The sequence below is a fragment of the Podarcis muralis genome, chromosome 9 (assembly GCF_964188315.1).
Source record: "Podarcis muralis chromosome 9, rPodMur119.hap1.1, whole genome shotgun sequence".
Taxonomy (NCBI): Eukaryota; Metazoa; Chordata; class Lepidosauria; order Squamata; family Lacertidae; genus Podarcis; species Podarcis muralis.
Genome location: NC_135663.1, coordinates 2697506 through 2833775, shown reverse-complemented (window position 1 = coordinate 2833775; position 136270 = coordinate 2697506). Strand labels below are relative to the sequence as shown.

General features: G+C 46.2%; 6 protein-coding genes across 7 annotated transcripts; 1 reads left to right on the top strand and 5 right to left on the bottom strand.

Annotated features, from left to right (window-relative positions):
- Positions 1–10023: 10023 nt before the first annotated feature.
- On the bottom strand, positions 10024–18284 carry LOC114603771 (CD209 antigen-like protein C). The gene is made up of 5 exons (XM_028742955.2): positions 18185–18284; positions 15847–15933; positions 12382–12542; positions 10965–11068; positions 10024–10327 (listed from the first exon to the last, which is right to left on the bottom strand). Exons 1-5 carry the CDS (start codon positions 18282–18284, stop codon positions 10162–10164), a joined length of 618 nt encoding a protein of 205 aa, XP_028598788.2. The 3' UTR covers positions 10024–10161.
- A 21265-nt stretch (positions 18285–39549) lies between these two features.
- LOC114604564 (uncharacterized) lies at positions 39550–55815 on the bottom strand. 2 transcript variants are annotated; one of them, XM_028744788.2, is made up of 7 exons: positions 55633–55815; positions 53840–53977; positions 51145–51252; positions 48754–48840; positions 44261–44424; positions 41260–41363; positions 39550–40538 (listed from the first exon to the last, which is right to left on the bottom strand). In XM_028744788.2, the coding sequence occupies exons 2-7, from the start codon at positions 53973–53975 to the stop codon at positions 40373–40375; spliced, it is 765 nt and encodes a 254-aa protein (XP_028600621.1). In that variant the 5' UTR covers positions 53976–53977; positions 55633–55815; the 3' UTR covers positions 39550–40372. The 2 variants fall into 2 exon arrangements, with proteins under 2 accessions (XP_028600621.1, XP_077790724.1); XM_077934598.1 differs by having other exon boundaries at positions 55543–55637.
- Positions 55816–62594: 6779 nt separating this feature from the next.
- LOC114603773 (C-type lectin domain family 4 member F-like) lies at positions 62595–66101 on the bottom strand. The gene is made up of 4 exons (XM_028742956.2): positions 65954–66101; positions 65205–65365; positions 63752–63855; positions 62595–62760 (listed from the first exon to the last, which is right to left on the bottom strand). Exons 1-4 carry the CDS (start codon positions 66048–66050, stop codon positions 62595–62597), a joined length of 528 nt encoding a protein of 175 aa, XP_028598789.2. The 5' UTR covers positions 66051–66101.
- Positions 66102–87154: 21053 nt separating this feature from the next.
- Positions 87155–105093, bottom strand: LOC114604621 (uncharacterized). Its single transcript, XM_077933708.1, has 8 exons — positions 103722–105093; positions 98437–98604; positions 96360–96467; positions 94639–94725; positions 92604–92770; positions 89770–89873; positions 88980–89292; positions 87155–88501 (listed from the first exon to the last, which is right to left on the bottom strand). Exons 2-7 carry the CDS (start codon positions 98600–98602, stop codon positions 89136–89138), a joined length of 789 nt encoding a protein of 262 aa, XP_077789834.1. The 5' UTR covers positions 98603–98604; positions 103722–105093; the 3' UTR covers positions 87155–88501; positions 88980–89135.
- Positions 102413–116939, top strand: LOC114603774 (C-type lectin domain family 4 member F-like). Its single transcript, XM_077933710.1, has 7 exons — positions 102413–102535; positions 106737–106844; positions 110491–110598; positions 111537–111635; positions 112894–113045; positions 114273–114385; positions 116231–116939. The coding sequence occupies exons 1-7, from the start codon at positions 102487–102489 to the stop codon at positions 116367–116369; spliced, it is 768 nt and encodes a 255-aa protein (XP_077789836.1). The 5' UTR covers positions 102413–102486; the 3' UTR covers positions 116370–116939.
- Positions 116940–118437: 1498 nt separating this feature from the next.
- AP5S1 (adaptor related protein complex 5 subunit sigma 1) lies at positions 118438–124362 on the bottom strand. The gene is made up of 3 exons (XM_028744973.2): positions 124213–124362; positions 122161–122349; positions 118438–120112 (listed from the first exon to the last, which is right to left on the bottom strand). The coding sequence occupies exons 2-3, from the start codon at positions 122331–122333 to the stop codon at positions 119686–119688; spliced, it is 600 nt and encodes a 199-aa protein (XP_028600806.2). The 5' UTR covers positions 122334–122349; positions 124213–124362; the 3' UTR covers positions 118438–119685.
- Positions 124363–136270: the final 11908 nt, after the last annotated feature.

The window sequence follows — 136270 nt, the reverse complement described above, 5'->3', positions numbered from 1 at the left end:
AGGATCATGTCCATAAGAGCCATTTCCCGTACACAATCATGGGGGTTGAGACAAAGGGACACTGATATAATGGCATAGACTAACCAGGATCCCTCCCTCTTGGTGATCCCTGCTGCAGAGAATCAGGACTGCTCCCATCAGCATAACCCTGGGATCTGCTTCTTGTCTTATGCCAGAGCGCAACAGAATGTAATGCAATTACCGTAATTTTCTGATCCTAAGGTGATATTATTTCCGTAGAAATAATTGGCTAAAACTGTGTGTCTTCTTATACATGGAAAGCTGATGGGTGATGGGCGATTTGGCATGTATTTGGTTGCTGCGGCAAGGCCTGCTGATGATTGGCTGTGTCTGCGGCAATTGGGCGTTTGATTTGTGGCGTGCGTGCCATCTGCTGTGGTTTCGTTGAGTGTGCAGGTGGGCATCCCACCCCCCAAAAAACTCAGCAACTCTGGGCAGTCTCCCCCTCCAAAATTTTATTTTTTCGTCCCCAAAAATAGGGGTCGTCTTATACATGGGGACGTGTTATACACGGAAAAATACAGGTGTGTGTGTGTGTGTGTGTGTGTGTGTGTGTGTGTGTGTGTGTGTGTGTTTGAGATCTCCCTGACTTGATCTGCTACAACTCTTTAGATTCGGCAATACTCAATGAAGCTCAGAAGTTACTGCAGGAAGTGGTCAAGATAGATTCTAAAATTTTTGAATTACAGCTATCAATTGGTAAGTTACTCTATGCGACTGTGATGCAAACAAATCAGAGCACAAGGAGAACCTCGCCCAGCTGAATCTGTACCTCCTGAAAGTCCCACAGCCTCTGAACATGGTGGTGGTCCCTCTTTGCATCTGGCCACTCTTGGACCTCAACCATGTCCCTTCCCATGTAGTCCAAAACACGTGGAGCAAAACTCCCATCAGCCTCAGCCAGCACAGGAGCTTACCAGGCTGGGGAAGGGTGCCCTATTAAATAAATAAATAAATCTTATTTATATCCCGCCCTCCCCAGCCAAAGCCGGGCTCAGAGCAGCTAACATCATACAAGTAAGACAATGCATAAAAACAAGCAATCAATAAATTGAGATACATCCCACAATTAATTCAAACAAACTGGACAAGTGGCAATCTTCAGTTTAAAATTGAAGGTGGTTACCAACTGTTTCCACTGATATTATAAGGACCTGTGAGCGGGCTGGGAACCTCCTTCGTGCTTGTTCTTATACAAGGAGAAAATGAGTCAGACTGAACCCTGGCCAAAGGTCTGGCAGAACAGCTCCGTCTTGCAGGCCCTGCGAAAAGATGTCAAATCTCACAGGGCCCTAGTCTCTTGTGACAGAGCGTTCCACCAGAAGGAACGCTCAGAGGATGTATAGGTGCTATCTCATCAATGGCCGCCAAGCTCAGTCAATGAGTCGCCAGGGGGAGCAGGGTCCCGCAAGGCCTGACGGAATCCATCAGGGTCCATCAGCCTCTGCGGGCGAGCCCAAATAGGCTTGCCACCTAAGCAGGGTGGGGGCGATAAGTCATTCCTGGCTTTCAGGGCGAAGTGATCAGACCATGGCACCTCCATCGAGGGGGACATGATCATATCTACGCCTGCACCAAAGATCAAATCCAGCGTGAGTCCTGCTTGATGTGTGGGGCCCAAAACAAACTGGGAGAGCCCTAGAACCTCAAGCTGGTTGTGAGATTCAAAGACAATAATGTTGCTCCTCTTCCTCACCAGCTCTAACAACTGGTGCAGGATAGGAGCCAACTTCCGGGGGCTAAGGTCCCTTTGCCCCCTCCCAACTGTGTCTGTGACAGCGTTTCCTAATTAGATGTAAACAATAAATCTATAATGTTTTGCCCAGGTTTGATTCCCTGTTTTGAGACATCACAAATGTTCTTGGGGATGTCCTGGAATGCTGCAGGGTTGGATTACGTCAAAACTCTGTCTTGTATCATATTGGCACTTAATGAAATACATGTACTTCTGAGGTGCATATTAAAATCTGCAGAGATCTAAAAGCTGGTTCCTAATGTCTGCCCTTCTTGTTCTCGGTGGGTTCCTTTTATGATCTGGCCACATTGGCTCAAAGACGCTTTCATTGAAAGGATATCCACTGGGTGGAAGCAACATGATGGCCACCTCTATTACCTCGACGCTTATGAAACGGCATTTATTTATGCCCGAAGGGCATGTAATAACAGAAATGCCACTTTGACTCCCATCACCACTGCTAGCGAGGAGGTAAGCCTAACAATGGGATGCTAGAAGGCAAATGCATTCACATCACAATGATTTTACAACCTGACCCTTGAGTGAAGTGGGGGCCCCAAAACACCCTTCCATGTCGCTGAGGAGGACCATAGAGAGGGGACCAACTGGATGGTACTATTTGACAGAAGCCAAGCAGAGTAGCTCCTCTGCTGGGTTATATTCGCACTTATGTTTTGTGCTTCTGAGTGCTTTTATGATGCCTTAGCATGGTGGTGCTTTACTTTGAAGCCACCTTGTTTTGTTTTGTTTTGTTTTAATCTTTCATATTTGATTTTACAGATATAAATTTATAACAAAACCAAATACATATCCATATAGAGATTTCTCTGAATCTCAAGACTTCCCCCACCCCCTCCATGGGTCCTATTGTCAACAGTTTCTACTGCATATTATTTCCTAGTTTATATTTTATATCTATCCATATTGTCCATAATATTTGTTACACTACAAGCAAGATTAAAATCCTGCTAATGTTTTCATCTGCTTGCATGGTCCCCTAAATAAATTCCTAAATAATTTTCCCCCATTCTTTCTTGAAGTTTTTCTCTTCTTAGTTCCTGAGCTTTCTGGTCAGTTTTGCCATTTCAGCGTAGTCTTGGTTTGCTATTCTTCTCTGAGAGAGACTCTTTCTTCTTTCCATCTCTGGGCTAGTAGCATCCATGCTGCTGTTGTCGCATACATGAAGAGCCTTTTCTGTTCCTTTGGGATGTTGGTACCTACAATTCCTAATAAGAAGGCTTCTGGGTTGTTGTTTTTTACAAAAGTTATTTTAAACTTTTTTTTCCAGTTCATTGTACATCATTTCCCAGAAAGCCTTTATTGCCTTACTTCAGGCATGTCCAACAGGTAGATCATGATGTACCGGTAGATCACTGGATGTCTGCGGTAGATCACTGGTAGATCATTGGCTCCCCCCCAAAGAAGCTGAACAACTGTGGCTCCCCTAAAAAAACCTCAACCTCCTCCTTGAAAAAACTCAACAACTTTGACCTGAACCCCAAAAAAGGGGGTAGATCACTGCCAGTTCTTAACTCTGTGAGTAGATTGCAGTCTCTTGGGAGCTGGCCAGCCCTGCCTTACTTGAAAGCCACCTTGCATGTGAAGATGCACCACTCAAGCCACACAGCCCCTTCCCTGCAACCTGAAGTGGTACAGTCTGGGAAATGCTCCCTGTCACAAGTCAACATGGATGGCTGGTTTCTCAGAAAGATGCTGAAGTAGAAAAACCAATTTGGCGCTTCTGCCCCAGCAAATCCATTCCACTTCCCTGTGGGGAGGAGTTGCAGTACACCACGCGGCTTGCCCACTCTCCTCCGGGGGCGGGGGATGAAGTCCCGCATTGCCCAGGGGATCCCAGTCATGTCATCAACCAGCCAGCTAATCCGGCGGCTGGTGGGGGCATTGCCAGGAACATTTTAAATCAGGCGCGAGCCAGAGGGCTTCCTCTTGGCTCGTTTCTTCAAACTCCCTCCCTCCCTTTTTTTACAGGTTTTTCTTCAATGGCCTTGCTATGGACCTAGGTTGGTCACCGTTGAATGGGTGTGTTTTGGTTGATGTGTTGTATCAGAAACTGCGAATCAGATTGATTTGCCTTTAAATGTGAACTCAGTTGAATTTCCCCCTTACCCCTTATTCCAGGTGAAGACACTCTATTTCTGTCTTGCAGACTTTTGTGGAATCACTGTCCAAGGCATCCAAACAAAGTGTATGGATTGGACTCTTAAAAGATGACAAAAGCTGGAAGTGGATTGATGGTAAGACGCCATTCAAAACCAGGTGGGTCCATGAGAAAGCTTCTCTGCAGCCTTTTATTGTATAGACTTTCTCAAAAATAATGTTAATAAGAGCTCTTCCAGGCTGTCACTATTTTCGGGTGGCATTCAATTGACAAATTCAGGTTGTGCAATTCAACCTGTTTCTCCTCGAAATGGACTTCTGTGATAAGGAAAGTGTTTGATAATGCTTGCTTGCGGTAACATAGAATCATAGAATTGTAGAGTTGGAAGGGACCCTGAGGGTCATCTAGTCCAACCCCCTAACATCCCTGACAGATGGCCATCCAGCCTCTGCTTAACACCTCCAAGGAAGTTGACAATCTCCCAAGGGAGACCGTTCCACTGTTGAACCGCTCTTCCAGAAAGTTCTTCTTGATGTTGAGCTGCAATCTCTTGTAACTTGAATCCATTGGTTCAAATTCAAATTCTCAAACCATCTACTTAGTGTGAGAAGTCTGCTTCTTCTTTAGTGCTAAGAGTCTGCACACTGCACAGAGCTTTTTTTTTTCCCCATAGCAAAAGTAGAGCCCCATTCTGGATTGATTTGTATTGCCTCTTCTTTTCAGCTTTTGGGAGCCGGGTCAGCCAGACTCGTGGAGTCCCTTAAGGGAAGATTGTGTTGAAATTCGAATGAATTGTGCAACCCCAGGAAACTGTTGGAACAATGTTAGCTGCGATGAGAGAAAAGCTGCAGTTTGTAGGGTGAGTCCAGATGAAAGGTGGATGACGTAAGTCGTAAGTGCTGCTCTCCCTGATCTACAGGCAAAAGGGGGGGGAAATGGACAGGGCGCCATTTCGCTGCAAGTCAGCTTACCACCTTATGAAAACGGTGCGCGAAAAAACTCCACTTCTAGTTAATCCTGCTTCCTCAAGGCTGGAAAAATAGAACTTATTTTGAACCCCACAAAGATGGACACCAAAAAATAATGCATGAATTACTTCAGTCATATCCCACTCTCCATGACAACAAATCAGAGTGAGTATTCATGAACATTCCCCTTCCCTGGATTTTGACTTTTCCTTCAGCTCTGGCATTAAAAGTTGTGAAAAATGCATTAAAAGTTGTGAAAAAGCAATGCTTTGTTGTTGGCATCGATTATGGCAGCCCTACCAGGGGCTGAACAAAATACAGTGGTACCTCGGGTACGCTTCAGGTTACATACACTTCAGGTTACAGACTCCGCTAACCCAGAAATAGTACCTTGGGTTAAGAAATTTGCTTCAGGATGAGAACAGAAATCGTGCGGCGGCAGCAGGAGGCCCCATTAGCTAAAGTGGTGCTTCAGGTTAAGAACAGTTTCAGGTTAAGAACGGACCTCGGGAACGAATTAAGTACTTAACCCGAGGTACCACTGTATCCCACAGTTGCTATTGGTCCTGATTGTGGGGCCAAGTACTGAAGTGAAGGGAACCACGTCAGCCAATGAGGTTTAAGAAGGAATGGGGGCAGAGCTAGGCTGCTGTCCTAAATATCCGAGATGGGGCATAGGTCTGAGACCATAGGTTGCCTAGACAGCTAGTTAGCAGGGAGTTATCTTGTGTATTTCTTGCACATTAGGATCTGATGTAACAGAGTGCTTCCCCAACAATGAATTAAAGAACCAGTCGCTTGTCCTTGTTCATTCGGGTGTGTTTGGGACAGGCAGTGTCAGGGCTTGAGCCTGGCTTGGTCAACAACAAAAAGCAATAAATCACCCGAGGCCGATGAAGTTAAATCTTTATTCAAAGAAACAAACCACAGCTCAGACCCAGTGGTTTCAGCAACTGAAGGTCCCCAACTTCCCACACCTCTAGGCCTCCTCCTCTCCTGGGTTTTCAAACTGCATCTGCGCACAACTAATCTCCGTTCCGCTCTTTTCATATTTCTCTGCACATTCTCATAGGCCAGGAGGGAGGGTAGCTGGTCGCAGCAGGAGGCGGAGACTCCCTGGATTCTTCAGCAGCCTCTTGGCTGCCCTCCTCTCCAGCCTCTGCTTCAGCCTCAGAGTCTGGACTGCAGTCTGCCACCGCCTCTTCCTGCTCACTAAACTCTGTTGCCCTTCCAGCTTCCACACCCCTCTCCCCAGTCTTCTACCTCTGACCACTCATCGTCAGCACAACACCAATCCCCTGTCTCTGAGCCTTCTTCCCCTGATGGGGTTTCTTAACTGATGCCTCCTACCACTTTTCTGCATCCTACCAGTCCATGACAGGCAGGAGAGGCCACGCTCCATACCTGCTGCCATGGCTGAAAATGAGAAGCTAGTTTTAGAGCATGGGTAGGCAAACTAAGGAGCCAGATCCAGCCCAATTGCCTTCTAAATCCGGCCCACAGATGGTCCGGGAACCAGTGTGTTTTTGCAGGAGTAGAATGTGTCCTTTTATTTAAAATGCATCTCTGGGTTATTTGTGGGGCCTGCCTGGTGTTTTTACATGAGTAGAATGTGTGCTTTTATTTCAAATGCATCTCTGGGTTATTTGTGGGGCATAGGAATTCATTTTTATTTTTATTTTCAAAATATAGTCCAGCCCCCCACAAGTTCTGAGGGACAGTGGACCGGCCCCCTGCTGAAAATTTTTGCTGACCCCTGTTTTATTGTGCGTGTCTGTGTATAGTTGTTATATATTCTGTGCTTCCATCCTGCACCCCACACAACTGCCCCATGCCCCAGTCCCATTCATTGGAGCTGTCAAGTGAGTGCATATGGACCCAAGTGATTCCAGCACCCATTCCTTCCATCTTTGTGTGGCATCTCCAGCCAGTGCCTGCAGACTCTGCTTCATGTCCAATCAGTGCATATCCTACAACTTTTCATACTACAAACATTCCAGTGTGTGTGTGTGTGTGTTGCCCTGTGTTTGCTGTTGAAATAGCAAACAACAACAACAACAACAACAACTGCCCTTCGCCACAGCAGGTCCCAGGGTGGGTTACGAAAAACTTAAAACTGAGAATTAAAAACAGTTAAAACAGATTGCAGTCACAAGAATAGGATGAGGCCTGAAAGCACACATCTCATGAGTCAAAAAGGTAAAGGTAAAGGGACCCCTGGCCATTAGGTCCAGTCGTGACCGACTCTGGGGTTGCGGCGCTCATCTCGCTTTATTGGCCGATGGAGCCGGCGTACAGCTTCCAGGTCATGTGGCCAGCATGACTAAGCCGCTTCTGGCGAACCAGAGCAGCGCACGGAAACGCCGTTTACCTTCCCGCCGGAGTGGTACCTACTTATCTACTTGCACTTGGGTGTGCTTTCGAACTGCTAGGTTGGCAGGAACAGGGACCGAGCAACAGGAGCTAACCCCATCACGGGGATCTGAACCGCCAACCTTCTGATCAGCAAGTCCTAGGCTCTGTGGTTTAACCCACAGTCAAAGACCAGGGTAAAAACGTGCATCTGTAGTCCCTCCAGACAGCAATAATATAATATTTTTGAGGAAGGATCCCTGCACTGCTAATGAGGCAGACTAAAACCACCACTATTTCACTTTCTTTGTGTCAATAACATGTTGCATAATGCACTTGCCTGAAAACGCTGACCTGGAGGGGCCCTTACACTCTGAAAAGCGGAATAACACCAAGGTTGCAGGTTCAATCCCCATATGGGATGGCTGCATATTACTACATTGCAGGGGCTGGACTAGATGACCCTTAGGGGTCAACTCTGCAACTCTGATTCTGATTACTGAAACCAATTTATTGCCCAGTGTTGGCTTGAGTAGAGAAACGGGCCAGGTTTAGATAGATGCATTTTCCAAGGACGTTTTCATTTGCTCTCGTGGCCAGCTGTTCAAACTGTTTTAAACTGGCCCCATCGCTTTATGGTCCCTCCCTCTGTTTTTAGATGTCACACGGATGCTTTAGAAAAGACATTCCATCCAAGACAAGATTTGGGAAAGGGGAGGCCTCTCTTAAGAAGGGGCTTTGCTACCTGAATATAAGCACTTACAAATCATATATTGGGTTGTAGTCCACTAAGTCCTACTCAGAGTAGATACATTGAAATGAATGAAACTGCCAGTCATGTCCATTAACTTCAACGCATCTACTCTGAATAGGACTGGCATTGTTTTAAATCCTCTGCTCAATTATCTCAGACAACCTTCTCGTCTAATCTGACGGTTGCGTTCAAAGTGGCTTGCAGCCCAAATATCCATGCCTGACCCTTTCTTACCACGTATGCCTGAGTTAGAGAAGCCACCATTGGAAGAGACTATCCACTTTTCACCATTCTGTACCTGAAGGGCAAGGGATGCGGGTGACGCTGTGGTCTAAACCACTGGCCCTAGGGCTTGCCGGTCAGAAGGTCGGTGGTTCGAATCCCCGCGACGGGGTGAGCTCCCGTTGCTCGGTCCCTGCTCCTGCCAACCTAGCAGTTTGAAAGCACATCAAAGTGCAAGTAGATAAATAAGTACTGCTCCGACGGGAAGGTAGACGGCGTTTCCGTGTGCTGCTCTGGTTCGCCAGAAGCAGCTTAGTCATGCTGGCCACATGACCCGGAAGCTGTATGCCGGCTTCCTCAGCCTGTAAAGCGAGATGAATGCCGCAACCCCAGAGTCATCTGTAACTGGACCTAATGGTCAGGGCCCCTTTACCTTTACTTTACCTGAAGGGCAAACACTTCTTTCCCTGGAACATCTCTGCATGAACAACAGCAGCTGTTAAAAAATGTTCCCACGGCAGTGCTTGTGAACTTCATGCTACAGTTGCTAGGATTCTGTAACTTGGTCCCTTTCCCCCCTGGGAAAATGACTGGCAGATGTGATGGAGCAAATTAAAATTCCCATTTTCTGACCACATAAAATCCTCTAAAACAGAGCTCCTACATGCTCTGTCCAGGATGTGGCTTTCCCTCCTTTAGGACAATTATGAGTGACCTGTGACCCTCCAGATGTTGGAGGGCTACTGCTCACATCAGCCCCAGCCAGCATGGGCAACGGTCAGAGACGGTGGCAGCTTCCGTGAAGGTTTTGCAGAGGTTGGAAGGCCATCAGTCACGGATTATTTACCTGTGATTCCTTTGTTGCAAGGATTTGGACTAAATGACTCTTAGGGTCCCTTGCAACTCTGCAATTCTATGATTCTGCGATTCTATGCAGTGCAGCAACATCTGGAAAGCCACAAGTTCCCACCCATGTATTAGAGCTCTGCCAAAGGCAGAGGGCTCCTCTGCACTTCCGCTTGTCCAGTGCGTGAAAGTTTTTGCTTCCAATTCCTTTCCTACAGTCTTGCAGGGATTGTTTGAAAAAGAAGGGGAAGGGTGAAGCACGTGATGTTGCAAAAGCAATCAAATCTGAAAGCTTGGGAGCAGATTTCTGCTTCTTGAAGCGGTGGGAGACCTTAGGCCCAGGTACCACATGTGGCCCTCAAGCCTTCTCTACCTGGCCCTTGGAATCCTTTATTCTCCTACTTTGTATCCCCAGTTTTTCATTGGCTGGAATGTGCATCAATTTCTGGCACATGTGCCCAGAAGGAAGGGGCACAGAGGGTCAACAGAACCCACTGAACCTTGCCTCCAATGCTGCCAGGTGCCCACGCACAAGGCTTGGAGGATTCCTGGAGCCCGCATACCAGCTTAGCCCTGGTCACCCATGCAGGGAGGAACCTGGCGGGCCAACGCAGCCCTTGGCAGGCAAATCTCATGCCCTCCGATGATGGCCAGGCAGACATTCAGCAAGAGGGCTGGGGATGCGGCGGGCAGAGCAGGACGGGGGATCCCTGCGTGGGGGCGCCTGGTCATAGCCCCTAAAATTATGCGCCCAGGGCTGTGGTCCCCCTGCCCCCATCACACTATGCCCCTGACCCAGGCTACATCTGGAGGGAGGAAACACAACACATCTGCTGACTGTTGCCCTGCTCCAGAGCTCTGCCTTGCCAACAGAGTAGACCCAGCCAGCCTTCCCAGGGAGGAAAATTGCAACCCTTCCTCGACACCCATCACTCAGGGCACAGACATCCACAATCAGCTGATAATAGCACACATACTCCCATCTCTCTTGGCGTCAGGCAACTGAAGGAATGGTCCTTGAATGAGATAGAATTTTCTTGTTCGCTCTTGTTCATTCTGTGGCTGAGCAGACTTCCCATGAAGTGAAATGAAACACGTTCCATCTTCACTCTAGTGTGGCTCCAGGCAACGGGTTTGTCAAATTTTACAATTCTCCCGTATCTAGGCTCTCCTTACAAACCCAACTGTGAAGTTCGTGGCAGTTACACTCGCTCCAATTTTTTTCTCTAGATGAAGGAATAATGGAAGCACAATCTTCCTCTGAGTCTCCATAGTTCTCCCAGCTGTTGGGATTGCCAGCAGACCAGTACCTGGGGGTGCAGGAGGGCTTGTATTATAAAATTGGAAAAAAGAGGCTGAGCCTAACAAAGCTAGGGTTGCTATATGTCCAGGTTTTCCTGGACACTTCCTCTTTTTCATGGTTAATTTTTTTGTCCAGGTGGATTTTTAAAATTTTGCAAATCCATGTTTTTGGTTTTCATCCCCCCAAAAAAAGTTCAGCCAAAGCATTGCAACTGGCAACCCAACTGAGCGCTAGGCGTGGCTTCCACGAACTGACCAATCACATTGTAGGTAGCTCAGATCTGGAACAGGACAGGTGGGTACCGCCCCCCAACATAAATCCTGTCTATGCCCATGCTTTGTGTTATGTCCACTCGCTGTGGAGGAGCCATGTAGACTTTGAAGGAGACAGTAAAATGGTGGTCCTAGGGAGGTAATGCTCAGATCTCCCATCCACAACCCTCCCCAGCAAAGAACACTCTCCTTTGTGCCAATGAGGTCCTACAAATTCTAAAGGTAACTTCTCTCTTGCTGGGGCCTGAGCACTTAGGACCGGCACCCCAAATGAAGGGGACCCTAAGTTCTGCTACAGAGTTTGCAAGAAATGGTGCAGTCGTCTCAGACATGCAGAACATCACCTCCTGGGGTATGGTTTTGTAGACTCACTGTGTTATTAATCTGGACCCATCTGTCCACTCCCAGTTGCCTTCCTCGCTTTCATCTGTAAGGCCAATCCAGGCAGGAGTGGTGAGTTGAGAAGTGATGTAGGTCTGCAGGAAGAGGGAAGTGGAATTCAGCATCATGGCAATAAAGAGATACAAGCATTCCTGGGCTTCCATATGTCCTTTGCTCCATGATGTCTTTTTCATAATCCTTGACAAGTAAACCCACATTATGTGCTAAGCAATTAAATGGGCTTCTTGACCTTCATGAACAATTCACACCACTTGCACATCCATCACCAAATCTCAGAATTGCCAAAAAAATTAGGGAGAATGTAGGGTAGGCAAACTAAGGCCCAGGGGACGGATCCGGCCCAATCACCTTCTGCCAATCCGGCCCACGGACGGTCCGGGAATCAGCCTGTTTTTACATGAGTGGAATGTGTCCTTTTATTTAAAATGCATCTCTGGGTTATTTGTGGGGCATAGGAATTTGTTCATTATTTTTTTCCAAAATAGAGTCCGGCCCCCCACAAGGTCTGAGGGACAGTGGGTCAGCCCCCTGCTGAAAAAGTTTGCTGACCCCTGCTCTAGGGTGCCCAAGCAATGAGGCCCACCATCACCTGCTGGGATTCACCATCACTTCATGTGCACAGTGGCGTAGCGTGGGGAGTGCAGGGGGGGCCGGCAGCACCGGGCGCAACATCTGGGGGGCGCGCTCGCACTCAAGTGCTAAAATCCACAGGTTAGGGGGCGCAAATTACTTGCCTTGCTCCGGGTGCTGACAACCCACGCTACGCCACTGCATGTGCAAATGGGATCGTGCTCAAAACCACATTCTTTTGTGGTGACACATTTCAGGACAGGATCTCTGGCAGACCAGGGTTTGTGGTGTGTGGATAGGAAGAAGGTACAGCAGTATGTGCAAGAGGTCCTGAAGTATTTGCATGTGACAGTTAAAAGACAGTCAGAAAAATACAGGCATTGGAGAAGATGCTAATAAACCCCAAATAGCAAGAGAGAAAGAAGAACAATATATATATTGTTCAGTATACATGAGGCATAACAGTATCCCTAAAGGAGCATCTCCACCCCCATCATTCAGTCTGGGCACTGAGGTCCTCTTCTGATAATCTTCTGGTGGTTCCCTCCCTGTGAGGAGTGAAGCTACAGGGAACCAGGCAGAGAGCCTTCTTGGTAGTGGTGCCTGCCCTGTGGAATGCCCTCCCATCAGATGTCAAGGAAATAAACAACTATCTGACTTATAGAAGACATCTGAAAGCAGCCCTGTTACGAAAAGTTTTTAATGTTTGGTATTTTATTGTTTTTAATATTCTGTTGGGAGCTGCCCAGAGTGGCAGGGGAATAAATTATTATTATTATTATTATTATTATTATTATTATTATTATTATTATTATACCTGTTCTTCATCAGTCAGGATGGAGGCCAAATGGGCATCTCTGGACATGCAGAAGTTCTCGGCGTCATACCAGGTCTTTTTCCCTTTTGAAACGTAGTAGAGATTCTTCCCAAAAAGCTTCCAGCCACCAGAAGACTTTGCACCTTTCTTGAAGAGGTTTTCTAGGAGGAATTAATGCAAAGACTTTAACATACCTGGCACTGTGTTGCATGTAGACTAAGGACAGTTCTGGGATTTGGGGAAGAGTCACCCTCTCAGCCTGGCTTACCTCAAAACATTTTGCTTGGGGAATGGACTCAGTCGGTTGACCCAACACATGCTTTGAGCTTTTAGGAGGAAGGAAATGACCCCCCAAGACAATAAACATTGTCTCAAAGTGTTCTCATTGGAAAGGTTCAGGTGGGAAGATTTTGATCAAACTTGAGAGGCACTTATAATCATTGTCTATGAGGCTGGTGATGGTCATGACCCAGGATATTGATTCAGAATCCTCAGCATTAGAAGACACTATCCCAGAAAGAGTTTAAACACATTCCCTAGAGCTCTTGTGTTGGGGAATTGCTGAAAAACCCTCTCCTGCGGCAGCAGTGATAAGAACACGGGCCCCATGGTTCCTTCATCACCTTGTAGTAATGAAATAAAGAGAACCATGCCATATAAGGTTTTAACCTACTGAGCATGCTTGGACTGTAGTCAAACTATGCTCAGTAATTGGAATGAAATACTATACAGTCATACCTCGGGTTACAGACGCTTCAGGTTGCGTTTTTTCGGGTTACAGACCTGCCGAAACCCGGAAGTACTGGAACAGGTTATTTCCGGGTTTCGGTTGTTGTGCATGCGCAGAAGCACTAAATTTTGCTTTGCACATGCGCAGAATCACCGAATCACAACCCATGCGTGTGCAAACGTGGCGCTGCAGGTTGCAAATGCTGCAAGTTGCAAATGTGCATCCCGCACGGATAACGTTCGCAACCCGAGCATCCACTGTACTGAGGTGAAATCTAATCCTGCAATAAAAGTCCATGGGGAAGCTCCTTTGTTTAAAATGGTAGTCAGCACGCATGCTCACACTGTTTGCAATTTGGACTGCTCATAGGGAGACAGCTGTGGGGAGGGAAACTATTGGATAGGAAATGTAAACTTAATGGAATGTGTGGAATTTGTGCCAAATGTATAAAACTGTTTGGAACGCTTTGTCCGGGGCCAGTTAATTTGGGGAAACATACCTGGTGGTCCTTTCTGCACAGAAATAAAATACAAATACGACTCCTTCACCACCCACTGACTCATGTGATTTTTGGTATATCAACAAGACAGGGCAAGCTTTGATTGCAACAACCTGACCCAGTTCAGATTACTGAACACCACGGCCTGCTCACTGGAAGCTTCTAGAATCCCATGTCTATCATCACACTGTTTTCAGAGAAGGCACACTCCCAATTTCAGCTGCTTGGCACTGACCAGGAGCCCGGCCTTTCAAGGAACAACCAGGAGCTCACTTTAAGTTTCTGGTGTTGTGTATGACATCAGCTGTGAGGCAGGTGGAAGTTGTTTGTGGAAAATGACCTCATTGGGACCCATATCAGCCCTTATCAATGAAGACCTTTTTTATTTCAGCAGGCATCTTACTGATTTTAAAGCTAATTTTAACTATGTGTACCTCTATCGTATCAATATTATAACCTTTTTGTAGCCTGCTTAGAAACTACAGTGGATGCTTTAGTTGAGATTCCTCAAGATCCCTTCCAACTCTACAGTTCTATGATTCTAAGCAATATATATATATTGTTGAAATAAACAGGCCTGTGGGTCAGAGGTTCCCCGTTACTGGTTTAGAGAATTTATGTCAAACCAAAACCTTGAATATTAAATAGACTCTAAAAGAGTTACCCTGGCTGCTTGAGCTATATGATCTTTGGTGGCTGCATGTGAGACTAGCTGTAACCTTTGAACCACCTTGAAGGACAGCCCATAGCTGTCAACTTACAGATTTGAAAATAAGGGACCAGCAGCCTTGAAAATAAGGGATCAGCAGCCAAAATAAGGGATTTTCCGGGCAAAGGTACGTTCAACTTCTGAGCCCCTCCGAGCCAAAGGCAGAAAGCCCAGCCAGCAGCCAAACGAAGCCTCAAGCGGTTGTTCACACAGCGCAGCAACCCAGCAAAGGGGATGCAGCAAGGAAAACCACCGTCACTTCTCCGCTGGGAAGCGCTGAGCAAAGGCGAGTCCCCAGGCAACACGGCCGACTTGATCGGCACAAGGCATGCAAGCTCCACCCCCCCAGTCATTCTTAGACTCCTTATTGGGTGAGCAACGCAGCCAAGCAACACAGTTGGAGCCTCCCTCCTACCTGGCCAGCAGGGAGGGAGGGAGAGGAGCTGCTTCCTTTGAAACCCAGGAAATTTAAGGGACATCATCAATCCAGGACAGCAGCGGGACACAGCTCTGAGATAAGGGAGTTTCCCGCCAAATAAGGGACGGTTGACAGCTATGGGACAGCCCCACATTGAACACGTTGAAAAAGTCTGCCCTGGAGGTTATTAGAGGGTGAACCATCCCCATCCTGGAACAACCAGACTCCACATAACTGAAGACATCTGAGCTTCTGGTAACAAGCTGGATTCTAATAGTATCCCAAGACTACAGACCTAATCCTTCCGAGGGGTGGAGGGGCATACATTCAGAACAGGCTGCCTACTCAATTCCCAGATTGAGGAACTATCATTCCACAGCACCTTCATCTTGCCAAAATTCAGCCTCCATTTACTGGTCGCTATCCATCTAGCCCATCACTGTCTTCAAACACTAATCAAGCACATGCGCTTCTCCACCTGACTCAGATGACAAGGATAAATAGAGCTGGGTATCATCAGCACACCGGTAACACCATGACCCTAATCCCCTAAAGACCTCGCCCAACAACCTCAAGATGTTAAGCACTGTTGTTTTCTGCTAGCTAACACATGAGTGTTTAACCTTAGATCAGGTGACAAAGGTATTTGGCTGAAAATCTCCATTTTGAAAGGGAGTTGCCTTTAGTCTTCATTTCTAGATCTCTGAGGAAGTAAGGGTGTTTAAATGTCTCTGCAGGAAATCAACTCCAGGCAAAATGGAGGCCATAAGGAGAGAGACCTTTTAAAAAATAGTTATGTTTGGAGTTATATTTTATTTCTATGATGCTTGGTCTGTGCTGCACAGCACAAGATATTAATGGAATTATGTGGGCGTATCTTTGATGCTTTTTATCTGTTTTGAAGACAGTTCTGCAAGTAAAGTTTTTGAATAATATCTAATAGGTCTGGGCAAAAAGAGTCAGTTTTTATGCATCCGGTCACTTCAAACTGCACAATGTTAATATCTGCAATATAACCCACAGTATCACATTTAAGCTCATCTAAGTTTGCTCGCCTTTATATTCCCAAAATGTGCCATGGCACCATATTGAGGGTTGAAGGCACTTACGGTACTTTACTTTCCGCTCATTGTAGAGGTTTTCGGCATCTGCTATGTGCTGTGGCAGGTTCGTGACTTCTTCAGCTACCTTCATGGCTGAAAGCATCCCCAAACTTAGATGAAGGTTTCTTTTCTCCCACCCAACACTTCCATTTATTTAAATAACTGTCTCCCACCTTCCTATCTCACCCAAGGAAACAAACAAATCAAGTGTAAAAAAAAACCAAAGCTAAAACAGTTGATAGCTTAAAGAACATTAGCAAAAACCCAAAATAGCCTCCAAAATCAAAATAAGGACCCCCAGAGTGGATGGGTCAACCTAGCCAGATGGGTGAGGTACAAATAATAAAATTGGCAGTGGTGGTGGTTTTTAAGGTGAACAAATAAGTTCTTCAGCAGTTCTGAAGTCATAGACCAATCAGAATCATGTGTCAGAGGATGACACTTTAGATATTCACCTTATTCCTTATTAAGATCATTAGACAAAGACTAGAAAATATGAGAGTGTGATTCCTACCCCCAAATATGAACAGAGTTTGCACTGATTTCACCTTGCTGTCTAAATATTACAGATACAATTTCTCTACCTGGACTAAATCTGCATCTGCCCTGTTTCCATCCGCAACATGCAGAAAGCTGAAGGAAAAGATGGATATCCTAAAGAAGATAGTTCACTGCATCCACCAATAATCAGCACTAAGGACTAGAATCCTGAAGCAGAGCCAAAGCACAAGAAGGAAGGAGCCGGTATACAGATGTAGAGCTCATCCACACATCCATGTGAGTCGCGCCTAGAAAACACTGCTCTGAATGTTTTTTCCGCTTGGGTCCAAGCAATTTTGCCTTTGGCCCACCACTTTCCCCCAGGAAACCCACTCTAGTGCTAAATCGGTGCAAACATCAATCTGGAGAAAACCAGATTGACGTTTGCTCTGATTCAGTGGCAAACAGCCAGTTTCCCTTGGGGGAAAATGGCGAAGCAAGTGGAAGTGTGGGTGAGCCCTCATTCAAAAGATCAGTATGAAGTAAGCAGCACATAAGCAGCACACAAAACACTACCGAGCCATTCTACGTTCTAAATCTTATATTAATAATCCAAAATTTGAGAGAACAAGGTACAAGATCTACTACAGAAGCCACAAACAGAAAACTCATTCAACTTGTGTCCAAAACGAAGATTCAGATTCAGAGTCTTGGGCTTCTTCAGTAAATTCTCTCTCTCAGTTTTGATATACAGTGGTACCTTGGGTTAAGTACTTAATTCGTTCCGGAGGTCCGTACTTAACCTGAAACTGTTCTTAACCTGAAGCACCACTTTAGCTAATGGGGCCTCCTGCTGCTGCCGCAACGCCGGAGCACGATTTTTGTTCTCATCCTGAAGCAAAGTTCTCAACCCAAGGTACTATTTCTGGGTTAGCAGAGTCTGCAACCTGAAGCGTATATAACCTGAAGCGTATGTAACCCGAGGTACCACTGTATTTATAAACATTCAAGTCCATATGTTACATTCCTTCTTGGCTTAAGCTACAAATTTTAGTTTCTTTCTTCAGGAAATTCTCCCTTTTGGTGTATTTACATACATTGGCTTAGCAAATGAATAAATGTTTAAGTCAAGAAAGAACTTAGCATATGAAGTTGAATGTATGTAAATACACCAAAATCTCGAGGGAGAATTTCCTGAAGAAACTAAATTTTGTAGCTTAAGCCAAGAAGGAATGGAAGCCAAGAACATATGGTCTTGAATGTCTATAAACATATCAAAACCGAATTTACTGAAGAAGCCCAAGACTCTTCAAGGGCGAAACAGGTGACCAACGCCAGCACCCTGTCTAACTCTCATGCGTAACATCACCAACACTTCGTTTGATCAAACTTACCTTTGTTGATATCTACAGGAGCCTGGCTTAAGGAACTTTAAAGACTGAATCTTCCTTTTGGACACAATTTGAATGAGTTTTCTGTTTGTGGCTTCTGTAGTAGGTCTTGTACATAGCTCTCTCAATTTTTGGATTATTGATATAAGATTTAGAACGTAGAATGGCTCGGTAGTGTTTTGTGTGCCGCTTATGTGCTGCTTACTTCACACTGGTCTACTACAAGAATTGGCAGCATACGTTCATTTCTTCAGTACTCATTCCAAAGGTGGCTTCCATATTTCCTATTGATGGAAAGTGAGATCCTAAGTTTCTTTTAAGTTTGAACTGGATGTCTTGTGGCATAGTTCCCACACAGCCAGGTCAAGTTCTTTCTAGGTTCTCTCTTGTTCTCTACCTTCTGTTGAGGCTTTGGGGGGGCAGGGGGTGTTCTAAAACAACCAGAAACAGATGGCTATTGTCTTTCCACTTACGATTTTCAGTCATGAGTTCGTTATTTCTTAGCCCAGTTGCCATTGCGGTCCTCAGTTTGTCCATTGGCTGATCAAGTGGGCTCTCCTTTTCTTTATTCATCTTATAAACTAAAGGCATTGAAACAAATGCAGGTAATTTTAATGTGAAGCTGTTAAAAGCTTACACCTAAATAACCTTTCCCCATCTCCCTGCATGCACACGTCCCCCAAAAAAAGTGAAGATACCTTCTTCAGAGTTTGCTTCACTATGCCCAGGACTGCCTAAGTGAGGTTACAGGGAACCAGGCAGAGGGCCTTCTCGGTGGTGGCACCTGCCCTGTGCAAAGCCCTCCCATCAGATGTCAAGGAAATAAACAACTGACTTTTAGAAGGCATCTGAAGGCAGCCCTGTTTAGGGAAGTTTTTTATGTTTGATGTTTTATTGTGTTTTTAATATTCTGCTGGGAGCTGCCCAGAGTGGCTGGGGAAACCCAGCCAGATGGGCGGGAAATAAATAATACATTATTATTATTATTATTATTATTATTATTATTATTATTATTATTATTATTAGAGAAAGGTCTCAAACAGGGATCTTTACCCAATATCCTTTTAAACAGACCTTTTCAATTAAATAAATAAATAGACAGAATTTATATACGACGTGATTGTAACAAAACACTTTAGTGGTTTGCAAGAAATGTCAAGAATATCAATGAAAACAGTTCAAAACAAGTAAATTAAGACATTTAAATAATAATAATTAAAATCAGCAGTAAGCCAAAAAGAAATCAAGAAACATCAGCATCTACGTTTGCCTAAACAAAAATGTTGTAAGTGGGCAGCAAAAAGAATACAGCGAAGGAGCTTGCCTGATATCAATGGGCAGGGAATTCCAAAGTGAAGGTGCTGCCACACTAAAATAATGATTTCTTAAGAGTATTGTTTAGCATAAGGTTACCAGATTTTTTTCAATGAATCCGGGGACACTTTAAATAAATAAATAAATAAATAAATAAATAAATAAATAAATAAATAAATGCATGCATGCATACTAACGTTCAGGATGTTGATGCTGCAGCGATGGCGGTGGCAGAGGGAAGGGAGGCTTCATACTGCCTGTCGGAGCAGCCCCATCCCAACTCCTACTCGGGTGCAAGCAGGAGGGGGCAGCTTTCAGGCAGTGCAATGCCTCCCTTCCCATCGGAGCATCCCCAATCCCATTATTACTTGCGTGCAAGCAGGAGGGGGCGGGGATCCCTCAGCTGGGAAGGGAGGCTTCCCTTTGCCTAACTGAGAGATCCCTGCCCCCTCCTGCTTGCACGCAAGTAGGAGTTGGGACGCTGCTCCGATAGGCAGCATGAAGCCTCCCTTCGCAGCTTAGCTGCTGGGGTCAGGGAAGGTGGAGGCAGCCCAGAAGCTGCACCTTTGAGCCCCTGCACCACCATCATATGGGGACTTCCGAACAGCTCCTTAAGCCAGCCAGAGCCAACTGCTCCGGGATGCTGAGACTGCCGCTGCTGCGTTTCCCGGGGACATTAGATGAAATCCGGGGACATTCCGGGGATGGAATTTGTCTGGAGACTTATTCGCAAATCCGGGGACTGTCCCCGGGAAAGGGGGATGTCTGGTAACCCTAGTTTAGCACCTGTAAAGTGTATGTTCTTCCATTCAAAGCAGCAGAATTGGCATATATTGCGTAAGATAATAATAATAATAATAATAATAATAATAATAATAATAATAATAATAAATTTTATTTATACCCCACCCTCCCCGGCCAGAGCCGGGCTCAGGGCGGCTAACACCAGTGAAATCACAATAAAAACATAATAGGGGAGGGGGAAAGAAACAATTTAAAATACAGGTTAAAATACAATTAAAATGCAGCCTCATTTTAATAGTAGCTAGCCCATAGTTCAAAACCATAAGGGGAGGGAAACATAAGGGTCAGACCGAGTCCAAACCAAAGGCCAGGCGGAACAACTCCGTCTTGCAGGCCCTGTGGAAAGATGTCAATTCCTGCAGGGCCCTGGTCTCTTGGGACAGAGCGCTCCACCACGTCAGGGCCAGTGCTGAAAAGGCCCTGGCCCTAGTTGAAACCAATCTAACCACCTTGCGACTTGGGACCTCCAAAGTGTTGTCTTTTGTGGACCTTAAGGTCCTCCGCGGGGCATACCAGGAGAGGCGGTCCCATAGGTACGTGGGTCCTAGGCCGCATATCCCACCAGCAAACCCGTCCCAAGCTGTTAAGGGCTTTTCATACCATAAGTAAAACTTTGCACTTGGCGGGCAAAACTAGGCTTCTTTCACCTGGATCAAAGACCCAGTTTAGTACACAGAGAGAGTGAGAGTCTGGGAGCCTCAATGGCACCCATCTGAAGGCTTCACCCAGGGCAAAAAAAACCTGGCTAGCTCCTCGCCCCCAAAGCTACATCTCTGCACCTGGCATGGTAACAACACAGCAAACAGTGCAAATCTCTGAACAGAGGTGTTACATGCGAACAGGACTCACTCCTATTGGCAAGTGTAGCTACAGTGTTCCGAACTCACTGCAGTTTCCGGATCAGGCCCAAGGGAAGCCCCAGGTGGATTGCATTGTAGCAATCCAGCCTTGGTCACCAATGCCTGAACTGTTGTGCTCAGACTCTGGTGGTCACGCAGAGCTCCTCCGCACAAGGAGGGATCAATATGTGCTTGATCAGCCGCACGGTTTACGGAGGGCATCGCTGACGTGCGCAACGTCAGCCAGGAAGAAAGTGCGGCGCCCGCTTGCTAGCACACTGTTACGGCCTGGGAATCAGATTCAGAGGCTGAACCTGAGGAATCCCAGCCTGCACAGGAGTCCCCGCCTCCAGGACCAGCTGAGCCAGGGCAGGGGCTTGAACCTGAAGGGCCCTCACCTGTGCCGGATCCTCAGGAGCAGACACCAGCTGAATCTGCTCTGGCTCCTGAGGTGATGGAGGACCCATTGCCTGCAGATGCTCCACTCTCAGCCCTGTCAGGGGAAGGTGAGGCTGCCTCTGGGTCCGGTCACCCTCCAGCCTCTCCTGAGCTGCAGAGGCTCAGGACAGAGAGGCGGAGGGAACTAAGTTGTCTCAGGAGGAGTGCTCGCCTTAAGGCCAGGAGAGGTGAGTCACCTGTGGGCCGGGACCACCCTAGGCCTCAGAGGAGATATAAGCCAGTCAGCCCAGTCCCAGGTTGCGGGAGCAACATCGCTGGTAACCTGTTCCTGCTGGCACCCTGACCTGCTGTCCTGAGCTCCTGACCACGCCCAACTCCTCGCTTTGGACCTTGCTTCGCCCCTGACGGACAGCCTCCTTACCCTCGACCTAGGACCGGACTCAGACCACGCCACACGGTAACACCCCCCCCCCCCGGGACAAGCACACACACCAATATACAGCACAAGGTAAAGTCAACAAGAACGCAGGCAGTGCAGATTGGTCAAGAGGTGATTTGAGTGAACTTACAGAGGAAAGCCGTGGTGACCAAGACACAAAAGCAGATGAAGGCGAAAATCCCGAGAAATATCCATCCAACCTTGAGAGGAATTCGCCAGCGTGGTTTCGGTTTGGTCGGAGGAGCAGCACCCGGTTTACCTTTTGCTGCCGCTGCAGCCGCTGCTCCTGCTGGTGGCGCTGCTCCTGCTGCTGCTGGTGGTGTTGGTGCCGCCGCCGCCGCCGGCTTGGGGGCCATGGCTCAAATGACAAGAAGAAACACCCATGAAGACAAGGGCTCAGAGGACAAGTTCACCATCAGGCCTCTAACATTGAACTGAATTTATTATTTCGGTCACAGACCAGTTCCAGGCCACATACAATATCAAGGAAGTCATAAAACACAATAGGGATACATTTGAATTTGCAATTGGTTATAACAGGGACACTACAGATATAGCAACAGTTTAAAAATATATAAATTAAAACTTAGTCACTAACATATCACTTAAAATTATCATTTGAGGCCTTAATCATTATGATAGCACAGCTTGTCCCCTACGTTTTATGGCAAACACACAGAATTTGGCTACCCTTAACGTGATCTTAACGTGATGATGCGGGTGGCACTGTGGGTTAAGCCACAGAGCCTAGGACTTGCCGATCAGAAGGTCGGCAGTTTGAATCCCCTTGACGGGGTGAGCTCCCGTTGCTCGGTCCCTGCTCCTGCCAACCTAGCAGTTCGAAAGCACGTCAAACTGCAAGTAGATAAATAGGTACTGCTCCGGCGGGAAGGTAAACGGCGTTTCCGTGCGCTGCTCTGGCTCGCCAGTAGCGGCTTCGTCATGCTGGCCACATGACCCGGAAGCTGTACGCCGGCTTCCTCGGCCTGTAAAGCAAGAAGAGCACCACAACCCCAAAGTCGGCCACGACTGGACCTAATGGTCAGGGGTCCCTTTACCTTTTATTGTGATCTCAGGATCCTTGTCCTCTACCCGGGATTTTAGACATTGAAGTTCGGATTCATCTGGAGATTTTTGCATAGCAGGGGTAATAAATACCGAGCGTATATCCCCGTAGAAACGGCAGCGTAACAAGGCGTGAGAGACAGTTTCTACCTCCAATAAGCCGCAGGGGCAGACTCGTTCCAAGGCCTCTAACATCTCCCCATTTGCCAATTTTGTCATGGTACCAAAGACCCAACAGGTAGCAGGAAGCACTAGCACACTGTGATTGCTAAGCATCCGCCCATTGCACTGTTATTCGTGGCTGAGGCAGCGTCTAATTCTGGGGATTCGGCCAGCAAAGAGGGAGATTCAGAGGGGTGTGGGAATCTTAGGAGGAAACTCAGAAGTTTGTAAAAATTACACATGGCATGTAGATAGTAGGCAGAGAAAAGTTCTTCCTCTCCCCTAGTACTAGAACCCATGGGCATCCAATGAAGCTGAAGATTCGGGAGAAACGAAAGGAAGTCCTCCTTCATGCAGGACTGTGGAACTCCCTGCCACAGGAGGCAGATATGGGCACCAACTTGGATGGCTTTAAAAGAAGGGAGGAGAGGGCTACCGACAGCTACTGGCCACAATGGCTACGCTCCACCTCCACACTTTGAGGCAGCAGTGTTTCTGAATACCAGCTGCTGGAATCCACAGGAGGGGAGAGGGCTTTTGCGCTCATGTCATGCTCCTTGGTTTGCCAGGGCACCTGGCTGGCCCCTGTGAGAACAGGACGCTGGGCTGGATGGACCCTTGGCCTGATCCAGCAGGCTCTTCTTATGGTCTGATCAGCAGACACCCTCAGAAGGTGGTGGACTCTCCTTCCTTGGAGGTTTTTAAGCAGAGGTTGGGTGTCCGTCACAGATGCTTTATATGAGATTCCTGCAGTGCAGGGGGTTGGACTAGATGACCCTCGGGGTCCCTTCCAGCTCTACAATTCTATGGTTCTATTACATTCAGGTGATCAGAAATAATAGTCTTTAAGAAGGAAGTAATTTAAGCTCCATCAACAGGAGGCTAATAATAATAATAATAATAATAATAATAATAATAATAATAATAATAATTTATTTATATCCCGCCCATCTGGCTGGGTTTCTCCAGCCACACTGGGTGGCTTCCAACAGAATCTTAAAATACAAAAACCTATTAAACATTAAATCTTTCCTAAACAGGGCAGAGACATCACCTTGCCAACAAAGGTCCTTATACTTAAAGCTATGGTTTTCCCAGTAGTGGTGTATGGAAGTGAGAGGTGGACCATAAAGAAGGCTGATCACCAAAGAATTTATGCTTTTGAATTCTGGTGCTGGAGGAGACTCTTGAGAGTCCCATGGACTGCAAGAAGATCAAACCGATCCATTCTGAAGGAATTCAGCCCTGAGTGCTCACTGGAAGGACAGATCCTGAAGCTGAGGCTCCAAGACTTTGGCCACCTCATGAGAAGAGTAGACTCCCTGGGAAAGACCCTGATGTTGGGAAAGATGGAGGGCACAAGGAGAAGGCGACGACAGAGGACGAGATGGTTGGATAGTGTTCTTGAAGCATGAGTTTGACCAAACTGTGGGAGGCAGTGGAAGACAGGAGTGCCTGGTGTGCTCTGGTCCAGGGGGTCACGAAGAGTCAGATACGACTAAACGACTAAACAACAACAAAACAGGGCTGCCTTCAGACTGGTAGTTGTTGTTCTCTTTGACATCTGGTGGGAGGGCATTCCACAGGGTGGGTGCCACCACCAAGAAGGCCCTCTGCCTGGTTCCCTGTAACTTGGCTTCTTGTAGTGAGGGAACCGCCAGAAGGACCTCAGCGCTGGACCTCAGTGTCCGGGCAGAATGATGGGGGTGGAGATGCTCCTTCAGGTATCCTGGACCAAGGCGGTTTAGGGCTTTAAAGGTCAGCACCAACACTTTGAATTGGTGGCTAAGGTTACCGAGGGCCTTCTGGCGGTTCCCTCATTGCGAGAAGTGAGGTTACAGGGAACCAGACAGAGGGCCTTCTTGGTAGTGGCGCCCACCCTGTGGAATGCCCTCCCTTCAGATGTGAAGGAAATAAGCAGCTATCTTCTCTTTAAAAGACATCTACAGGCAGCCCTGTTTAGGGAAGTTTTTAATATTTAATGCTGTATTGTTTTTAACACTTGAGTGGAAGCCGCCCAGAGTGGCTGGGGAGACTTAGCCAGATGGGTGGGGTATAAATAATAAATTATTATTATTGTTATTATTATTATTATTATTAACTATTCAGGAATTGCCCGTGTGTATCTACCCAACACTGAAAACCCTCCTGCAGCACAAGGACCTAAGAAGAGGCTGCTGGATCAGACCAATGACCCATCTAGCACAGCATCCTGTTCTCACAGGGGCCAACCAGATGCCCTGGGAAACCTGCAAGCAGGATTCGAACTCAAGAGCAGCACTCCCCTCCTGCGGCTTCCAGCCACTGTCATTCAGAAGCATTGCTGTCTCTGACTAGCATAGTCATCCTGGCTAGCAGCCATCAATAGCCCTCCTCCTCCGTGAATTTTGCTAATTCTCTTTTGAGACCATCAAGGTTGCTGGCTATCACTGGCCCCTTTAGGAATGAGTTCCGTACCTTAACTACACACTGTGTGAAGAGCTTTGCCTCTTCAGGGATTCTGGTCCTGCGTTCAGGCCCAATAAGCAGCGGGAAACACCAGCATTTGGCGGCCACCAAGCAACAGGCAGTTGCACCTGCGATTCGTGGCTGGTGCTGCATCAATTTAAGGCAAGTCTGCCGTGATGCAAAGGAGGCAAAGGTTAGGAGGAAACTCAGAAATATCTGGAGGAGGTGGGAAAGAAGGAGCAGTCGCCTAACAGATTTAAACTATCTTTTAAATTCTCAAATAAAAGCATTCACTGTGAAAAGGGAACAGTTTAAGCTCCATGAAGGGGAGGTTGAGGTTAAAAATTCAAGGATTACCTAAGTAGATCTTCCCAACATTGGATAATCTGCTGTAGTGTCGAGGCAACTACTGTACCTCCTGATTCTGGTTCACTTTAGGATTCCCTTCCAGATTATCTGTCAAGGATTTGCTTGCTCTTCTTCCGAGTCTGATTCTCTTGAACCCTACGCTATTTCTGCTCTATATTTCCCATGGATTCTTATGCCTCCCTCCCACGGCCTTTTACTCGCTTCCTTTGTCCTCCCAGGATGGTGCAAGCAGCAGCCCTGTGACACAAGCCGCTTGCTGATTGGCTGCCTGCCCTGCCCTGCCACCATTCACCATCACAAGCACACCTGTGGCTGAAAGGTAAGGCAGATTGTGATGGCGCTGGGGCTGTGAGGCAGCAGTCTTTGACATCCCAGGTCAATTCAAGTGGGGCAAGACCCTTGCGGCTAAAGAAAGGTCCTTCACTGGCTCTGTGAGCCTAGCTGTCTCCCACCTTCAGAATCTCCTAGAGGGAGTGTGCGACTCAGATGAAATTTGACCCAGCACTTTTCCTAGAATGCCACTATTACTATCAGCCACTGTGTGCTTTTATTTTAATACATTAAACTATGTACATGTGTGTGTTGAAAGAGGAATACTTTCAAAACTTTTAGGAATAATGGGAAGGCTTCTTGGTGACTACAAGGGCACTATCCAATCTGTCCTGTCTGCCGCTGGCTTTTGCTGGACAGCTCTGAGCCAAGTTATTATTTATACCCCGCCCATCCGGCTGGGTTTCTCCAGCCACTCTGTGCGGCTTCCAACAAAATATTAAAAATACAATAAAGCATCAAACATTAAAAACTTCTTTAAACAGGGCTGCCTTCAGGCATCTTCTAAAAGTCAGATAGTTGTTTATTTCCTTGACATATGATGGGAGAGTTTTCCACAGGGCGGGTGCCACTACCAAGAAGGCCACTACTGAGATTAATATTGACATGGCATGTTTCTCTTACCACTGAAGAACCACCTCCTACACTTTGGGTGAGGACTAAGACAAACCAGGGCAGCAAGGATTAAGGCTTTCTGGGAGACGATATATAATGAATTGAAAAAGGTATTTAAATATACCTTCTTGAAGAAACCAGAGGCCTTTCTCCTGGGCATAGTTGACCAATTGGTGTTAAAGAAGGATAGAACTTTCTTTATGTACGCTACAACAGCAGCAAGAATACTTATTGCAAAGTATTGGAAGACACAAGATTTACCCACTCTGGAAGAATGGCAGATGAAGGTGATGGACTACATGAAATTGGCGGAAATGACTGGTAGGATCCAAGACCAGGGAGAAGAGTCAGTGGAAGAAGACTGGAAGAAATTTAAAGACTATCTACAGAGACATTGTAAAATTAATGAATGTTAGAATGATGTTGGATTGAAATTAAGTGGTTTCTAGCTGTAATGGTGTAAAAAAGAATATGAAAAAGCTCAGAAAGGAGGATGAGCCGGCACTTGTCCCAAGCGGTGGAGGCAAGGCAACATCCCATTGCCTCTCCATGACCTCTCCAAGGCTGCCGCAGCCAGCCTCCTCTTTGGGCAGCTCGTAGCGGCGGCTGAAGAGCAGGCGGGGAAGGAGAGGGGCTGCCACCAATGAGGCCCAGCACTGCATGACATGCTGGTTCTGAAGGGCAGGCAGAGGGCAGGGCCGCCCTGTTGGGATGCTGCCAGGGAGACGGGGGCATCAGGCAGGCCCCCAGCTGGCTCCAGCCACCGGCTGGCAGCCGGGCGATCTCCAGGTCATGGAACAGCATCAATCAATCAGCAACTCAAGCCTCAGTAGCCTTCTAAAGCTACCGAGCACGTTAATTAGCAGAGTGAATAAATCTCCACAACGGAAGTGGCGGACGGAGTCATGTGTAAGCATATTTACAGCATTTATTCAGCATAGTTCAGGAACAAAGGAAAAACATGTCTGCTTCCCTTCGTGTCCAGCAAAACAGCAATGCAAAAGCAATATACAAAATGGAAGATCCCAGCAGAACTGTGCTGGAAGTAAACAGGCATGTGACACACAACAGTCATGCCTGTTCCTTTTAAGGTGGAACAGAGAAAGGAGGAGTGGAGAGACTTCCGGTCGGCGCCAGCGTTTAATGGCGGTCCTTGCCTCGAGCTCCGAGGCAGGACTGCTCCGCGAGTTCGGGTCTGACCCGCTACGGCGAGCGGGGGACCCCTAAAATCACAGGCGCTGAAGCCTGTGAACAAGGAGACTCGGCGGGCACCTTTTGCGCCCCCTGGTACTGCGAAAGAGCCTTTTTAAAGGCTCCAGAGCGGCATCGGGTGTGAGCGCGGTGCTGAGAGTCGCAACCCGGCTCGCAGAGTGAAGCCGCGTTGCCATTGAACGGAGAGCGCCGATTCCTTCCTGAAACTGGAATTTGACCTCAAAACCCGTGAGTAAGACTGACGGATAAAATGGGACATTTAAATTAAATTTTGAAAATTTGGCTGAAAACGGGAAAGGCATAAAGCAAGGAAGTCTGCCTCCCCGGACTGCATGGCAATCAAAGCAACGAGAGAGCAAAGCTGCATTTAAATGAAGGCTAACTTTTAGTCTGTCAAAACCTGACATCTGACTTAAACTTCCCCCCAGTAAGCAGGAGAAGGGGGGAAGGAAAATTGGACATTGTAAACCTGCTTGAAGTAAAGTGAAGAAAAAGATCTTTCACTGTCAAAACCCTGGGACGGGCTGCCGAAGTAAGGCACCGGGAAAGCGAACTGTCAATTTAAATTGGATACAAAGTTGGGGTTTTGACTGAAACAAAGTTATAAGACTTTAATGGAGTTATTTTGTTGAACGTTTGAGTATACTGAAAGTGTAAAAAGAACTTTAACTGTGGACTTTTGGACTCTTTGTTTCTGATCTCTTTGTTCTCTGCCTCATGCTTTTCTGATTTTTATCAATTGGATACAATTAATGCTCCCTCTAGAGGTTTTAAAAAGAATTTGCTACAGTGAAAGGAAAAGAGTGGAATTCTCCACTTACAAGTCTTTCCTGTGAGAACTGACCTTGAGGATATGAGTGGCCAACCAGAAGAGATAACAACTAGATCAAAAGCAAAACAAACCCAGCAAGCTCAGAAGAAAAGGGGCTCGATGCAAGGCATAATACCAGCTGGACAGGAAAAAGTGGCAACCGCATCTATGGAGTCAATGACACATGCATTGCTTAAAATAAATCAGTCTCTGGAAGCATTGACAAAGCAGTCAGCGGAGAACTCAAAAAAACTGAATGATTTGACAACAAGACTGGACTTGAACACGGCAAGTGTAGCTTCTAATACAGAATCTATAAATAAATTGATCCAAGAAAATTCTGAAACAAGAAAGATTGCTCAAAGTGCAAAAGACATTGCAGATGAGACAAAAAAGGAGCTTGCACCAATCACAAAAAAGGTGAATGAACATGATGCAACCTTATCTTTATGGGAACTCCAGAGAAAGGAGAAAAATTTGAAATTAAGATTGGTTCCAGAGAGCGAGAAAGACAATCTTGCGGAATTCCTCACAGATAACATTTTGGAGTTTTGGCAGGACGAGCTACAGGAGGAAGAACTTGAAATAACAACAGCCTTCCGGCTGGGCAGAAAGCAAGGCAAGAAGCCTAGGGATTGCTTGATTACATTGAGATCCAAAGAAGAAAGAGACAAAATACTAAATCTACATTACCATAAGGCTCTTGAAATTCAGAATAGTCAAGTCCAGATCTTCAAAGACATCCCTAAATACATTTTGGAGGTGAGAGCCTTTTACAAAGATTTGGTTTACCTGCTGAAGAAAAACAACATACTCTTCAGGTGGGAGTTCCCACAAGGATTATCTTTTAACTACACAGGAAGGAAGATCAAAATAAAAACAGTCCAAGATAAAGAACAGTTTTTGGAAAGATACCAGGAGGACTTGCAGAAAGGAGTAGTAGAAACAACAGCAGATAAAGAATCGACAGATATTGCAAATCTTTCATTTGGACTTTTACCACCATCGGAGGAGGAACAAAAACTTGGAGCAGTTGGAGGAATAGGCACATAGTAGTAAAATGTCTCTGCAACTTCTTAGCTGGAATTGTAATGGTCTGAACCTTCCCAGAAAAAGACGCCAAGTTTTCCATATTTTGAAAAGAGAGCAATTAGATATAATATGTCTACAAGAAACTCATGTGACCAGGATACACAGGAAACTACCTGTAAACAAGAGACTTGGACAAGAATTTATCTCATCAGACAAGGTTAAAAAAAGAGGCATCGTGATCTATGCAAAAGAAAAATTGACTCCTAAAATGATATTTAAAGATGAACAAGGAAGATATCTGGCAATAGAAGTTCAAGTCCAAGGAGAAAAAATTATGATATTGGGAATATATGCACCAAATGAAGGGAAGGCGGAATTTTTCAAGAAGTTGTATGAGACTTTAATGGATTACCTGGATTATAAAATTATAATGATGGGAGACTTGAATGGCGTTGTCTCTACAAATATGGATAAGGCACAGAGACAAATAATTTCTAAGGATGGAAGACTACCAAAGACTTTTTTCGAAATGACTGAAACACTGGACTTGATTGATATCTGGAGAGTAAGGAACCCTCTGGAGAGAGAGGGAACCTTTTTCTCTGAAGCAAAAATGACATGGACAAGGATCGACCAAATTTGGGTAACTAGTAATATGGCGACAAAGATAAAAAAAGTAGAAATCTGCCCAAAGACTTGCTCTGACCATAACGCTGTGAAGATGGAGATGAAACTAACAATAACTGGAACCTTCAGATGGAGGATGAATGACGCTCTATTTAGAGATGAAGAGATCTATAAGAAGGCCCAAAAAACTTTGAAAGACTATTTTGAGATAAATTTAAGAACTGATGTGGAGAAAAGAATAATTTGGGACGCAAGCAAGGCCGTGATGCGAGGTTTCCTAATACAACAAAATTCCATAAAGAGGAAAAAGCAGAATGAGAGGAAAGAAAAAACTTTTGGAAAAGATAAAAGAAGGTGAAAAGAAATTGAGGTCTAAACCAAAGTCTCATGAGATTTTGAGAGAAATAAAATACTATCAGACGCAATATATGGAATTGATGAATCAAGAGATAGAATGGAAAATAAAGCAAATGAGACAAAGAACATTTGAATCGGCAGACAAATGTGGGAAACTTCTGTCATGGCAACTGAAAAAGAGACAAAAATTGAATACTGTGACAAGTTTGGAAATGGAGGGAAAAATTATCCACAAACCAAATGAGATAAGTAATTGTTTTCAAAGTTTCTTCAGGAAACTATATGCACAAGGGCCAGTTAATGAGCAGGAAATAGAAGAATTTATTAAGAAGTATGGATTACCAAAGATCTCAGATCAAAGTAAAATGATCCTGAATGAGAAAATAACAGGACAAGAAATAGAGGGCGCCATCCAGAATATGCAATTGGGAAAATCCCCAGGACCAGATGGCTTGACGGCTAGATACTACAAGGCATTGAAGGAATGGTTAATACAACCATTGAAGGAGGTCTGTAATGAAATTTTGGAAGGGAAAAAGGCACCCGAATCGTGGAAAGAAGCTTTTATTTCACTTATACCGAAAACAGAGACTGAAAAGAACCAGGTGAAAAACTACCGCCCTATATCATTACTTAATGTGGATTATAAAATTTTTGCAGACATTTTAGCAAAAAGATTGAAGAGAGTGTTGATAGGGGAGATTCACAAGGACCAAACAGGCTTTCTTCCAGGGAGACATATGTCGGACAATGTGAGGAACATTATAGACATTTTGGAACTCTTGGAAGTGAACATTAACAGAAAGGTGGTGTTAATTTTTGTGGATGCGGAGAAAGCCTTTGATAATATTTGTTGGACCTTTATGAAGAAGAATCTCCAAGGGATGGGGGTAGGCCAAGGTTTTGAAAATGGTATAGGTGCTATATATTCTAAGCAAAAAGCAAAGTTGATTGTGAACAATGTGGTTACGGAAGAAATGCCTATAGAAAAAGGTACACGACAGGGATGCCCAATATCCCCTTTACTTTTTATAACAGCCCTGGAGGTTTTGTTAAACATGATTAGAGGGGACCAATTGGTCAAAGGAGTTCAGGTCGGAGCCAGAAATTACAAACTAAGGGCATTTGCAGATGACCTGGTATTGACTTTGCAACAGCCAGATACTAGTACCAAAAGAGTATTAGAATTAATTGAGATATTTGGTCAAGTAGCAGGATTTAAACTGAACAAACAAAAAACTAAAGTGTTGGAGAAAAATCTAACAATGGCAGAAAAAGAGAAGTTTCAGAGTGAAACAGGTTTAGTAATAACAAAAAAGGTGAAGTACCTGGGTGTGAACTTGACTTCTAAAAATGTGAATTTATTTAAAGACAATTATGATAAATGCTGGACAGAAGTGAAGAAAGATCTAGAAACATGGTCAAGGTTGAAACTTTCCTTGTTAGGTCGAATTGCTGTCATTAAGATGAATGTATTGCCTAGAATGTTGTTTTTATTCCAGACACTCCAGATCTTGGACAAGATGGACTGTTTCAAGAGGTGGCAAAAAGATATATCCAAGTTTGTCTGGCAGGGCAAAAAACCCAGAATAAACTTTAAGATCTTAACTGATGCAAAAGATAGAGGGGGGTTTGCCCTGCCGGACCTGAGACTTTATTATGAATCGGCAGCGTTCTGCTGGTTGAAACAATGGCTGCTTCTTGAGAACACAGACATTTTGGATCTGGAAGGGTATGACAATAGATTTGGTTGGCATGCATATATATGGTATGACAAGGTAAAAATACATAAAGGTTTCAAAAACCATATTGTCAGGAAAGCACTATACAATGTTTGGATAGGATACAAAGATCTACTGGAAAGTAAAACTCCCAGGTGGCTATCACCAATGGAAGCTAAAGAGACAAAAAAACTTAATATGGAGTCCAAATGGCCAAAATATTGTGAAATCTTAGAGCAAGATGGTGAAAGGGTTAAATTACAGAGTTATGACAAATTAAAGTCTAAAGTACGAGATTGGTTGCACTACCTTCAGATAAACGAGGTATTCAAACCGGACAGGAAAATAGGTTTTCAGATGGAGAGGTCGAAATTAGAAACAGAATTGTTAGAACCCAATACTAAGAACTTGTCAAGAATGTATAATTTGCTGCTGAAATGGAATACACAAGATGAAACAGTAAAATCAGCTATGATCAAATGGGCACAAGACATAGGTCATGACATTATGTTTGATGACTGGGAAAGGTTATGGAATACTGGTGTTAGGTCTACGGCTTGTAATGCTTTGAGAGAAAACATAATGAAAATGATCTATAGGTGGTACATGACCCCAGTCAAACTTGCAAAAATTTACCATTTGCCCAATAATAAATGTTGGAAATGTAATGAGACTGAAGGTACTTTCTATCACCTTTGGTGGACCTGCCCGAAGATTAAAGCCTACTGGGAAATGATCTATAATGAAATTAAAAAGGTCCTTAAATGGACATTTTCTAAAAAACCAGAGGCTTTTCTCCTGGGCATGGTGGGCCAATTGGTGCCAAGGAAGGACAGAACTTTTTTCATGTATGCTACCACAGCAGCAAGAATTCTTCTGGCAAAGTATTGGAAGACGCAGCAGCTACCCACTCTGGAAGAATGGCAAGCGAAGGTGATTGACTACATGGGAATGGCAGAGATGACCGGCAGAATCCGTGACCAGGGGAGTGAGACAGTGGAAGAAAATTGGAAGAAATTTAAAATATACCTTAAAAATTGTTGTAACATTGAGGAGTGCTGAGATGCTATGGTGTTAAGAAACAGAGAATTGCAGCTGTAAATCATAAATTTAAGGAAATTATAATGAAGATGAGTTAATTAATTAAATGGAGGGTTGCTGTCAAAAGGGAAAAATAAGGATGCAGAAAAAGGGAGGTATGGGGAAGTCCGGGAAATAAGGTGAAGGAAAATAAGTTTATGAAATTATACATGTTTATTTGTTTGTATGTTTTGTTTTGTTTTATTGTTTGTTTTTATTACATGTTTGGAAAATTAATAAAAATTATTTAATAAAAAAAAGAGAGAGAGAAAGGAGGAGTGGAACACTGTTACCCTACAAAGGAGGGTCTTGGTTTCACCGGTTCTTCAAGCCAAAAGAAGACAGACAGAATGTGGAAATAATTAAACTTTATTCAGTAGTCCAGAGGATTTCTCCAAGAGCTGGGCTTAGAATACAACATTCAAGGCACCTTCATAATATTCTCTATAAATGATGACCTTGTGCACAGGCCTTCCTAATAATATGATTGGTTATCTGAATTCATGAACAGCTTATGGGCCCTTCGAGTTAACTTTCAATTGGATGTTCCAACTACAGAACTGTTTTTTTACCTTGGGAATCACCTATCTTACCCAGGTGTCATCACCCTCGAGCTGATTCCAGCCAGTCTTTTAATTGGCAAAATAAATAAGCGTTATCTAAGTTGGCTGTTATGAGGGTCTGCATGACATCTCTGCTTCTTGCTAAGGGTGTTGTTAGGAAAGGCTAGGCAGAAAATATGCAGAGATAAGCGCACACCTTGCGTCTGCAACTCATGAATAGCGTATTTCTGAAGAGCAGAAGGGAGAAAGGATTTCTAAGCAGAAAAGGAGACTAAGAGCCTATATTATTCGGGGGGGCAGGGGAAAAGGACAGAGTGCAAGGAGTCTTGATTTTAAAAAAATAAATAAATAAAATTCAGTGTCCAGTCTTGCCCCTTTCTAAAATGTATTTATTGGTGTATGTTTTTCTTTTTGTAAATCTACCAAAGAATAAAATAAAATCTGAATTAAGGGTTTTCTCAGAACAGTGGAGGGCTGTGTCCCATTGGTCTGGTGGTGGTAGAACTCACCCTTCTTCAGATAGGAAATGCTCTGAGGGAGAGGGACCAAAAATGAGGGAGGGGAGAGAGGAGGATCAGTTAGAAGGTGGACTGAGAACTCGGGGAGAGGGGCAGAAGCACAGATGCCAAAGGGACAGCTGCAGGGCAGAGGAGAGACGGGGGGACGGGACACAGAGACTCAGATGCCCATTTGCTCATCACATGGTCCCATCTTGGGAGGGGACGAGTGGATGGGTGGGAGGAAGGGGTCTCACTCCCAGAAGTATATGCTCATTTGCGCCGCCCCCGTGTTTCCTGCTCATTTGCTCTCCCCATTGTAATTCAAGCCTTCCATTTCCAATTGCAGTGTTCTGAGTCTATATTTGGAGCTTATATTTGGTGCTTTTGTTTTTGCTATTTATTTTGCATTTTTTTGTTTTGAAGCTTTTTCAGTTAATTTGTATTTGTGACTGTGTGGATTCCAGTTCAGCTAATTGATTGATTGATTGATTGATTGATTGATTGATTGTGTGACTGCGTAAATGGATAAAAGCCCCCCATCCAAACAATGACTATCCTCAGTACAGGTAAGAATTTTTTTTTATCCTCTACAATACTGTTTTATTTATTTTATAGTACAGTACATTGGTTATTGCTTTCATTTTATGGATCAATGGCCTCGTTAGATAGTAAAATTCATGTTAAAATGCTGTTTTAGGGGTTGTTTCTAAAAGTCTGGAATGGATTAATCTGTTTTGCATTACGTTCTATGGGAAAACGCACCTTGGTTTTGGAACACTTTGATTTTGGAACAGACTTCCGGAACGAATTAAGTTTGGTACCACTGTATACTTATGCCAGATACTTTCACGCTAGCCTGTTAAAACAAGGAAGACCTGAGTTTCCCCATGGAACATTGTATTCTTGCCTCTTTGCATTGTGGGAAATCCTCCATGATTCCCCTAGCCTGAGATCATGTAGGCAGGTAGCCATCAGGGGAAGTTCCTGAATCTGCCATTGTTTGCTCAGGTGGGCATCCCGATTGTCTTCATCAAATGCCAGTGCTTTGTGTAAAACTGTCTGGAGCCGCGTGAAACTTGCTAAGTCCGCTCACCCCCCTTGGTGCGGTGGCATTGCTGGATGGAAGAGGTTTCACTGGGTCCCCGATGCTGGAATTCAAACGGCAGTGCCCTTCCTGATACGCAGAGGGGTATATGCCCCCGCCGCCTATCAGGAGCTGGATCTCAGCCTGCACCCTGCATTAGTGAAGGGGGATGCAGGCTGGGATGTGGGCGGAGCCAGGGGCGGAGCCAATGGAGCCAACGGTGGGCTTCCCTCGGATCCACCCCTGCCCATTTAAGCAGCCCACACCTGGGGCATGTCCTGTTTGTTCCTGCGCTGGGTTTTCTCCCCATCCTACCCACCCACGGTTTACACTGATAGGCAATGACTTTGCTGTGGCTACGGTGGTCGCCGTTCTTACTGGGCCGGGTAGGAATTTGCCCACCAGGCTAACTGGTGGGTTTTGCCTACCTCATAGCAGTTTGTCACAACTGGTTGAGTATCGGGGCAATCCCTTGTTTTGGACGGAGGGGAGGTTGTAGCCCCCGCCTGCCCCTCCAAATGCTGGGGTATCCTATTAAAGGGATTCAGAAGGAGTGGCCATGTCCGCGTGCCCAGAGGTGCCAGGGCCAAAGGCACTCCCCCAGACCGCAGTCCCTGCGGGGGTCACCCTATTTGATGTAAGTTTTAGGAACCCCCACTTAAATTGACCACACGTCACTTCCGGCAGGCAGGCCGGAAGTATTTCGATTGCCCCATGCCCAAGCCAAACCTCTTTCATCTGTATTCAATAAGGTTATGTCCTGTTTTTACCCAAAACCCAGTCTGATCGGTCTCTTTTTTATATGGGTTGGGGTATGGGAAGTCCGATGCCTGGTTCTGCAAATCCTCAGGAATATCACACCTTGACCTGCCTGAGCCACTATAACCCCACCTTATGTGTGACACATTTCTGACGTTTACAAAAGGGGATGTCCTTCTCCAGGAGGAAAGGCAAACCTTTTAAAGAGTGTGTTTTTCTTGGCTCTGGGTACTTCTTCACAGCAGCGGGGGGGGGGGGACTCTGTTGCAACAGATAATAAAAATCAGCCTTGCTTTCACAGGATTTCTGCCTCAGCTCATTAATCTCTGACTGATAGCGAACTTGGGGAGTTGGGCCATCAAAAAGCAGGCCCTTATTTTCTGGTAACAGTTTCTGTATATCTTTTTAAGTCATGTGTGCCACACCTTGTGTTCTCTTCAATTGTTATGGCGGTTGTTATGTACTGAGTTGAATAGGATCCAAAATGCAGCAGTCTGATTGGTCCTAGAACAATGCAGCAGTATGGTTGGTCTGCAGGAGCCACCCAATCCAGCTCCAGGTGGAAGTGAATCCGCAACCTGATTGGCCTACAGGAGAATCCCGGAATTAGCCAATCACGTGCGTCCCATTGTGTAAATAATGTATATAAAGCAGATATTTTGGGGAAACTTCCATTCCTCGCTACTATGAGCTGAATAAAGAGCATGAAATCCACACTCAACTCCGAGTATATTTCAGCGGTACTCTCCACTTACCTGTCTTGTATCTCATGGCAAATATCCAGACAATGAGCGTTAGCATTTCTTCTTGTGAAACTAACATCTCGTCAGCCTTCGTTTTGGTTTAGTTTTTATGTCTTAGTTATGTGAAGCTCTGTTTTGTTATTTGGGTTATATGGAATAGATAGATAGATAGATAGATAGATAGATAGATAGATATAGATATAGATATAGATATAGATATAGATATAGATATAGATATAGATATAGATATAGATATAGATAGATAGATAATCAGAGGTTTTGTAGATTAATTTGATTTTCCCATATTTACATATTGGGGTGGAGTGGAGCTATTCCTGAAGCAAGAATACTATTTCTACCAGAGCATTCCTTTGACCGAGACGATTATATGAACAAAGATAGAAAGCTTCCTCATTACCAAATGTTAGGTGTATGTCGGCGTGGTTGCTCGAGGGCGAACAGGCAAGACCCCCACTGCTCTTTTGAAGGCTTTATTATCGGTGCAAAAACATTCACAGTGCAGAACGACTCAATTCCATGTCTGCTCAGTCACTAGCGGAATCTGGGAGTGGGCGGTCCTTAAACTTTCCCCAGCAGAGCAGTCTCTTGACCCCCATCCTACGCCTCCCCTCTCGGCGCGTAAACCAACAGCACAGAGAGGGCGTGGGCAAAGGGGGACCTGCCCCCCCCCGCTTTGCGGCTCTCTCTAGCATCTTCCAAGCCCTGCACCCCTTCCCCACTGGAGGCGGGGCTTCCTTCCTCCGCAGAAGAAGAGCTGCTTCTCACGATCTTCGGAGGCTCCCTGTAACCGAACTGCCGTTCCACCTCTCGCCTCTGAGCTGATGGCAGTTCCCTGACACCAACAATGGAAGAATGGTTGCTAAAATTAACTGACTTAGCTTGAAGGAATGGGTTTCCCAAATCTAAAAAACCTGACTGTGTAGTCAGTCTGGAACGGGCCCCAAAATCTGCATTTTTCCTTCTCCAAGGGAGCATTTCTAAAATGCTTTAACTTGAGCTCTTGAGCCAAAACCCAGCTGTATAAACAAGTGTTCAAAGCGCTCTCCTTTATCAGTCTGTGACGACAATAGATGACCTTGGCTGTTCCAGTGGAGCAGGGATGGCACATCAGGGTCTTATCTTACATCCTGACCACACTCTGACGCACAGACCTAGTCCAGGAACAGCGCCAGGAGACCTTCTTACCCCAAGATAAGGAATACAGGAACAGGATCACCCTTATATGGTCAAGAGTACAGGAAGAGGAACACCCTTTTATGGTTAAGAGTACCGGAGCAGGAACATCTGTGATGTCAACCTGCGTGTATAAGCTGACGTGGTTGGATTCCTGGGGAAGGGGGGAGAGGGTGCCTGGAGGATATATATACTGCATGAAATTTCTCATTTCTTTGGACTTGCTGTGGACTGAGACCACACAAGTGCCTTTCTGCTGCTCCAGAGAGCAGAAATAAAGAACTCTTTCTTTGAACCAACCCTCGGTGTCATTTGACTTCCTTCCTCCCGTCTGGGAGCAACGCAGAGCCCACCAATCGGTAAAGTCTAATAAGGCTACAAGCTGAGATGACAATATTGACAGGAAAAGGTCATTGTTAACATTGACTAAATATTGGAAACCTCCCATAGACTATTTTTGTGAAAAAGAATATGAATAATGACATTTGGATCTGGGGATTGAAGATAATGTTTATAGAAAGTGGGGTTTTTTAGGTGTTATATCGGAGTGGATGAGGTGATTAGTATTTATTTATAGCAGACAGATGAAGAACTGGAACTGTATTTTTTCTATTGCCTCTTAAAAACTCTTTTCAGTCTCTTTTTTCTTCTCTCTCTTCCTTTTTTGCCATGTTTTTATCTTTCTTAGATGAATGTTGGACAAAAAAGATATTTGAGATTAAGTTTTGTATTTCTCTTTATAAACTCTAATAACATTTAGTTTAAAAAGAAAAGGGGGGGAAGCTGCCTGTACTCAGCATTTAGTTGTTAAAGTAAGGACCACACTTTTAACTGGGGGGGGGGCGGGTTTTGCTGGTGCTTCAAACCCTTGAGTACCCCCAGAAAAAAATGTCTGATTTCCACTATTTATTACCGTATTTTTCACTCCATAGGACGCACCGGACCATAGGACGCACCTTGTTTTAGAGGGGGAGAACAAGGGAAAAAAATACTCTCCCTATCTGCTCAGCGCCCCTTCAGCGAAGCGTCAGGAGATACAGAGCCCCTTCCATTTCTCCTCCCGCTTGGCTGAAGGGGCGCTGCGCAGCTCTCCCTCTCTGCTGAAGCCAGGAGAGTCTTGCTCTCCTGGCTTCAGCGAAAGGAACCTGAAGCCTGTGGAGCGCAGCGGGAACTCGCACTGCGCTCCACAGGCTTCAGGCGGCTATCCCTGAAGCCTGGAGAGCGAGAGGGGTCAGTACGCACCGCCCCCTCTCGCTCTCCAGGCTTCAGCGAAAGCAACACAAAGCCTCTGGAGCGCGGAGGGAGCACTCCCTCTGCGCTTCGGAGGCTTCGCATTGCTATCACTGAAGCCAAGGAGCCTGCATTCACTCTATAGGATGCACACACATTTCCCCTTAATTTTTGGAGGGGGGGAAGTGCATCCTATAGAGCAAAAAATATGGTACACATGTGTGTCACAGCAAGCCTATCTTAAAATAGGCGTGCCAACCTGCATGCAATGGTTAAAAAAAAAGGAACACCATTCTTAAGACAAGCCTGCTATCTGCTGTTTTATTAACTGGGGCATTTTTTGAGAGTCTTAAATCTTTTTTCTTTCTTCCTTTTAATGCATGCATTAGAGAAGTCACAATCAGAACAGACTCTCCCACATGTACTTTCCTTTCTAAACCCGTTGATGCCAGTGGCAGGAGGTACGGTGAATGGGTTGTGGGCGCAGGCTATCCTGCAGTTGTCAGAAGGCTGTAATTTGGCTATTTCACGTCCTCCCCTCTCTTGGAAGAGATAACTGGCGGGCGCGATGAAAGAAATGAAAAGGCCTGTTTGCTAACCACAACAGAGCTGCCATCTTTAATTCAGGACATGAGTTTCCTTCCTTTAAGAGCTCTGCCAAGGGCAGCTATTCCCATCCCAAGGATCTGCCTTGATAAGACAGCAGCCGTTATCAACCCTGCCCTGAAGGAAAATGGCAACTCTTCCTAGGCACCCATCACCTGGGACACAAATCTCTCTAACCAACTGATAATAGCAAACAACCTCTCAAACTCTCTTTGTTTCACGGAGCACAAAGAACAAGGCTTGGGTGGAATTGGATGTTTCTGTTCGTTCTGTGGCTAAGCAGACTTCTCCTGGAGTTGAACAATGGAATGAAAACCATTCTGCCTTCAGTAAGGTATTGGCCCAGTTTTCCCCAACTTTATGGTTCTTCAATGTCTATGTTCTCCTTACACACCCATTTATGTAGTTTGTGGCAGTAGTCGTCATTCCAGTTATATCCGCCAGATGACGGTACGATGGATGTGCAGTCTTTCTCCAGCGCTCCTTCATGCTCTGAGTAGCTGGGGTTGCCGAGAGACCAATATCTGGGAGCAAAAGGTGGAAAGACTTCTATTTATTATTATTATTATTATTATTATTATTATTATTATTATTATTATTATTTATACCCTGGCCTCCCCAGCCAAAACCAGGCTCAGGGCGGCTAACACCAGATATAAAACAATTGATTCAAATACAACTTTAAAACAAGATTAAAATACAACATTAAAACATTAACATACAGCCTCATTTCAATGGAAACTCAAATCAAAAACTTTTGGGGGATGAAAACGTCAAGTCTTCACCAAGGCTAACTATCCAGACTGGTCCTACGTGGGCCAGAAAAAAAGAAGTCCCCAAATAGGAGTTCAATCACAGAAGGAGAAAGCAAAAAGGAAAGAGGGGGAGGGGATCAAGTGGATTCCCAAAGGCCAGGCGGAACAACTCTGTCTCACAGGCCCTGCGGAAAGAAATCATATCCTGCAGGGCCCTGGTCTCATGAGACAGAGCGTTCCACCGGCTGGGGCCAGTGTTGAAAAGGCCCTGCCTCTGGTTGAGGCTAATCTAACTTCCTTAGGGCCCAGGACCTCTAGTGTGTTGCTATTTATGGACCTTAAGGTCCTCCGTGGGGCATACCAGGAGAGGCGGTCCCGTAGGTATGAGGGTACTAGGCCTAGGAGAGACAGAGAGAAGCTAGGTCTACCAAAGCAGAAGAATGAGGGTCCTGCACCACTTTTGAACTTGAGCAAACTTTAGAAGACTCACTGTGCTTTAGTTCTGGATCCATCTGTCCATTTCCAGTTGCCTTCCTCGTTTTCATCTGTAAGGCCAATCCAGGTAGGATCACTGAGCTGAGAGGTGAGGTAGTTCTGCAGGAGGAAGGAACAACCTCACATGACAAAATGCATAAATAAGCCACTTCTGGCGAACCAGAGCAGCGCACAGAAACGCCGTTTACCTTCCCGCCGGAGCAGTACCTATTTATCTACTTGCACTTTGATGTGCTTTCAAACTGCTAGGTGGGCAGGAACAGGGATCGAGCAACGGGAGCTCACCCCGTCGCAGGGATTCAAACCGCCAACCTTCTGATCGGCAAGTCCTAGGCTCTGTGGTTTAACCCACATCCTTAGTATATGGGTAGATGAGTCTTAAAAGCCCGGGACACAAATTTTCACTGCCCTCTAGTGGCTACAGACCCTCCAAGTGTCCCTATTTTCCAGGGACGTCCCTGATTTAGAGAAGCTATCCTGGTTTCTGATTTGATCCTATAATGTCCCAATTATCCCTGTTTTCATGGGAGAAATGCTGGAGGGCATGGAACTATTTGACTCTCAAGCCGTCTGAAGGCAATGCTATACAGTGGTACCTCTAGTTACAAACTTAATTCACTCTGGAGGTCTGTTCTTAACCTGAAACTGTTCTTAATTAGAGGTGTGCTACTGGGGCTCTTGCTGCTGTTCCCCCTGCACACGATTTCTATTCTCATCCTGGGGCAAAGTTCTCAACTTGAGGTAACTCTTCCAGGTTAGCGGAGTTTGTAACCTGAAGTGTTTGTAACCTGAGGTGTTTGTAACTCGAGGTACCACTGCATAGGGAAGTTTTTATTATTTTTTATTATGTTTTTATATATGTTGGAAGGGGACATGGGAGGTGCTGTGGTCTAAACCACAGAGCCTAGGGCTTGCAGATCAGAAGGTCGGCGATTCGAATCCCCGTGAAAGGGTGAGCTCCCGTTGCTCGGTCCCTGCTCCTGCCCACCTAGAAGTTCGAAAGCACATCAAAGTGCAAGTAGATAAATAGGTACCGCTCTGGTGGGAAGGTAAACAACGTTTCCGTGCGCTGCTCTGGTTCACCAGAAGCGGCTTAGTCATGCTGGCCACATGACCCGGAAGCTGTCTGCGGACAAACGCCAGCTCCCTCGGCCTATAGAGTGAGATGAATGCCGCAACCCTAGAGTCATCCGCAACTGGACCTAATGCTCAGGGGTACCTTTACCTTTACCTTAGTATGTTGGAAGCTGCCCAGAGTGGCTGGGGCAACCCAGTCAGATGGGAGGCGTATGAATAGGAAAATTATCTTTATGGAATGGGACGTCCCTATTTTCATTGGAGAAATGGTCGCTTGGGGGACTCATTTACCAGAAGCAATGTAAAGGTAAAAGGTAAAGGAACCCCTGACCATTAGGTCCAGTCGTGGCCGACTCTGGGGTTGCAGCGCTCATCTCACTTTATTGGCCAAGGGAGCCGGCGTACAGCTTCCGGGTCATGTGGCCAGCATGACTAAGCCGCTTCTGGCAAACCAGAGCAGCGCACGGAAACGGAGTGGTACCTATTTATCTACTTGCACTTTTCATGTGCTTTTGAACTGCTAGGTTGGCAGGAGCAGGGACCAAGCAATGGGAGCTTACCCCATCGTGGGGATTCGAACTGCCGACCTTCTGATCGGCAACTCTGGAAGTGTAAAAACGATTCAGATCAAAGGAAGCCTCCTGACGTATGTTTTGCTCTGGGAGGCTGAGTTTGGTCAAAATTCTAGTATACATTTTAGCCTTTTAAGACTCATCTACTCTTGTACTATCTGTAACCAAAGGGGCTCCTTTGTTGCCAGATGTGAAATACCTTGACCTTCCTGTTCTGGGTGCGTGTATGTTACATCCTCCTCACACAGCCCTAGAGCATCGCAAAGCAGCACGGGCTTGGCAGGGCAGCATGCTTTTTGCTTTGCGATGTTCCAGGGCTATGTGAGGAGGATGTAACATACATGTACCCAGAACAGAAAGGTGAAGGTATTGCCTTAGGGTGCTTGCCTGCCCAGCGGCAGAGCTAGCCGCTCGGGCACCCGGAGTGGCACACATGCCATGCACCCAGGAGCTGGGCAATCCGCTGGGGGATACGATCAGTGCTGCGGCGATCTGCCCTTGGGGGATTTTGTCAACCCCCCCTCAGGGATGACACCTGGGGCGGCCCGCCCCAACCGCCCCCAATTCCTCCGCCCCTGTGCCTGTTCACCCAAGGTGCCAACCAGGCACACAACACCGCTGAGTCTGGGGCTCTATTTTTTAACCTCTGGGGGTGTTCTGTTTTGTTTCTGAGCTTCTGGAGTGTGTGTGGTGTATTGTATTTATACACAGTGGTACCTCGGGTTACATACGCTTCAGGTTACATACGCTTCAGGTTACAGACTCCGCTAAACCAAAAATAGTGCTTCAGGTTAAGAACTTTGCTTCAGGATGAGAACAGAAATTGTGCTCCGGCAGCACAGCGGCAGCAGGAGGCCCCATTAGCTAAAGTGGTGCTTCAGGTTAAGAACAGTTTCAGGTTAAGAACGGACCTCTGGAACGAATTAAGTCCGTAACCCGAGGTACCAATGTAGATACATTTCTTTTTTTAATAGTTTCATGCAGTACTTTTTTTCTGTTGGGGTAGGCATACCCCTAAACATTTTGTGAATCAAAGTTTGGCCTCATTGAGGGGCAGTATTTCAATATGAGTAGGAAAATGAGAATAACCCTAAACATTTTTAAGGGGGGGGGAGCACTAGTTCCATGTCTTCCATCAAGCAAAAAATAACTGGAATATAAAGTAAGCTTTACGTTATGGGTTAGCATTCAAGCATCATAAATAAAGCACAGCCAATGCAAGGAGTTGCGCTTTGTGGTTCATGAAAAATTTGCATGTGAAAGTAAGAAGAACAGGGGTGGACAGAACAATACACTTTGAATTCCAAATATCAAGGGGTGAGGAGGGGGGAAAGAAACATATAAGACCTGCTCTTCGTCACTTAGGATGGAGGCCAAGTGGGAGTCTCTAGTCAGGCAGAAGCTCTCGGCGTCATGCCAGGTCTTTTCCTCATTAGAAATGTAGTAGAAACTCTTCCCAAAAAAATCCCAGCCACCAGCAGTCTTCGGTTTACCTTTCTTGAAGAGGTCTTCTGGGAGGAAAAGAAAGGCTTTTGAAATAGCAGGCATTGAACTGAGTATATGCTGGAAGGGCTTTTGAAATCTTGGTTTATTCATTCATAGAATCATGGAATTGTAGAGCTGGAAGGGACCCCAAGGGTCATCTAGTCCAACCCCCTGCAATGCAGGAATCTCAGCTAAATAATCCATGACCGATGGCCATTCAACCTCTGCTTTAAAACCTCCAAGGAAGGTCCACCACCACCCAAGGGAGACTGTTCCACTTTCTAACAGCTCTTACTGTCAGAAAGTTCTTCCTCATGTTTAGCCAGGATCTCCTTTTTTGTAACTTGAAGCCCTGGGTTCAAGTCCTACCCTCCAGAGCATGCTCCCTCTTCCATGTGACAGACCTTCAGATATTTGAAGGTGGCCATCGTATCTCCTCTCAGTCCATTGATAAAACAGACACAATGAGATAGGCTACTGGATAAGTCTTTCGTGGTTATTGTATTTTTGTTTGGGTTTAAAAACAAACAAAAAATATTTGAGCAAGGGGTTGACATCCCTGCTCAGGCCTTAGGCATTCTGGGTTACCTGAGGTTATTCTCATTCTGGACTCACAGCTGTCCATGGAGGCGCAGGTCAATTCTGTGTCCAGGGCAGCTGTCTCCCAGCTCCATCTGGTACGCAGGATGAGACCCTCCCTGCCCACAGACTGTTTCTCCAGAGTGGTGCATGCTCTAGTTATCTCCCGCTTGGACTACTGCAATGCGCTGTATGTGGGGCTACATTTGAAGGTGACCCAGAAACTACAACTAATCCAGAATGTAGCAGCCAGACTGGTGACTGGGAGTGGCAGCCGAGACCACATAACACCAATCTTCAAAGACCTACATTGGCTCCCAGTACGTTTCCAAGCACAATTCAAAGTGTTGGTGCTGACCTTTAAAGCCCTAAACAGCCTCGGTCCTGTATACCGGAAGGAGCGTCTCCACCCCCATCGTTCTGCCCAGACACTGAGGTCCAGCGCCGAGGGCCTTCTGGCGGTTCCCTCACTGCAAGAAGCCAAATTACAGGGAACCCAGGCAGAGGGCCTTCTCGGTGGTGGCGCCCGCCCTGTGGAACGCCCTCCCACCGGATGTCAAAGAGAAGAACAACTACGAGACTTTTAGAAGACATCTGAAGGCAGCCCTGTTTAGGGAAGCTTTTAATGTTTAACAGACCACTATATTTTAATACTCTGTTGGAAGCCGCCCAGAGTGGCTGGGGAAGCCCAGCCAAATGGGCGGGGTATAAATAATAAATTCTATTCTTCTATTCTATTCTGAGATTGGTGAAGAATGTCTCCCTGGTGCTCTCAGGACAAGGCTTCTCAAACCGTGGGCCAGGGCCCACCAGTAGAACTTGGACCACTCTTAGGTGGACCTCTCTGCCACAGTCTGCCCAGTGCCTCCTCACTCACCTGCTCCACTCATTGTCTGGACCAAGCCAGCACTATAATCCCTGTGAAGGTGGCTGGGCGACAGAGACGTTCAAGGATGGAAAGAAGGTCTACCTCATTGGTGGGGAAAAGGCCAGAGGAAGTGTTGAAGGAAATTAGAAAGTGAGCTGAAAGTAGGCGCTGGTGGTATTAATACAGTGGTACCTTGGTTTACAACCATAATCCGTTCCAGAGGTCCGTTTGTAAACCAAAGCAGGTTGTAACCCAAGGCGCGCCAATGGGGCCTCCCAAAAAAATTTGTTCGTACTCAAAAAAAAAAAAAATGAGTTGTAATCCAAAAAAAGTTTGCAAACTGGGACACGCACTGTCGGACTTGCGTTCGACTGAGCTCCTCCGACGTGGTTAACGACTTGAGCCTTTGATGACGCTTCAAGCATGTTTCCCCTTTATGCAGAGTATCCAGCACAGGGAAGGAGCCGAGATAGTATGAGCTACATGGCTAAAGAGCGTTTTATTCCTAACTACACAGACAGAAAATAAAATATATCCTCTCTCTGTGAGAGCAGAGAGCAACCGAGCAACAAAGGAACAGGAAACCAGTAACATCACATCCGTCTCCTGTCTTCCGTGAGAATTCCAACAGCCTGGAATCTCTGGAATGCAAAACAGAGTCTTGTGACTCCAAGAGCACTGCACAGTGGCAACACGCAGAAACTAGCACGCACTTCCGGGTTTGACGTGTTTGTAATCCAAAACGTATGCAAACCAGACTGTTTGTAAACCAAGGCACCACGGGAAATAGAGAGAAATGAGCTAAGAGATGGAAGCTGCTACAGGAGGACAAAGTGAAAGTGAAAGGACCAGGAAGGAAGAATGAAACAAACGGGCAGTATGGGGTCGATGGGAGTAAGGTACCATTTAAGGGTGAAAGAGTGGGAGAGGTTACCCAGGGTTTGGATCTCCTAGAACGAAGGTTAGTGGAGACTGCTCTATCTTTATGGCATATAGTTTTATTTACACATATATACAACAAAGGTCTGAATAGTTAAAGCTATGGTTTTCCCAGTAGTGATGTATGAAAGTGAGAGCCGGACCATAAAGAAGGCTGATCGCCAAAGAATTGATGCTTTTGAATTCTGGTGCTGGAGGAGACTCTTGAGAGTCCCATGGACTGCAAGAAGATCAAACCGATCCATTCTGAAGGAAATCAGCCCTGATTGCTCACTGGAAGGACAGATCCTGAAGCTGAGGCTCCAAGACTTTGGCCACCTCAGGAGAAGAGAAGACTCCCTGGAAAAGACCCTGATGTTGGGAAAGATTGAGGGCACAAGGAGAAGAGGACGGCAGAGGACGAGATGGTTGGACAGTGTTCTCGAAGCTACCAGCATGAGTTTGACCAAACTGCGGGAGGCAGTGGAAGACAGGAGGGCCTGGCGTGCTCTGGTCCAGGGGGTCACGAAGAGTCGGACACGACTAAAGGACTAAACAACAACAACCTGAGCACAAGGCTGAGGGGCTCACAGCATTAGTACTAACACGGCTCAGCCTGTAGAGTGTGAGACACTTACTCTCAGGGTTGTGGGTTTGAGCCCCACGTTGGGCAAAAGATTGCTACATTGACTAGACGACCCTGATGGTCCCTTCCAGCTCTATAGTTCTATTGTTCTAGTGCAAAATCTCTTGCCTCTTCTGCATCTCTAGCTTCTAGCCTGCTTTCTCCTCAGCCACACACAATACACTCCTGTTGTTCTCTCCACCTGACAGTTGGGGAAGGGGAAACCAACCCATTAATGGGGGGGGGCACTATCACTTAATTGTAGCTCTGGCAGCATAGCCCATTCTTTTGGGATGCAGATAAGGACACTTATGTGGCCAGGTAAGGCCATTGTCTGACCCATTCAACAAACTCCTCTTGTCATATTCTAACCTCACTGGCTGCAACACCCCAAGTATCAGAAGAGACTTGGCATAATTCAGACTGACATAGACACACACACACACACAACCCTGCAACAAAAAACAAACAGATGAGACCTTGGAACAGTTCCTTTCCTGAGCATCTTAGAAGGCCCATGGGGGAGAAAAATATCACTGCAAACTGGACTTAAGACTTTACAGGGGTCTTTCAAATCTTCTAGTTATTAATCCCCAATAGAGTTTGGTTCCCGAGTCCACCGTAAACTCTGATTATTATCATCACTTAACTTTCATGTAAGGTATTCTTCAATTGTGGTGACAGTTAACGGGCTGCCATTCTCCCATGCTGTAATCAGAGCGTGTGACAGACAAACTTCAACTCACATATATTTGCTCGCCCTTGTATTTTCAAGATGTGTCAGATTTAGACATTTATTTGTTAAATTATAATTTTCATTTTACAACAAACAAAAGTGAAATCCCTTAAAAAGCAACTTATTACATGCGTCCTATTTCAACACCCCTCCCCCTCTTTCTGCGGTTCCTTATGTTTATGATATTTTTACTGCATTTCCGAATTAAACCTATTTATTATTTATCCAATATAGCCAATGTATATTTTATATCACTGCACGTTTTTACATTAATCCTGCTAATGTCTTGATCTGTTTACAATAATCTGGTAACATATTTGATAAACTATTTCCATTCTTTATTTTAAAAAACTTTGTCATCTTGGTTTCTTATTCTTCCAGTAAGTTTTTCCATTTCTGCATAGTCCAGTAGTTTCTGTTTCCATTCCTCTTTAGTCAGAACATTTCCTTCTTTCCATCTTTGGGCACATATCATTCGAGCAGCCGTGGTCGCATACATAAATACATTTTTACATTATTTAGGTAACACTAGTCCCATAATTCCCAAAAGTAAGGCCTCTGGGTTCTTAACAAAAGTTATCTTAAACATCTTTTTCCATTCATTCATATTTAGACATTTAGATACTTACTGTACTTTCCTTTCCGTGCTTGGAAGGTCTTTTCCGATTGTTCTATTTTTGCTGGCAACTTTGCCACTTCTTCTGCTAAAGCTATGGCTGAAAACATTCTTAGAGTTAGGAGTTTATTTTTTGCTATCACCAGCCTATATACACAGATGCATTTTCTAGTTTATTTAAATACCCTGTCTTCCTATTTCACAATGTAGGGTGCCCAAGGGAGTCAACAAGTCAGGTATAAAACAAAACACCATACCCCGCCCCCGGAAAAACAACAACAATGCACAACCCTCCCCCCTCCTCATAAAACTAAAACCATTAAGTGCTAAAATTAAAAAATTGCCCAGTAGCACCTTAGAGACCAACTAAGTTTGTTCTGGTATACGCGTTCGTGTGCATGCACACTTCTTCAGATACACTGCAGTGCATGCACACAAAAGCTTATACCCAGAACAAACTTAGTTGGTCTCTAAGGTGCTACTGGACAATTAAAAATATATATATTTATTTCAACTGCGTCAGACCAACACGGCTACCTACCTGAACCATTAAGTGCTGAAAGCAATGTCTGCAACAGCAAGAAAATTATCGTAGAAGCCAGAATGAATATTAGATAAGGGGAGCAAGCAAGTTGTTCTTTTCTTCTTTAAATTACAAACTTTATAGAATTTTTTTTAAAAAAACAATCTTTAAACAATTACCAAGCATAAAGTGCTGCCTTCCAGGATGAATGCAGGTGTTAAGCCTTGACCCACATGTCACCATGGGAAATCTTTTATATTACTGATTATACCTGAAGGAGCGTCTCCACCCCCATCATTCTGCCCAGACACTGAGGTCCAGCGCCGAGGGCCTTCTGGCGGTTCCGTCACAGCGAGAAGCCAAGTTACAAGGAACCAGGCAGAGGGCCTTCTCGGTGGTGGCGCCTGCCCTGTGGAACACCCTCCCAGCAGATGTCAAAGAGAAGAACAACTACCAGACTTTTAGAAAACATCTGAAGGCAGCCCTGTTTAGGGAAGCTTTTAATGTTTAACAGACCACTGTTTTTATATATATATATACATTTTTTTAGACCAATGTATTTTAATACTTTGTTGGAAGCCGCCCAGAGTGGCTGGGGAAACCCAGCCAGATGGGCAGGGTGTACATAATAAATTCTATTCTATTCTATCCTATTCTATTCTGTTAAATCCACATCGTGCACTTCAATTTAAAGCACTAGGATAATTTCTCCCTAGTGAGATGGGAGAGTACAGTATTATTGTTACTAAATGATATAAATTGAGACTATAGGGAGCCAATCCTATATTTCTACGTTATTCCTTTCTATGTTATTCCTATGTTATTCCTCGGCAGCTAAAAAGCCAATGCAATTCTGGGCTGCATCAATAGGAGTATAGCATCTAGATCAAGGGAAGTAATAGTGCCACTGTATTCTGCTCTGGTCAGACCTCACCTGGAGTACTGTGTCCAGTTCTGGGCACCACAGTTCAAGAAGGACACTGACAAACTGGAACGTGTCCAGAGGAGGGCAACCAAAATGGTCAGAGGCCTGGAAACGATGCCTTATGAGGAACGGCTAAGGGAGCTGGGCATGTTTAGCCTGGAGAAGAGGAGGTTAAGGGGTGATATGATAGCCATGTTCAAATATATAAAAGGATGTCACATAGAGGAGGGAGAAAGGTTGTTTTCTGCTGCTCCAGAGAAGCGGACACGGAGCAATGGATCCAAACTACAAGAAAGAAGATTCCACCTAAACATTAGGAAGAACTTCCTGACAGTAAGAGCTGTTCGACAGTGGAATTTGCTGCCAAGGAGTGTGGTGGAGTCTCCTTCTTTGGAGGTCTTTAAGCAGAGGCTTGACAACCATATGTCAGGAGTGCTCTGATGGTGTTTCCTGCTTGGCAGGGGGTTGGACTCGATGGCCCTTGTGGTCTCTTCCAACTCTATGATTCTATGATTCCTTTTATCACCCTCTGATGGTGAGTTTGGCATTCCATAACTGTTACTATATTTCACACATACTGGTTGCAAATTTCTGTGGTGAGAGAGGGTGCTTTTGCCCCCAGCTGGAAGCAACTACTTGTCTCCCTGCTGTCATAAGAAAGAAGACTAACTCTTTATGTTTGCCACTTGCTTTGATATTGTTTTCTTTTGACAGCAGGGCTAACATGGGATCGGGTACAAGATGTTGCCCCTTAAGGATGACAACAACAAAATTTGGATCCAGAAACCTTTAAGCAGCGGAGAGTCTCAGCACATGTGGAGGATTGTGCCTTTAAGATTACATCCTCTCCATCTTCAGAAGACTCTTCCATTTTCTTTTCTTTCTTCTGAGATTTTAAAAATGGGCAGCTGTTTTTAAACCAATGAGAAATGAACCAGTCTTTCTGTTCCACTTACGAGACGTGTGAGCGATCTTCGGATTCCTGAGCCCGTCTGCCATATTGACCCTCAGTTTTTTCATCGGTATTAGAAGTGGGTTTTCGGAATCTGTGATCAACTTGATATCTAAAGTTGTTGAAACAAGGGAGGGTGCTTAGATTTCCAGCTGCCTAATATCTGCTTACTTATTAATAATGTCTGTACATTATTAGGACAAAATTCCCATGACAAAATTCTCAGGCTGGCTTATAAAAAATAAGAATGAAGCAATCTCAATAAAGCTTTATGGTATTCCAGTCTGGCTGCCAGGGTTTACCCAGTTGGTAGAACAAGTGCAGGCAGCTTTCCTCTTCAAGATTTTTACTGTCTCACGCTGTGTACCCTTTGCAGCCTTGTGTCTAGAGGGAGGTCAACACAAGGTAGAGACTGTCGCCTGGTTGAGATTTCTTCTATGCTGGTTAAACATCTGCCTTACATCAGATAAAGATCCTTTCCTCAGCAAAGTCTTGTCAGACCCCTTTCTTTCCCCAGGGCTACTACAGTTTAACAAGAAGGTACAGCAACTTGGGCTGTCAGTGGAACTTTTGCAATCGATGTCCCTACCATCTGCCAAGGCTATAATAAAAACTAGGTTGTGGGATATTGAACGCCAAGAACTAACAGTGGCAGCAGAGAAAACATGTTTCCCTCTTTATTTCCAACTTTCTTGGGCACATAAAACTAACCACAATTACCTTGAACCTCTGCTTAACCCTCAAGAAAGAAGGGCATTTTTGCTGGCCAGGTTTAATTCAAATCCATCAAACCTCCTTTGGGAAAGGTTCTCAGGCAGGGTGGAGGGAGAAAGAACTTGCCCAGGTGAAGACCACCTGGTGGAAACCCTTACAAATATGGTTCTCAGTTGTAAACTATATGCTGATCTCCATCAGCAATTTCTAGATCAACTCTGTATCCCCAAATGGAAACCAGAGTCGGAGGTCATACATTTTCTATTACTGAGGAATGATCAGGAGCTCACCAAGTTAGTGGCTAAATATTGCTTTTTGGCTTTTTGTTGAAAGCAATATACACACAGTTCCCTCACCACTATGCTCCCACTGCAAGGTACTTGCCTCCTCAAGAACACATGCTGAGATGGAGGCCCTACAGAAAGACTGGCACAAGCTGAGGAAAGTCTGGGCTTCAGCCAGTGGAAGTTCCACCCAGGGACAGGTGTCCATTCACCAGCCACGAGGAGAAGGAGGCACCGTCACAGCCCCAAAGACCTGGCCTAGGTGCAGCTCACCTCCCCATGGCTCCAGAAGGCAGCAGCCACACAGCCTTGGTGAGGGAACCAGGTTGCGCCCCCTCAGAATTCTGCACCCGGGGCCATGTCACCTCTCTCCACCCCACACTATGCCACTGTGTTTTCGCCAGGTGTCTCAAAGAAGATGGTAAAGGTAAAGGGACCCCTGACCATTGGGTCCAGTCGCAGACGACTCTGGAGTTGCAGCGCTCATCTCGCTCTACTGGCCGAGGGAGCCAGCGTACAGCTTCCAGGTCACGTGGCCAGCATGACTAAGCCACTTCTGGCGAACCAGAGCAGCGCACGGAAACGCCGTTTATCTTCCCGCCAGAGCGGTACCTATTTATTTACTTGCACTTTGATGTGCTTTTGAACTGATAGGTTGGCAGGAGCAGGGACCAAGCAACAGGAGCTCATCCCATCTCGGGGATTCGAACCACCGACCTTCTGATTGGCAAGCCCTAAGCTCTGTGGTTTAACCCACAGCGCCACCCGTGTCCCTCAAAGAAGATGGTACCTGCCTAATATTAATAGGCGAGGAGATCCAAAGTTCAGGTGCCACCACGCTAAACAAGTGGCTTTTTACAAGTGCGGAAGGGGCACTGTGTGGCATTTGGAAACGTGCAAGTTCCAAAGATGGAAGTAAACTGGTGTCGGTATGTACGGAGTGAAGTAATGCCTCAGGTAAACTGATCCACCTTTTTTTGTGCGTGCCAAACACAGGCTGGTTTGTTTAATCCTCCTGCGGTGACTCTAGTGCGTGGCAAGAGAAAGCAGGCAGCGCAGCTTATGCAACAGAGGTTGCGCGGCAGCAGCTCAAGCTGTGTGGGATGTAAACACAGGAGCAGTCAATGACAACATTCCTAGAGTGTACATGTTAGAACATGGGGAGGGATGTCTGTCCAGCCAGCAGGTAAACTTCCTGGGGACGGACTTCCTCCGCATGTGACCAGAGGTGGGTGTGGCCTCACCTGTGCAGGTAAATGATAAAAGCACAGGGCAGGCAGCCATTCTCTCTCTTGCTCTCTCTGCCATCTTCCTTCGATGAGGAAACATCTAAGGATGCCATCTTGGCTCTCAGCCAAGAGAGGACAGGACTATCTTCCTATAAGATAGATTCTGAGTGTATTTCACCTTTTTAAGCGTGTCTGCCTTCTGGGATCACATTGTGAACAGAACGTGAGTAAACTCTTTTATAAAGACTGTGTCGTGTCTTGTATTTTAAGAGGGGACAAAGGGGAAATTACCAGAGTAATTGTTATAGAGGTTCTAGTGAACCTGTGCACACGTTATCGCTGCAAACTTGAAAGGGGAATGTTATAAACTCTGCTGATATTTTGGGAACTTGTTAGCACAAATTGGATTGGGATATAATCTCACAATATATCCTCTCCTGCACCCCAGAACATTCCCACAAGCTGGACTTACAGAGAACGAGCATAGTGAAGAAGCTGATAATGCAGATAGTTCCAAAGGTGGAATAGAATGTCCATTTGAGCTTCCCGGGAGGTGGTTTTGGTGGCTCCTCTGGCTTTTCCGGCGCTGCAGGTTTCTTTGGGGCCATGGCTAGAGAGACAAGCAGAAAGAAACACCCACAAAGAGACTAGCTCAAGAGGCAAGCTCACCATCAAGCCTCAAACACATAGGCACCGTCTATGCAGGGCCATGGGCGCCCAGGCACCAGCAAAGTTCTACATCCCAGCGCACGCACGCGGCCTCCCGGAGGTGCATCTCTGGCAGCCAGCACCACACGCTGGGCATATCTGTGCGGTCAGTGGGTGGCCCTAGCACCCCCAGGAGGATCATCACCCCAGGGGTGCGAGCGCCACCCCCCGGGGGGGTACAAACGCCTCCCGCTGGCCGGGTGCATCCCCGGCGGCCAGCACCACACGCCAGGCGTATTTGCGCAATCAGTGGGCAGATTTTTGTGACGATCGTGAAAATCCCCCCGCCAGGGGTGTGAGCACCGCCACACCAATCTGCCCAGGGGATTTTGTCACACACACATCCCAGCATGACACCCGGGGCCGACCGCACCCCCCGCACCTCCCTTGTGATGCCCCTGGCCATCAATAGCCCTCTCTTGCATGAATTTCTCTTATCTCTTTTAAAGTCATCCAAGTAAAGTCATTAAAGTGGCAGGGAGTTCCATAGTTTAACTATGCACTGTGTGAAGAAGAACTTCCTTTTAATCTTCAAACATTTAGCTTCATTGAATACCCACAAGTTCTGGAGACTATCTACTGATTATATGAAGAAATATTATAAGCAGACAATTAGTCTAGCAGGATGGTAATATTTTCAGCAGTGTAAGTTAGAACTAGAGTTAACGGGGAAAGCAGAGAAAGACTGGGGAAACTAAGAAGACGTGAGAGGAAGTGGAAGTTAAAAGGAACCATGTATTGAGAGGAAGGGAAGTCTGACAACGACTGTATTTTTTTTTAATGTAATAGAATATGTAATAATACATATAATAATATGTAATTATTTTCAGGTTTTTTGTGTGTTTTTTTCCTTGCATTGTAATGTATCAGAACTGGAAATAAAATAATAATAATAATAATAATAATAATAATAATAATAATAATAATAATAATAATAATATATTTCAGTCTTTTAAATTTATCTGTGAGAAGGGGCGATTGTTGTGTTGTTGTTTTGCTTTAATTCTTTATTGTGTTTTATCTTGTATTTTATTCCATGAACCACTCTGAGATCTTTCAATGAAGGGCAGTACATAATTTAAAAAAAAATAAAATGCCCATGAGTTTTAGCATTATGAGAGAGGGAGTTGGAAAACTTTTTTCTATCCACTTTCTCCATGCCGTGCAAAATTTTATGAACTTCTATCACGTCACAACTCAATCGCCTTTTCTCGAAATTAGAAAGTCCCAAATGCTGCAGCCTTTTTCATTGATCATTTTGGGTTGCCCTTTTCTGAGCCTTTTCCAATCCTACAAAGCCACTTCCAAGCTGGAGAGGAGGTGGGGTTGCAGGCCCACGCCCTCCCCACGCACGCAGGGGCATGACCTGGATCATTTAAGGCTGGCGCACATGGGGACTTTCCTCTCTTCCCCGTTCCAGCTGCTTCTGTTTCCCACCCCGCCCTCCCTTAGGTTTAGCTCTCTGACCTGGCTATGGACTCCGGCTGGTCGCCGCAAGGGGCCTGGTAGGAATTTTTCCACTTGGCAAATTCACCAGCCATTTGGTTTTTCACCTACCTCATAGCAAATTGTCACAACTCTCCCAGTATTGGCGGTTAGGCATTGGTAGGGTTATTGTTATGCAAATGAAGGGGGAGGAAGCGCCATCACCTTCCCCCAAGGCAAAGGGTAGTCTGGTAAAGGACTCTGGGGGGCGTTGCCCTGTCCGAAGCCTATGGAGGTGTGGGCCTAAGGCACGCCCCCGAGCGGTGACACCCAGGGGATCCTAGTTCACATACTTCAGCAGGACTCCCCCAACTGGTGGTTAACCCTTCCCGGTCTTCATGCAATTGGGCTGAAGCCGGGTAGTCGATAGGAACCAATGCCTAAGCCAATACCTCTCAATTCCTGTAATCAATAAAGTTGTGGCCCTTTACGCCCATTAACCTTTAATAAAGTGTCCTGTGTCTTCATTTCACAAGGGGGGAGGGGACTTGCCACGCAACATCTTTTTTGAGGTGTGGCGGCCAGAACTGTGCCCAGTACTCTAAGTGCTTTCACACCATAGATTTGTATAATGACATGATGATCTTCCTGAGTCTTGGCAGCTTTGTTTTCAGTTCCTTTCCTAACGATCCCTAGCATGGAATTTGTCGTTTTCACAGCTACCGCACACTGAGTTGACATCTTTATCCGTCTATCTACTACAACCCCAAGGTTTCATTCTCAGTCAACCACTGCCTGTTCAGATCCCATGAGCACATATGTGAAACTAAGGGGTTTTGACCCCAGTGTCTATCAACTTGTTTTCACTGAATTACATTTGCCATTTTACCACCCATTCACTCAATTGGGAGAGGTCCATTTGGAGCACTTCACAATGTCTTTTTGTTTTAATGGCCCTGAGCAATTTGTTGACATCAGCATACCTCATACACCTCACTGCTTACTCTAGATCGTTTAAAAGCATAGATCCCAGCACTGATCCTTTGGGGCCTCCACTTTCTACATCTTTCCATTCGGGGAGCTGGCCATTTCTTCCTCCTCTCTACTTTATGCTACTTAACCAATTCCTGGTCCACAAGAGGACCTCTCCTCTCATTCCATGACTTCTAAGCATACTCAGGAGTCTTTGGCGAGGCCTATTTCACCTTTCTCCACCTACCTTTCTCACTTTCCTATCTTCCCAACATAGTGCAAGCAGCAGCTGTGTGAGTCCAGCTGCTTGCTGATTGGCTGCCTGCTCTCCTCTTCCACCATACACAATCACAAGCACACCTGTAGCTGAAAGGTAAAATGCATTGTGATGTCACTGAGGGGGGTGAGGTTGCAGACCTTGGCATCCCGTGTCAAACAAAGCAGGGCAAGAAGATCCTCACCCATTGTGGGTGTAGATACCAGCAAGTTTTTCTTCTCAGTCTCTTCCAGCCTAAACATACCCAGCTCCTTCAACTGTTCCTCACTAGGCTTGGTTTCCAGACCCTTGGTCATTTTGGTTGCCCTTTTCTGCACATGTTCCAGCTTGCCAACGTCCTTCTTAAATTGTGGCACCCAGAACTGGACACAGTATTCCATGTGTGGACTGACCAAGGCAAAATAGAGTGGGGCTATTATGATACAATGGGACGCGGGTGGCGCTGTGGGTAAAACCTCAGCGCCTAGGACTTGCCGATCATCAGGTCGGCGGTTCGAATCCCCGCGGCGGGGTGCGCTCCCATTGCTCGGTCCCAGCGCCTGCCAACCTAGCAGTTCGAAAGCACCTCCGGGTACAAGTAGATAAATAGGGACCGCTTACTAGCAGGAAGGTAAACTGCATTTCCGTGTGCTGCGCTGGCTCGCCAGATGCAGCTTGTCACGCTGGCCACGTGACCCGGAAGTGTCTGCGGACAGCGCTGGCTCCCGGCCTATAGAGTGAGATGAGCGCACAACCCTAGAGTCTGGCAAGACTGGCCCGTACGGGCAGGGGTACCTTTACCTTTTTTATTATGATACAATACGATATGATACAATAATCTTTATTGTCATTGTCCAATACAGAACAACAAAATTGAAACTCTGATACCCCATTTTAAAATACAATATACAGTGGTACCTTGGGTTACATATGCTTCAGGTTACATACGCTTCAGGTTACACACTCCGCTAACCTAGAAATAGTGCTTCAGGTTAAGAACTTTGCTTCAGGATAAGAACAGAAATCGGGCTCTGGCGGCGCAGCAGCAGCAGGGAGCCCCATTAGCTAAAGTGGTGCTTCAGGTTAAGAACAGTTTCAGGTTAAGTACGGACCTCCGGAACGAATTAAGTATTTAATGCGAGGTACCACTGTACCCCCATAGAGACTCCTTACACTGCATTTAAAACCAAAATCGCATTTGAATAGAAACCATTTCTCAGGCAGCTAGTCCTAGTCTTTATAATCCTGTACCTTCTTCCAGAAGGCAGAAGCTGAAAGAGATCATTTCTGGGGTGCACACTATCCTGCACTATCTCTGCAGCTTTCTTATGGCACCTGGAAGCATAGATTTGATTCAAGGTGGGAAGAGTGCACCCAAATAGTCTCTCCGCAGTCCTTACAACCCTGGACAGCACTGTTTTTTCCCTGACTGCGCAGCTCCCAAACCACACACAGAGACCATAAGTTAATACACTCTCCACAGTACAATGGTAGAATGCCATCAACAGGTCCTTTGAGAAATTGTTTTTCCGGAGGATTCTCAGAAAATATCACCTCTGCTCTGCTCTCTTCATCAGGTCTTTGCTGTTTTCTCCCCAGGTTAGGTCATCTCTCAATTCCATTCCCAGAAATCGAAACACTGAGACCTGTTCCACGCACTTCCCCTCAATAATAATTACTCTCCTTGATTGGGATACTAGACTTCTGTTGATGCTGCCTAGAACAACACTGGCTCCTTTTTTTGCGGCAGCATCACACTGTTGACTTACGTTAAGCTTATAGTGTACTAAGACCCCTAGATCCTTTTCACACGTACTACTGGCAAGCCAGGGGTCCGCCATCTTATAGTTGTGAAGAAGGTTCTTCCTGCCTAAGTGCAGAACCTTACATCTGTCTCTATTAAAATTTATTTTGTTAGCTTGCATCCAGTTCTCCAATCTGTTAAGGTTATCTTGAATTCTGATTCTGTCTTCTGTGGCATTAGCTGCCCCTCCCAGTTTGGTGTCATCTGCCAATCTGATGAGCATCCCCTCAATTCCTTCATCCAAGTCATTTATAAAGATGTTGAAGAACAATGGGCCCAGGACAAAACCCTGTGGCACCCCACTTGCGTGTCGAGACCCCAAAGCCACCCCCTCGTTGAGAAATAACACACACAAGGACACGGATGTTAGGTTAATGTTATTGGGCAAATTTGGCCACAACTTTATTGATTACAGAATGTGAGCGATATTGGCTTAGGCATTGAATGGACCCGACTATATCTGACTCCTGCCTGATGTGCAGGAAGTCCGGTAAGGGTAAACCACCGGAAGGGGGAGCCCCGTCGATGCAGACCAACTCTAGCTCCCCCTGGTGTTTCTGTTGGGGTCGTGTCATGGCCCTAGCCCCACCCCAGGCTTCAGACAAGATCCACACACCCGGATTCCTTTAACGGAATACCCTTAAGCTTGGAGGGGCAGGTGATGGCCACACCTCCCCCATCACAAGGTCAAACAATGCCTAACCACAACCCTAACAAAGTTGTGGTGATTGCTACGAGGTAGGCGAAAACCCAATGGCCAGTGCCAATTTGCCAAGTGGAAAAATTCCTACCAGGCCCCTTAATGGAGACCAACCGAGGTCCATAGCAAGGCCAGTGCCTAAAACCTGCAAAATAGGGAGGGAGGGCGGGTGATTGAGGAAGCGAGCCAAAGAGGAAGCCCTCCAGTTCACGCCTCTGGTTAAATGGTCCCGGCCACACACCCTTGGCCAGTGGATTGGCTGGCCAGGCTCTGACGTGGCCAGGATCCCCCGGGCAATGGGGGGCTAAGTTCCCCACCCCTAGAGGGGAGTGGTTGGTCACGCGGTCCACCACAACTCCTCCCCACGGGGAAGTGGAGCGGATTTGTCACTTTTTCCCAGGATGACAAGGAACCATTAATGAGTACTCTTTTGGTTCGGTCAGTCAACCAGCTGAGTACTCTTTTGGTTCGGTCAGTACTCTTTTGGTTCGGTCAGTCAAACCACCTAACAGTTACCTCATCAGGCCAGTTTCCTTCCTTTGGGACACGGATATCAATCCCATCACCCCCAGCCATCATGGCCAAAAATCAGGGTTGATGGAAGCTGCAGTTCAGCAACAGCTGGAGAGCCACGCATACTTTTAAAGCTCTGCCAAATGCACGTCTTTGGTTAGGGAACCATTTAGCAGGTTCTGTTGGGTGGAAGGAGCTGTTGGTATTATTGATATTAATATCAATATTAATACGTACCTTGCAGGACATCGTCATGAGAAGAAAAGACGAAGGAGTAAACCCAACACAAACCTGGAGTGGAGTCTCTACGGCAATTGGACGGCGCTTTGAACGCCTCCTTCCAGCAATTCCTGCAGTCAAGGTGGAGCCAGATTAATTGCTCTGCTTTCCTTTGGACCCCATCAGTGAGGCCGAGAGGGGGACCTCGTCGTCTCGGCAGCCCAGGACCTCCAGACAGCTGCAAACGCAGCAAAAACAACATGGGAGGCAGCAGTTACAAGTTATTAACTCAACCTGATTGGCACAAGATTGAGCACCATGGTTTGTCTCCACCAGTAGGAGAGATCATTGTGTCTCACTGGTCAGCTGTGCAGTGACCAGAGGACAAATGGCTACTGGGAGGAGCACAGAGAGAAGAAACACCATGGTACATCTGCAGCAGCACAACCAGAGGCCTTCATCTGCCCCAGCTGCAACAAAACATGTCTCTCCTATATTGATCTCTATGGCCACAGCTGTAACGCTCCAATGGTTTGACTTCACCCCCCAAAGGCACACTCCTCCATTGTCCTCTGAGACAGGCAGCACTTAATTTTTGTATCTTCATTTTAGACCTTATTATTTTTTCTGTGGAAATTGCTTGATTTGGTTGTGTTCTGTTAATGTATTTTTTATTGTTTATGACTAATTTTGTTGTGTTTGTAATTATGTAGATTTATTTTGTAAGCCACTTTGAGTTGGGTTGAACTATGGAAAGGATACAAGGAAAATTATTTATGTATGTTTCTATGTATGTAGCTTCTCCCATCATTTCCTGGCAGTTGAGGGGTGGAGCGGGCAGCAAACACTGCAGGTAGCCTGAATATTGCCATGCCATGCTATCTTCAACAGAGTAGCCCCTGCCAGCCATGACCTGGGAGGAAATTGGCAACCCTATAATGCCCACCCAGCCCTCGTGCTGCCTTCCCAAAGCCACGTAAGTGAGGTGCCCAACTTTCAGAAGGAGGTGCGAGTCTCTGGCAGGGTCCTAGAGTCCTGCTACCTCCTTCCCAAAGCTGGCAAAGCACTAACTAAGCTTTGGGAAAGAATAATAATATTAATAATAATAAATTTTTATTTATACCCCGCCCTTCCCGGTTCAAAAACTGGGCTCAGGGCAGCTAACAACAAATTTAAAACACTTTAAAACACTTAATTATAAAAGCAGCATAAAATACAGTATAAAAACATGAATAACAATCAAAATAAAAAATCAATTAGATAATCCCCAGGGCTAGCTGGCTGAATTAATCCTACTTGGGCCAGAGAGGAGGCCAGGGGAGAATTAGCTGTGGGGTCTCAGAGCAGGTACCGTATTTTTCACCCCAGAGGACGCACTTTTTCCCCTCCAAAAATGAAGGGGAAATGTGTGTGCGTCCTATGGGGCGAATGCAGGCATTCGCTGAAGCCTGGAGAGCGAGAGGGATTGGTGCGCTGGGCTCCCGCGGCTTGCGGAGAGTTGCCTGCATGCCAAAGGCTGGGCGTGCTGAGCTCAGCGCGCCCAGACTTCGCGCGGCTCTCCGCAAGGCGCGGGAGCCCGGCGCCGGCTCCCACGGCTTGCGGAGAGTTGCCTGTTCTGGGGGCTGGGGTCAGGGGAAGCTCAGGCTTCCCCTGCCCCAGCCCCGTGCCTGGGGGGGGAAAATAATTTTTCCCCCCCTTTATTTCCCCCCCCAAAAAACTAGGTGCGCCTTATGGGACGCTGCGTCCTATAGGGCGGAAAATACGGTAATCTTCATAAAAGGGGAGGGGGAGGGAAGAGAAGGGAAGGGAAATAAAAGATCAGGCTGAATTCAAATTAAAGGCCAGACGGAATAGCTCTATCTTACAGGCCCGATGGAAGGAGGTTAAATCCTGAAGGGCCCTAGTCTCATGGGACATAGCATTCCACCAGGTCAGAGCCATCACTGAGAAGGCCCTGGCCCTGGTGGAGGATAGTCTGACTTCCTTAGGGCCTGGGACCTCTAAACTATGGTTATTCATGGACCTTAAGGTCCTCTGTGGGGCAGACCAGGAGAGGCGGTCACGTAGAAGCAGCAAGGAAGCAACTGTGACAGCAGGGATCCCTTCCCAACAAAACTAAGACATTTTTTAATTTAGTTAGGTATTGGTGCAACTGCAGTGCTTAAACGGAGACCCTCCAAGTGCCCCTGTTTTCCAAAGACAGTCCCGCATTTACAGAAGCTGTCCCAGTTTCTGATTTGACCCCAGAACGTCCCACTTTTCCTTAGGGCATCCCTATTTTCATCAGAGATATATTGAAGTGGGTGTCTCTATTTTCATCGGAGAAATGTTGGAGGGTATGCTAAGTGTCCATCGTATCTGAGAAGAGCACCAGAACAACTGGTCATGCTCTGTGACTTGCTAGCAGCCCTGCAAGGTCCAGTAGGCACCAGTTTCCAGGTACCCATCACCTGAGAAACAGATCACCACAGCCAACAGATAATAACAAAGCACACTCTAACCTCTCTTGGTTTCAGGCAGCTAAAGGAGTGGTGCTTTATGTTTATTCTGTAGCTCTGAAGGCTTTCCATGGGGTTGGATGGTGAAATGCAAAGCATTCTGTCTTCACACAAGCATTGGTTCCCCCAACTTTACAGTTCTTCGATATCCAGGTTTTCCTTGCAAACCCATCTGCGCTGTTCATGACAGTAGGCATCGTTCCAGTTATATTTGTTACTCGCAGGCACGATGGAGACACAGTCCTCCTCTATTTCTCTGTTTTGCTGTCTGTGGGGAGGCTCATTGTGAGACCAATACCTGCGGAAAGACTTCCCATTAAACAGGAAAGATAGGCTGGGTCTACCAATGAGGAGGAAGCAAGGCATGCTGAGACCTGTGGGGTGAGAATGGGATGCAGCCCCCTTGGATTGTGGGAGGCAGGAGGGCCACATTTTTAGATGCTCCCCAACATCATCATCATCATCATTATTATTATTATTATTATTATTATAAAAAAGAAATCCCTGCAAGTTGGGAAGTGTAACACAGAAACTTAACCACACCTCAAAATAACTATGGGATGGGTGTCTCCTTTTCCCAGGAAGAGGAGAGGCTGTATCAGACTGTATTTGGACCCTTGCAAGATTCTGAATAGGGACGTGGGTGGCGCTGTGGGTTAAACCACAGAGCCTAGAGCTTGCCGATCAGAAGGTCGGCGGTTTGAATCCCCGTGATGGGGTGAGCTCCCGTTGCTCGGTCCCAGCTCCTGCCAACCTAGCAGTTCGAAAGCACACCCAAGTGCAAGTAGACAAATAGGTACCACTCTGGCGGGAAGGTAAACGGCATTTCCATGCGCTGCTCTGGTTCACCAGAAGCGGCTTTGTCATGCTGGCCACATGACCCGGAAGCTGTACGCCGGCTCCCTCGGCCAGTAAAGCAAGATGAGCACCGCAACCCCTGAGTCAGCCACGACTGGACCTAATGGTGAGGGGTCCCTTTACCTTTACCTTTTAAGATTCTGAATAGTGTGGGACATTTGCAGGCAAGTTAAGTGTGCTCGTCTAGACCTGGGAAAGAACCATCTGAAGACCATAATACAGTGCATATCTTAGAACATGGAAAGGAGGTGTTCAGGGGTTTACTCCATTATGTGCCTCCTGCCTCCACATATACACACACCCTGGTCCAGGAATGTCCGTGACACAGGAAACACTCCTGTGTGAAATGCTGTAGCAAATTCTGCAAGATGACTTGACTTCTCCTCTAGCATTTGGGAACAATTCCTCGACGCCGCCTATTTCAGACTTACTCTTTTTTAAATCGGGAGCCATCTGTCCATTCCCATTTGCCTTCCTCCGTTTCATCTGTAAGGCCAATCCAAGTGGGGTCACTGAGCAGGGAAGTGACAAAGTTCTGTAGAAAGAAGGAACAACCTCACTCGACATTGTGTCAGGTCATTGAGGCAAGAAAGAGACAACAGCCTGCCTAGGGTTGCACATGTCGGTAAGCCTTCACAGATTTGCCAACGTAGCCCTAAATGTGTGGTAAGAAAAGTTAGGTTCTGTGCAGTATAATTGGTTTAATTGTCGCAGAGATGAAGAATGGCTAAAGGTATATTGCTGAAATGTTTAACATGGGGCTGTATTAAAGCCAACAAGAGCACTCTGAGCTCTTGCTGAGTTGAGAATTAACTGATCGTTGTTCTCTGGTAGCTAACATGTGAGTGTTGTAACCTTAGATCATGTGAGAGGTGTTGGGTTGCAAATTCGCCATCTTGAAAGCTTCCTTTGTCTCCTAAACTCTATGGAATGAGGCTGCAAATGAAGTTCTCCTGAAGGGAGAGTAAGCAGCCTAAAGCCAATGGAGGCTGGAATGCAGGCTGTGGGGAGAAACAGACCTCTGCTTCTCGGTCTGCTTGGATCATGTCACCTTTTCTAAGATGTTGAGCCTGTGCTGGACAGCACAAGACAATGTAGAGATATTTTGATTGTATCTTTGATGCTTGTGTTCTGTTTTTGAAGAGTTCTGCCAGTAAAACTTTGAATAATATTTTTATGGGCCTGGACAAGGCTTCATTGCCAAAGGCCTCAGTTCTTATGCTTCCAGTCGCTTCAAACTGCACAGCATTGATATCTGCAACAGGTTCAGTGTAACCCACATAAACAATTTTCATTTTAAAAAATTCTCTGCCCCAGGTTCTGAGCCAAGAAACTGCTTACACAACTGTAATGGAGCCTCTGCAGGTTGCAAAATATTCTGGGCTGTGTTCTATAATGAATTTACATTGAGATTCTACCATTGCCTACTGGGCTTCACCATCGCTGCATGTGCAATGGGATTGTGCCAAAGAACCATGTTCTCCTGTTCCAGAAAGGTCAGACGTGGAGGGACAAATGCCTTTCAGTGAAGCCTGCCTGTCATTTCTAACTTAATTGAGGAGCCTCTTGTAAGCTTTCATGGAGGCCCGGGACTATTTGGGACAGAATTTTCAAGCCATTGCATTGATGCTACAAAGGCAGAATAGTAGCAAAATCATCAAGTTGGAAGATACTCGATGTGGATGTGGATTTTCTTGCCCACCCCCTGCAATGAAGGAATAAGCAGCTGTCCCTTACAGGAATCAAACCTGCAACCTTGGTGTTATTAGCACCACACTCTAACCAACCGAGCTATCCAGCTGGGATGTGTGGATAGGAAGCAGGCAAGAAATCGTACAATATTTGCATGCGAGAACAGAAAAAAGAGAAGCAGATGTCTATAACCTGTTCTTCATCCGTCAGGATGGAGGCCAAGTGGGCATCTCTGGACTCGCAGAAATTCTCAGCATCATACCAGCTCTTTTTTCCTTTTGAAATGTAGTAGAGATTCCTCCCGAAAGCATCCCACCTACCAGAAGACTTCCCACCTTTAAGGAAGAAGGATTCTAAGAAGAAATAAGTAGGAAGAAGAGGGTAATGTATTCTCTTCTGTACATAGTTGAATTCAACCCCACCCCCCTGCTCGTCCCTGAGGAACAATGGGTGACGTGGGGTAATTCTTGCAGCTTAGCCTACCTCCAAGGGTTCTTGTGCCGATAAATTGGATAATCCAATCCACACTGCTCTGAGCTCCTTATGGGAAGGGAGGGACCCCAAATATAAGAAATATTGGGAATTGCTGCAGAACCCACTTCTGGGTCCCATTAGAACTGAATTCATATTTCCCCATTTTCTGTGAGCCCGGGAACACCAACCGATCACTTCAGCACATGCTTAAAATCTAGAGCTCTGCTCCACAGTGAGGTGGAGCGCTTCTGCCTGTTTGCGCAATCTGTTTGCGCAAGAGCCAACAGATGTGTTTCATAGCTTCCTCTCTGTGCCACATCTGGCATTCAACCAAAGTGGCCTCTAATCTTTGTGCCTGCCAGCCGGGGGGGGGGGATGTCCTTTTTGCAATTTAAGCATGCGCCTCTTGCCATTTGATCGCCCTTGCATTCTCAAAAAGTGCTGAGTTCAGGCATGCAGCTACTTACGGTACTTCTGTTTCCGTTTCTTGTAGGCCTTTTCAGCCTCTTCTAAAAGGTCTGGCAATGTCTTCACTTCTTCTGCTACCTGCATGGCTATAAGCATTCCCACAGTTAGAAGGTTTCTTCTTCACCTTCACCACCACAGACACATTTGCTTGTTATAGTTAAGTATTTATATCTTAGCCTTACAACCAGGGAAGTCTGGTGTGAGAACAAAACTAGATAGATGATAGATAGATATAGATAGATAGATAGATAGATAGATAGATAGATAGATAGATGATAGATAGATAGATAGATAGATAGATAGATAGATAGATAGATGATAGATAGATAGATGATAGATAGATAGATAGATAGATAGATAGATAGATAGATAGATAGATAGATGATAGAGATAGATGATAGATAGATAGATAGATAGATAGATAGATAGATAGATAGATTAGATAGATGATAGATAGATAGATAGATAGATAGATAGATAGATAGATAGATAGATGATAGATATAGATAGATAGATAGATGATAGATAGATAGATATAGATAGATGATAGATAGATGATAGATAGATGATTGATAGATAGATAGATAGATGATAGATGATATAGATAGATAGATAGATAGATAGATAGATAGATAGATAGATAGATGATAGATAGAGATAGATAGATGATAGATAGATAGATAGATAGATAGATAGATAGATAGATGATAGATAGATAGGTAGGTAGATAGATAGATAGATAGATAGATAGATAGATAGAGATAGATGATAGATGATAGATGATAGATAGATAGATAGATGATAGATAGATAGATAGATAGATAGATAGATAGATAGATAGATAGATGATAGAATATTATATTAAAATGTAAGCAAGAAGAATTACCGATGAAAGAAGAATGGCAAATGAAATTAATGGGCTATGCAGAATTAGATAAATTAACAGGAAGGATTCGAAACCTGTGGGATCAGAGATTCTTAGAGGACTGGAGTAAATATTTGAATTATTTGAAAAGCAATTGTGATAAACAGATTACACTAGTAGGACTGCAAGAAGTTCTGCAAGGAGGACTTTGTGAAATATTGCAAGGAAGGCTTTGAAAAGAATTATTAGTTAAGGACAATTAAAAGTAAAAGAGAAATTAAGAAATGGAGAATAAGTGATAAAGAACGGAAAATCATCAGAGGTTGTTGACGGAAGTCTAAAACATTGTATAAGAAGTTACCTTAAATGATTGTTGGAACTTATATGTTTAAAAATTAATAAATATATATATATTTAAAAAGATAGATGATTATAGATATAGATATAGATATAGATATAGATATAGATATAGATATAGATATAGATATAGATACAGTGGTGCCCCGCAAGACGAATGCCTCGCAAGACGAAAAACTCACTAGACAAAAGGGTTTTCCGTTTTTCGAGCTGCTTCGCAAGATGAATTTCGAGCTGCTTCGCAAGACGAAAAAAATTCTGGATTTGAATTTCTGTGTGCTGGGTGGCTGGGGGAACAGTTGGGGAGGGGTTTGCAAGAATCTGGAGGCTTGTGTGGTTTTTTTCTGCATTTTTATGATTTTCTGTGATCATTGGGCCACTCTGCTGTTTTTTTTTAAAAATTCTGGATTTGAATTTCTGTGTGCTGGGTGACTGGGGGAACAGTTGGGGAGGGGTTTGCAACAGTTGGGGAGGGGCTGGGGGAACAGTTGGGGAGGGGTTTGCAACAGTTGGGGAGGGGCTGGGGGAGCTTTTCAGGCGATGCTTCGAGGTGACTGATTGCACCACCATCACCCTGCGGGAATTCTGGAAGGACCACTTCGACATCGTCACCTGCTTGAAGATGATCACCACGGCCTGGAACGGGATCAGCCAGAGAAATTTGAATTGTGCTTGGCGCAGCCTGTGGCCGGACTGTGTGGCACCAAGTGACTCTGATGCACCAGAGTCAACAGTGGTGCAGGACATTGTTGCCTTGGGGAGGACCATGGGCCTGGAGGTCACGGAGGAGGACGTCTGCGAGCTGGTGGAGGGGCACGACCACGAGCTGACCACCCAGGAGCTGGTCGAACTGCAGGCAGAGGCTGCGCAGGAGCAGGCCTCGCTGGAAGAGGAGGAAGCAACTGAGGAACCACTGTCCTCCAAAGAACTGAGGGACATTTGCCTGAAGTGGAAGGATGTGCAGGCTTTTGCACAGCGGCACCACCCTGACAAGTACGTGGCACATGACCTTGTGAACACTTTTGATACGAGGGTCATGTCGCCTTTCAGGGAGGTGCTGAAAAGGCGGATGAAGCAGCAGACCATGGACAGGTTCTTCAGCAAGAAGCAAAGAGTGGAAGAGGAACCTTCTTCGAGTTGTCCCCCAGAGTCTTAGAAAATGTACTGTACACTTTGTTGATTTTTAAATGTTTTTCTGTCATGTTTAGAAACTTAATTTATTGTTCCTTCAATTTTTGAAATGCTCTTTACAGTATGTGTGACTTTAAAGAGCACTTAATAAACTCTTGTTGTACCAAATTTGGCTTTGTTTGGACTTTTTTTTGACCATAGGAACGCATTAATTGATTTTCAATGCATTCCTATGGGAAACCGTGATTCGCAAGACGAAAAATTCACTAGACGAAAAAACTCGCGGAACGAATTAATTTCGTCTTGCAAGGCACCACTGTATAGATATAGATATAGATATAGATATAGATATAGGTATAGGTATAGGTATAGGTATAGGTATAGGTATAGGTATAGGTATAGATATATAGATATAGATATAACAGAACCCACCCAGCCCAGCCTTCCTCTGCATGTGACTAGAGGTGGGCGTGGCCTCACCTGCGCAGCTAACGACAAAAGCACAGGGCAGGGCAGCCATCTCTCTCTCTTTGACTACATGCATCGAAGAAGCAACATCTGCTTAGCCAAAGATGCTCTCTTGGCCTCCAGCCAAGAGAGGACAAAGGGACTGTCTCCTTGTGAGATAGTTTAGCTTACTTTTCTAAGCTAAGTCTGCCTTCTGGGATCCCATTGTGAACAGAATGTGAGTAAACTCTTTTTATACTTTTATAGAAGACTGTGTTGTGTCTTATCTTTTATGAGGCAATAAGGGGGAAATACCGGAACAGTTATTATAGAGGCTTTAGCAAGCCTGAGCAAACGCATCCGCTGCAAGTTTAAAAAGGGGAATGTTACTCTGCTAAACTGTGAACTTGTTAACACAAGTTGGAAAGGCTATACTCAAACAATATATCCTCTCCTGCATCCCTGAACATTCCCACATTGTGGACCTTACTCCCTGTGAACACACACAAGATGGATAACTCTTAGGCTCTTCACTTTGCTTATCAGGCTCTAGAAGCCTCTCCTGCTGTCTCTGGAGGCTCTCATTGTTAGGATATTTCCGTTCCACCTTAAGAGGGAGCAGGCTATGAGTCACAGAGTCTGCGTATTTCCTGTTACAGGATGTTTATGTTTGCTATTCCTTTCGGTTTTGCCTGTCTGTGTTTGAACGCTGAAGCAGATGGACATGTCTTTCCTTTGTTCTGACCAACGTTGAATAAACTATAAATATGCTCTCCTGCTGTGCATCTTTTGCTGTGTGGATTCTGCTGAAAGAGTGTGCACTAGCCTAGGAATGTGGATTCTAAGGCTTCGTGTCGCTAAATGATACTGCGTGACTGCGTGACTACAGAGGCAGATGAATGTCCGGCAGCCGGCTTGGGGGCTCAGATGGACGTTATCTCCCTGGCAGTATCCCAACAACAAGGTTTCGGGCCCAGATTCACGGCACTTACAGGAGAGTAAGACAACTGCGTCAGACTGCTAAGGTATGTTGGAAAAGCGAAAGCAGCGAAAGCAGAGGCTTTTCTGTGGGCCCCGGCAATAGCTTTTGATGTCCGGCAAGGCTTAATTGGCCTGGGAGCCAAGCCAAAAGGCATCGTGATTAATGAGCTGCCACGATAAGGAGTCTTTGAAGGCATAAAGACTCGGGCTCAAGGAAAGACCTGAGATGGAGTTTTTCCAAGCTTCAGAGGCCACTGAGTGCCCAAAGTTAAATCAGCACAATTATGAGACCTGGGCAAAATGGTGTGAGAGTCTGCTGCGTCAGTTCGGAGTGTGGCATACCGTGTCTGAAGCCCCTCCAGTCCCTCTGACAGGGAAATGGGAGGCCCAGAATTCGAGGGCCATGGACATAATAGTCCTATCCGTCTCTCTGGAGGAAATAAAAACGTTAGCTGGCAACGTGACTGCACGTAAGATGTGGAATGCTTTGAAGATAGCCCACATGCCAGTCATCCCAGCTCAGAGTTTGAATGCCCAGAGTTTGACTGCATCGGAGGTCCTGGCTGTTTCCCAGAATGCGAGTGAATGCAGGGATGCTGAGGGCACCGGTTGCAAGCTGCAGGGGGAGCAGACTGTGATGTCATCCCAGGCAGCATTCCAGCCTCCAGGGGGAGCCAAGGAGTCGGCAGCTGAGAGCTCTGTTTCTCGTGGGAACCAAGGTCATCGTCTTTGCAGAGGCCGGAAGGCCAGAGGTAAACAAAGACAGATGCCTGCAGATGGCCCGAAGCAGAAGGGGGGTGAAGAGCCCACGCCAGTGGAAAACAAGGCTTTGTTAGCTGGCATTGCTTCACCAAAGGCTAAAGGCAAGTCTCATGGCCAGGAGCAGGGGGCAAGCTGCAAAAGCCCACGCCGGTGGAAAACAAGGTTTTGCTTGCTGCAAAGACTGCTCCAAAGGCCAGATTTGTTGTGGACTCAGGCGCCAGGCGCCATCTTGCGAAGGACCGCCATCTCTTTATTTCCTTCAAGCCTCAAGAAGGAGAGATCCACCTGGCTGATGGTAGGACGTTGCAAATTGCAGGAGAAGGGACTGTGAAACTTGCAAGTTTGCATACAACCATCAGTAATGTACTGTATGTTCCTGGAGCTGCGGACAATTTGCTTAGCGTCCCACAGCTGACTGGGCGTGGTTTTGAGATTTCCTTCAAGAGGAACGTCTGTGTCATCAGGAAAGGCAAAGAGGACATTTTGCATGCAAAGTTTATAGATGGTTTATTCTGTATAACTTATGATGACAATGCTGTTGTGTCTAATGCTGATTCTTGTTGTGTTGCACAAACTAACAAGGTTCTTCATGCAGGATGCATTCACGATGCACATCGAAGATTTTGTCACATGTCTTGGCAGGCGCTGGCCAAGATGCCAGGATTGGTTGAAGGTTTGAACATCAAACCCTGTAAATTTCACATGAAATGTGTATCTTGTGCAGAGAACAAGGTGAAGGTTGCTCCAAAAGGCAAGGAGTCTAGCAGGCAGGCTTCCAAACTCTACCAGCTAGTTCATGCAGACCTGGTTGGTCCTCTTGCGCCCTCTTTGGGAGGAGCAAGGTACTTCATGGTTCTAATTGATTCTTTTTCTAGGTACATTCATGTGTTTATGCTCGAGCAGAAATCGCAAGCGTTTCCTAGGTTCAAAGCATTCTGTGCTTGGCTGGAGAATGCTCACGGTAAATGTATCGGCTGTCTGTTTACCGATCGCGGCGGGGAGTTCACTTCTCAGCAGTTTGAAGCTTTCCTGACTGAGAAGGGAATCCAGCATGACTTGACAACGCCTAGATCGCCATGGATGAATGGGCTTGCGGAGCGAGCAAATCAAACGTTGCTGCAAGGAATGAAAACCTTGTTGCATGATGCCAACCTCCCTGATAAGTTTTGGGGGGAAGCTCTGTCGACGGTAGTTTATACCTATAATCGCAGACTGTCATCACCTATTGGTTGTACTCCGTATGAGAAGATGTTTGGTAAACAACCGAACGTCAAGCACCTGAGAATCTTCGGTTCTGACATGTGGGCACACTCCCCGCAGAGCAACAAGCTTGGGAAGCGTGGGGCACATGGTTTGTTCATGGGGTACGAAAAAGGTGCATACAGGGTATGGATGACTGACTCTAAGTCCATTAAGTTCACAAGGAGTGTTGAGTACAATCCTAAGTGGGGGGAAAATGTGGGAATTTTCCAGAGTTACCCAGAGGAAGATGAAGGTGATGAGAAAAAGGCAGATGATGCTGAGAAAGCTGAGGAAAATGATGATGATGATGATGATGATGATGATGATCAGAGTTCGGATTCCAGTTCAGTGGGCGGCGCTGCTGCTGGTGTCAGTGACAGTGATGACACAGCAGACTACAAGAGCGCAAAAGCCTCAGTCAGACCATCTGATGCGTCTGACAATGAACTGGAAGAACCACTGTTCACCATTGGTCATTTTTCTCCTAAGAAAGAGGAGATGAGTCCAGAAGACGTGCGTCTGGTTCGCAGGTCTGAAAGGGTGACCAAAGGCAGACCTCCAAAGAGATTTGCTGATGAGTTTGCTAAGACGGCAACTGCTGTTCTTAGTAGCTCAGAGAAGGTGTGGGAACCTTCAAGCTTCAAAGAGGTTCAGGAGTTAACCTCTAAAGATGCTGAGCCTTGGCTTAATGCCATGAAGGCTGAAGTTGATTCCTTGAACAGGAACCAAACTTGGGAACTGGTACCGGTAGTCCCAGGAATGAGACTGGTTGGCAGCAAATGGGTCTTCAAGGCCAAGACAGACCAGAATGGCAAGGTTGTCAGACACAAAGCCAGATTGGTTGCCAGAGGTTTTTCACAGGTACCAGGACAGGATTACCACGAGACTTACTCGCCCACCGTCAAATATGAGAGCATTCGGCTGATGCTCAAGATCGCTGCGGAGGAGAAACTGCATGTTTCCCATCATTACATTAATACAGCTTTTTTGTACGGGATTTTGAACGAGGAGCTGTTTATGCTTCCACCTGACGGGATGCAGATACAGAAGGGAATGGTCTGTAAACTGCGGAAATCCTTATATGGTCTCAAGCAGAGAGCTAGGTGTTGGAACACAAAACTCACTGAAACGTTGCTTTCTCTAGGTTTTCACCAGGGCAAAGCTGATCCATGTGTGTTTGTCAAGGAGGAGGGGCAAAACAAACTGTATTGTTTATGTTTTGTTGATGATCTTCTGATGTTTTGGAAGAATCAGGCTTTCTATCAAAGCACCCTAGCTCAGCTGAAGGAGCACTTTGACATGAAGGATCTTGGTGAGGTATCCAACTATCTTTCTCTGCAGGTGGAGAGGGACCAAGCAGGTAATTTTCTGGTACACCAAACACAGAAAATTGCTGATGTATTAACCAGGTTGAATTTGGTTGATGCAAACCCAGCAGACACACCGATGGTAACAGGTTACCAGGTAGATAGTACTGCTGAAGCGTTTTCTGACACTACGCTGTACAGATGCATTCTAGGCAAGTTGAATTTCATTGCTAGATGCTCAAGACCTGATATAGCTGTAAGCACTAACCTGCTTAGCAGACATGCTAACAATCCTACTGTTCAGGATTGGAAAGCTCTGAAGCGCATAGCCCGGTATTTGAAAGGGACTATGCACTACAGGCTGAGGTTCACCAGTCAGAAGACTGGAGGTCTTGAAATCTTTGCAGATGCAAGTTTTGGAAGTGACACCACGGATGGTACAAGCACTTCTGGAGTATGCTACATGTACAACCACTGCCTGTTTGACTGGTTGTGCAGGAAGCAGACGACAGTGAGCCTAAGTTCCTGTGAAGCAGAACTCAATGCTCTGTCATTTTCACTCATGGATTGTGAATGGTTGATGCAACTGTTTAAGGACATCGGGGTTTCTGTGAAATGTCCTATACAAGTGTACCAAGACAATAGATCTTGTTTGGCTTTGCTGAACTCGGAGAGTTGCAAGCAGAGAACCAAGTACTTGCAGATTAAGCTACATCGTGCAAGAGAGTGTATTCAAAAAGGACTGATTTGGGTGTCCTACATGGCAGGAAATGAAATTCCTGCTGATCTGTTGTCTAAGGTTGTTAACAGAGAACAACTTAAGGTTTACGTACAGAGGTTGCAATTGGGTTGAACCACAGGTACTACAGGTTACACGGAAAGGGGGAGGATGTTAGGATATTTCCGTTCCACCTTAAGAGGGAGCAGGCTATGAGTCACAGAGTCTGCGTATTTCCTGTTACAGGATGTTTATGTTTGCTATTCCTTTCGGTTTTGCCTGTCTGTGTTTGAACGCTGAAGCAGATGGACATGTCTTTCCTTTGTTCTGACCAACGTTGAATAAACTATAAATATGCTCTCCTGCTGTGCATCTTTTGCTGTGTGGATTCTGCTGAAAGAGTGTGCACTAGCCTAGGAATGTGGATTCTAAGGCTTCGTGTCGCTAAATGATACTGCGTGACTGCGTGACTACAGAGGCAGATGAATGTCCGGCAGCCGGCTTGGGGGCTCAGATGGACGTTATCTCCCTGGCAGTATCCCAACAGGGCCATGAGAGATCTCAAAAGAGACTCTAGAGCACATGGGAGAAGATGCCCAGAGCCCAGTAAGCAAAGTAAAGAGGTTAAAAGCTATTCTTGTGCCAGGAAAACTCAGTGCAAAAAGAGTTTTTAAGCCGTAAAGGTAAAGGTACCCCTGCCCGTACGGGCCAGTCTTGCCAGACTCTAGGGTTGTGCGCTCATCTCACTCTATAGGCTGGGAGCCAGCGCTGTCCGCAGACACTTCCGGGTCACGTGGCCAGCGTGACAAGCTGCATCTGGCGAGCCAGCGCAGCACACGGAACGCCGTTTACCTTCCCGCTGGTAAGCGGTCCCTATTTATCTACTTGCACCCAAGGGTGCTTTCAAACTGCTAGGTTGGCAGGCGCTGGGACCGAGCGACGGGAGCGCACCCCGCCGCGGGGATTCGAACCGCCGACCTTTCGATCGGCAAGGCCTAGGCGCTGAGGCTTTAACCCACAGTGCCACCCGCATCCCTTTTTAAGCCTTACATGCATTCAATTCATGTAATTTCAACTGCCTGGCCACCCAGCACATAAATTTGAAATCTTGCAAGTTAAATGCGTGTAAGTTGCAAGTTACTTGCATACCTGTGGTACACAGAAGTGGTGACATTTTCCGTAAAGCCTGACCAAACGTCTACATCTGTGTCTTATCTGCGATGCCTTCAAGGCAGTCCTTCATATTTGCTTCAGTGGAATGGAAGCAGCCCCCATCCCCTTTTAAAACCCAGTCAGGAACAAACTATCCTTGCTTTTCCACTTACCATTTTCGGAATTGATCTTAGGACTGTTTAGTGAGGTAGCAATTGTGCTCCTTAGCGTGATCAATGGGTCTGTGCGAGGATCTTTAGGTGCATTTTTCAGCTTGCGATCTAAAGTTATAAAGACAAGGATGAGTGCTAAGATTTGCAGGTGCCCAATTTCTGCCCCAGTCTGCTTCATTTGATACCTAGGAGCCTACAAACGACTTTTCACTTCTAGGAGGCAAAGGAGAATACCCTGCTGAGGACCCCTTGCCCTGCCCAAAGTGGCTGGGGCAACCCAGTCAGATGTGAGGAGTACAATTATTATTATTATTATTATTATTATTATTATTATTATTATTATTATTATATTTACATCATCTTCATTTCAATACTCTCCATTTTTCTAATCTTAAATGCAACGCTCCATCTCTCTGACACATTTTGCAATTATTATTATTATTTTTAAAGACTCATGAAAATTCGTCAGCATTCTCCTGTAAATTGCTCCTAATAAGCACATTTGTGTATGCTGTTTTGAGTAATGCACACACATTTTTTCTCCTAATATCTTACAAATTTCTCCTACACTGACTTTTAAATGCGACATTCATTTTTATGCACATTTCCTGTGTTCTATACATTTTCATAAACGCTGGCATCGAAAAATTCAGAGATATGCTAATTTCTGAGAGCGGCTGTATGTTGGTGCAGATAGATTCAGTGTCAAATGTTACTTGGAGTGAGTTTCTCCCCCATCACTAGACCCAACAAAGAATATTTGTATTACTGGTTGGGTTTTAAAACCAGCACGAGGTCTTAAATGAAGTTTTCTTGGTGCATTGCATGTGTGAAGGAGTTCTACAGCTTGAAGGAAAACATTGTCTGCCACTCACCCCCTCCAGGGGTTGTGACTCTCACTGCCCCTGTCCCCTCCCCATGTCCACCTGTTTAGCACTGAAGTCTGCAAAGCGATGGCTCCATGGCTCTCATCTGCTGTTGATCCATGCATAAGGTTGCCATATTTCAAAAAGTGGAAATCTGGATACAAAAGGTTGGTGTGTTTTGTTTGCAAAATCTCAAATCACCTTTAGTTTTGCCGGCTATATCCAGGAAATTCCAGACATATGGCAACTCTCTCCATGCAACATCAGCTGTAGAGGCCAGCAGTGGGGACTTGGGTTTGAACCCCTCAGAGTGCAAAGGGCTTGAGGGGGCCACTTGGGAAAGCCTCATCCCTTGTGCATGAAGAACGCCCAGCTCTTCTGGCCACATGACCAGGGACCCTGCCAACCGTCCCTTCTCATATTCACCAAGGGCACAGCCAACAGATGCATTCTAGATGTGGGGTGGCCTTCAGGCCCAACCCTGTGCTCCCTTGCTCACTAGGGCTGGGAGATATATTGATACACTATCCAAAACCAGTTTGAAGTCCATATTGTGATATAGGTTTCATAATTTTTGACCTTGTTAGGATTCTTGCTCCGTGTTTGCAGTCATGGGATTGTAATCTATCACATGACGGTGTATGTTTTCATTCCACAGTGTGGGAAGTGACGGAGACAGGATGTTAATGTTACTGTGTTCCGTGAAGTGGTCCTTTGTCCTTCCTCTCTTTGCTGTCTGATGAGAAAGAGGAAGGAACTAAGTCAGAATGCTCCGAGTGTATTATATGTAAATAAATGTAGATTAGCCAAAATGCTGTGCTACTGAGGTCTGTTACGGAAACTGTGAATACTCTGCGGATCCCTAAGTGTGCTGAGTGTGTATCAGTCGCTGTGATGTTCAGGCTGAAGAAAGCTTTTGAAGCTTCTGAACGATCGACCAGGAGGGAGAGAACATGCCAGTCAGGCATGCCAGTCTCTGCCAGGGTTCTACACGAGGGTAGGACGGTCCTAACATATATCGCGAACCATGACGTGTGTGCTATGCAAAAATCACAATGTCAGGGAAACCATGAAGCCAGCCAATGCTCCATCTTTATTTCAGACATTGTGATATATTGGTATATCGAAATGCTTAGCTAGTGATATACAGTATCACAATGTTGGAAACCAGATATCGCCCAGCCCTAGGTAACAGTCTGGCCTATATACTCATAGTGACTATAGAGTTGGAAAGGACCCAAAGGTTCCATAGCTGTCAACTTTTCCCTTTTCTTGCGAGGAATCCTATTCAGAATAAGGGAATTTCCCTTTAAAAAAGGGAAACGTTGACAGCTATGGAAGGGTCATCGAGCCCCAAACCCTGCAATGAGAATCTAGTCCCCCTTCAGCAGGAGAACCCAAGTAGGACAATTTATTCTGGATGGTTCAGGGGGGTGCATGATCAGGGAGAGCTGAACTTACAGGAAACACCCATCCCGATTGCCACGCCGATTAAGGTTATTATAGCGATAGTGATGACAGTCCACACAACTTTCACACGGGTTTCATTCATGAGAAGAATGATAGGTTTTCGTGGCGGTGGCGGTGGCGATGGCGATCCTGGTGCGGGTGCTTTTTTCTTTGGAGGGGCTTTTGCTTTCGGTTTTGCTTTCGGTTTAGGTGCCATAGCTTGAATGACAAGAAGAAATTAAACCAAAAAAACTGAGTGTGAAGATGACTCACCGAGGGAAAGATTTACCATCAGGTTCACTTTTGCCCATCTGGGGTTTATTTACTTATTTACAAACTTTTTTTGAATTTAAAAAAAAAACCCATAGCAAATGTAAAGTGTTGCCTTCTGCGGCAAACGCATGTACAGATGTTAAACCTTGTAATCATCGGGCTGCACAGTGAAGTCAAAGCGGTATACAATCAATAGTTTGGAAATATGGGCAGGTCGGCCCAAATGCAAATCTCTCAAGGGAAGAACAGAAAGAGGCTCTCCAGCCTTCTATTTGCTAGCCTCTCTAGCCTTGTTAGGGACGCGGGTGGCGCTGTGGGTAAAAGCCTCAGCGCCTAGGACTTGCCGATCGAAAGGTCGGCGGTTCGAATCCCCACGGCAGGGTGCGCTCCCGCTGCTCGGTCCCAGCGCCTGCCAACCTAGCAGTTCGAAAGCACCCCCGGGTGCAAGTAGATAAATAGGGACCGCTTACTAGCGGGAAGGTAAACGGCGTTTCCGTGTGCTGCGCTGGCTCGCCAGATGCAGCTTCGTCACGCTGGCCACGTGACCCGGAAGTGTCTCCGGACAGCGCTGGGCCCCGGCCTCTTGAGTGAGATGGGCCCACAAACCCAGAGTCTGTCAAGACTGGCCCGTACGGGCAGGGGTACCTTTACCTTTACCTTTACCTTTACCTAGCCTTGTTAGGAAGGCTGACAGATAGAAGGCCAGAGACTTCATTTCATACTCTAAACTGGACTGAGTTGGAAAGGAGTTTTCTTAACCGGGAACTCTGTAAAAGACTACAGACTTTGGTGTTCTGGAGGAGTGCATACTCCGCTGATCGCACTGGTCAAAGGATGGTGTCGTATCAACAACCAACAGTGGGCCCAAGGCTAACATTTTCTGAGCCAGTTGGCTTCTACAAGTCATGGCACACGCTTCCGCTTGTTCCCTGATTTCTAAATACGGGTCTGAGTGGTTTACCCTTTGTCCTGCTGCTTTCCGATTTAACACTGAATCGGAACAAACGGCACCCTGCGGGGAACCTGGTTGCTGTTGGTTCAGAGGTAAACCACGGTTTGCCCAGGGGGGAAGTTGCAGGGGGAACAGAAGTTTGAATGAGCCATCAGACAGAAGAGAGAGTACTGTATCATTGTTACGTAACGATATAAATCAAGACCCTAGGAAGACAAAGCCATCTTTCTTTGTTATTCTTGTTATCGCCCTCCGACGCTCAGTTCAGCGTTCCGTAAGTGCTATATTCCACATTACATTGGGTCCATGTGTCTGTGGTGCTTTTCTTCCCCAGTTGGAAGCAACTATTTGTCTTGCTGCTGTCATAAGAAAGAAGATCAACTCTTTACGCTTAACATTTGGATTGATATGGTTTTCCACTGACAGCACGGCTAACACGGGGTCGGGAAAAAGACGCTGCTCTGTAACAACGGGGAAATTGGCACTGTGCACAACACCCAATCAGCAGTGGGAACTGTCAACATTGGGTGGTCACTAAGCAGCGGCCGGTTGCACATGCAAAGGGGATTATTATTATTATTATTAATTTAATTTATATACCGCCCTATACCTGGGGGGTCTCAGGGTGGTTCACGGGAGGCAGATCTTAGGAGGGAAACACCTTCAAGCTGCAGAAGGCTGGGAAAGAGCAGCTGCTTTTAGCAATTTAAAAAGTTATCCAATGAAATTGTTCTCTCTGCAAAGGGCCAGAAAGAAACCGTCTCAACTCTAGTAACTGGAGGCTGAAGTGAAATACTCTGGGATTACAGCATTGGGGGGGGCACATACTGTACCTTCTCCTTTATCTTAGGATTCCCTGCCAGGTTACCATTAAAGGCTATCACTTGCTCTTCCTCCGAGTTTGATGCAATTGATTCCTGCAATACTTCTCATCCACATTGCCCATCACCACTCCCTCCTCCTTCCCTTACTAACTTCCTTTGTTTTCTCAATGTGGTGCATGCAACAGCCCCGGGAGTCCAGCTGCTTGCTGATTGGCTGCCTGCTCTCCCCTCCCACCATTCACAATCTCACCTGTAGCTTAAAGGTAAGGTGAATTGTGATGGCATTTGGGGGTGGGGGGCAGGGTGAGGCAGCAGTCTTTGGCATCCCAAGTCAAAGAAAGTGGAGCAAGACCATCCCCACCCATCATGGGCAATGGTATCAACAAGCTCCTCACCTGCTTGGTGAGACTAGCCGTCTCCCATCTTCCTAGTCCCCGGAAATATTTTGGGGCTGAAATCAGGTTTCAGGCTCTATGAGACAGTTGGGGAGCAGTCATTGGGGGATCTGAAGCAAAGTTTCATCTGTACGCTGATGACACACTGCTCTTTCTTCGTACCATCTGAATTGGATGTGGAAGTGAAGTTGGTTTCGTTCTGCATTGATACCTGAGTGCAGTGGTGGACCGGATGGAGGTCAATCAACTGGTTTTAATTTTTTTAAATGATTTTTATTGCCATTTAAAAACTTTACAGATCTTACACCATCTTTTCTCTTTACAATTGCATCCATAATCTATTTTTCTTTCCTTACATGTTCAACAAACTGGTTTTAAATCCTGGCTCTGTGGGTGAATGGCTCCTGTGTCCTGGAGATTGTTAGGATATTCCGTTCAGTACAGGCATGGCTGTTGTGTGTCACATGCCTGTTTACACTCCAGCACAGCTTGCTGGGAACTTCCGTTTGTGTAGAGCTTTTGCTTATGCTGCTTGCTTTTGGACACGAAGGAGAGAAGACATGTTTCCTTTTGTCCTGCTGTACGCTGAATAAACTGCTTGCAAATATGCTCACACAGCCATCTCCTGCCACTTCTGTTGCGCAGCGTTATTTACTCTGCTGAGTGTGCGTGCCCAGCTTCTGAAGGCTTCTGAAGCTCAGGTTGCAGTTTCATGCTGATCCAAGGACTGGAGATCGCCTGGCACACTGGCCGGTGGGCTGGGACCTGCTGGGGGCCTGCCAATTGTCCCTGATTCCTTGGCTGCATCACAACAGAGATAGGTTAGTTACCTTTTTTGGACAGGGTTGAATTGCTTCAGAAGGAAGAAGCATGTAGTCTGCAAGTACTTCTAGATCCATCTCTGTCACTTGAGGGACATAGAATCATAGAATGGGGCCCTGAGAATCATCTAGTCCAATGCAGGAATTGTCGGAGGTTCCGTACGACTGAGCTGTAATAGCTCTCCTCCTCGTCGTATCTTCAGAATCTATCCAGGCTCTCATCCAACGATGATTAATGACCTAAGCCTTTGATGAGGCTCAGGCACGCTCCCCCATTACGCAGAGTATCCAAACAGCAGAAGGAGCCGAGAAACGTGCTACGTTGTAAAGAAACTGAAGGTACATTCTTTCACCTTTGGTGGACGTGCCCAAGGATTAAGGCTTTCTGGGAAATGCTATATAATGAAATGAAAAAGGTATTTAAATATACCTTCTTGAAGAAACCAGAGGCCTTCCTCCTGGGCATAGTCGGCCAATTGGTGTTAAAGAAGGATAGAACTTTCTTTATGTATGCTACAACAGCAGCAAGAATACTCATTGCAAAGTATTGGAAGACAGAAGATCTACCCACCGTGGAAGAATGGCAGATGAAGGTGATAGACTACATGGGACTGGCAGAAATGACTGGCAGAATCCGAGATCAGGGAAGAGAGACGGCAGAGGAAGATTGGAAGAAATTTAAGGACTATCTTAAGAAACATTGTAAAATTATTGAATGTTAGAACGATGTTGGTTTAGAAATTAGGTGGTTTCTAGCTGTAATGATTATGTAATTAAGAAAAGAAATGTTGAAAATCAATAGAAATTATGGGGGGGATTTGCTGAATTAAATAATTAGAAATTGGAATACAGAAAGGGGAGGTATGAGGAGGTCGGGAAAGTAAGGAATTAAGAAAACAAGGGATTGAAATTATACTTGTTGTTGTCTGTGTTTGTATTTTTGTGTTTTTTTATTTTATATAACTTTTTTGGAAATTTCAATAAATATCTTTTAAAAAAAAAGAAATGTGCTACGTTGCTACGTTTATTCCTAACTACACAGGATAGAAAAGAATATACATCTGCTCTCTGTGAGCTGTAAGAGACAGTGAACAACTGGAACAAAGGAACAGGAAACCAGTAACATCAACATCTGTCTCCCGTATCCCGTGCGACTTCCAGCAGTCCGGAATGTCTGGAATGTCAATAGAGTCTTGTGACTCCAAAAACTGCACAGTGGCATAACAGAAATCTAACAGGAATACGCAGCTGCCCCTTAGGAGAATCGAACCTGCAACCTTGGCTTTGTCAACACCATAGTCTAACCAACTATCAGTAGCTGGGAGTGCCTTCTTCCAGCTTCACTTCCTAGGGCACTTATGGACTAAGATAGCTTGGCCATGGTAGCTTGAACTTTTTAAGTATTTTACTGCTGGCATCCCATCTGTCTTGGGGGACAACAGAAGAGCACGCCTTCGAGGATGAAGTCAAACGATTGGAGAGTTACAGCGCCTGTTGTGGCTAACTTCTCGTATATTTTGCTTCACTGTAAAACTTTGTGGTGCTTAAATTTTATGAAACAAACAAACAATAAATAAATATAATGAACCTGGCACTGGTAACTTCCAGAGTGGATTACTACCTTGCAGTCTTTGTGGAACTTCCCTTGGTCTAAATCCAGAAGTTGCAAGTGGTCAGCTGCAGTTCTGCCCCAATAGGAATCATGGAATTTTGCCTACAATTGCCACCATAATGACAACAGCATATTAATATTGTTGTGAGTTGGGGGGGGGGGGGTCCTGCATGGTGCCTGAGTTCCTCCCAGTCCCTGGGGTCCTGGATCCAGCAAGGGTTAAAACCTAATAGAGGTTACCGCCGTTGAACTAACCGGGCAGGTTTCTCAGTGAGATTATGGCCCTAAGTACTGTCATTAGTATAACAAAGGAAGTTGCTCTGTGTCAGAGGACAAATGGGTGGGCCCCCTCCCTCCCCTGGCAAGTAGCGAGAAGGGCAACAGTGAGTGCAGGGGTTGTGAGAGGGCTGGAAGCAGGCTGCAGGCAGAAGCCAGGGTGTGAGAGCCATGCTTGCTTTCTGTGGGATTCCAAGGCTGTGACTAGGGGGGAATCATAGAATCATAGAATCATAGAGTTGGAATAGACCACAAGGGCCATCGAGTCCAACCCCCTGCCAAGCAGGGAACACCATCAGAGCACTCCTGACATATGGTTGTCAAGCCTCTGCTTAAAGACCTCCAAAGAAGGAGACTCCACCACACTCCTTGGCAGCAAATTACTATCTCCCTCTTAACAAACTCCCAGCCATCATGAACTCCCTTTCCTTTTAGTATTACTGTCCATGGGATCTCACCCAGCACTTCCCTAAGTTTTATGAAGTCGGCTTTCTTAAAGTCAAGAAATTGAGTCCTAGTATGCTTGGCTGCTCCTTTCCGCTGTATAGTAAACTTCAGAAGAGCATGATCACTCGCGCCTAATGATCCTTCCACTTCTACCCCACTAACCAGGTCATTAACATTGGTTAGGACCAGATCTAAAATGGCTGTTCCTCTTGTTGCTTCTCCCACTTTCTGGACAATGAAGTTGTCTGCAAGGCCAGTGAGGAATCTGTTTGACCTTATGCTCTTGGCTGAGTTTGACATATTTGACATCCAACAAATATCCGGGTAACTGAAGTCCCCCATTACTACTATCTCCCTTCCTTTTGCATGCTTGGCCATCTGTTCCAGGAAGGCATCATCTATGTCCTCCGTTTGGCTTGGGGATCTATAGTAAACTCCCACAATGAGGTCTCTGTTATTCTTCTCTCCCTTAATTTTGACCCAAATGCTCTCACTTTGGCTTTGAGGTTCTAAATCTTGGATCTCTTCACAGGTATACACATCCCTGACATATAACACCACTCCTCCTCCTTTCTTGTCTGGTTTGTTTCTCTGAAATAGATTGTATCCCTCCATTATTACATTCCAATCGTGGGACTTATCCCACCAGGTTTCAGTGATGCCTATTATGTCATATTTAGTTTGCTGTACTAAAGTGTTGGCATGCAACCAAGGAAACAGGGGCAATTGGCAGGGCCCCAGCTGGCTCCAGCCCACCGGCCGGTGTGCCAGGCGATCTCCAGTCCTTGGTGCAGCATCATCAACCCAAGCTTCAAAAGCTAGGGCTCACTACTCAACAGAGTAAACGCTACACAACAGAAGTGGCAGGAGAAGTTGTGTGAGCATATTTACAAGCAGTTTATTCAGCATAGGTAAGGTAAAGGGACCCCTGACCATTAGGTCCAGTCACGGACGACTCTGGGGTTGCAGCGCTCATCTCACTTTACTGGCCGAGGGAGCCAGCGTACAGCTTCCGGGTCATGTGGCCAGCCTGACTAAGCCGCTTCTGGCGAACCAGAGCAGCACATGGAAATGCCGTTTACCTTCCTGCCGGAGCGGTACCTATTTATCTACTTGCACGTGGGTGTGCTTTCAAACTGCTAGGTTGGCAGGAGCAGGGACCAAGCAACAGGAGCTCACCCCGTCGCAGGGATTCAAACCGCCGACCATCTGATCGGCAAGTCCTAGGCTCTGTGGTTTAACCCACAGTGCCACCCACGTCCCTATTCAGAATCTTGCAAGCTTCACGCCCACCCCACGTGCGCGGGGACCACTGAGCGCGGGGACTGGTTCCAGAGATCGAGGGAATCCCTGGCCGTGTCGTCAACCCAGCCAGCCAATCGGGTGGCTGGGGGGGCGTGGCCTGCCCTATTTAGGGCCAGTGCGGCCAGGGCTCGCCCTCTTTTCACCGCGCCAGCCTGCCCGTTTTCCCACCCTCCCTCCCTTTAGGTAGGCTTCTGACTTTGCTATGAGCTTCGGTCGGTCGCCGCAAGGGGCCTGGTAGGAATTCTTCCCAATTGGCAATTTCAGCCAATTGATTTTTCGCCTACCTCATAGCAACTCATCACAAACTCCTTGGTATTGGCGGTTAGGCATTGGTAAGAAGGGGTTAAGAGGATGGGGGGATGGAAATGCCATCACATTCCCCCAAAAGCTAAGGGTAGTCCAATAAAGGATTCCGGGGGGGGGGGTGGCCCTGTCCGAAGCCTATGGAGGTGTGGGCCTAAGGCGCGCCCCTGAGCGGTGACCCGGGGGAGCTCCTAGTTGACGTGCCTCAACAGGACTCCCCCTTATGGTGTTAACCCATGCCGGTCTTCATGCAATCGGGCTGGAGCTGGCTAGTCGATAGGACCAATGCCTAAGCCAATACCTCTCATTCCTGAAATCAATAAAGTTGTGGCCTAATTTGCCCATTAACCTTAATACTTGGTGCCCAGTGTCTTAATTTCTCTCTGGTGGGGGGCAGGAACTTACCACGCAATGTACTTTTGCTATATGCCATATAGAAACATAGAATTGTAGAGTTGGAACCCCAAGGGTCCTCTGGTCGAATCCTGTGCAATGTGGGAATCTCTGCTAAAGCATCTATATAGAAGGGATAAGTATTCTTGGGGAGCCAGAAGTCTACTTGACCAGGTGCCCCTCAGATCAATACTTTGAGCACATCTATTTGTGCCATTTCCTGGTAGGCAATTGAATTTCATGCTGGATCCAGTCGGCCAATTGGTGTTAAAGAAGGACAGGACTTTTTTCATGTATGCTACAACAGCAGCAAGAATACTTATCGCAAAGTATTGGAAGACAGAAGAGCTACCCACCGTGGAAGAATGGCAGATGAAAGTTATAGACTATATGGGACTGGCAGAGATGACTGGCAGAATCCGAGACCAGGGGAAAGAGACTGCAGAAGAAGATTGGAAGAAATTTAAAGACTATCTTAAGAAATATTGTAAAATTGTTGAATGTTAAGACGATGTTGATTCTGAAATTATGGGGTTGTTAGCTGCAATTATGTAATATGAAAAGAAAGCTTAAAAAATTAATCAAAATTAAGGGAAGGATTTGTTGAAGAGAATTAATTAGAGATTGGAATGCAGTAAGGAGAGGTATGAGGAGGTCGGGAAAGTAATTTTCACGAATATAAGGGAATGAAGTTATACATGTGGTTTTTGTTTGTTTTCTGATTTTTTGTATGTATTTTTGATTTTCTTTTTTGTGTCTTTTTTGTGTGATGTTTATGTTTTATAAAACTTGTGAAAATGCTAATAAATATCTTATAAAAAAAATGAATTTCATGCTGGATCCTGTACACTGATTAGCTCAGCAAAGTATTGGAAAAGGAAGCAATCCTGTGGAACTAGCTGCAGAAATAGAATGAAATAGAACCCTTTGCCGTTCCAAAGTGCTCCTCTCTGGGGACAATCTATTAGGAATCTCGGGGTCACTTCCTAGGAGGTGACTTTGTAGAGGTTTAAAATGGTCACTTCACAATGGACGCTATCTTGGGGTGGCCCCCCAGAATTTCTTTTTATTGTGCATTCTGCTGAAGTTTGATACATATATACTGTGCAGACATAAGGATTCTGGTACTAGTGCTGGATGAAAGAATGAAGAAACTTAAGTTTTATTATTCCTGGCAGACAAAGCCATTCTGAGAACAGGCTTGGCATATGGCCAGTAGGACCGGGCAATATCTGGTTTTCATCATCGTGGTATATCACCAGCTAAGCATTGCAATATACCGATATATCACAACGTCTGAAGTAAGGAGAGAGTGATGTAGAGGCATTGCCTGGCTTCACAGTTTTTCCTGCATTGTGATTTTTGCTGGCGGCTGCTATTGTGATTCGCTGCCCCTCTGCAGAAGGCAGGGAGAGCTGAACCAGCAGAGTTCACAGGGGCTGCAGGAACTGAGAGAAACATTGGCTGGCTTCACTGTTTTTCCTACGTTGTGATTTTCGCATGACACACACGTCATGATTCGCGATATATTGCCAGGCCAAAAACCAATCCCACAACATGGACTTCAAACCAGTTTTGGACGATATATCTGTTGAATGGTCTCTTTAAATTTGAAGGTTCATTATTGTTCCACAAGATGTGTATTTCTTTAAGGGCCAGAGCAAATAACGTGACCTAGTTTTACAGCTGTGAAGCAGTATAGTAGGTGCTGTTAATTTATGTTAATTAAGCTGTTTGGTATAGTATATAAAGAGCAGCACCTAGCTCTTTCAGTACTCTGGTGGTTGGGTCATGCTTATTGATATATTATAATTAATGTAAAAGGAGTTTTTGTTATTAAAACCTAGCTAAAGTTATTTTGCGCTCCTTGTAATGTGTGGTCTCCCCAGCACACCTTCTGCAGTGCAACTAGTCTGCAAATAGCCAACAATATCGCCCAGCCCTAATGGCCATTATGGAGTGAAGAGGTTAAGACACATGCCTAGACACCCTTGAACTAGCTAAGCAGGAGAAGAAGCAGGGAAGCGAAGCCTGAAATGAATTGATCCAGCATACCAACAAAAAGTTACTAAATGATAAGGAATCATTGAGGAGGAATGACAGATCCGCTCTCGGTCAGAGAAACCAGGTAAAAGAAAGCAAGACAGGCTCTTTAAGACTCATCTTTATTGATCTGCTGCAACAAAGTCACTCCCCGCCCCCAACAAAAGGAAGAGAAAGAGCCCCCAACAAAGCCAGGAACAACTTTTAAAACTGCAGAAAGTGCCCAGCGCCATTTGAGGATTGAACATGATTGTTTATAAAAAGTGGCTTTGTTGGGTGTTATATTTGATTGGATGAAGCAAATATTGGTTTTATATAGTGGACATATGAGGAATCAAAAACCCTTTATTTTCGCCATTTGTTTCTGTCTTTATCTTTTAACCTCTTTTCCACTCTTTGTTTATTTATTTCTTTTTCTATTGCTTTCTCCTCTCCAAAGAGAGGGGTTTGCTCTCCCAGACCTGAAATTGTATTACGAGGCGGCATGTTTGTGTTGGATGAAGGAATGGGTGGAACTAAAAAATGCAAACAACGCAGACCTAGAGGGTTTCAACCTATCTTTTGGATGGCATGCTTACCTTTACTATGGGAAAACCAAGCTGCATAAGGGATTCCTAAACCACATAATAAGGAAGAACTTATGTAGTGTTTTGGCAAGACACAAAGACCTTCTAGAAAGGAAGACCCTTGATTGGATATCTCCTACTGGGGCTGTGGCAGTGAAAAAAGTAAATTTGGATAAGAATTGTGGTACTTATAAGGATCTCCTTAATTTTAAGAGATTTAAAAAAATAAAATAAGGAAGGGATTCCAAATTAGATTACAGATTGGTTTCAATATTTTCAACTAAGTGAGGTCTTTAAAAAGGATAAAGAAAGAGGAGGCTAAGAATTTGGGGGGGAAATGATATTAGGGAACAACAAATAATAACCATAATTTTTAAGTGGGGGGGAAGGACTTCAGGCCGGCTCGTTTACATCGCGTGATCCGGCGCGCACTCGGCACTGCACGTAAGTAAGAGGCGCCCAGATCGCAGCCCAGATGGCCTCCCACGAAGCCTCCCTCTGAGTGCCTGGTGCCCTTTATCTGCCCCCATCTGGGGAAGTCTGCGCCACAGGAGTGCCAGCAAGCAGATCAGGTGCCTTGCAGGCTGTGCCATCCTCTCTTGGCGCCAGGATCGCACAGGGCGCTTCCCTGCTCCCCTCGCAGACTCCGCAGGGAGGCGCACAGGCAGCGACGCGGCCAGAAAGGGGTGCCCCGTGACCGCCCCCAATTATGCCCATCAGGCACCCAGGCAGCCCCGGCAAGAGGGGACGTGAAGGGGCTTCCCTGAGCGGGTAAGGGAGCGAGCCCTGACTCTCCTTCCTGGACACAGCCTGTGGTGCCCTCCAAAATCTGGCGCCCTGGTGCCCTGCGCCACTAACATCTATGGGTAAGACGCCCCTGAAACAACCTCTCAACTCTTGTGTTAAGATGATGCAAGAGTAAAAATAAACGTGGCACCAGTAAGTTAGCTGATAAGAATCTGAGAACAGGTGAAATTTGAGAAAAAGTTAATTTTTTGGTTAATATTATGTCTAATTAAGTATTTAAGCTTTTGGAAAATAAATTGAAAATTAGAGACATAATATGGGGGAAAATACAAATAAGAAATTAAAATAAGGTGAAAATTTGCTGTATAGAATTTTATAAACCTGGAAAGCAGGAATGGAAGATGTGAGGAAGTCCAAAAGTGAGGAAAACATGAATATTAAGAATTTGGATACGATGCTATAATTTTGTTTTTTCTTCCTTTTTCTCTTTTTTGTATGTATTTTTATTGTTATTTCTTTTTTGTTTGTTTACTGTACTATTGGGTATGGGATTATATGTGTTGGGTGATAAATGTAAAAAATCTTGAATAAATATTTCTTTAAAAAAAATGAAACAACCTCTCAACTCTCTTGGTTTCAGGGAGCACAAAGAACAAGGCTTGCGTGGAATAGTATATTTCTGTTCATTCTTTCTAAGCAGACGTCTCCTGAAGTTGAACCATGGGATGGAACCCATTCTGTCTTCAGTCACGCATTGGCCCAGGTTCTGCCAACTTAAATTTCTACGCTCTCCTTACAAACCCAGTTCCGTAGTTCGTGGCAATAGGTATCGCGCCAATTGTTTCCAGCTAGCGAAGGCACTATGGATGTGCAGTCCTTCTCCAATCTTCTCTTGTTTTCTGTAAAGTAAGTGTTTTCCTCGTGCCAATACCTGGGACCAGAGAGGAAAGACTTCCATTAAATCCAAGACATACAGAGAGGCTGGGTCTACCAAGGCAAGAGAATGAGGAGGATGTGAGAGGTGACAAGACCTGTTGAGGCGAAATGGGCTGTGACGCTGTTATGTACTGAGCTTGGATCCTAGAACAATGGGCAGGTAGGATCCTAGAAGGCAGCCACCTGATTGGTCTGCAGGAGCCACCCAATCCAGCTCCAGGAGGAAGTGAATCAGCAACCGGATTGGCCTGCAGGAGCCAATCCCCAGGAGGGGAGTTGAATCAGCCAATCACGCGGGACCCATTGTGTAAATCAGGGGTCAGGTGGCCTGGTTCGTTTGGGGGTGCATCACATATGCATGTAAATTATGTTGCAGATTAGATTATGTTGTAAAGATGACTTAACTTCCTTACATGCCCAAGAACAGTTCCCTAACGCCTCTTGAAATACCCCCTCTTTTTTTAAGACTTACTGTTTTGTTACTCTGGAGCCATCTGTCCATTCCCATTTGCCTTCCTCCTTTTCATCTGTAAAACCAATCCAGGCGGGGTCTTTGAGCTGAGAAGTGATGTAATTCTGCGGAAAGAAGGAACGACCTCAGCTGACAAAATGCCCAGATTCAGCTACCTAAGCCTGAGCAATGTGGCAGTAAGGAACTGCACATCGAATGCTGTGAGGATGGCAACATGTGCTTCAAGGGAGATAATGGGATGCGGAGGCGTCAAATTCCTTGGTGATTGGGGGGTGGAGAGCAGAGGCAGAAAAGAGAATACTTGTGTCTGGTGCCAATATCAGCCCCGTGGCACCACTGGGCAATCTTCGTTTATGCCCAAGAATTCGGTGGTGCTGTTTACTTATTTTATTTATTTATTCCTTTCATCACCAGAATGCATATTTCCTGTGGTGGGTTCACCTGAGATCTGATACTCCCTACAAGTGGTTTTCTGCAAATGCTTCGGCATATAGTAAGTACAGATGCAAAATGTGCCAACTTTGCAAAGAGGCTTAGGCACATCTCCTGCTATTAGGAATTCACTGTGCAGTTAACTTACAGTACGATAATCTGTCTACCTACTCAAAAGTAAATGCCTCTGTTTTTAATGAGGTTTCCTCCCAGGTACATAGGTGCAGGACTGCAGTCTTGGCTTCCTTGTGTGGAAAGAGTGGAAAGGCTTCGGAACTTAAATATGGGCAGTCCACTGTGTTTAACGCTATTTTATAAAAAAGGAGTATTAAATCACATAATCTGAGCACAATTAAATTATGATTAATATTATTATTTTTTAAAATGCATTTTAAAATCCTGTTAATTATCTCAGTGCTTTTGCTGTTGGGGAAGAACACTGGAAGATGACATTTGGCAGGACTGTGTGAGGGGGAAAAATAATGTTTGGAATACTTATAAAAATGGCATGGAACATCTCCGGAGTTAATTCTTTCACTTGCCTCCTCATTGAGGGGAGGAGGGACTGGACTTTGAAGACTTGCCGGGGCTCTGGCAGGGCACCAGATCAGTCTTCTACTAATAATTATAACTAATTAATTACAAAGAGAGAGACCTTTCCAGAGTAACTCCAAGTCATAAAAGGAGATCAGGAACTAATTAATATGGACATAATATTTGATAAAGGAACAATTGATGAAAATTAAAACCTCACACAGGAAGAAGAAAGGAGAACTTCACTTGTGAATTTACAAATTATTATATGTGTTAATGCGGATTGAAGTTAATCATTGTAGTGGTTATCACCAATGGAAGCCAAAGAAGTGAAAAAACTTAATATGGAGTCTAAATGGCCAAAATACTGGGAAATTTTAGAGCAAGATGAGGGAAAAATCAAACTACAGAGCTATGAAAAATTGAAGTTTAAGGTACGAGACTGGCTGCACTATTATCAAATAATGGAGGTGTTTAAACAGGACAGGAAAATTGGCTTCCAGATGGAGAGGTCAAAACTAGAAACAGAACTGTTAGAACCCAATACTAAGAACTTGTCAAGAATGTATAATTTGCTGTTGAAATGGAATACACAGGATGAAACGGTGAAATCAGCCATGATCAAATGGGCACAAGACATCGGTCATGACATTATGTTTGCCGACTGGGAACAGTTACGGACCACCGGTGTTAAGTTCACGGCATGTAATGCCTTAAGAGAAAATATTATGAAAATGATTTACAGGTGGTACATGACCCCAGTCAAGCTTGCAAAAATTTATCATCTGCCCAATAATAAATGTTGGAAATGTAATGTGGCTGAAGGTACCTTTTACCACCTCTGGTGGACCTGCCCGAAGATTAAAGCCTTTTGGGAAATGATCTATAATGAAATTAAGAAAGTCCTTAAAAGGACCTTTCCTAAGAAACCTGAGGCTTTTCTCTTGGGCATGGTGGGCCAATTGGTGTTAAAGAAGGATAGGACGTTTTTTATGTATGCCACTACAGCAGCAAGGATCCTTTTAGCAAAGTATTGGAAGACACAAGAACTACCCACGCTGGAAGAATGGCAGACGAAGGTGATTGACTATATGGGACTGGCGGAGATGACTGGCAGAATCCGTGACCAGGGGAAAGAGACAGTGGAAGAAGACTGGAAGAAATTTAAAATATATCTTAAAAATTGTTGTAAAATTGAGGAGTGTTAAGATGTCAAGGAGTTGGCAAATAGAGAATTGCAGCTGTAATCAATAAGTTAAAGAAGAACTTAAAAGAAATTGAATTGAATAATTAGTTAATTGGAGGAGTTGCTGAAGAAATGTAAAACAAGGATGCAGAAAAGGGGAGGTATGGGGAAGTCCGGGAAGTAAGGTGTATGAAAATAAGATTATGAAATTATACATGTTTATATGTTTGTATGTCTGTGTATTGTGTATTGTTTGTTTCTATTTTGTGTTTGGAAAACCAATAAAAATTTATTTAAAAAAATGAAGTTAATCATTGTAGCTGTGGTATAAGGAAATTTATCAAGAATGGATTATATTTGGTTTGAGGCAGAATTAAAGAGAACCAGACCCTGAAGTACAGCGTGTGGGAAGCCATACAAAATTCATAAGTGGCTATGTAATTGATTTGTATCTGAATTGGTATTGCTATTTGGTATCAATATAATTTGATGCATATTGGATTTTTGTAATTGAAAATGAATAGAAATTATTGAAAACAAAAAACGAGGCAGCCATGGCAATAGCTGCAAGGAATCATAACACATTTGCAGGCCAGGGCAAGAAGAACCAAGGTTGACAGGAGGATTGGGCACTAGAGAGGATGACCACTTTGTGGAAGAGAGGAAGAAATATATATATAACCTGTTCTTCATCACTTAAGACGGAGGCCAGGTGGGAATCTCTGGACACACAGAAGTTCTCCGCATCATACCAGGTCTTTCTTCCTTTTGAAACATAGTAGAGATTTCTCCCAAAAGCACCCCAGGTACCAGCAGATCTGGCTTTAGTATCTTTCTTGTAGAGATTTTCTATGAGGGAGAGAGAGGAATGCTGCTATTGCATGGTGCATGGACTGAAAGCAGTTGTGCACAAAATCAACATTGCGACATAATATATTAAAATGTAGCTCTCCAGTTGACCACCAAGTTCAGTATGTACAAAATACAAGTCCTATATTGTCAGTGGCGTGCTACATGATTTCTAATTTTTTTTCCTAATTTTTCTATCTTTTTTTTTCTAATTTTTTTTTTCTAATTTCTCCATCTTCTCTTGTATTTTTCTTTCTGTCGTATTCCTTAGAAGGGTGGCGTGAAATAATCTTCTAAGTGTCTAATGAAGATGATTGGGTTGGCAGACAAAATAATAATAATAATAAATAAAAATTATTTATATTCCGCCCTCCCCAGCCAAAGCCAGGCTCAGAGCGGCTAACAACAATAAAAGTAACACAGCATTCTAAAATCAATTCATTTTAAAATCAATTCAAAATCAAATTACTGTATTTTTTGCTCTATAAGACTCACTTTTTCCCTCCTAAAAAGTAAGGGGAAATGCGTGTGCGTCTTATGGAGCGAATGCAGAAGCCAGAACAGCAAAAGGGATTGCTGCTTTCACTGCGCAGTGATCCCTCTTGCTATTCTGGCTTCTGAGAATCAGAATATTTTTTTTTCTTGTTTTCCTCCTCCAAAAACTAGGTGCGTCTTGTGGTCTGGTGCGTCTTATAGAGCGAAAAATACGGTAAATTAATGGCACTGATGGATGCTGGCCCAGGCAGACAAGACAAGGATTCCTGGATTCCCTGTTTCGCCCAAAGATTATTTCCCTGCAACGGTTGGGCTTTTCTGCTGACCTGTGGCTCCACAAGCAGTTGCTTCAGTGGAGGAGGGGAGTTGATTTAAAGGCAAACCTGCCCAATTTGCCCTCTCTGAAATGACCTGAAACACAACCACTCCTCAAAAGTTACACTCCTCTGGGTTTTGAAATGCAGTTCACCAGGCAAGGAACTTTGGAAAAAGGCATAGACCAGGGTAAAGGGAGTGTTGAAATGCCTATGTATGTGATGACAATGGGGGACGGCGGGGACCACATCCTCTTAAGAGGAAATTACTTTGCAAAAAATAAAAATTGCATCTGAAGCAAAACTGCAAGCAAAACTGGGCATATTGAGGAGACACGTGTGCTGAAATGCTCGTGCATTTTCATAACAACCTGTTTTAAATAAATGCAAACTGCTGTGGAAATGTGGGGAAACTGAGAAGCTGAAGAAAGAAACCAAAATTGACAGAGCAGGGCCTGAGTAAAACACAAGAGAAAGCTGCCGAATGGCTAAGATTGAACACTGATATGTCCCAACTCCTTCCCTTAGCCGGTGCTCTGTGCCAGCATTTAATGTTCATTCAGGGTGGCCTTTAATTTTTGTGGAAGCTAAGGGTGTGCCCACCCCCCTTTTGCAATTCTAGCATTCCAGGTGTTATGTACTGAGTTGAATAGGATCCAAAAGGCAGCAGTCTGATTGGTCCTAGAACAATAGGATTCAGAATGCAGCAGTCTGATTGCTCCTAGAACAATAGGGTCCAGAATGCAGCAGTCTGATTGGTCCACAGGAGCCACCCAATCCAGCTCCAGGTGGAAGTGAATCCGCAACCTGCTTGGCCTACAGGTGAATCCTAGAATTAGCCAATCACACGGGGCCCATTGTGTAAATAATGTATATAAAGCAGACATTCTGGGGGAACTTCCATTCCTCCTCACTACTATGAGCTGAATCAAGAAAATGAAATCCACTCTCGACTCCAAGAATATTTCACCACCCTTTCAGTTTCTGGCTCACCGTCATATCCATTTGCCCCTTTGCGTTCTCAAAGTGTGCCCCGTATTTAGACATGCAGGTACTTACGGTAGTTTTTCTTCTGCTCTGCATATTCATGCTGGTTGCTTTTCAATGTGTCCATCAACGTCAAAGCAAAATCTGATACCTTTATGGCTGAAAGTATTCCCAAAATTAGAATGAGAGTTTCTTTAGCACCAGCCCAACCCAGACCCAGACACATTTGAACATGTTATAGGGTTGCCATATTATAAAAAGGAGGACACCCTAAAATTGTTGAGCTTTTTTTTGAGAAAAACGCCCAAAAAAACCCCACAAATTTTTAATTGATTTGCCTAAGATCTAAAGTGCTGCCTTTCGGAAATACCCTCCCCCCCCCCAACTGAAATCCCAGTAATGAGGACAAGGCAGGGGTGCCCCCTGTCTCCACTGTTGTTAATCCCAACATTGGAAGTGTTAACTAGAGAAATACGGGGAAATGATGAAATAACAGGAATTAAGGTTGGGCTGAGAGAGTACGAAGTCAAAGCCTTGCGGACAACATTGCGTTGACATTGGAAAATCTGATAGAAAGTGTCCCAAGAACAATAGAAACAATAACAAAATTTGGCAACTTAGCAGGATTCTATATAAATAAGGGGAAGGGGGGAATGATAGTTAAAAATCTAGACTCACAGGCAAAAGAAAGACTCAAGAATATTACAAGAATTAAAACAGGGGGGTTAAATATTTGGGGAAATGGATATCAGCAAAGAACTTAAACCTTTTCCAGGATAACTATGTTACAATTGTGGGATGTAATCAAATGCAACATTCCTTCCTTAGAAGGTTGTTTTAAACTGTTATTAAGAAGTTTCAGTTGTGCTAGCATTGTCAATAAATATTAGTGCTGGTATGTTCGCTGCTCTGACCTCCTTTGGAGGAAGTTGGGGGGTCTATATCTAAATTATAAGAATAAGTGCTATTTTTCTAGGAAAAGGGTTACCGGAACTCACCATCAATTTTCCCCTCGTTCTCTTAGAATGGCAATGGTGCCCACCTGAGAGGTGCTGGAACTCAGTTCTAGTGAGCTCCAGCTGGGGGGGGAAGCCCTGGGAACATCCTATCATGATTTGATATTATGGTGGGTATTTCTATATACAAAGAACCCACAAACTCCCTATAAAGGCTAGCCAAACTTCCACATCTGTATCTTCAGGAGTTGCCAACAAAGGTCCATATAGTTAAAGCTATGGTTTTCCCAGTAGTGATGTATGGAAGTGAGAGCTGGACCATCAAGAAGGCTGAACGCCGAAGAATTGATGCTTTTGAATTATGGTGCTGGAGGAGACTCTTGAGAGTCCCATGGACTGCAAGAAGATCAAACCTCTCCATTCTGAAGGAAATCAGCCCTGAGTGCTCACTAGAAGGACAGATCCTGAAGCTGAGGCTCCAAGACTTTGGCCACCTCATGAGAAGAGAAGACTCCCTGGAAAAGACCCTGATGTTGGGAAAGATGGAGGGCACAAGGAGAAGGGGACGACAGAGGACGTGATGGTTGGACAGTGTTCTCAAAGCTACAAACATGAGTCTGACCAAACTGTGGGAGGCAGTGGAGGACAGAAGTGCCTGGCATGCTCTGGTCCAGGGGGTCACGGAGAGGCGGACACGACTAAACGACTAAACAACAAACAACAATCTTCAGGAGATTTCCGCCTTTTCTTTTCAGTCCTCAGAGCTATGGAAACTGTGCCGCACCCCGCATTTCGAAACCGGAATTGGAAATAAACAGTTATTCCTATCCCACTTACCATTTCCATAATTGAGCTTAGGGCGTCTGTACGAAGCGGCCATTGAGCTTCTGAGTCTGTTCAACGACGGTTCAAGGTGATGGGGTGGTTCCGCTAGCATATTGCTATCTAAAGATATTAAGACAAGGACGGGAACTCAGATTTCCAGCTGCCAAACAACTGCCCCCCCCCCAATAACCCCATAATAAGCACATGAAACTGCCATATTCAGAGGTTGAGCTGTGTTCCACCAAGCCTTGGACTGTCTTCTCAACAGGTAGTAGCTCTTCAGAGACTCCTGCAAAGCTCTCTACCAGCTACCCAGCCTGAGATCACAGAATCATAGAGTTGGAATGGACCCCAATGGCCATCTAGTCCAACCCCCTGCATTACAGGAATCTCAGCTAAAGCATCCATGACAGATGGCTATCCAACCTCTGCTTTAAAACCTCCAAGGAAGGAGAGTCCAGGCGAACTTCCCTGGGGAGAGCATTCCATAGATGGGGAGCCACTGCAGAGAAGGCCCTGTTTTCATGTTGCCAGCCTCTGTATCTCTCGAGGAGGAGGCACACGAATGAGGGCCTCAAAAGATGATCTCAGGGTCCAGGTAGGTTCATATGGAAAGAGGCGGTCCTTGAGGTATTGTGGTCCTGAGCCATTTAAGGCTTCATAGGTCAAAACCAGCACTTTGAATTGGGCCCAGAAACTAATCGGTAGTCAGTGCAGTCGGACCAGGATCGGTGTAATATGTTCAAACCGCCTTGCTCCGGTGAGCAACCTGGCCGCTGAATTCTGCACCAGCTGAAGTTTCCGAACCATCTTCAGAGGCAGCCTGACATTTAACACATTGCAGTACAGTGGTACCTCAGGTTACAGACGCTTCAGGTTACAGACTCCGCTAACCCAGAAATAGTACCTCAAGTTAAGAACTTTGCTTCAGGATGAGAACAGAAATCGTGTGGTCGTGGCGTGGCAGCAGCGGGAGGCCCCATTAGCTAAAGTGGTACCTCAGGTTAAGAACAGTTCAGGTTAAGAACGGACCTCCGGAACAAATTAAGTTCTTAACCCGAGGTACCACTGTAATCTAACCTTGAGGTTACCAGAGCTTAGACAACAGTAGTTAGGCTTTCCCTGTCCACATAGGGGCGTAGCTGAGCCACCAGCCGAAGCTGACGGAAGGCTGTATAGTTACTTATCTCCTTGGCTTGGGGGGGTCACAAAACGGCACACCCTCCAACATTTCTCCAATGAAAATAAAAACGTCCTAAGGGAAAATGGGACATTCCAGGATCAAATCAGAAATCGGGACGGCTTCTGTAAATCTGTGATTGTCCCCGTGATTAATATACACTCATGGTTTATAAAAATAGGAAGAATTAAGGAATGCTTTTCATAACATAGATGGACACATTACGTGTTGCTTGTAATGTTAACAATGTGTTATTAAAATTTGATGCCAGAGGTTCCTGCAGAGCAACCAGGAACCAGGCAATAGGCAAACTGCATTGTTACCAACAAAAAAACAGGTAAGAGGTGTTATTTAATGTACAGTGGTGCCTCTGGATAAGAACGGGATTCATTCCAGAGCCCTGTTCGCATCCTGAAGTAAACGTAAGACGCGACTGCGCATCTGCGCATGCGCAGGTAGCGTTTTACCACTTCCGCACATGCGCATGACGTCATTTTGAGAGTCTGCGCATGCACAACGGCGAAACCCGGAAGTAACGTGCTCCATTACTTCTGGGTCACTGCGGAGCTACTTCAACCCGAGGTATGACTGTACCAGTATGTCCTGTGACGTTTTAGAACAAAGTATCTAATATCGTTCTAATAACGTTTAAAAGTTCAGCGTAGATCCAGCCCTGGAAAACAAGGGTGCTTGGAGTGTCTGTACATGCTAAGGGCCCCTTCAACAAGCCTGCTGCCGGGTGCGGGGTGCCAACAGACGCATCTTAGCTGTGCCCAGCCCTCCTCCCCTGTTCACTGCGCGAGGGCACCTTGTTCCACCCTCTGTCCTTCAGCAGGAGAAACCAAGCGGCACAGTTTGTTCAGGAGCAGCTTGGGGAAGGTGTGTGTCAGGAGACAGAGTTGAACTTACATAGGTAGCCCATCACTGCAGCTATGGTACCGAAGACCAATACCGTCCCACCAATGCACATCCATATCATCTTTAAACGTTGCGGTGTCATGCCAGCATGTTCTGGTGCTGGAGGTGGTGCTGCCGCCGCCGGCTTTGCTGGTGCTGGTGGTTTCTTGGGGGCCATGGCTGCAATGGCAAGAAGGAAGAAAGACCCATGAAGACAACAAATCGAGGGGAAAGTTCATCATCAGGCCCCCTGCCTTTTGCCTATTCAGGGATTTGGGTGCTGCACTCAGGACACAATAGGCAGAGGGACCCCCTAGCATTTGGTGGTAGCTGAGCGACAGGCAGTCACACCTGCGATTCATGGCTGATAAAAGGTAAAGGTACCCCTGCCCGTACGGGCCAGTCTTGACAGACTCTAGGGTTGTGCGTCCATCTCACTCAAGAGGCCGGGGGCCAGCGCTGTCCGGAGACACTTCCGGGTCACGTGGCCAGCGTGACATCGCTGCTCTGGCGAGCCAGAGCCGCACACGGAAACGCCGTTTACCTTCCCGCTAGTAAGCGGTCCCTATTTATCTACTTGCACCTGGGGGTGCTTTCGAACTGCTAGGTTGGCAGGCGCTGGGACCGAGCAACGGGAGCGCACCCCGCCGCGGGGATTTGAACCGCCGAGCTTTCGATCGGCAAGCCCTAGGCGCTGAGGCTTTTACCCACAGCGCCACCCGCGTCCCTATGGCTGATACTGCATTTCAAATTCAGACAAATCTGTTGCGATGCAATGGAGACCACAGGGGTCTCAAAGGAGGCAAATCTTGGGTGGGGCTCAGAATCATCTGGAGAAGGTGGGAAAGGAGGGGCAGTTGCCTAACAGATTTTAACTGTTCTTTTAAGTTCTCAAATAATGACATTCACTGCGGAAAGGGAACAGTTTAAGCTCCAGTAATGGGGTAAAGGTAAAGGTGCCCCTGCCCGTCAGGTCCAGTCGCGGACGACTCTGGGGTTGCATGCTCATCTCTTTCTATAAGCCAAGGGAGCCGGCGTTTGTCTGCAGACAGCTTCCGGGTCATGTGGCCAGCATGACTAAGCCACTTCTGGCCAACCAGAGCAGCGCACGGAAACGCCGTTTACCTTCCCGCCGGAGCGGTACCTATTTATCCACTTGCACTTTGACGTGCTTTCGAACTGCTAGGTTGGCAGGAGCAGGGACCGAGCAATGGGATCTCACCCCATCACGGGGATTTGAACTGCCAACCTTCCAATCGGCAAGCCCTAGGCTCAGTGGTTTACACCACAGCACCACCCGCGTCCCTCCAGTAATGGAGAGCTGAGGTTAAAAAAAATCAGGGATTGCCTAAATTAGGGTTGCCATATTTCAAAAAGTGAACATCCGTACACAAAGGTTGTTGAGCTTTTTGGGCAAAATTGACACCCCCACCCCAAAAAAGAGAGAGGTTTCTGAGCTATTTTTAAAGGAAAATAGTCGAAAACAACACTAGTGACATAGGTTGCCATATGATCAGATTTTCCCGGACATTTTTTTTGCGATTCTTTGCCCGGACATTGCTTCCGACTGCGGTATTCCGGCTATGTCCGGAAAATTCTGGATGGATGGCAACCCTGGCATAAGAAAATCTTCCCAACATTGGATAATCTGCTGTAGTGTCAAGGCAACTACTGTACCTTCTGCTTGTGGTTCACTTGAGGATTCCCTTCCAGATTATCTGTCAAGGATTTCCCTTGCTCTTCTTCCGAGTCTGATTCTCTTGAACCCTACGCTATTTCTGCTCTATATTTCCCATGGATTCTTATGCCTCCCTCCCACGGTCTTATACTCGCTTCCTTTGTCCTCCCAGGATGGTGCAAGCAGCAGCCCTGTGACACAAGCCTCTTGCTGATTGGCTGCCTGCCCTGCCCTGCCACCATTCACCATCACAAGCACACCTGTGGCTGAAAGGTAAGGCAGATTGTGATGGCGCTGGGCCTGTGAGGCAGCAGTCTTTGGCATCTAAGTAGGTGAAGGTACCAGGAAACTCCTCATCAACTTTCTGACCCCAGCTGTGACCCTCCGACTTGTGTTCAACTTGTGGTCCACCAAGACCCCTAGATCCTTTTCACACACACTGCTAGTAAGCCAGGTGTCCCTGAATGCCACTTCCAGCCTTGTGCCAAGTGAAATCCCAGAATGATGATGATGATAATAATAATAATAATAATAATAATAATAATAATAATAATAATAATATTTTAAATAAATTTTTATTAAATTTTCTTTTACTCAACACAATTAATCAACAAAATCAAATTTTCTTTTACTCAACACAATTAATCAACACAATCCTGTTCTCAAATTTCCAGTTTTTGTACTTCCACCAGCTCCTCCACCAATCATCCATATTTTCTATTCATAATGCATTTTCCATTTCTTATATTGCCAGTTAATACTAACTTACCGTCTCAGGGTTTTTTTTTGCAATACATCTTTAACAGTCACAAAGCCTCTTTAAAACCGACTAATGTTGTCTGTGCATCACATATATTTTTCAGATAATCCGTAAACTTTCCCCAGTCCTCGATGAATTTGTGATCCTTTTGATATCTAATTTTCCCAGTCATTTTGTCCAGTTCTGCATAATCCATAAGTTTCATTCTCCACTCTTCGAGTGCCGGTAGTTCCTCTTGTTTCCATTTTTGGGTCATTAATATTCTTGCTGCTGTTACTGCATATTGAAAGAGTTTATAGTCCCTTCTATTAATCTCTCTTCCTGTTATTCCTAACAAAAAGGCTTCTGGTTTCTTTACAAATTATTATTATTATTAATACCCTGCCCATCTGGCTGGGTTTCCACAGCCACTCTGGGCGGCTTCCAACCGAATATTAAAAACAATACGGCAAAGTTGCAAAGTCACTGTGTTTTTAACCACAAAGCCCACAAGCCTCTCTCTGGCAGCATGACAGTTGTGAGTCGAGGACCCGCCAACCACTTGAGGATAAGAAAGACACAAGGACGCAGTATATTAGGTTAATAGGCTAAAAAAAGGCCACAACTTTATTGATTACAGCATGTGAGTGATATTGCCTTAGGCATTGGATAAAACAACAGAGCTTGACTCCACCCCCTCAGGAAGGGGTGAGTCTATCGGGTTAACCACCAGTAGAAGGAGCCTGTTGATGCAAATACAACAAGGGCGTTGGACAGGATCCACAAACCACCGGATTCCTTTAACGGAATACCCAAAAAGTGGAGGGGTAGGGGATGGCCACATCCTGCCCTCCAATACACAAACATATTCCAATGCCTAACCGCCAATACCCAAAAAGTTGTGACGATTTGCTACAAGGTAGGCGAAAAGCCAGGACGCGGGTGGCGCTGTGGGTTAAACCACAGAGCCTAGGTCTTGCCGATCAGAAGGTCGGCAGTCCGAATCCCCACGACAGGGTGAGCTCCCGTTGTTCGGTCCCTGCTCCTGCCAACCTAGCAGTTCGAAAACGTCAAAGTGCAAGTAAATAAATAGGTACCGCTCCAGTGGGAAGGTAAACGGCGTTTCCGTGCACTGCTCTGGTTCGCCAGAAGCGGCTTAGTCATGCTGGCCACAAGACCCGGAAGCTGTACGCCGGCTCCCTCGGCCAGTAAAGAGAGATGAGCGCCGCAACCCCAGAGTCGGCCACGACTGGACCTAATGGTCAGGGGTCCCTTTACCTTTACCTTTTAGGCGAAAAACCAAGTGGCCAGTACCAATTTGCCAGTTCCTACCAGGCCCCTTGGACAACCAAGGCGACCAACCGCAGGTCCATGGCAAGGTCAAAAACATAGCAATGAACTAAAGGGAGGGTGCGTGCGTGATCCAACGAAAACCAGCAGCATAATGAGAGGGCAGTGCTGCCGTGGCCGCATTTGAGCAGCTAAACCCCGCCCCCAAGCCTCTGCCCGATTGGTTGGCTGCCAGGGGGCGTGGCAGCTGGGACAGCTGAGCAGGAGGCCGGAACGAAAGGCTTAATAGAAAGGCGTTTGTCTTAGAGGGAACAGCTAGAGAAGAACAGGCAAGGCTGGTGGCATCGAGAGAAGGATGGCGCAAGAGATCATCTATGCGAATACAACGAAGTTTGAAGTCGGTGGTAAGGGCACACTTTAATGACAGGCTCCCTTCCCTTTTAAGAAATGTCTCACATTTTGAATCGGGGCTTGGTCTGGGGGAGCAAAGGCATTACAGCAGCGGATTAGATAGTTTCATGGAGAAGAAGGCTATCAATGGCTTCTAACCACAATTGCATCCCCTCCAGCGTTTCTCCAGTGAAAATAAGGACATTCATTGCTATTTTTCTAAGGGAAACGGGGCTGGAACTCATGAACACCTCTGTCATTCTCTTTGAATGGCAATGGTGCCCATCTGAGAGGTGCCGGAACTCAGTTCCAGCGAGTTCCAGCTGGGGGGGAAATCCTTGGGGACATCCTATTCCATGCCCTCCAACATTTCTCCGATGAAAATAGGGACGTCCTAGGGGGCGCGGGTGGTGCTTTGGGTTAAACCACAGAGCCTAGGACTTGCCGGTCAGAAGGTCGGCGGTTCAAATCCCCACGACGGGGTGAGCTCCCGTTGCTCAATCCCTGCTCCTGCCAACCTAGCAGTTCGAAAGCATGTCAAGTGCAAGTAGATAAATAGGTACCGCTCCAGCGGGAAGGTAAACGGTGTTTCCGTGCGCTGCTCTGGTTTCCCAGAAGTCATGCTGGCCACATGACCCAGAAGCTGTACGCCAGCTCCCTCGGCCAATAAAGCGAGATGAGCGCTGCAACCCCAGAGTTGGACACAACTGGACCTTATGCTCAGGGGTCCCTTTACCTTTTTTTAGGGAAAAGCAGGGCATTCTGGGATCAAATCAGAAATGTGGAAGGCTTCTGTAAATCTGACATGGTCCCTGGAAAATAGGGACACTTGGAGGGTCTGCAATGGCTATGTTATCACTGCGCTCTGGGGTGCAGTAGTGCTTCTGAATAGCACCAGTTTCTGGGGAGTGTTGCTGTTGCACCCAGGTCCCTTTGGGGCATCGTGAGACCAGGATGAATGGGAGCCCTCTGGCCTGATCCAGCAGGAATTGTAATGCACCTTTGTCCAAAGTGAATATCAAAGTGGGGGATATTGGGGGGGAGGTCTGTCTGCTCCTCTTTGCCCCTTGCAGTGTTTGAAATTCCCCAGGCACCAGAATATCAGAAGACCCTGCTGGATCAGGCCATCCATCTGGTAAATTTGTGGGGAGTGTCTTTCCTTGTGGAGGACAATTGCCTTACCTGAGCAATTGCTCTTACCTGTGGCAACGCAATCCTGAGAGCCAGTCCTGGGTCCGGTGATAGGAATGTAAGGCGTCGTTAGGTCAATTGCCGGTGCCCGATGCGAAGTCTGGTGCAAGGCATCTTTTGCAAGAATGGGCTTGTCAACATCCTGCTTCCTCTCTGCTTATCAGTGCCCCAGAGTCCACAGTGGTTTCCTGTTGTGTGAAGGTTGAATTTAATCCATAATATGGGGCTGGGGGTGAGGTGGGGGACCAAACACACACCTACGGTCCTCCTGCGGGATGCAGTTGCTGGACTCTCATCCTCCTCTGCAAAGATGGCCAGAAACGATGGGGTGGAACTCAACATCTGCAATAAAGCTCTTGTGAAACTGCAGAGCTTGCAGAGTTTCACAGATGAAAATAAATAAGCTCTTAAGAAACATCCCTCCCGCCTGATTCCCACACCAACTCGTGTACCCCACCCAAACCAGGCATCAAGCGAGACACACTGCAGAACACACCTGCAAATGGACTAGAGACAAAATGTAAAAAATAAGACATTTATATTATGTTATATTTTTGACATTTTTTGTCTTTGGGAAGTTCTATATAATTGACTGCATAGTTGCGTGATCTGTGTTTCTTTATCTCTCTGTATTCCTTTGTGTTGTGTTTTCCAAAGGGACCAGAGATGGGGGTTTTTTCTTTCTTTTTTAGTGGGGAATTTATTATTTGTTTCTATTCAAAAGTATATACTTATAGACTGCCGATTTGCATAGCGTATGAACCTAAAAGCAGAATGAAGTGCAGTCCCACAATGGACCAGAGCAACTCCATCTCAAACGCATCTCATAAGAGCACATAAGGAGAGCCCTGCAGGATCAGGCCCAAGGGGGGTGTCCCCCCCCCCTCAGCCTAGCATCCTGTCCTCACAGCAGTCAAGCAGCTGCCCGTGGGAAACATGCAGGCAGGATCTGAGCCCAAGAACACTCTTCCCTCCTTTCACTTCTCATATTGTTTTGGGAAGTGTGAATTAGATGGGGGGGGGGGGATTGGCTTTAAATGTGAACTAGAATCATAGTACAGTATCATAGAATTATGAGTGCCTGGAGGCAGTTGGAGGATGGATGGCGGCTAACAGATTGAGGTTGGACCCTGACAAGACAGAAGTACTGTTTCTGGGGGACAGGAGGTGGGCAGGTATGGAGGATTCCCTGGTCCTGAATGGGTAACTGTGCCCCTGAAGGACCAGGTGCGCAGCCTGGGAGTCATTTTGGACTCACAGCTGTCCATGGAGGTGCAGATCCATTCTGTGTCCAGGGCAGCTGTCTCCCAGCTCCATCTGGTATGCAGGATGAGACCCTCCCTGGCCACGGACTGTCTCACCAGAGTGGTGCATGCTCTAGTTATCTCCCGCTTGGACTACTGCAATGCACTCTACATGGGGCTACCTTTGAAGGTGACCCGGAAACTACAACTAATCCAGAATGCGGCAGCTAGACTGGGGACTGGGAGCGGCCTCCGAGACCACATAACACTTGTCCTGTAAGACCTGCTTTGGCTCCCAGTATGTTTCCGAGCACAATTCAAAGTGTTGGTGCTGACCTTTAAAGCCCTAAATGGCCTCAGTCCAGCATACCTGAAGGAGCGTCTCCACCCCCATCGTTCTGCCCTGACACTGAGGTCCAGCTCCGAGGGCCTTCTGGCGGTTCCCTCCCTGCGAGAAGTGAGGTTACAGGGAACCAGGCAGAGGGCCTTCTCGGTGGTGGCGCCCGCCCTGTGGAACACCCTCCCAGCAGATGCCAAAGAGATAAACAACTACCTGGCATTTAGAAGACATCTGAAGGCAGCCCTGTTCAGGGAAGTTTTTAATGTGTGACATTTTAATGTATTTTTAATCTTTGTTGGAAGCCACCCAGAGTGGCTGGGGAAACCCAGTCAGATGGGCAGAGTAGAAATAATAAATTATTATTATGGTTATTATTATTATTACTATTATTATTATTATAGAATTGTAGAGTTGGAAGGGACCCTGAGAGTCGTCTAGTCCAACCCCCTGCAATGGAGGAATCTCAACAAGACCATACATGGATTTCTCTCCCCGCCCCAATCCCTATTCTTCACTGGGGCACCACTCAGTGCTACTCAGCCCCTCAGGGTTTTTTTCCATTGAGTTTTATGTAAACTGCTTTGCTTGTTTTTAATGGTATGGTTCTAACCTGCACTGCCCGGGACCTGCTGATGGAGGGCAGGCAAGAAACAGTGCTGTCCAGGATTGTAAAGACTGCGGAGAGAATAATTGGGTGCACTCTTCCCACCTTGGATCAAATCTACGCTTCCAGGTGCCATAAGAAAGCTGCAGAGATAGTGCAGGATAGTGCGCACCCCGGAAATGATCTCTTTCAGCTTCTGCCTTCTGGAAGAAGGTAGAAGAATTTGAATTTGATATCCCGCTTTATCACGCCCCTTAAGGAGTCTCAAAGCGGCTAACATCTCCTTCCCCTTCCTCCCCCACAACAAACACTCTGTGAGGTGAGTGGGGCTGAGAGACTTGAAAGAAGTGTGACTGGCCCAAGGTCACCCAGCAGCTGCAGGTGGAGGAGCGGGGAAGCGAACCCAGGTCCCCAGATTACAAATCTATCGCTCTTAACTGCTACACCACACTGGCTCAGGGTTATAAAGACTAGGACTAGCCGCCTGAGAAGCGGTTTCTACCCAAATGCGATTTTGGTTTTAAACGCAGTGTAAGGAGTCTCTATGGGAGTATATTGTATTTAAAAATGGGGTATCAGAGTTTTTAGGGGGCTAACCAGGTTGGGATAGCTGGGATAGCAGGCTTGTTGGTTTTGAATGATTTATGTAGATTCCCCCCCCCAAAAAAAAAAAATTCGTTGTTCTGCATGGGGCAATGACAATAAAGAGTATTGTATCGTATCGTAAAACCTTACCTGCCTCAGTGGGGTCGTGGTCCCCTGGAGCCTCACGTTTAAGAGAAAGCAGGGGGTGGAATGAAATTTTAATCTTTCCCACCATCCTCTGCCTCCTTCAGCTTCCTCTCCATCTCGCAAGAGAGACATCTCCACCACCATCATTGTGACGCTCCTGACCCTGCTGCTGCTACTGCTGGCCACCTCCCTCATTGCAATGGCCCTTCTCTGTAAGTACAACTACGCGTTTCCACTGTGCCTGATCTCCAAGGCTCTGGCCCCTTATCCAGAACCTGACCATTGGTGCATCCAGCTGCATATTATCTGCGCTGGCTGACAGCAGCTGCCCAGGGTTTCAAGCACGGGTCTCTCTTTCTCTCAGCCCAACCTGGAGAGGCATGCAAAGCAAACGCCCTTCGTCGGTGAGAGCATCCTACTTTGATCTCAATTACATCTGTCCAGGCCCCAATGGGTGGCAAGAGTGCCTCTGAGGACGTGCAGAATGACACCACCATTTTGCTGCTTCGGGCGATCACACACAGGCTTCCATTAAGTAATAACAAATTTAAGGTCTTATATATATATATATATATATATATATATATATATATATATATATATATATATATATTTGCTTTCGTAGATTTTCACGGGTACAGGAATGCAGGTTTTGGTGTCCTCGGGTGTCTTCCCGTGTAAAAGTTGGGGTGTCTAGGCGACGTTTCGACGAGGTCTCACTCGTCATCTTCAGGCTGGTGCTTTCGGCTTCTTGTTACTGGAACAGAGCAGGATCTCAGTGTTTGAGTTCCTATAAATACTGTTGAGGGGTGTGGTGTATAGCCTCCAATGTTCTGGGCAGAGAGGAAGTTCCCAGGCTAGTGTGCCTTTTCTTCTTTTGTTCCTTAATTGCTTGAGGGATATCTTGAGTGATTTCTTGAGTGATATCCTGAGTACCACTTAGGTGGGTCATTAGGTGTGGATTAGTTGCTAAAGCCTTTGTGTCTTGACCTCTTGAACTTTGTGAAGAGTTTTTCTGAGAAGATGGCTGTACTGCATTTAGTTGTGCTCTGGCTTGGCTTCGTGTATAGGGGCGAGCTGTGGTTTTGTGGCCTGTGCCAGCCAGATCTGTGTAGGGATTGCAGGGGGGTGCAGCATCCGGAGGTGCCACCATGGTTTGGCTACTGGATGGTGTCTGTAATTTATCTGTGGAGAGGGTCTGGGTTTGGGTCTGGTGTGGTTGATTGGTGATGGCGTTCTGTGTGCCTCTGGATCTGGTGTCAGTTTTTGTGGGGAGGGCTAATTTCCAGATGTCTGGCAAGCGGGATGTGTCGTCACGCTTGTTCATGTTGTGAGGGTGTTTCTCTATCTCGATGGCTTCCATGATTATTCTCTTGTGGTGATGTTCCATGTTAGAGAGCAATTTGGAATCTGCAAAATTAATTTCGTGTCCTGTTTCTTTCATGTGTTGGAAAAGAGAGGAAGTTTTTTCTTCTTTTTTGACGGCATTCTTGTGTTCTGCGATACGTGCATTTATTCGTCTGTTTGTTTGTCCAATGTACGTGGCTGGGCAGACTTTGCAGGGTATTTCATAGACCCCTTGGTTTTCCAACTGGATTTTATCCTTGGGGTTTCTGAGGATATTGGCTATTTTTTGGTTGGCGCAAAAGGCTGTTTTGATATTGTGTTTATGGAGGATTTTGCTAATTTTATCTGTAGTGCCCTTGATATAAGGAAGGAGGGCCATGCCATTGTTTTCTTCTGTGTCTTGGTTTTTGGGGGGTGTTTCTTTTTGGATTAGCTTCGTAACCCTGTTTTGCTCATAAATGTACCAACCAAGCACGTACATAGATATGTGGACCACATGTCTGGAGCAGCACAGGAAGACCATCCTGAAACCATTTTGACTCCCAAACTGACCAAATGTTTTCTCTGCAAGGAGGGAGGGGGTGAGGGAACCTTCCCATTGTCTCAGGAATTGGGTAATCACCATCTCAAAGGAATGGCCAGACTACCATCTGATAAGGCATTATCAGATTACCTGCCAGACAGGAGATAAACAACGCACTCAGATATCTGTTGTAGACCGCCCTTTCTGTGATGTAGATATGATGTATCGGGAGGGGGGGTCTTGAGCTACACCCCTTCTGTGATCTATATATGATGTTTTTGGGGGTGGTCTTGGACTCCAGGGTGGGCAATTTAAAATGTCTATATAAAGGCAGGCACACCTTGGTTCTGGGTCCTCCTCCTTTCCTGCGTGTGAGGGAAGCACCCTGTTGCAACAGATCAATAAAGATCAGGCTTACGAGCTGCTTTGCTTCTCATAATAATAAAAATAATAATAATAATTTATTATTTATACCGTGCCCATCTGGCTGGGTTTCCCCAGCCACTCTGGGTGGCTTCCAACAAAATATTAAAATGCAATAGTCTGTCAAACATTAAAAGCTTCCCTAAACAGGGCTGCCTTCAGATGTCTTCTAAAAGTCTGATAGTTGTTGTTCTCTTTGACATCTGATGGGAGGGTGTTCCACAGGGCGGGTGCCACTACCGAGAAGGCCCTCTGCCTGGTTCCCTGTAACTTGACTTCTTGCAGGGAGGGAACCGCCAAAAGGCCCTCGGCGCTGGACCTCAGTGTCTGGGCTGAACGATGAGGGCGGAGACGCTCCTTCAGGTATACTGGACCGAGGCTGTTTAGGAGTTTCTCTGGTTGGCTTCTGTTATTGTCTCCTACCGATGGAGAACCTACAAAGGACTCTACAAGGGCTCTTGTGTCCCCCATAAGGGAATAAGGGCAGATTTTGTTTCCGACAATTAAAAGCTAAATGCTGGTCACTGCCCACCCCTGAAAATACCCCGCAAAAATGAGAGAACCAGAGCAAAGGTGAGGTTTTTCCAAGTGGGAGGGAAATTAGCCTTGAAACGCGATGGTGGGGAAGGAAGGGATTTTATCTAAATAGGGAAGAGTTGGCTGGCCTGCAGAAAATGCCACCAGCCCCTGGCTGCCTGGAAGACTAACAGAAGGAAATCTTGGAAGGGCCAAAGTGCCACTGGTATTCAAGAGGCATGCTCAGGGATGGGCTGTAACATCCCAGAATATACTGCAAGGCTCCCTAGATCAGGCATAGGCAAACTCTGGCAATCCAGATGTTTGGGACTACAATTCCCATCATCCCTGACCACTGGTCCTGTTAGCTAGGGATGATGGGAATTGTAGTCCCAAACATTTGGAGGGGCGGAGTTTGCCTATGCCTGCCCTAGATGTACATGGGAATTTGCAGGAGAACATGAATGATAGGTCCCTGCCCCATGGAGCTTACAATCTAGAATTTGGCAGGGCAGGTCGAAAACAGCAGGAAGGAGAGGCAAGGATACTCAAATGGATTGTGGGCCGACGCAGTTCCGTTTGTGCCTCTGCTGCAGTTGGGAGGAGAACAAAAAAAAGTTCTGACCCTGTTAAAAAGAAAAGGGGTAGCAGGGAGTTCTGAGCAAAACTCCAAACTCTGAAATCTGTTCAGCATTTTCAGATTTTTGGATTTCCTACTTTGCACGCCCCCTTCACACTTCTTGCCTTCGCTGGCACTTTTATTTGGAAGTTAATCCTGCATGTCTGCCATGTCAGGGCAGATAAAAGAAAGTCCTTCTTCATGCAGCGCACAGATAACCTGTGGAACTCCCTGCCACAGGAAAGAGTGATGGCCACCAATTTGGATGTGTTTTAAAAAGGATTATTAGACAAATAATTGTCTAATAATATTAGACAAACCACAAGAAGGGGGAGTGCTGCTCTTGTGTTCGAATCCTGGTTGTGGGTTTCCCACAGGTCGGCCATTGGCTCGATCCAGCATGCTCTTACGATGTTCATATGGTTTGTAGATTCCCAGAAAGAGAAGAAACTCCAGGAAATCGAAGGAGCGATGGAGAAGATCAGAACCTCCCTGTTTCTCAGCAATATCTCTCTTTCACCAGCGGAAGCATCTGAGAGTAAGTTGCAAAACCCAGAAATGAGGACAACCCTCAGAGTATGTGAGGATGGGAAGGGTTCCTATTTTTAATCATTTCCCTTCCTTTCCTCCAGATGATTTGTGCCCTTCGTCATTTAATTTGCATAATGAAAAGTGTTTGTCCTCACAGCCAAGCTAGGAAAGTACGGTAGGTTATTGTTGTGCCCTTTTTACAGCTGGGAAATTGAGGCTGTGATAATAGGCCACACAAACACTCTCCTCTCCTGTAGTTTCCAGCAACTGGAAGATTTTAAATACCTCCTTCAGGGATAGGGAACAAACTTTTTCTCTGATGAGAGTACCCTGTGCCTTTAAACAGAAACTCAACAGGTGCAGCTGCCCGAATCACTGCATCTCAGTGATTTTCTTAGCCAGAGAGAAGTTTATGAAAACGTTACTTTTTGTTAGAATTCCTGCTCCGTGATTGCAGTCATGAGATTGTTGTCTTTCACATGACGGTATATGTTTTGACTCCACAGAGTGGGAAGTGACGGAGACAGGATGTTTGTGTTACTGTGTTCTGTGAAGTGGGACTGTTGTCCTTTGTTCTTTCTCTCTTTGCTGTCTGATGCTAGAGAGAGAGGGAGCCATGTTGCAGTGCTCTGTGTGTGTTTATATGTAAATAAAGTAGATTAGCCAAAATGCTGAGTTGCTGAGGTCTGTTACACATGCTGCACAAACTCTGTGGATCCCTAAGTGTGCTGGTATCTGTTCGCATCGGTCGCTGTGATGTTCGGGCTGAAGAAAGCTTTGAAGCTCCTGAACGATCGACCAGGAGGGAGAGAACATGCCAGTCAGGCATGTGTCTCTGCCAGGGAGACACTCGAGTGTAGGACGAGCTCCTGACACTTTTCTCCTAGTCTCCCATTTCACAAAGCTCACTTTGGTCTGACACTACACCGAACTCTGCCCTTCCAGGTGTTCAGCTGCTCCAAAACATCTCTGAGGCTTTCTACAAGATCCAAACCCGCCTGGGGAATGTCAGTGCGTCAAAAACCGCTATCCAGAATCGTCACAGTAAGTAGGGGTCAAAATCAGTGACCAATCCCACCTTTCAAAATCTTCCAATCCCACCTTTCCTTCAAGGGGAGTCAGCATCCCAAACCATCTCCGGTTCTGGACATAAGCGGTGCCAACTTCTTAAATGCCTACTGCTCCTGTAATTGAAACATATTAGGAGGTGGCAATGTTGGTCCTTATTCAATTAAAGGACTTTGCCACATGATTTCTGCATATCACGATCCAGTTAAAGTTGCAAGGGCAAAACCAAGTCCCCACCCCAACTTGAGTTATGGCGATCCTCCTGGCCAGACCTGGGGCAACCACCTCCCAAGGAAGTCTGTTCCTCTGTTGAACAGCTCTTAACATCAGAAAGTTCTTTCTGATGTTTAGTCAGAATCTCCTTCTTGTATCCAGTACATTTCCGAGCACAATTCAAAGTGTTGGCGCTGACCTTTAAAGCCCTAAATGGCCTCGGTTCAGTATACCTGAAGGAGCGTCTCCATCCCCATCATTCTGCCCGGACACTGAGGTCCAGCTCCGAGGGCCTTCTGGCGGTTCCCTCATTGCGAGAAATGAGGTTACAGGGAACCAGACAGAGGGCCTTCTTGGTAGTGGTGCCTGCCCTGTGGAACGCCCTCCCATCAGATGTCAAGGAAATAAGCAGCTATCTTATCTTTAAAAGCCATCAAAGTGCAAGTAGATAAATAGGTACCACTCTGGCAGGAAGGTAAACGGCATTTCCATGCGCTGCTCTGGTTCGCCAGAAGCGGCTTAGTCCTGCTGGCCACATGACCCGGAAGCTGTGCGCCGGCTCCCTCGGCCAATAAAGCAAGATGAGCACCGCAACCCCAGAGTCGTCCGTGACTGGACCTAATGGTCAGGGGTCCCTTTACCCTTTACCTTTAAGGTATGTATGTTCAAATATTTCTCACTGTCCGATTTCCGTGACCATTCACCGAACTTTCCGGTCACACCTTGTACATGTAATGAACAAGTAAGAATGTTCAAGAACTGTGGTTTTTCACGCCTCTGCATGACAAGCTCCTTCTTGAACTGAATGGGGGGGAAGATGGCTATAAACGCAATACATAAATAATATTTATGCACACACACCATGCTTGAGCCCCCATCCCTTCTCTAGCACACATCCATTCCCTATTTTTAGACACCCATGCTACATCCTCGAACAGACGATGCTCAGATCCAACACCTCCAATCAGCCTTTCCTGCAGTTCAGGGTTCCTGAGACTCACTCCCTCTTTTTCTCCCAAAGGGGAACTCCTGGCATTGCTCTCCACAGGCTGGAAGTTTTACAACGGCAGCGTCTATTTCTTTTCCCAAAAGGCAAAGCCCTGGCAGGAAGCTGAGGACACCTGTAGAGCCCAGGGGGCACACCTGGTCTCCATCACGTCAAAGGAAGAGATGGTGAGCACACACACAGGGCCATCTTACCCATAGGCGCTAGGAGTGCGGGGTGTTAGTTTCTGTTTGCCACTGAGCAGCTGCTTAGAGTCAAAGGCTCTGTTTACATTCCAGAGACCTTCCAGGCTGTTGGAAGTCTCACGGAGGCAGGAGACGGATGTGATGTTTACTGGTTTCCTGTTCCTTTGTTGTTCAGTTGCTCTCTGCTTTCATAGAAAGAGGGTGTATTTTTCTTTGCTGTCTGTGTAGTAAGAAATAAAGCATAGCGATGTAGCCATAAATCTCATCACTTCCCTGTGCTGGAAACTCTGCTGAACGGGAATGTGCCTGAGGCCTCATCAAAGGCTCAGGTCATTAATTATTGGACGGAGGTGATTCCGAAGGACTCGGCCGGAGGAAGATGAGCTTTATCAGCTTGGCCGAGCGGAGATGCCGACACGGGGCACCTGGGCACCAGGCTGAGAGTCCGGGATCCAAGAGTTGAGTCCAGGGAAGAGCCTGTCCGTTGGTTGGAGTGCCGTGGTGGGCTCTTGTGCTGCAGGCGGCTCTGTGCCGTGAGTGTGGGGGTGACCAAACCAGCAAGTCGCTGAGGCAGCCAGCTGGCTCCGCCCTCCTACGCACCTGGGACTGGGCAACCTGGGGGAGGCGCCGAACGGATCTCTGCACCCCGGAGCCACATATGCTTAAGACAGCCCTGCACACACACTTCAAAACACCTGGATTTACCTGCTCACCTAACAAAAACACCAACACCTGGGCTGGCCCGAAACATTTTCCTGGCCCAAGCAGCCGCCTCAAGACTGCACTGCCACCTTCTTTGCTGGCCTCTGCTCCTGCACTTTTGCCAGCAACTTCGCCTGCCAATATTACCAGGCCAGTCCCCTTCCTAGGAAAAGCAGCTGCTGCTGCTCTCTGCACAGCAAGCAGCTGCTAGAGACACAAGGGTTTGTTTTCTTGGTCAGTTGGCATGCCTAGAGTTGAGGGTCCTTTGCACAGAAGGGGGTAGGCACAACTCGCTGATTCCTAAAGTCCCAGCTGGGTGGGGCTTACTTCTGAGTAAATGTGCACAGGATCAAGCTGCCCAGCTGCAAATCCAAAGGCCATTTGCTGCTGAGCCAGGATTTGAGAATGGTATCCCGTCCCTGAGCCTAGTTCTCTCCCTCTCTCTCTCTCTCTCTCTCTCTCTCTCTCTCTCTCTCTCTCTGCAACCTTGGACAAACTGTTTTGCAGGAATACCTTGTCAGGGAAGCCAGAAATCAGCACTTTTGGATTGGACTCTCTGACCAAAATACAGAAGGCGTTTGGACCTGGGTGGACGGCACAAAGTACAACGAAAAGCTTAGGTGGGTCTGATCAGCTCTTTAAAAAAGAAGAAAACACAGTGTGTGGCTTTCTGTATTCTTTCACTTCAGGTGCCCCTACAAAACAGACATTTTCATATAGTCCTCTCCTCCGTCCCAGGGGACCCCTGGAAAAGTGCCACTCTGTGATTTCCTAAAACAAAACAAATTCAGGAAGGATAATCCCTGACCAATAGGGATCTTTGAGTAATAGGGACCCTGACTAATAGGGACACATCATGCTCCTTCTTCTGGGATAGCTTGACCACCTTTGGTCGCACTCAGCTCTCACCTGTGGCTCCTAGAATGTGTTAGCATGCGACAGCGGCCACACCCCAGGAATGGCTTTGACTGGCCGGCTAAACAAGGAGAGGGGAGCTGATGGGTCTCCAGCCCTCAGTGAGTTAGGGACTTGCAAAGACAGGCTCTGGGAATTGAACGGACGAGACTAATAGTGGGTCCAACTGTCAAAAAGGCTATTTCTGCACATGCTGTAGAGCAGGGGTAGGCAAACTAAGGCCCAGGGGCCAAATCCGGCCCAATCGCCTTCTAAATCCAGCCCACGGATGGTCCTGGAATCAGCTTGTTTTTACATGAGCAGAATGTGTCCTTTTATTTAAAATGCATCTCTGGGTTATTTGTGGGGCATAGGAATTTGTTCATTTTTTTTTTTCAAATATAGCCTGGCTCCCCACAAGGTCTGAGGGACAGTGGACCAGCCCCCTGCTGTAGAGGGAAGTGAGGGGCAGATGGGGCTCATCCACCTGGGAAGGCAGCCCATCTAAGAGAAGGAAAACTCTGGTTCTAAACTTCTGGTGCCTTGTGGGACATGTTCCAGAGAAGAAAAGGCCAAGGAGTAAACTCTGCACAAATCTGAAGTGGAGTCCGTAAGATGGTTGGCTGGCGCCTTGCACCCCTCCTTCCAGCAAATGCTACAGCCAAGCGTTTGCCAAAAGTATTGCTGTGCTTTCCTTTGGACTCCATCAGCAGGGCCAAGAGAGGGGTCTTGTCGTCTGGGCAGCCCAGGACCTCCAGACACGCGGCCCAGGCTTGCATCCTGGGGGGGTCACTCTGGTGCTGCTAACATAGCGGTTTGACTTCAGCCGCAGAGGTGCACTCCGTTGTCTCTCAATACAGACAGAGGCCAACAAGGAATCTGTTGCTCTGCATGCATATAGGGACCCCTGACCATTAGGTCCAGTCGTGGCTGACTCTGGGGTTGCGGCGCTCATCTCGCTTTACTGGCCGAGGGAGCCGGCGTACAGCTTCCGGGTCATGTGGCCAGCAGGACTAAGCCGCTTCTGGCGAACCAGAGCAGCGCACGGAAATGCCGTTTACCTTCCCGCCAGAGTGGTACCTATTTATCTACTTCCACTTTGATGTGCTTTCGAACTGCTAGGTTGGCAGGAGCAGGGACCGAGCAACGGCAGCTCACCCCGTCGCGGGGATTCAAACCACCAACCTTCTGATCGGCAAGTCCTAGGCTCTGTGGTTTAACCCACAACGCCACCTGCGTCCCTAAGATATACCGTATTTTTTGTTCTATAAGACTCACTTTTTCCGTCCTAAAAAATAAGGGGAAATGTGTGTGCGCCTTGTGGAGCGAATGCAGGCTGCGCGGCTATCCCATAAGCCAGAACAGCAAGAGGGATTGCTGCTTTCGCTGCGCAGCGATCCCTCTTGCTGTTCTGGCTTCTGAGATTCAGAATATTTTTTTTTCTTGTTTTCCTCCTCCAAAAACGAGGTGCGTCTTGTGGTCTGGTGCGTCTTATAGAGCGAAAAATACGGTTTGGTTTTTTTTAAAAGCATGCCAGCTATATAATCACAGCCTCTCGCCTTCTTTTCCAGTTTCTGGGGACAAGGACAACCAGACAACTGGCATGGAGCACCACAACACGAGGAAGACTGTGTTCACTTCAAAACACACTGGAACGACGTCAGCTGCACGTACAACTATAAATGGTTCTGTGAGAAGGTCTTCTCCTGAGCAGATGCCCCACTGCCTTTCTGAGACAGGACTAAGGGGCCACCGAACCCAGTGTTCTGGATCCAGCAGAGGACAACCAAAGGTCTCCAGAAGCTCATAAGCAGCTGTCACTCCAGGAGAGGCCCAGCCCCATGACTGCCGGATTTTCTTAATCGATAGGAACACTGCAGGAAAACCCTCCACCCTCTTCCTCTCCCCCAATCCGTGTGTCAGAACTTTAAAGGCCTGGAGGAGGCAAGGCTTCCTTTGATGGACTTTTGCCAGACGGAAAAAGCAGGTCGAGCAATCAGTTTGAGAGTTGCCTTTGTACCAAAGTCCCAAACTTTTAGGGGCCATTGTGCCCCCTACCCCATAAAAAGGATTAGAATCATAGAATCATAGAGTTGGAATAGACCACAAGGGCCATGGAGTCCAACCCCCTGCCAAGCAGGAAACACCATCAGAGCACTCCTAACATATGGTTGTCAAGCCTCGGCTTAAAGACCTCCAAAGAAGGAGACTCCACCACACTCCTTGGCAGCAAATTCCACTGTTGAACAGCTCTTACTGTCAGGAAGTTCTTCCTAATGTTTAGGTAGAATCTTCTTTCTTGTAGTTTGGATCCATTGCTCCGTGTCCGCTTCTCTGGAGCAGCAGAAAACAACCTTTCTCCCTCCTCTATATGACATCCTTTTATATATTTGAACATGGCTATCATATCACCCCTTAACCTCCTCTTCTCCAGGCTAAACATGCCCAGCTCCCTTAGCCGTTCCTCATAAGGCATTGTTTCCAGGCCTTTGACCATTTTGGTTGCCCTCCTCTGGACACGTTCCAGTTTGTCAGTGTCCTTCTTGAACTGTGGTGCCCAGAACTGGACACAGTACTCCAGGTGAGGTCTGACCAGAGCAGAATACAGTGGCACTATTACTTCCCTTGATCTAGATGCTATACTCCTATTGATGCAGCCCAGAATTGCATTGGCTTTTTTAGCTGCCGCGTCACACTGTTGGCTCATGTCAAGATTATTCAGAAGAACCCTTTGCACAGCCCACTAGAGAAGACAATAACGCGACAGAATTCAATACAGCGGTAATTTATCCGGAATCCAAATAAAGCTATTTAGTTTGATTAATTCAACAAACTTGATCCAGGGAGACCAGCTTTGCAAAGTCTGATTTACAGCTCCTGCACCCACCTGCTACCTTATTGCCCCCCTAAACAGCCTCGGTCCTGTATACCTGAAGCAGCTTCTCCACCCCCATCGTTCTGCCCAGACACTGAGACCCAGCGCCGAAGGCCTTCTGGCGGTTCCCTCATTGCGAGAAGTGAGGTTACAGAGAACAAGACAGAGGGCCTTCTCGGTGGTGGTGCCCGCCCTGTGGAACGCCCTCCCTTCAGATGTGAAGGAAATAAGCAGCTATCTTCTCTTTAAAAGACATCTGAAGGCAGCCCTGTTTAGGGAAGTTTTTAATATTTAATGCTGTATTGTTTTTAACACTCAATTGGAAACCGCCCAGAGTGGCTGGGGAAACTCAACCAGATGGGCGGGGTAAAGATAATAAAATTATTATTATTATTATTATTATTATTATTATTATTATTATTATTATTATTAAACCCCTCCTGCCCAGGGGAGCGGTACCAACCACTTTGCAAACCACCAGTCTAGTTTCTTCTCACACTTATGGCCATCTGCCATGGATGCTTTAGCTGAAATTACAGCATTGCAGGGGGTTGGACTAGATGACCCTTGCTGGGGTCCCAATTCTACGATTCTACCTCTCTGTCCTCCACCCAGGCAACCTTGCAGCACAATCAGAGCTCAAGGACCAATTGCAGCCAAGCAAAATCCCTCAAGGAGGCACGAAGCAGGCCTGGAGATGGGTGTGGCAGAGTCTGGAGGGCCAGGCAGAAAGGCTCGGAGGCCCACATTTCTGACGGTCCTCTGTCCCTGATTTATGCCGTATGCTTTGAACACTGAAAAACCACAGCTATGTTTTCCTATTCAAGGCAGTTACAACAGCAACTCTCCTAACAATTTCCCCAGTCAGGGCCTGTTTCAAAGGAGGGGAAATTAGAACTCGAGTTTCGTCATATAATCTTTTATTGGACTGGGAATTGATGGAGGAAGAAGTGAAAGAAACGATGATTAAATGGTCTCAGGATCTCGGACATACTATCTATCTAGAGCAATGGGAGAAACTCTGGCGAGAGGATATACGATTTACTGCCTCATATACAATTAAAGGAAATTTTGAAAGATGTTCTGTAGGTGGTACTTAACGCCAGTTAAGTTGGCAAAGATATACAAATTGAAATCCAACCTCTGTTGGAGATGTGGTGGAGAAATAGGAACAACAATACATATGTGGTGGAGGTGTGAGGAAATTAAGAAATTTTGGATAGTAGTACATGAAGAACTAAAGATGTTGAAAATATCAATAGCAAAGAAACCAGAGACATGTTTCCTTGGATTGATAGATGAAGAGATACCACAGGGGGAAGAAAGAATTTTTCTTTATGCAAGTACAGCTGCTAGAATAGTGATTGCTGCTAGGTGGAAGTCACAAACTATACCCACAAAGGAGGTATGGATTTGTAAACTGAATGAATATTTAATTTTGGCAAAATTAACTGCTATAAAAAGAAATCAGTCGAATCAAAAATTTAAAAAGGAGTGGAAATGTTTTGATGAATATATGGCAAAATATTGCTCAAGAAAAGATATGCTAATATGCCTAGATTAAAATGTGAAGGACTGGGTGGAAGAAAAATTAGTAAGGAAAGATAATAAGAATATGTAGATGATTTGAGAAGGTTGTAGAATGCAAAGATTCTTGTAAATTGTATCATGTGGAGGAAATCGAGTGGGGGCGGAGGGAAGAGGGAGGAAGGAGAAAAGAATAATATGATGGATTGAGGAAATAGAAATATAATGGGGAGGAAATGGTGTTGGTTTTGGAACATCTGTATTATAATGCAATATGTGAAAACCAATTATAAAAAGGGGGGGAAAGAACTCGAGTTTTTTGGCAGAGAAGCGATAATAAGTCTCTGAAGCCCCATCTCCTCTTCCTCCTCCTGTTTCTTCTCCATCATGCAGTGTGCCGTGTGACATTGCTATCGCACAGAGCACATTTCACCCACCTGCAGCCCCTCTGGGTGCTTGGGACTACAAATCCCATCGTCCAGTGCTGGCTGTGGACAATGGGAATTGTAGTCCCAAGCGCTCGGAGGGGCTGCAGGCAGGTCCAGGCTGGCATACGCAGCATGCAGCAAACCAGCGTCCACAGCTGCCCACGGCCGTTCAAGCCTCCATCCCTTTGGAGATCTTTCATTTGCCAAGCGCCGCGCTCGCCTCTCTCTCCAGGCCCAGCACGAACTGGTCGTTCAGGAAGAGCAGCTGCCCGTGCGGCAGAAACTTGTGGAGAAGGACCTCTGTCCTGTCGGCCTTGAGGACGATGTCGCTCCCTGAGCTCAGCAGCTTGAGGTGGTCGACCAGGGTCTTGGCGAGGTGCTTCAAGGTGCTCTCGGCCAGCAGGAGGTTCTCGTGGGGGTCACAGACCAGAGCAAAGCCCAGGCACTGGATGCCCAGCCACAGAACAGTCTTGTCCTCAGAGAAGGGGTCCCCCATGGGGAGGCGGAAGACCCCCGACGGGGCATCCTGGAGAGAAACGGGTTCGTCAGGGAGCTGGGCTAGGTGCTCGGACTGAGGCTTCCCAGAGGCTTGCTGGTGGAGCTTGCAGGCTGACTCCACTTGCCTGCGAATACAGAGGAAGCAGAGTTTTGTTTTTGGTTTTTTTAAATAATATTTATTAATTTTTCAACAATTTAAACACAGCACAACAAAAAACCAAAAAAAAAAATACAACAATACAATACCATACAAAAAACACTACAAAACACTGACACAGACAATTAAAACAAAACAAAAACCATTCAAAACACAATCCAATTTCAATATCTTATCTTTCATTCACTTGTTTCCACGACCTCCTCACACCTCCCTTTTTGTCTTCCACTTCTATTAATTGTTTCAGCAATTCCTCTCCATCTTCCTCTGTTTCCTGTCCTATAATTATCTTAACACATTCTAACCTTATTTTTCCCTTTAATACTCTATTAATCTATCTATACCTAATTCCTTATAACATTTCTACTAAAGCCATATAACTTCATTCCAACATTTTTCTAACATTCATTAATTTTACAGTATTTCTGTAAGTAGTCTTTAAACTTTTTCCAATCTTCTTCCACCGATTCTTCTCCCTGGTCTCGGATTCTGCCAGTCATTTCCGCCAATTCCATGTAGTCCATCAACTCCATCTGCCATTCTTCCTGTGTGGGTAAATCTTGTGTCTTCCCAGAGGAAGCAGAGTTTTGAAGTTTATCAGCGAGAGCTTTCCTTCCACGAAGGAGCTTGCGAAGGTGGCAGCGGGGAGAAAGAGAGACGCAGAAAAATAGTGTGCATAAAAAGAGGAGTGCTGGATCAGACCAATGGCCCACCTTGTCCAGCATCCTGTTCTCACAGTGGCTGACCTGTGGGAAACCAACAAACCACTACAGTGGTACTTTGGTTCTCAAACTTAATCCGTTCCGGAAGTCCGTTCCAAAACTAAAGCGTTCCAAAACCAAGGCGCGCTTTCCCATAGAAGGTCATGCAAAACGAATTAATCCGTTCCAGACTTTTAAAAACAACCCCTAAAACAGCAATTTAACATACCGTAAATTTTACTATCTAATGAGACCATTGATCCATAATCTGAAAGGAATAATCAATGTACTGTACTATAAAATAAATAAGACAGAACAGTGATACCTCTGGATGCGAACAGGATCCGTTCCGGAGCCCCGTTCGCATCCTGAAGCGAACGCAACCCACGTCCGCGTGTCTGCACGTGCGTGGGTCGCGATTCTCCGCTTCTGTGCATGTGCGTGATGTCATTTTGAGCGTCTGCGCATGCACAAGCGGTGAAACCCGGAAGTAATGTGCTCCGTTACTTCCGGGTCGCCGTGGAGCGCAACCCGAAAATGCTTAACCCAAAGCTACTTCAACCTGAGGTATGACTGTATTGTAAATGATAAAAATTAAAATTAATTTTTTTTTCTTACCTGCACTGATGATACCCATTGTTTTTTTCTTACCTGCACTGCACCCATTGTTTGGATGGGGGGCTTTTATCCATTTCCACAGTCACACAATCAATCAATCAATCAGTAGCTGAACTGGGTTCCACACAGTCACAAAAACAAATTAAATGAAAAAGCCTTAAAAACAAAAGCGGAAAATAAAGAGCAAAAACAAAAATGCCAGGCTTGATCCGTTCTGGAAGTCCGTTTGACTTCCGAAATGTTCAAAAACCAAGGTGCAGCTTCTGATTGGTGCAGGCGCCCTGGAAACAATAGCCGACAGCCGCGTCGAACGTTCCGAAAAACCTTAAAAAACTGGAACGCTCACTTCTGGGTTTTCGGAGTTTAGGAACCAAGGCGTTTGAGAACCAAGGCACCACTGTAGATGGTTGGGTGGGAGAGCTGCGGTAGGGATTCACACCTCTTCAACCAATGCGCCCCTTTGGTTCCAGACAGTACATGTGTAGACGAGTCTTAAAAGCCCGTGACACAAATTTTCATGACCGTCTAGTGGCTATGGTGGCTCACTCACCAGAAGTGACATACTTAACATTAATTCTGGAAGTTTATATTCCGTTCTGACCAAACTAAGCCTCCTGGTGTACATTTTCCCCTAGGAGGCTGAGTTAGGTCGGAATCACGTACACACTTCCAGAGCACAGCATGCAGGTTGCGTTACCTGGCGACGGCGAGGATCTGCTCCTTCTTGCGCAGCCGCTCCTTCTCGCGATCTTGGGGACCAGCATCTTCCAACCCTTCAGGGCTGAAGACCCTGGAATAGAGCACTCGGCAGCAGCCGGCCTCTTCCCCGGGTCGGCAGCGTAACGTCTGGATGAAGAAGGCGTGGACCATGGTGGGAGGCTGGGCGCTGCGCAGGGCGGGAGAGAACATGGGATAGCTCAGTCGGTAAAGAAGGAGACTCTTTTTCCCATAAATTTTGATTGTTTTCTTTACATATGCTTTCTTAACATACATTAAAAGACACCTGCTTCTGGGGAGAAAAGCAATGACAAACCTAGACAAGATCTTAAAAAGCAGAGACATCACCTTGCCAACAAAGGTCCGTATAGTTAAAGCTATGGTTTTCCCAGTATGATGTAAGGAAGTGAGAGCTGGACCATAAAGAAGGCTGATCGCCAAAGAATGGATGCTTTTCAATTCTGGTGCTGGAGGAGACTCTTGAGAGTCCCATGGACTGCAAGAAGATCAAACCTCTCCAGTCTGAAGGAAATCAGCCCTGAGTGCTCACTGGAAGGACAGATCCTGAAGCTGAGGCTCCAAGACTTTGGCCACCTCATGAGAAGAGAAGACTCCCTGGAAAAGACCCTGATGCTGGGAAAGATGGAGGGCACAAGGAGAAGGGGACGACAGAGGATGAGATGGTGGGATAGTGTTCTCAAAGCTGCCAGCATGAGTTTGACCAAACTGCGGGAGGCAGTGGAAGACAGGAGTGCCTAGCGTGGTCTGGTCCATGGGGGTCACAAAGAGTCGGACACAACTAAACGACTCAACAACACCCACCATACATTCTTCAACATATAGACTATTCTGCTCTGCCAAGTTCGTGACTTCCCTCCCTTAAGTTGGTATCCTTTATCAGGTCCATTCGCATATTTTACAATTTCACATCTTATCTATTCTACATTGCAAGAGTTACTTCAATCCTGCTAGTCTTTTTAAATTTTTACAACTGTCCTTCCAATATTCAACAAATTTACTCCAACTGTCCTGGAATCTCTGATCGTCCTGATCCCGAATAACCTTCGATCTTTTATCTTGATCTCCTTTCCCATCAGGCCGAGCAAAAAAGCCTCTGGCTTTTTGGGGAAGGTATATTCTAATATTTTCTTAAGTTCATTATAAATCGACTCCCAAAATTTCTTCACTTTATCACACGTCCACCACATATGATAATATTCCCCATCCTCCTCTTTCACACTTCCAACATTTTTTATCCCTCGTCCTATACATTTTTGCCAACTTTGCCGGCATCAAATGCCATCTATAGATCATTTTCATTCAATTTTCTTTCAGAGCCGTACATGCTGTAAATTTCACAATTCCACAATTTTATCCATGCATCCAATTCAATGTTATGCCCAAAAGCTACAGCCCATTTTATCATAGCTTCTTTCACTTCCTCATCTTTCGCAAACCATTCTAACAGCAAATCAGACATTCTGGATAGTGTTCTACCTCTGCTTTCTATCAATTCAATTTTGGGTGAAGAAGGCGTGGACCATGGCGGGAGGCTGGGCGCTGCACAGTGCGGGAGAGAAAACGAGATAGCTCAGTCGGTGGAACTCTTAATGTCTGGGTTGTGGGTTCGAGTCCCACGTTGGGGGGAAAAGATTTCTGCATGGCAGGGGGTTGGACTAGATGACCCTCAGGCTCCTCCCAACTCTATGATTCCAGTCACAGCCCTATGCTCCATGGATTTGCTTCTGAACTAGGACGTTTCTTGCAGCAACCATGGCTAAATATCCACTGACAGGCACCTTTTCCTCTCCAGGTTCAGAGGCAGAGACTGGGTGGGAATTCCTTAGCTGAGATCCCTTCACTGCAGAACTAGATCTGATCCCCACAGCAGCAACACTGTGAAATGGGAGACGCAGGGGCTGACCCCGCTCCCTCCCAGCTCTAACCACTGAGCGGCACTGCCTCTCCTGCGAAGAGCCGCCCGCGGAACCTTCTGCCACTGGAGCATTGCCAGCCCCCCCCCCCCACTCACCCGTCTTCCCGGCGGCAGCGGCCAGAGGCTCCCGGACCCTCCGAGAAGCGAAGGCGAAGCTGCAAAACAGCTGTTTCTAAGGGGAGGGATCGGGAAAACTACATTTCCCAGCATGCCGCGCGGGTTAAAAGTCGGCTCAGCTGCCCGCTGGAACGTTCCGCTATGCACTCTGGGAGATGTAGTTTCGTGGCGCAAAGCTGGCCGCCCGGCCTAACTGCCGCTTCCTTTCGCCCCATGCGCATGCGTCGGCCTGTAATTCTTACTATGATTGGCTAAAGGAGGCGCGGCTTCACAATTTCCGGGTTCATAGAGCGGTGGGCGTCTCCCAAGTGCGAGTGGCAGGCACTCGGCCAATAGGAGGAAAGGGAAGGCTTAAGAGCCGGGAGGCGGGGAAAGTCTACCAAAGGGAGCAGGCGCTGATTGGGCCGCGGTTCTGATAGACAAGGCTGCGCCCTCCAACGATTGGCTAGTCCTGCAGAATGCAAAACTAGGCTGGATTTTGGAGCGCTCTGCCCCTTTGATCAGGCATAGGCAAACTCGGCCCTCCAGATGTTTTGGGACTACAACTCCCATCATCCCCAGCTAACAGGACCAGTGGTCAGGGATGATGGGAATTGTAGTCCCAAAAACATCTGGAAGGCCGAGTTTGCCTATGCCTGCCTTTGATATTTTCTTTTTCAAAGCTTTGGGTGGGTTTTGAATTTAAAGTAAATTCCTCCCCAAAATGAATTCCTGCAAGGGAATAGGTCTCCAAGTGCAGCAGGAGACCCTCCCCTCACCCAGATGGCTTAGAGTCATCCAAATCCCAGCCTTTCCCTCTCTCTCCTGCTTTAATCAAAATTTATTCGTCGGGAAGGGGGGGATCTGATAAATAGTAGTAGTAGTAGTAGTAGTAGTAGTAGTAGTAGTATTTAAAAAAAAAGTCTGCTGCCAACAACTTGTTTGTGATATCTAAGTGACCCACAGCACCCAGCAATAAAACAGCCAGCACATTTGCAAAGCTAAGCAGGGTCCTGTATGGTTTCAAAGTGGATGGGAGACCATGTGTTGAGGTTCCTGCATTGCAGGGGGTTGGCCTAGATGACCCTCAGGGTCCCTTCCAACTCTTTGTTGTTGTTTAGTCATTTAGTCGTGTCCGCCTCTTCATGACCCCCCCTTCTCCTTGCGCCCTCCATCTTTCCCAACATCAGGGTCTTTTCCAGGGAGTCTTCTCTTCTCTTCTCATGCGGTGGCCAAAGTCTTGGAGCCTCAGCTTCAGGATCTGTCCTTCCAGTCAGCACTCAGGGCTGATTTCCTTCAGACTGGAGAGGTTGGATCTTCTTGCAGTCCATGGGACTCTCCAGAGTCTCCTCCAGCACCAGAATTCAAAAGCATCAATTCTTTGGCGATCAGCCTTCTTGATGGTCCACCTCTCACTTCCATACATCACTACTGGGAAAACCATGGCTTTAACTATACAGACCTTTGTTGGCAAGGTGATGTACATAGCTTCTCCCAAAGAGGCCTGGGAACTGCAGTCTGCCCTTTAGAGAGCCACAATTCCCAGCGCCCTTAGCAAACTACAGTTCCCAGCATCTTTTGGGTAGAAACCATGATGTGCTTTAAACTTAAAGCTTTGGTGTGGGTGTGACCCTATTTGCAAAAGGACAGAACAACACTGTCAGTTGTCAGCCAGCAGGGGGCGCTCCAAGATTGGGTTTGCAATCTGCCACAGTCTTAAATCCAATAAACACACAAAACGTAACCGGCTGTACGTTTGAAAAAATAATATATACTATTCATTGTATTGAATTGTAGATTTCAACAGAAATAGCTCATAAAGTTCAACGAAAAACGTAGAAGACCCAGTGGATCAGTTCATTCTCTAATCAGTTTATGCATAAGGTCCTTATATGTGAAAGTGTCTATTCCACCTGTCTGTTCATAAAATCCAACAATCCACACGAAAGGTTGTTGCAGTTCCACAGAATCCTTTCACAGAGTCTAAGACAAGGATTTCTGGAATATTAGCCTTGTTTCGCCGTCCTGGGCTTCATCAGTAGTACAAACTCATATATGATATCACAGGACAGTGGATCTTATAACATAGTAGAAGGGTCTTCTACTTAGCCGGTTACATCTTGTGTGTTTATTGAATATGTTTCACGTAACCAGAGGTTTGTTGTCGTTTTGCACAGTCTTAAATCCAGCATGATTTGAAATTTCAAATGGAGAGCCAACGATGCCAAAAACGTAGAGAAGAGAGAAGCAAAATACATTCATTGCAATCCACTAAATTCATATTAAACAATTAAAATTCGTAGTATACCCACACTTTGTTTCAAATTTGGGTTTTAGTTGCCTTCCATCTCATAATCTTATGTATTCAAGTAATTTAGTACATTGGGCTGCTTCCTAAACTTTCTTATCCACTCTCCCCCTGTTACAGGTTTTTTGCTGTGATTATATATACCACATAGCTGTGATTCCTGCATTGCAGGGGGTGAGACTAGATGGCCCTCAGGGACTCTACAACTCTATGGTTTGCCATAATAGACTTAGCAACTGTCAAAAATAAGAAAACATTATAACTCAGGCCTTAAGCATCCCAGAATACTATGCTTCTATAAAAGCTTCAAGCTTCAGTTCATATTCAACTCCTGTTTGAATTCCAGCTAAGTTCTATTCAAAATAGACCTGCTGAAATTAGGAGCCCAAAGCTTGTCATACCTATTAATTTCAATGGCCCTACTCTACTCTGATAAACGTTAGATAAGGATTTGCAAAGAGCCCTGCAGCTGGATCAGGCCAAAGGGGCCCATCTTAACAGGAGTCAACAGTGTGATGATGCAGCAGCAAAAATAAGCGAGTGCTTTTGCACACACAAAAAAGCAACTTTTTCTTATTAATAGCAATAATAATCATAATATATCCCCTGGATCTCCTATGCTGTGATGGAAGCCATGCCCTGAAAGGCTGCAAAAATCAAAGCAACAGAAACTAGGAAATTGCAAGGGTTCTTTGAACTCATTCCCCTATCCAGCACAGGAGCAGTTTTAGAAGGTGGCTTTCCTTTCCATTTGCCTGCTGTCAAAGTTTCCCTCCCAGATAAATTCCTGTGTGTGTGTGTGTGTGTGTGTGTGTGTGTGTGTGTGTGTGTGTGTTGCTGCAAGAGGAGGCTCAACACAGAAAAGCAAGACCAGGCTTGAAAGTTGTGCCTTTGGGAGAACTTTAGTGGAGGTTATGAATTTTCAGACACTCCCTCAGTTCGCTTCCCACGCTTCTCCTTGCCTGGGGGCCAAGACTCCCAAATCCAGCTCCTCCCCTTCAGATTAGGGAGCCAAACCAGGGAGGGTGCAGCTTCTTAACCCTTCTTGTGCTTCTCAGCTAACTCCTGGCGGTTTCCAGAGAGGCTTTTTTGAAGGCCCATGCAAAAGAGGACTTTGGTTTTCTCAAGGGGTCAGCAGTTACGCATCCTTGGCCACTATGAGAAAGTCCTCAGGCGTGGGGGGGGGACAGCATGGTATAGTGGTTAGAGTGTTGGGCTGGGAGCCTGGGTTCCAATCCCCACTAACGCATGACGCTGCTTTGCTTGACCCTGGGCTGCTCAGCATCTCCTGGCAGAGTCTACCTCGCAAGGTTGTTGTGAGGGAGAACAACCACCGTATGGTGCAAAAGGGGTGTGTGTGAAATGTACTTAATTATCGAGGGCAGAGGGAGAGGGTTGCTCTTTCTTTATTTCCCAAAATTTTGCAGGCAAGGAGAGGGGAAGGCGATGTTTCGGCTGCTGAGTCAAGGTGTCCTGAAAAAGGTGAAGACGGCGAGAGATGAGGGCCAATCCTAGGCCGGTTTATCAGAAGAGGTTCCATCCAGTCCCCATCTTAAGGAACAAATTCCGCTCAAAATTTCTGATCTCTTACCCACCTACACAGACACACACACACATGCTTCAGACGTCACATCAAGAAGATTGTTGCCTCTTTGAGCCCATTTTGCAGGGTTGCCAACTGCTGGTAGTGAGGACAGATTTGCATGCAAAAAGAACAGAGTGGAGTTGTTTTTTTAAAGCTGGCAAACCTGCTTTTTTCTCTCATTTATGCCTTCTCTCTACCTCTCTATTAAATCAGAAACAGTGAAGGTCCTGTGTGAGTGTCTGGAGGTGGTTGGAGGATGGATGGCGGCTAACAGATTGAGGTTGAATCCTGACAAGACAGAAGTACTGTTTTGGGGGGACAGGGGGTGGGCTGGTGTGGAGGACTCCCTGGTCCTGAAGGGGGTAACTGTGCCCCTGAAGGACCAGGTGTGGAGCCTGGGTGTCATTCTGGACTCACAGCTGTCCATGGAGGCACAGGTTAATTCTGTATCCAGGGCAGCTGTCTACCAGCTCCATCTGGTACGCAGGCTGAGACCCTACCTGCCCACAGACGGTCTCGCCAGACTGGTGCATGCTCTGGTTAACTCTCACTTGGACTACTGCAATGTGCTCTGTGTGGGGCTACCTTTGAAGGTGACCCAGAAACAACAACTAATCCAGAATGCAGCAGCTAGACTGGTGACTGGGGGCGGCCGCCGAGACCACATAACACCGGTCTTGAAAGACCTACATTGGCTCCTAATATGTTTCCGAGCACAATTCAAAGTGTTGGTGCTGACCTTTAAAGCCCTAAACGGCCTCGGCTCAGTATACCTGAAGGAGCGTCTCCACCCCAATTGTTCAGCCCGGACACTGAGGTCCAGCGCCAAAGGCCTTCTGGCAATTCCCTCACTGCAAGAAGCCAAGTTACAGGGAACAAGACAGAGGGCCTTCTCGGTGGTGGCGCCCGCCCTGTGGAACGCCCTCCCTTCAGATGTGAAGGAAACAAGCAGCTATCCTATCTTTAAAAGACATCTCAAGGCAACCCTGTTTAGGGAAGTTTTTAATATTTAATGCTGTATTGTTTTTAACACTCTATTGGGAGCCGCCCATAGTGGCAGGGGGAACTCAGCCAGATGGGCAGGATTTAAATAATAAATTATTATTATTATTATTATTATTATTATTATTGTTGTTGTTGTTGTTGTTGTTGTTGTTGTTGTTGTTGTTGTTGTTGTTGTTGTTGTTATTATTATTATTATTATTATTCTAAAACACCGCCTGCCATGTTCCCATCAGCCTTCCCTGTTGCCATTCCTTCACTGAAGTTTTATTCCCTCCGCAGGCTTTCCCAGTTTAGTATTCTCCATTATTTGGGAGCAGCGTTCTTTCCCAAGCCTTGTGCTTGAAATCCGGGGGGGGGGGGGCTGAGTGTGGTTTGCCCCTCGGCAAAAAGTGAATAATAAACATTTTCTTTTCGTTGCAGGCCTCAGGAGAAAGCATGGCCAGGCAACAAGAAGTGCAGAAACTGTATTTCTCAAGCTCGTCCCTGTGTGTGTTTGCAAATGAATTATGACCTGTTCTCTCCACTGTAATAAACTTCACTCCAGTTAAATTACAGAACCCAAAACTTTGCGACTCGTCTGCCACACACCTCTTAACCTGTCGTGAAATAAAATCGTGCCAAGTGGCCAGGGGGGAAAAATACCAACCACGGGACAGAGAGATCCGAAGGCTTTGCAGGATGGGATTTGTGATTTTGGAAGGCGGAGGGGGTCCTGTTCTCCAGCATGGGACGGAGGAAAGGGCCTCTCTTTAGTCACATGAAGGAAGGTCCCATGTGCGAGGTTTGAAGACCGAGTGCGGTGGCTTAGCATAACAGTGATTCACAATTCCGGGAAGACTTGGCACAGAGTCCGGAAGCCTGAAATCCAAAGCTGAGCAGGAAGGGCCTGCCCTCCTCACTTCTGCAAAAGTCAGCCAAATTCACATTGCAGGGCCACGTGAGAGGGTTTCCCTCAGCCTCACACGTGGCTCTCTGCCCTCCAAAAAGAGCCATTATTTAAACCCAAACACACACACACACACACACACACACACACACACACACTCACACACCCGCTGCAAAGCAACATCCTTGTTATGTATGACCATGGTTGTCACTGGGGTTGTTGATTTTTGTATACTTCTCGTTGGTGTTTTGTGCATATGTATATACAGTGGTACCTCGGGTTAAGTACTTAATTTGTTCCGGAGGTCCGTTCTTAACCTGAAACTGTTCTTAACCTGAAGCACCAATTTAGCTAATGGGGCCTCCTGCTGCCGCCGTGCCGCCGGAGCATGATTTCTGTTCTCATCCTGAAGCAAAGTTCTTAACCTGAGGTACTATTTCTGGGTTAGTGCAGTCTGTAACCTGAAGCGTATGTAACCCGAGGTACCACTGTATATAGACAGACAGATCGCAAACACACACATTTATTATTTCCTAAAATGTATACGCCACTTGATTGTCAAAAGCAAACAAACCTCAAAGCCGTTTACTACAACGCAGTTATTTGTTAAAAAAAAAAACGATCAAAAAGATTAAAAACCAGCCATCAACTAAGACACACACACCAGCATTCTAGCCAACTGGGTTGGCTTGCCCAGTGCTATTTTCCCAGAAAAAGAGGTGCCAGAGCTCAGCATGACCTGCTGCCCTCTTAGAATGGCCAGGGCACCTACCTGAGAGGTGCTGGAGCTGAGCTCCGGCTGGGGGAAAAAGCCCTGAGTTTATGTAAACAAAAACCTGATCTCAGGTGGCAGGGAGTTCCAAAGTATAGGCACTGCCACACTCAACAGTCAAGTTCTTACCAACGTGGAACGGGTATTAGGTGGCACCTGTAACAGTTCCAGTTCTGATGATCAAAGCAGCCAAGAGGTCGTATCTGGGGTAAGGCGATCTCACAGGTAAACTGGTCCCAAGTTGCTAAAGGCTTGTGTACTAACAGTTGTAGAATCATAAGAGTTGGAAGGGACCCTGAGGATCATCTAGTCCAACCCCCTGCAATGCAGGAATACGCAGCTGTCCCATATGGGGATTGAACCTGCAACCTTGGTGTTATCAACGCCATGTGCTATCCCACTGAGCTATCCAGGCTTGTTGTTATGTTTATGCCCTGTCTTTTGCCCTAACAGGGACTCAAGGCGGCTTACGGATAAAATAATAACAGCTAAAAACAATTACACATGAATAGAATTAAAACTATGATTTTACACCATGAACCCTAAGTGCCCCCAGAATCACACTGCTATTATCTCCTTCTTCTTTAGGATGGGGACCAAATGCCTTAACTATGGCATGAGAATCTGTTCAACAGGTCCAGCTCCTCCCATCACAGATTCTCTCCAATGCGAACAGGCAGAAGGTCCTACACCTGCAGACGGAGCTGAGAAAGCGTCCCTGATTCCAGAGCTGCTGTCAGCCTGTGTAGACAAGACAGCAAGGTGGACCAATAGCGTCACTCTGTATAAAGCAGCTGCCTAGGTATATCTCACCTGTTGCCTTCCGGTGAAAGCACAGGTTGTCTAGCTACATTTCTCTGCACCATGTCTGATCTCTAAAGCCCTATTGAATCACACACGCACATATTCATAATAATAATAATAATTTATTATTTATACCCCGCCCATCTGGCTGGGTTTCCCCAGCCACTCTGGGTGGCTTCCAACAAAATATTAAAAATACAATAAAGCATCAGACATTAAAAACTTCCCTAAACAAGGCTGCCTTCAGATGTCTTCTCAAAGTCAGATAGTTGTTTATTTCCTTGACATTTGGTGGGACGGCGTTCCACAGGGCGGGCACCACCACCAAGAAGGCCCTCTGCCTGGTTCCCTGTAACTTTACTTCTCGCAGGGAGGGAACTGCCAGAAGGCCCTCGGAGGTGGACCTCAGTGTCTGGGCAGAAAGATGGAGGTGGAGGTGCTCCTTCAGATATACTGGGCTGAGGCTGTTTAGGGCTTTAAAGGACAGCACCAACACTTTGAATTGTGCTTGGAAATGTCCTGGGAGCCAATGTAGGACTTTTAGGACTGGTGTTATGTGGTCTTGGTGGTCACTCCCAGTCACCAGTCTAGCTGCCTCATTCTAGTTGTAGTTTCCGGGTCACCTTCAAAGGTAGCCCCACATAGAGCGCATTGCAGTAGTCCAAGCGGGAGATAACCAGAGCATGCACCACTCTGGCGAGACAGACAGCGGGCAGGGAGGGTCTCATCCTGTACCAGATGGAGCTGGTAGACAGCTGCACTGGACACAGAATTGACCTGCGCCTCCATGGACAGCTGTGAGTCCAAAATGACTCCCAGGACCTACAGGGGTACAGTTACCCCATTCAGACCAGGGAGTGCTCCACACCCACCCGCCCCCTGTCCCCCCAAAACAGTCCTTTTGTCAGGATTCAACCTCCATCTGTTAGCTGCCATTCACCTAGGTTCCAAAATGTACCTTTAAAAATGCACACCCAGAGACACACAGACATTGTATGCCCTCACCCCACCAGGAAGAAACCTGACTTCCATTTCCAAATCAAACCATTTCAGGTGGGGGCAAAACAATGATTTCTTTGCACGTGATGTGGAAACGTCTGCTGAGACAGGCTCATATACCCACCCATTTGGCTTGGGCAGGGCATAGACCACACAGGCATCTGACTCCAAACCAGTGGGGGCGAAGTTGGTGGTGGGGCCTCCATTTAAGCCCAGAAGGCCCCACGCCCTTCTGTGTTGGTAGCTCCAGACACGCCTTGCATTCCAGGCATAGTCCTCCCTTTCATGAATGGAAAAGCATCTCTTGTGTTAAAATGCAAACAGTTTGAGAAGCAGCTGTGTTACTCATTCAGAGGTTGCACAAGTTGGCCGATTGTCACCTGGCGCCCTCCAAGTGTTTTGCCCTTCTGCAACTCCCGCCAGGAGGGCGCCAGCTTGGGAGACGGTCAGATCGCACATGCCACTGTTTGCGCATTTATTTTCTTTGCAAATGGCGCAGGTTCGCAAAGGCCCAACAAAATTTAAGCCAGACAAAAGCGGTGAGTGAAAATCCTTGCGTAAGGCTTCCTCGATTTAGGTGCAGGGACCAATCTAACATTTTTAAGCAGAAGAAGCCTGGCAGGATCCTGACCCTTGCACCAGGTGTGTCCAAAAGGAGTGTCGGCTTTCAAAACCAGAGCGAGCGCCCGAGACATTTGGTGGCCTGAGGCAGAGAACCCATCAGCATCTCCACCCTCCAGCAGTCAAGGTGCCCAAGGCCACTCAGGTTATTTTGGTGCCTGAGGCCAAGCAAAAAAAGGAAAAATACAGCAGCAGTACATTAAATAATAAAGGGATGCGGGTGGCACTGTGGGTTAAACCACAGAGCCTAGGACTTGCTGATCAGAAGGTCAGTGGTTTGAATCCCCGCAATGGGGTGAGCTCCCGTTGCTCGGTCCCTGTTCCTGCCAACCTAGCAGTTCGAAAGCACGTCAAAGTGCAAGTAGATAAACAGGTACCACTCCGGTGGGAAGGTAAACAGCGTTTCCGTGCGCTGCTCTGGTTCGCCAGAAGTGGCTTAGTCATGCTGGCCACATGACCAGCTGTACGCTGGCTCCCTCAGCCAATAAAGTGAGATGAGCGTCGCAACCCCAGAGTCGGCCACGACTGGACCTAATGGTCAGGGGTCCCTTTGCCTTACATTAAATAATGAGCAATTTGCTTTCTCCTGATACCCCAAGTCAGCTCCTTCATTCCATCTAATGGCAGAGCCAGGGCAGGAGACTTTTCTCAGTCTGAGGACCAGTTTCCTTCTGGAGAACTTTCCAGGAGCCTCATGCAGCAGTTTTGGGGGCCATCTGTTTGTGATTCTCCAGTTGCGGTTCCTGCGTTGCTGGGGGGTTAGACTAGATGTCCTTTGGGGGTCCCTTCCAAATGCGCTATTCTACGGTTCACGCAAGAGAGGAGCAATGGATACAGCCCTTAACTTTCTACAGCGAGGCCTTATTCCAGACAGACGGAAGCTACGAGGTTTACAGCTGGGCAAGCAATTTCATTCTGACCGGCTTTGGGGAAAGCTGTGCTAGCTAGAGCAGTGAGAGAGGAGTTCCACAGCTTTGCCGGGGTTTATTTTAAACTCTCAACGTTGACGTGACCATGGCTCCCTTCCAAGGCATGTGTTGGGACAGCTTCCCAACTTTTGAAGAGCTCACATCAGATTTCCCCCCAAATGCTGCCAGCGAATCGCGCAAGCGAAGGGTTTGGCTTTTTGAACTGATCTGGATAAAGCAGCACGTGGTTCTGTTCTGGGTGGGTAGAGGCATTTCGCTTCCCAAAAACGTGAGCCACGTGAACTTCTGCCCGTTTTGGCAGCCGTCGATTGTAGGTTAGGGAAGCGCGTGCCAAGGAGGCCAGCAGTGGCAACGTGACACAAAGAGGCCGTTTAATTCCTGGTTTTAAAGTTTAAAAAGTTAACCGAGAGCTGCCAATTGGGATCTGCTGCGAATGCAGTTTATTCTGAAGGCTGTTTGGGAAACAACAGGGCCTTTTCTAACCACCACGAATTCAGAGGGGCTTGTTTATTGATTGCCTTCATAGCTCACTCCCCCAAAAAGCTATGGGTATTGTTGTCTCCCACAAATACCCTGTGTGGAAGGAGCAGCCGAGAGGCAGTGGATCGGCCTGAGATCACTCAATGAGCTTCATGGGCGAGTGGGGATTCGAACCCTGGTCTCCCAGGACCTAGTGCTACACTCTAACCACTGCACCACACTGCCTTTGGACATGATAGCTTCTGCAAGCTATCCTTCTGTGTTTTGACCGAATAAAAGGTAAAGGTAAAGGTACCCCTGCCCGTACGGGCCAGTCTTGACAGACTCTGGGGTTGTGCGCCCATCTCACTCAAGAGGCCGGGGGCCAGCGCTGTCCGGAGACACTTCCGGGTCACGTGGCCAGCGTGACATCGCTGCATCTGGCGAGCCAGAGCCGCACACGGAAACGTCGTTTACCTTCCCGCTAGTAAGCAGTCCCTATTTATCTACTTGCACCCGGAGGTGCTTTCGAACTGCTAGGTTGGCAGGCGCTGGGACTGAACAACGGGAGCGCACCCCGCCGCAGGGATTCGAACCACCGACCTTTCGATCGGCAAGCCCTAGGCGCTGAGACTTTTACCCACAGCGCCACCCGCGTCCCTTTTTGACTGAATAGTCTCCAGCTAAGCCAAGCTTGCATTTCAGGTGGTTTACGGCTTGCTAGCCTGTGCATTTAACATGGGAGAAACCCCCACTGGCCTTGATAAGAATAATAATTTATTATTTATACCCCGCCCATCTGGCCAGGCCTCTCCAGCCACTCTGGGCGGCTTCCAACAAAATATTAAAATACCGTAATGCATCAAACATTAAAAACTTCCCTAAACAGGGCTGCCTTCAGATGTTTTCTAAAAGTTTGGTTGTTGTTTATCTCTTTGACATCTGGTGGGAGGGCGTTCCACAGGGCAAGTAAACATGCGCAAGATTTGCTCTTAAAACCCACAATCCCACATAATCATTACTCCTCCTCCAAGCTGATTTGAACCTGGCAACCGTCATTCATGTCTCTTGGGTCTCAGAACTGGACTAAATAAATGTTATTTGCAGAGAGCCGCCTTAGAAGATTTCAAATCCCATTGACACCACGGTTCCTAGTCCTCATGAGTTTTTATCATTTCTAGGAGGAAAGCTAGGATCCCACCTGCACAGACCGAACAATATCAAGTTGTGTGTGTGTTTCTACAGCTTTGAGGGATACCCCCCCCCAGTCATCCTATCCCTGCCAGCTATTTTTTGTGGGGGTGGCATATGAATTGAACATGGCAGTAGCAAAAGTAGGTAAGAGGGCACAGTCTCAAAGCCAAGTGCCTTGGGAGATGTGGAAGCGTGACAGGCCAGGCAGGAGACTGTCCTCCATAAACCCACATGGTCTACTCTAAGCAACGTGGACAGTGCAAACAGCCCTTGAGTGTATTTAGAAACCAGGACAGCAAATAAACCAGATGTCATGGCGAAATACCAAAAGAACTGCAATTTCTGGGCAATTTCTCTTGGGACAGCTGGTGCAAAAAATAAATTGATGTCCCTGTGCAGTGCTTTTTTCCCCTAGAAAAAATGTTTAGGGGTACTCTCATTTTCCTACTCGTATTGAAATACTGCCCCTCAATAAGGCCAAAGAGATTCACAAAAT

What these genes read in the sequence shown, in the direction of transcription:
- LOC114603771 (XM_028742955.2), bottom strand. Translation starts at nt 18,284, where the DNA reads ATGAATAAAGAAAAGGAGAGCCCACTTGATCAGCCAATGGACAAACTG. An exon ending in CGAACTCATGACTGAAAATC is followed by an intron (nt 15,934 to 18,184) that starts GTAAGTGGAAAG and finishes GGATGCTTTCAG; the next exon opens with CCATGAAGGTAGCTGAAGAA. An exon ending in TCCTGACTGATGAAGAACAG is followed by an intron (nt 11,069 to 12,381) that starts GTATAATAATAA and finishes CTCTTCCTGCAG; the next exon opens with ACCTACATCACTTCTCAACT.
- LOC114604564 (XM_028744788.2), bottom strand. Translation starts at nt 53,975, where the DNA reads ATGGCCCCAAAGAAACCTGCAGCGCCGGAAAAGCCAGAGGAGCCACCA. An exon ending in CTTCACTATGCTCGTTCTCT is followed by an intron (nt 51,253 to 53,839) that starts GTAAGTCCAGCT and finishes CAACAACTTTAG; the next exon opens with ATATCAAGTTGATCACAGAT. An exon ending in GGATCCAGAACTAAAGCACA is followed by an intron (nt 40,539 to 41,259) that starts GTGAGTCTTCTA and finishes TTTTGCTCCCAG; the next exon opens with ATATTGGTCTCTCGGCAACC.
- LOC114603773 (XM_028742956.2), bottom strand. Translation starts at nt 66,050, where the DNA reads ATGCTTATAGCCATGCAGGTAGCAGAAGAAGTGAAGACATTGCCAGAC. An exon ending in TCCTGACGGATGAAGAACAG is followed by an intron (nt 63,856 to 65,204) that starts GTTATAGACATC and finishes TTCTTTCTACAG; the next exon opens with AACTTTGTCACTTCCCTGCT. An exon ending in GGCTCCCGATTTAAAAAAGA is followed by an intron (nt 62,761 to 63,751) that starts GTAAGTCTGAAA and finishes GTCTTTCCGCAG; the next exon opens with GTATTGGTCTCACAATGAGC.
- LOC114604621 (XM_077933708.1), bottom strand. Translation starts at nt 98,602, where the DNA reads ATGGCCCCCAAGAAACCACCAGCACCAGCAAAGCCGGCGGCGGCAGCA. An exon ending in TAAGCTCAATTATGGAAATG is followed by an intron (nt 94,726 to 96,359) that starts GTAAGTGGGATA and finishes GAATACTTTCAG; the next exon opens with CCATAAAGGTATCAGATTTT. An exon ending in GGCTCCAGAGTAACAAAACA is followed by an intron (nt 89,293 to 89,769) that starts GTAAGTCTTAAA and finishes CTCTGGTCCCAG; the next exon opens with GTATTGGCACGAGGAAAACA.
- LOC114603774 (XM_077933710.1), top strand. Translation starts at nt 102,487, where the DNA reads ATGGCGCAAGAGATCATCTATGCGAATACAACGAAGTTTGAAGTCGGT. An exon ending in CATTGCAATGGCCCTTCTCT is followed by an intron (nt 106,845 to 110,490) that starts GTAAGTACAACT and finishes TATGGTTTGTAG; the next exon opens with ATTCCCAGAAAGAGAAGAAA. An exon ending in ACCAGCGGAAGCATCTGAGA is followed by an intron (nt 110,599 to 111,536) that starts GTAAGTTGCAAA and finishes CTGCCCTTCCAG; the next exon opens with GTGTTCAGCTGCTCCAAAAC.
- AP5S1 (XM_028744973.2), bottom strand. Translation starts at nt 122,333, where the DNA reads ATGGTCCACGCCTTCTTCATCCAGACGTTACGCTGCCGACCCGGGGAA. An exon ending in CAGATCCTCGCCGTCGCCAG is followed by an intron (nt 120,113 to 122,160) that starts GTAACGCAACCT and finishes CTGTATTCGCAG; the next exon opens with GCAAGTGGAGTCAGCCTGCA.